The sequence below is a fragment of the Protopterus annectens genome, chromosome 13.part0, assembly GCF_019279795.1.
Source record: "Protopterus annectens isolate FY-2018-M chromosome 13.part0, PAN1.0, whole genome shotgun sequence".
NCBI lineage: Eukaryota > Metazoa > Chordata > Ceratodontiformes > Protopteridae > Protopterus > Protopterus annectens.
Genome location: NC_056747.1, coordinates 1045822483 through 1045966661, shown reverse-complemented (window position 1 = coordinate 1045966661; position 144179 = coordinate 1045822483). Strand labels below are relative to the sequence as shown.

Below are 144179 nucleotides of genomic sequence, written 5' to 3'. Positions count from 1 at the left end.
GAGCTTTGAACCAGGTCTCTGTCACTGCACAGATGTCAATGTTCTCCATTTTAAGGAGTGTCTCGAGTGAGTGCATTTTGAGGTTTAGACTTCTAGCATTGGGTAGCATTACCCTCAGATTTTGCTTGCTTGTACCTGTTACGGTGGTGAATTTGTCATTTGAACCTTGCCTAAAAAAGGCACTACAGGGGTGGCAAGAGCCTTAGCCAGTATGCGGAATCCTAAGGGCGACAGGTGCAGGCCATCTCTGGCAAAGTATCATGGTCTGTCGATCATGTCGTCCCAGGCAGACAAATACTGTATCCCTTTAGAATGATACCAGAAGCTTAGCCAATTGTTGAAGTCAATCATTTTGTCCTTGTACTGTGGCATCATTCTGGGTGATGGGAGGATGCTACTCAGGGTTAGGGTCATACCTGCCTGGGATACAAGATCCTCCATGTCTCTTTTCATGTAGTCCAGGGAGGTACGTCTCAGGTCATTCACACCAACATGGACAATGACAGTGTCATATTTGTACTTATTGTGGAGTGACCTGAGTGCATGCGTTATATGGTGGATCCTGGCACCTGACAGGCAGCTGACAGTAATTTTCTCCTTTTTTAGTCTAGTGAGTGGAACATCAGTGTGCCTGACTATAGAGTCACCTATGACTAGAGTGTTGGGTACATTGTTATGCCTTATGGGCTGTGGTTGAGTGGCGCACTGAGTTTGTGGACTATCTGTCATTTGGGTTGTGTTGGGGGGTGGAGTTTGCTTGCGTTTATGCTTTGGATGTCCCTGATGTTTGGGCAGGTTTTTATTGAGAGCCTCCGCGAATGTAGGTGTGTGTTTTGTGTTTCTATGTGTGTGTTTTTGTGGTGTAGGTTTTGAGGGACTATGTGCTGAGTGTGATGTGGTGCAAGTGTTTACCTTCTCCTCTTGACTGTCTAGTCCAGTCTTGAGTGAAGAGAGCTTTGCTTCCAGTTTGGCTATATAAGTGCATCTCTCACATGTTGTAGTGTTGGGTGGTAGGAGGAGAGGGTTGTCTGTGTACATGAGGCAATTGCTGCCTTGCCCCAAGATGCCCAGATTCATCAGGTAGACAGGAGAAATCACTGGGAGCTGACCATTGGACATGCCTGGATAGGTGCTTATTTATTAAGTACTAAAAACTGCTTTCCTCTAGACAAGTGAGGAAAGTTGAGTGCTGAAGTAATTTGCAGCTTATGTAGTGCTTACAATGAGTTCTGAACAAGTGCTGAGTTCAAAGAAACAGATTTGAGTGCTGAAACTAGAAAACTGGCTAGTTATAAGAAACAAAACTAAGCTAGAAGGCTTCCCTCCAACACAGAAGGGCTTGGGGGCTCAGAAGCCTACAAACAGTCTAGACCACTTAGCAAAGGCAGGAAACAAGCTTAAACTTTTTTTTTTTTGTTCTCTTTCCCAGATGCTCTCTTTGTACACAGTAGGAGTGCCTGAAATCAGAATATGATCTCACTGCACTCAGTTGAGTGAGCAAATGAGATGGGCCCAGAAGAAGTATCCAAACACAAATTTACAAGAGGGGCGGGCAGTTTCAAAGCCACTAAGATTAACACCAAAACAGAAACTGGGAGGGCAGGTGGGGAACTAACTGAAGAACAGAGTCAAAACTTCCACTTGAGTTAATATTCATGCAACACAAATCAATTTAAATACTGTATTATTTGAAAAAAGTGCAGATAAAAGGTACTTATATATATATACCCCCCTAATGTTAGGCTGTGTCCACATGTGACACCTGTCTGTGTTCTAGCAAGGCAGGACAATGCAGCTGTGCAGGAAGGAGAGTTAGAGAGTGTGGACCTGATGTTTGAATGCACTATGTATATATATATATATATATATATATATATATATATATATATATATATATATATATATATATATATATATATATATATATATATATATATATAAATATATATATATATATTATATATATATGTGTGTGTGTGTGTATAAATATATATATATATATATATATATATATATATATATATATGTACATGTATGTCTTCAGATATACACACACACACACACACACACACACACACACAGACACACACACACTCACACACACACATATATATATATATATATATACAACTCATAATATATATCTACACATATATAGATATATATAGATATTTACGTGTATGTCTGCATTGTCTACATATATACAAACACACAGACACACGCACACACACGCGCGCACACACACACACACACACACACACACACACACACATATTTATAGAAATACATGTCCCCTTCATTTGAAGGACAGTGCCGCACGATATGTGTGAGAGAACATCACACATATCAATACACACACACACAGATATATAGATATATATATATATATATATATATATATATATATATATATATATATACAGCAGTAAGTGGGTGCAAAATGATCAGTTATGTCAGGTGTGAACTCCATATTGGGAACACATTGCCCTTGTTTGTGAAGGTGGGATTGGTATTTTGGGGAAGGATAGTAGGTATATTTGGGGAGGTAGGTTGGGTTGGAAGACAGAGAAGACAGCATACAGGGGTGGTATATGACACGTGGTGGGTAAAAACCTTGGATGGGGAGTGTTGTCTGGAATGGGGAAGCCCACAAGCCCCCATATGGAAACAATGGGACCAAGGTCCTCACCCATGGGCAGGCACAACATCATCTTCATGGCCCTGAAGGTGCTTGCACTGGGGGCTGAGCAGGAGGAGCATGCGGACCCTGTGATTATGTACTGAGAGCATGAAGGTGCTGTAGCACATCCCCCAAGTCTCTGTGGAGCTCCCTATGCACCAGACCCTGGACCTGACTTCGGGTGACAGGATCCCTGTCTGTCTGTGCTCCGGCGGGGGGGGGGGGTGATCACCATCCCCTGAGGTGGTTCCACCTGAAGGTAGTGCAGGACCAGTAGATGATGAGATCCCAGGGTGGGTTCCAGATTTGATGTGGCCTGGTAACATGGCCAGATAAGGTGGGAGAGGTGGTTCTGCTGGCAACTGTTTTCCCAAACATGCTATTGTGTCACTGTTATAGAACATATGTGGGTAGTAATAGTCCACACATTCTGGGATTATGTCTAACAGCATGTATAGATATTCCCATTAACACAAAACAAAAGATGTGCAGCAGTCACATAGCAAACAAAACACATGCATATACAGAACCATAGTGGCCCTTACAATGGCATGCAGGTGACATTGTTTGTAACAGGCCACCAATGATAAGTGTTTCAACATGTAACATGACTATAAACACATTGCAAACATTTTTGTACAATACAATATATGTCCCAGTGGTAGGTCTTCTGTAGACATACCCGTTGAGTTGTGTGATCAGATTGTTGTTGCAGATATGGTGGGGGGACAGAGATGTGTATTAAGAACTATGATATCCTTGCAGTATGTTTCCCTCTTTATGTCTTTCAGGCAAAATGTCCAGGGAGAGATGTCCAATGTACACAGTGGAGGAGAATGATGTCATCATCACATACCTGGTGCAGCACTACCACACCCCATTGGGGCATACAGCTCATGATCTGCAGGGGAGGACCACCGTGTGTAATGATCTTGTCCACAGGGTAAATGATGTCGGACTGCATAACCGCAGGTATGAGCAGGTCTGACTTCGATGCACTGATCTACTCTGCCACGTCCATCAATGTGCTGCTGCAATTAGGATGTACCAGCTTGCAACAGGGGGGAGGTCATGCCATCCAGCCCCTCGACACATTTTGAGGAGCTCCTCGCCAGCCTCGGGGCACCTGCCCGCCCCCAAACACAAGACCTGACAGAGAGCATAGTGGAGGTAGGTGCTACCCACACAATGGCTGGGGATATGCAGGTAGGGCCACAGGGCACATCAGTAGACCACTGTTGCATATTCGTCTACATCTGTAGAGTTTAATCATGCATATGTGAGATGAAATATATACAAAGTCTGTTGCTGTGTTGTAGTAATAAACACATGTGCATAATATGTAGTATTGTGGATTTGTACTGTTGATGTACTGTAATATTGCACCCACCCTGTATCAATGCCACAGGTGTGGCTACTGATATCACATCTCTCACACAATTATGTAAGTCCCTCTGGTATACCTCTGGGGCAGCAGCCTGTAGCTGGTGAGTATGGTGTTTGTTCAGGTTTGAAATTACACCGGTCATGTTATGGCCATGGTATATTCCATGCACACATTTAACACACCTAACTATAATGCATACTGCACATGTTCATGTATTGTTGCGGTTAACTGCACTGCATCACAGTGGTCACCATGGTGGCATATCTGAAGGGTATGTAGGAGTCCTGCAATATAACTAACAACCTGTCATTGCAAGATGTGTGCACAAAAATGAACATAATGGTGGGACAAATGGCCTACAATAGGGACATGTCTGAAACATCACCCTTGTACAGTGCTACAACAGTGTATATAACACTATTACAATGGCAACTGTTACAGATCTACACTACGGCATATCACAGTACTGCATTCCACAACCCTTACAACCTGCAATGTGGTCCTAACATGAGCAATGAGTTTGTAATATGGAATCCTGTGTTAGGACAGCAAATATGGGTAATACATACCTTCACAAACACTGGAAGCATATGTGTGCATACACTCCAGATAACATATTGTGTTAGCAGCTTTTGAGGTACTGACAGCATGCATTCTTCATGAGTTTGGACCTTCCAGCAAGTACAGGTCCTCAAAGTCACACCAAAAAAGGTCTTCTATCCAAGACGTTTGGCCATCAAATGTGCCCACTTACCTGCAACAGAGGCAGCAGTGGCTTGCACACATCTTACAAGCCATGGAATGGATCCCATACCCAACAGGTAGCACCCAGGAGTCAGACATGTAGCCTTACCTCACCATTGCATATGCCATGGCAAACAGTGCAGACAGTCATGTATGTGGCAAGGATGTATGGGACAGGATTAATGTAGAAAATAAACAGATGGCCATCCAAGACAGATAACAACACTTGTAAATTGGTCATGCAGGCTGCCTAGTAACATGCCACAACACTGAGGGATTTGCAGGAATGTCTAGCAAATACTGGCTGTGCCTTACCTGTGTCAGCAATTGCCCAGACTCTGCATAAGTGTGGCCCATGGGTTAGGGTAATCAGATGGGACAGTTGTACCATAGGAAACATCAGTCAGGCCTCTCTACAAGTAGCATATGCGTAACAGCAAAAGTCCCCAAAAGGCATACATTGCAATGTGTACTGGTGTACCAAGACCACGTTGGAAACCTACAGACGTGCGTGGCCTTTCAAACAACTTAAAATTAAATGTTAATTGTATAAGGGGGGTTGCCGACTCGGAGTGTGTAACATCAACAGAAAAAATGTGTAAACACTTGGTCTATCGTAAATCTGATTTTACGTTTGGACAGACAGGTTGTGAGCAAAATGATTCTTTTGGTACTGAAGACGACAAAAAAGTTTGTAAATGCAAATAGTGCATACAATGTACAAAAAATGGTGTTGCAAACACCAATAATGTAAGGAAAAATGAAGATGATTTTGCTGAGTCGTTTGGTATTAATTTCAACTTATTGGTTGACGGAGTGGAAATAGATGGGATGGGGCAAGTAGGTTTTGACAGATGTTAACAAAGGTTATTACTAATAGAGGGATTGGAAGTGAATCAACAGTGGGAAATTCTGATAGTGTGTTTAATTTAGACAAGTCTAGTTTATTGGATTTGAGTTCAAGCACATCAATAGTTGGTTACAGTGAATTTGAACAAAATCATGATGAAATTCAGTATTGTGTTGGCAGTAATGCTACTAATTTTGATATAACTTCTGCACCAGATGACACAGCATATAATATAGAAGAAGAGAGTGTTTCTTTGAGTAATATAAGTTTACACACTTTCCCTACTTTTTTTGGGGAAGTTTGTGAACATGTAAGTACTGGTGAAGGTGCAAATAGGCAAGACAACAATACAATATTTGAAAATAGGGTACACAATTACAGTTCGGGATGTGCAATTGAAGATTTAGTTCAAGTTTTAGGTGAAAACCCTGTATTAGCAGCACAACATGGACCTAGTAGCCCTGACATCATAGCCAACACTTATGATGATTTTAAAATATATAATTATTCCACCAAGGTCATCGGAAAACAGCATGCCGACTTATTGGAAAAGGGTTTAACTTTTGTACCTTTAGCTCGGGGGGGCTTAACGAGCACATTGGTTGATTTAAAAATGTTAGTAAGAAAAATGAATTTAAGGTTGTTGTTTGATGGGGTTGGGGGAATTCCAGATGGATTGTCATTGAAAAAACCAAGTAAGTACATGCCCCCGGCCAGTAGTGCAATTAATGCATACGAGAAAATATGTGAGTGGGACATTAGGCAGCACTTTAGACGGGCAAAAAACCCACAATCGAGAAAGATATTTAACTCTAATGACAACTTGACTATTAAAGAGCATGAATTGTTGGAGAGTTTAATAAATGACTCCTCAGTAAGAATAATGAAACCCGATAAAGGTAATGGATTGGTGCTGATTGATAGGTTGGATTATTTAACTAGTATTAAGTTGATATTAGCTACGGATACATATGAAGAAGTGAGTCTCAATGAGGTAAATATAGCCTTTAGGAAAATTAATTTGAACATCGAGGATCTCCTTTGGCAGGGGCATATTAATGAGGATGATTTCAGGTATTTAGTCAACGATCACCCAGTGGTGAGTGGAATATTTGGAGTACCCAAGATTCATAAGGGTTTGAATAATCTGGCATTCAGGCCAATAGTCGACGGAAAACGTAGCAAGACTTGTTTCATAAGTAAATTCTTGGATTTCGAGTTAGAAAAAGGCTTAAAAGTGTTTAATTATATCTCAAGGGATTCTTGGTCCTTTTTGGAAAAATTAAACAGTGTCAAACTTACAGAAAATACCATCATGGCAACTATAGATGTTGTAAATTTGTTTTCAGTGATCCCCACACTAAGAGGGTTAGAATGGATGGAGAAGCAATTACTAAAAACAGGTTTATTTGATCAAGATAGAATAAATTTGTTGGTGGACCTAATGGAATTAGTGTTAACAAATAATTTTATTTATTTTGATGGAGCCTATTATAAACAAAAAACTGGTGTAGCGATGGGGGCGGCGTGCGCCCCAGCGTACGCCAATTATGTAATGGCATTTTGGGAGCAAGAATTCCTATTTACTAGTAAATTTATGACTTATATAACCTTTTATACCCGCTTCCTGGATGACTTGTTTATCATATGGGAAGGAGGGATTGACAAGTTTAGTGAATTGATTGAATTTATTAATGAATCTGTGGACTTTCTCAAATTTACTTACAATATGAGTAAGGTAGAAATTGACTATTTAGATGTGCATTTGGTTCTGAATCCAGTAGATTTGACTATGGTATCGACTATACACAGAAAAAGTACGTTCTCCAACTCATATTTGAGTTACACAAGTAGTCACCCTGACCATCAGAAAAAGGCAATAGTTAAGGGACAGATGGTCAGGGCAGCGAGAATGACAAGCAGGGAGGATGATTTCAATAAAGAGCTTGAATTGATTAAGTCAATGTTCATTAGGAGAGGGTATCCGCTAGCATTATGTGATGGTGTAGCAAATGAAGTTAAGCTAAAAAGGGCTAAAGGTGTCTATTGGGCTCTTTTAAGCGGAAAACTGGGTTATAGACAGGACAATGTTGGGGGTAACACTGTCAGCATGCGTGAAATTACCCTTAGTAATGATGGGAATGACAAACATACCGGTAGTGAAGAGGCATTATATTTTATAACTACCTTTTCATTTGATGCCCCCTACGTAGTTGACATTATTGTCAACAATTGGAAAATTTTAAGAATAGACCACATGGTTAGTGGAAAGTTAGGGGGGTGCCTAAATGTGTTTATAGAAAAGGAGTTTCATTCAAAAAACTATTGGAGAAAAGCGATACCACACAAACAACAACTGGTAGGATCAGGGGGAATTATAAGTGTGGTAGATGCAGTGTGTGTCACTTGAGAAAACCAACGGGGGCTCTGTTTACAATAGCTGGAATAAGTATTAGAATTGAAGCTCATTTTGACTGTCATTCCACAAATGTTGTTTATGTGGCCACCTGCACACACTGTCCCACTTTTTATATAGGAAAGACCTGCAGGGCATTAAGGGACCGCATTATAGAACATCAGTCAGATATAAGGTTAAAGAAGAAAACAAATGCCCTGTATAGACACATTGAAAGTAATAGTGGGCATCAATTTAAGTTTAGTATTTTACAACAAATTATATTGGATAAATTAGGAAGGAAATTGGATGTGCATTTGGATATAGCTGAGATGAGATGGCAGTTATTATTCAATGCACAAGAATTTCCTGGTATTAACGAATGTATTTCAATAATGCCTATTTTAAAATTAAAAAATATATTGGGATAATTTAGTACCCATTTTTTAATTATAGTACCAATATAATTAAATTTTATATTTATATTTATTGTCTTGTGCATAGCAATGTGGAAATGTACGCATTTAATGTATCCAACTTTAGATAGACAAGACAAATTTGTGTATTTTATGGATCAGTGCTTAGTTTTTCCTTTGATGTATGCTGGCCTTTTAATGAATTCAATGAATTTAATTATGTCAATCATTGTATTAAGCAACTTTTCAGTTGATTGGTGATGATGTCAGTTTTAATGTGTATATAAGGTACTTTCTTTACCATTATTAACTTGTGTTCTGATGAAGTCGGATTAAAAACGAAACCTAGGTCAAATATCGTGGCATTCATTGTTGTTGTTCTGGTTTGCTTCCTGGAGTTCAACTGCTGGTACAAAATAATTTCTTGGTTGTTTTGTGTGCTGTTAGTATGGAACCTACAGACAGTATCAATTAAGATACATGTGCTGCACAACCAACACCTCACCTCAACTCAGGCCCACCATCCCCATCTGTACCTTGCCATTGCCAGTGTACACCTGTATGTTTGCCATTCATTAGCAGGGACTAGGCTGGTACACATGGTGTTCAGAGTTTCAGAGTACAATGACACACGTGTAGGCCATAGTTGTCAAGCATCTGCATAAAGGCTGAGGGTGGGGAGGGGGTGTCATCCTGAAATGCAACAGTGCACTGCAGCAGAGAGCCAAAGCTTGCTAAGAATGGCTGTATCTGCACACAGTCAAGGTCATGAATTGTGGCAGACATAACCCTGACTCCACAGCAATAGTGACAGTACTGTGTGACCTCCAAGGGCTGTGCACATGAGTTGACCTTGCAATCATGCAGGGTTGGGGGACATTTGTAGGGCAGAGTGACCAAATACTGGCAAATGCAGATGGCCCATGTTAGTATACCCCTTCCAGAAATAGTGACTGTTGTAGTACACATAACAGTAGGTGCAACAGACCATCATGATAAGGGTATGCACACATATGCACCCACAAATTGTATGCATCTCAATCAGCATCTGCACAACTAACACATTTGTTTGATACTGCGTTTGATTGCACAGGTCATATGTCACATATCAGGTTTGTGTAATGTTAACATATGCAGTGATGTGGCCCCATGGCATATCAGGGAAGAGGGCGCCATATCAATAAGGGTATGTACACTCCCCATAGTCATGGTAAGGTTTGAAGGTTGTCAGTGTAATTGTATTTTACTGCCCATACATGCACCACTGCTGATGAGATCTGTAAATCAGACATCAGGCATTCACAAATGACATCTGTCCACATATCATCCCATGTATGTGTCAGACAAACACATAAGGGGCTGTGAGCAGCAGAGCAAACATAACTGACACACATATACACATTCAGCAATGGTTTGTACACCTGTGAGGTACGGTGCACAGTACATGCCAGGGTGCCAAACAGGTGCACAGCAATACTGTGTACATGGGTGCAGTGTGTTCCAGGAGAAGGGGCATCACCTACTAACACAACCCATGCATCACAGAGATGTATAATGTTGCTAGAAGGATTGACTATACTTGCACTGCATTCTGTTGAGTGCCATATGTCATGCATATGACTGTGGGCGGCACAGTGGTGCAGCGGTTAACATTGTCACCTCACAGCAAGAGGTTCTCCGGTTCGATTCTCGGCTGGGGTGCCTTCTGTGTGGAGTTTGCATGTTCTCCCTGTGTTTGCGTGGGTTTCCTCCGGGTACTCCGGTTTCCTCCCACATTCCAAAGACATGCATCTGGAGCGTTTCTCCCCGGGCCTCCGCTGAAAATAGACTCTGTGGAACCTAGTCGGACATTCCCGGTCAACAAATGTTAAATAAATAAAATAAAAATAAATAAATGTTGACAGATGGGTAATGAGAGGTGTGTGTGTAATATCTTTTTGCAACCTCACCTGTAAGTGTGTGTGTGTGGGGGGGGGGGGTTAATTTGTCTGTAAGTGCCATCTGGTGGAGTGGAGGAGGATTGATGTATGTAGAATGCATGTGTGTATGTGTGCGTGTGCGTTTGTGTGTGTGTCCATGTATGCACATCTGTGAGTGTGGGGTTGTTCATAACTCTCAACTTCCCTGAGAAATCATGCAGTACATGGACATGGACAGACACATTAGACACCAGGAATACTTTACTGACATGTAATCTCAGGATAGCTGATAGTATAATAAAGTCTGCAACATGAAAGATGCGTTGGGAGGGAAAACTAGATACCAGGGATACTGTTTTAATTGCAATCAGCAGAAAGGTGAAAGAATACCCACATATGCAGCACTAAAGATGCATTGGGGAATTGCTAGACAACACCAGAGAGTGTTTCCACATATTACTGTAATCCACATAAAAACTTAATAGAGCAACAGATCTTGCATCTACTGAACAATACTTAAGAATGACACTCCTGTGCGGGACATTATTGAGTGACTGTAGTACCCCATAACATATGGGGCCATGCTCAAGACGTCTGGACAAAACCAGGATGAACACTGGATGACATCAGGGAGTCTTTGAAAAACTGACTCCAATCAAGTTAAAGAGTTAATGGAGTAACAGGTCATGTTTTGCGATCACTTTTCTGAGCAAGTAGAAAAATGATACGTTAATGATTGGTATTATTGACTGTAATTATTCAAGACTGATGCAGGATGGGGAAATTAAGAGACAAAACTAGGGATAAAGTCAGGGACAGGTAAGTAGTATGGTGGAATGTCAGTGTGTGTGTGTGTGTGTGTGTGTGTGTGTGTGTGTGTGTGTGTGTGTGTGTGTGTGTGTGTGTGTGTAGTGTTAAGCAATGACGTACAGGTCTTAAAGTGTTTTCCCCTCACAGGTGGCGAGGTGGGTCAGGGTCCCTCCTGCAGGCAATCTGATGTCGGTGTCCATACAGACACTGAAAATGATGATAGGTGTGTTGAGGCACAGCTGGGGTTGCCAGGGGCTGAAGCTGTGCCATCATTTGACATCCCACTGTTATACACCCCATCCCCGCACACAATCACAATGCCTGTACATACCCCATCACCAGTGGCCATAGCTGAGGGACAGTTGGCGGTTGGTGGCATAGGACAGAACAATGTGGTATTTTTGGCATGTGTGTCTGGACACAGCAGCCATAGCCAGATGTCCAGTGGGGTACTACATAGGCAGATGTACAGGGGTGCTCATTGGAGGGCTGCTGGTCATCATGCCCTTGGCAGAAGTGCCACATCTGGTACCACGAGACGCATGTTTCAGGCCATCATGGAGGTGCAGGCACATATGAAATGGTACACCAGACAGGCTCTGAGGCTGCAAAGGGCTACTCACTCAGCTGTTACTGACAACATCCATGATCTTGCAGGTGCCCTCCGTTATTTTTCAGAGGTCATGGATAGACAGTTGGGTGAGATGGTGGGAATCCTTAACCGTGGAATGTCCATGCTTGAGCATATGGTGGGAGTGGTGCAACGGCCATGTGGACGTAGGCCAGCAACACCAACAGCTGGAGGTCAACATGGACATGCCAGAACACAGAGCCATTCCCATAGTGGCAGTACCAGCCCCAGCACTGCAGGGGGGGCGCTGTCCACACCACACTACAGCAGGCCACATGTACGTGGTCCTGGCCAGTCCCAAGAGGGACCCAGATCCAGCAGACATATGTCATCATCAGGGGAGAGTACCATATCATGGCTTGTAACTGGTGGTGCCTGTGGAACCCCTGGTAGGCACAGTTCTCATGTCCATGGCCAGAGACGGTGAACTGCACACCCTACCAGGTACGGTCTGCAGCTGTCCAACAAACCCCTGTATAGGGCAGCCACATGGAAGAACTGTGTGCATGCATAAACACACACAATACCAACACAGCTAGGGCAACCCCATACCTACACACACCACATCACCACAGCCAAATTAATAATTAAACCCCCTCACTCACACACATGGTGTTAAATGTATGGCTCAGCCTAGGTCTCTGGCAAACCAACAACACACCCTGTGCATATGATGATACCTGTGCCACATCCCTGTCATCCATAACATCAATGCAGGGACAGGCTAATATGGTTCTGATGCACAGGGTGACTGTACTACAGTGTACCAATGTAATGCTGTGTAACATGATGTCAGCAGTAAAGTTTAATGCTTACATGTCAGGAAGTGTAGCTGTTCAGCCATGATGCATTATAGCTGTTATTAACACTGAGTGATTGTGGTCTCCATAATGTATTCCGTTTGTGTTGTAGCTGTCCATGTGTCAGCAGGATGATGGTCTGCTGTTGTATTCTACAAGGGGTATGGCACTGTGGTGACACCTTGGCTGTGTCATATCCTGGGTACAGGTGAACACATGTCACAGGTCTGTATAACATTTACCACATGTGCCACATGGCCAGTAGGTCTCGGGGTGGTGTATACAGGTGAGTGCATGGTGGCTGATGTCAGAAGCCCTTCTACAGTGGAAAATGGTAAGTGTACTGGGTGGTACACACCACATGTTTGTGTATAACACACACAGAGGCTTTGGTGTTGATGCAATACACAGAGAATACTGTACACATGGATGTATGTACCTGTGCAAGGAACCCATTGTAGCCTATGTAATTCCGCCAAGACAAAATAGGCACAACACATTGGGAAATAAACAGTCCGCTAGTTTAACGTCATTGACAATGGTACTGGCAGGGTATATGTCTCCTTCCCCAATGTAGTGCAATCCTCAACTCAGTAAACATAGGTGTGATGATGTGGGTGGCACAGCCCTACCCTTTGGAGGGTGAGAGGTGCTGCAGAACTGCAGATAGTGTGATAGACAACTACTTAACCTGTTAACATGAACTGTACAGTACTACAGCCAGCTAAGCGGGGGGATACACTCAACAGTAACTGCAATGATGGTGGCTATGTCCAAAAGAGCCACTCCCAGCTATATATACCAACCCCAGTATCGCTGTACATCTATACAGTGGGGAAGAGGGCATTTACACATCTACCACTAGCTGTCATGGAATGCATTTCCACAGGATGATACCTGTGAAATGTTAGCATATGCCAGGCAGTTCTCAGACAGGTGACCTCCTGGGACATGTATATACTGCAAACAGAAGCAGATTCCTTCATATACACACACACACACTTACTTGGCAACACTGGGACTAGAACCCTAACCTAGGTATGTAGTGCTACTGATGTGTATGGCCTTAATTGCACACACCACACAGCTTTTAGGATGATGTGTGTTCCAGGTTACATGTTATGTGAAGAGCATCCCCAGGCCTGTACAGTATGGTAATGGGGGATGTACTGGTTGTTTATGGACAAACACATAAAAGTCATACACACATCTGAGAGACCTGGGCTTATCAGCGCTAGCTACCTTGTCAGTGTGTCCATTTTGTTACAGAAGTTGCACACAGCACATGCATAACTGGGCTGGATAGTGTTATCAGTTACTTGTATGGTTGATGGTGACAGTGGTCCCCATACAGTGGAAAATGAGACATGTACTGGGGGAACCATGGGGTAAAGACAGTATACCCAGCACCCACACCCCACAGTGGATATTGTATATGCTGAAACCCATGATAACACTCTGACATACCCACCATCACACATTGACCAGGACTGCAATACAACCCCTTGTCTATCCCAAGAGTGCTACTACAGGGATATGCATCTAATGCACATACTACAGGAATAATAGGGTGATGCATTGTCATGGCTGTCCTATGGTCAACAACATCACTATCCCTAATACTGTGTGGCAAGGTGTATTGCATTTGAAGAATGTGGCCTCAGAATGCTGTATCCTACAAATATACACACATGAACACATACACACACTTGCCAGAACTCAGAGGGTATCCCATGCCTATCAACCCATTTGTGCAACAGTGTTGTGCAGGTACTGCAAGCCCCAGGTAGCCCTTAGGAGGAAGAGTGTAACAAGGTACATGTAATGTCTGGTACAGCAGCAGCCACATCTAACTATGGCAATGGGGGTTGCGGTGGGTGAGAAGGGTCTCAGGGTATTCTCAACTACAGGTCTACAAACACAAAGACACTGTTATTTTCAGTAATGCACACGTACACATTTGTCAGTACTGGGGTTCATCGGTGCAAGTGTTCATAGGTGTGCACCAGGCCATTGTCCATGGAGAGATGGGAAGTGTAGGGGATGTGTGTACAGTGGTATCATGCCACCTGCCATATGCCAGCAGGCCATCTATCAACAGATACCACAGGGGTGATCCTCAAGGTGAGAGTTACATGCAGCAGCCAATCATCTGGTTGCCTCTTGCAGAGGCCCAGTGAGGTGCTCCAGTTAACATGCATGCAACATGTATTACATAACATGGTCAGTGTCTGTCTTGCAGACCTGTACTCATGCATGTTCTGTTGACTGTGGTAGTATAGTTGAGGTATCCAGGGCATGTGGTGCATACATGGTATGGATTCCTAGCTGTGGCATTCATAACACAGCTGGGCAGACATGTCAGTGTCAGTCAAACATAGATTGCCTGTAAGTAGCCAAGATGGATACCTGACATCTGCACATCTGTACAGAGGACAGACAGACATCAGCTAGCCAACTGACTATGCATTAGGATGAATAAGTTGACAGACAGATGTCTGACACTGATAGGTATGTCATTATTACATGACAGCAGCCCTCACTGACATGTGCTATACACACAGTAGTCTAAAGTTAATTTCCACATGTCAGATCAATATCCAGTAGGAAATATTTAATGAGACACAGCTCACACACCAGGAACATGACAATGAGGACTCAGAGTCCATCTTTGCATGCAGGGGTGTTTGGTTCCAGTACGACAATCTGCAATCTGCTCTTACTTGGGAAAGCATTGTCAACAGTAGTAACAGTAGTAACGTAATGATACACTACATGCCAGTGAGACTGCATATAACCTAGGATATTACCCATGTATGTAACACATTCAAATGGAAAAGAGTGTTGTACAAGCCATACATACTCAGATGTCCCAGACAGTAGACTCAAACCCTTTGCTATTGTAATGACAGCACATCGATGCATGTTATGTACTTGGCATTAAATGCACTTATTAAAGATGTCATTACCCTGCTATTTTATCAGACCGGAATGTGAGCACTGGTTACCAGGGCTGAGCCATGTTTAGCATGTTTCAGCATTGCTGCAATATAAATGCTAAGCACATTTGCACACTGGTAAGCGAAGCCTACACGGTGGAAGTGCCCGTATGTTTAACTGTAAGTTAGCAGTGCTTATTGTCGTGCAAACGCACTTAACGTTGCACAAAACTGCCTTAACCACTCTGTATCCGACAGCCCTTGTTCTGCCCAGCAATAAAAAAAAACAGCCCTTAAACCCAGGACCCTGTACATTATAGTCATAGCAGTTAACCACTAAGCCATTACAGCTGTGAAGACACTTGTTGTTTTTCCAATATATCTGTCAGTACACATACTGAATAGTATTGAACAACTTCTATGACTTCTACAATAGCGTAGTACTTGTTAGTGATATTACTGTTGAATCATGTATGTTGTTATATCTAAATATGCACATAGATAAATATGGTGTGACACATCTGGGAAGGTATATACAACAGTCATGTTTACACATAACAAGGATATGGATATATATATATATATATATATATATATATATATATATATATATATATATATATATATATATATATATATATATATATATATATATTTAGATATCTAGAAATATATATATGTATATATATATATATATATATATATATCTATTTATATATAGATATGTATGCATATCATATATGTATATATATATATATATATATATATATATATATATATTTATGTCTATATATATTTAGATATCTAGAAATATATGTGCATTTATTTATATATAGATATGTATGCATATCATATATGTATATATATATATATATATATATATATATATATATATATATATATATTTAGATATCTAGAAATATATGTGCATATACGTAAAAGAGACTAAAGAACAAACCAAAAGTGAAAAATGGCCAACTGCACCAAGACACGGACTGCTTCTTAAATCAAACCACAATTTATTGTAAGCGCTTTCGGATGAGTTATTACTCACCCTTCATCAGACAACAAATACATAGTGCAGCTTCCTATTTATTAAAAATACCCCAAATGTAATTAGCTTAACGATAATTGCAAAATTATAAAATTATTCAGTTATTCAGCTCAACATAAAACGTCTGTGTTACAACCCTAACCATATGTATTGACAACTACTCAATTTACCTAAAAGTCACCATGCTTAAATGAGAATAAATACTAGAAATAAACTAGTGGAAAACTTATGATTTTTTGTATTTTGTATTTTGTATCTTGTATTTAGACATATATATTCATTTAAATGTTTATCTTTATTTATACATATATATATATATATATATATATATATATATATATATATATTTGTTACATTTTACTCATTCAATGTATATACCTTATAATGAGTATTCATCGTTTTAACATTTGTAAACAGTAATATAAAGATAGTGTATGAAATAGAATATTATCAATCAAGTTTTCCACATTTGGGGTATTTTTAATAAATAGGAAGCTGCACTATGTATTTGTTGTCTGATGAAGGGTGAGTAATAACTCATCCGAAAGCGCTTACAAGATATATATATATATATATATATATATATATATATATATATGTAGACATATATATGTGTATATGTATATATATGTATGTATATGTATATATATATATATATATATATATATATATATATATATATATATATATATATCCATATATGTATGTAGATATATATATATATATATATACATATATATATATATATATATATATATATATATATATATATATATATATGTATATATATATATGTGTGTGTGTATATATCTATACAGATATATATATGTATATATGTATATATATATATATATATATATATATATATATATATATCTATATATATATATATACACATATATGTTTAACATATGTCCAGAACATGTAGTGGAGTCATACCTCAGCACCAATATTCGCAACATCTTAGTGCAAGGGGATGTCATGTAAGTATTGCAGGTATAAATGTAGACTGTTGCTACTGTAACAGGGGTTGTCTTAACAGAAATGTTGTGTGTGGGAAGTCACATCTGATATTGACATGTACGCCCTCAGTTACTGACAGACATCCTAAGATCATCATAGTACAGTACCACAGATATCACAGTAATGGTCCTGTGGAATACAGCAGAGATATGACCAATAAATGTGGACAGTCTGGCACACTCTGGTCAGTACAGAGGTATACACAGAACCCCTTAGTGCAAGATGTGTGGACCAAACCTGACAAAGTGGATGTTAACAGCCATGTAAATGGGTATATCATGTAAATACTGGAATAGATATGCTCACACAGTTTATGCATTCACACACGCCTGTCTTGCCCTGACACATAATAACAGGAGGAGCAGAGGTCACAAGCCCACCTACTACCCACCAGTTAGTGACATACATTTGTACAGCATCTTACTGCGTTGTGAGAAATACACAACAGTTGTGGTGGCCTGGCAGCAGTACATCTGACAAATATCTGGACATAACATCACACTGGGTAAGTACACTGAGCTGCTAGGTCACAAAGCACTGTGCAAATTACAGGCAGACTGCCACAACACTGGCCTATATTTCTTATGGGGGAATACACATGTACCTGCAAATATAGCTGGCTCTACAGGCATGTAACAGCATGGAGTAACAGACAACTATGTGATAGCGCATACCCACAACCAATCTGAACACAGCCACAGCCACATATGGTAAGCATGCTTAATATTACAGTATATAGACTGTCTGATCAACACTATCCTCATATGTGCCACTCACACACTAACCCTATATATACTTGGCCAAGACACAGTGTATTCTGATGCCTGACTGTGGTATGGGACATGTGTGGATTTGGCCCTACAAACATCTACGCTGATAGAGTACCATACAGTGGAGCAGCATGCAACATCAGACAGAACAGCATCAAGAACAATGACATCTACCATAGTCTGTCCACAGGCCAAGGTACATATTCGCAATACACACTCTGTCGACAATCACCATAAGTACACAGACCTCACTACTGTACACACTACAACAGAATGTCCAGGTTTTGTCCTCAAATATAAGCCCTACTATACATAACATGTCTTGCAGTCTGATATCTGACTGGCTTGTTATCAGGTATGATGTCAATAAATAATGGTGTACTCAACATATGCACCTCTTGCTGCATGACATATCAGGCCACATGATGGAGTTATCTGGAGGCACAAACACAGGGCCAATACTGACATTTTGCTGTGATAAACTCATACATTTACTGGTGTAACAGGGTGTGTTGTGGCATATGTCTTCTGAGGGATATGAAGTCAGTAACTCATGGCTGTCACCATGTACTGACTGCAATCCTCAGACTATGCTACTGCATTTCTAAAGAAAGGTCATCTGTGAGTAACACAACACATGTAAGACTCTAAACACTGGCCAGTCTGCAGATAGCACTACAGGTGAGAGTTTCCTCAACCATATAACACTGTCATGACAGGTATTAAAATCATGTAGACCAGCCATATCCACACAAATCCTGTTATACCAATATTACTTCAAATGTAGAAGAGCAAGACTTATATTCTGTACTCATGTCTGGAACATCCCCTTCCTGTTTGTTGGCCTGTCTCCACAGTGTATGTTGTAATAGGTATATCCCACTACCATCTGTGATGCTGTTTGCCAAACACCGACATGAAGTCCTGCTCACAGTGAATGAAAAGGGCCAACACCCACATGATGTTCCTAGATATAGGAGTGTGTTTCCATACAATTCACTATGGGAATGTTACCACAGTTGTTCCACATGCAATCAGCTAGTGGGGGACTGCAATTCGTGCACAGGCCATCAGCTGATCATGAGCATCAATTACAAAACATAAACAGCTGCCAAAGCAAAGCAGGTGCACTTTTTTACATCCACCAGAAAGGGAGTGAGAGAGACAGACAGAGACAAAGTAGGGGGGTAGGAGAGTAAGAGCTAAGCATGTTTGTGTCACACACTTATTAGTACAGGGTTTCAAACCCCTGCCTAACTATGTACTGCTATTACATTTCTATGCAGTTATTGCATGCACCACAGAGCTTACATATTGGAGAGCTGTCCAAAGGTATATTTGAAGGTGAGTGACATCAGCAACAGTGATAAAGGAGGGATAAGGTAGTGCCTGTCCATAAAAGCAGGTGTCAAGGCTGACACAGCCACATTCTCTCAGGGACTCACACACATTATCACAGTTGGCAGGGTCAGGATTATAATTACTAACTAACTAGTTTGCTACACTCCAGTATTACACAGGTATTACATGCACCACAGAGGTTATCAGGATGATATATAGGCAAAGGGTATGTCAAGGTGACTGAGATCAGAAGGCATGCTTCAGTAGGGCAATGGGAGGTCTAGTGAGTGTGAATGGCTTCCAGATCATTAACCTACACACACACACACACACACACACACACACACACACACACACACACACACAGATTTGTCAGTACTGACATGCATGGGTTCATTGCTTCACAGGTGTGTAGTGGTTGACTGTGAAAGAAGGCTGTACAAGGCTAGGCAAAGGATATACCTTGGTATCAGGCCACATGACAATGGTCTGCATTGTGGCTCAGGGGTGTAGTCCCTGGATTGGCCCACACAGGTGGGTATTGTATTCACCATCCACTCATCTGGGTTACTATTGTGGGTGGCCAGTGCTGTGTAATGCTTGCCATGTATGTGTTCTATATTCCATAACATGGACAGTGTCTGGAATATGCACATGTCCCACATGCATGTTCTGTGACATGTGGAAGTGTACCTGGGGTGTCTGGGGCATGTTGTGTGGACATATTGTTATCATCTGATGTGGTATTCCTGACCTCATGTGGTGATAACTGGCAATGGAACTCAGGTTGATCCTGCACCTACATTGACAGCATGATACAGGTATTCACTGGTGTTAGTGGCATCTGTCCCTACAGGGCATGTGTATAACACATGGTATTTCCTTCATGGGTTACATTTGCTGACTCTACAGTTGTTGCAGGCGTCCAGTGGGGAACATAGCAAAGGGCCACTTTAAGCAATTACTTGCCTATTGTAGGGATGGAACAGGGTGCCATCCCCACCCTGAAGAGCAACTATAGGGGTGGGGGGACCACTAAATGAGGTCACTGTAATCAATGTCAGGCAATTTTTAGAAAAAGATTTTATGGACATTGACAACAGTTATCACATGAGAGTTAAGTTTAGGAAAGGTAATTGCCAAACTCAAAATGTGATATACATGGCTAAGTGTACTAGATGGCCTGGTTTCTACGTTGGGAAGACAGGGAGATGTTTAAGGAATAGAATATATGACCTTCTATATGCCATCAGAAAAGGAGATTGTAACAATGCGCTATATAGGCACAGAAAGGAACAATGACTGTACCATCTTTAAATTTGCTATCTTCGAAAGTGTTAAGAGGAATATTAGGGGAGGAGATATTAAGCAGACTTTAGAAGAAAAAGAGGTAAGGTGGCAGATTTTACTGAATGCGACAACGCCACCAGGTATTAATGATAATATACCCATTAAACCCCTGACAGAAGCCAGAGCATTGAGATAAAGGCATCTAGTATGAATGGAATGTTTTGCAGTTAATGTATATATTAAATAAGCAGTTCTTTGTGTTTTTGTTTTTTTTTAGTTGTAAGTATATTTACACATATATTAAGTTGTAGGAATGTTTACATAGTAGAGCTAATGTCATACTGCTTTAAAAATGAATTTAGTAGTGAATAGGAAACACTTTTTAAATTCAGGTTCATGAATATGTATATTTTTAATGAAGTGGGAATGTGATTGGATGTGAGAATGTATTTAAAGAGTAAGTGTCATTGTTATGTTGTTCTGATGAAGTCTATTTTATGTAGATGAAAGTGCTTAACCAGTTTGCTAAATAATCAACCATTAGATTTTAAGCTCGTGTTCTGGTGGTTTGTGGTACTTTTCAACAGCGTGGACAAGCATATTGATTTTGTGTGTGACAGATTGTTACCATCTGATGTGGCATTCCTGACCTCATGTGGTGACAACTGGCAATGGAACTCAGGTTGATCCTGCACCTACATTGACAGCATGATACAGGTATTTACTGGCGTTAGTGGCATCTGTCCATACAGGGCATGTGTATAACACATGGTATTTCCTTTGTGGGTTACATTTGCTGACTCTACAGTTGTTGCAGGTGTCCAGTGGGGAACATAGCAAAGGGCCACTTTAAGCAATTATTTGCCTATTGTAGGGATGGAACAGGGTGCCATGTCCTCTGTAGTCCAATGCAATCACACCATGGTTACTATCTGTGGTAAATATGCAAGGGAACTACCAACATAGTGGTTGTTGCCTAGCTAAGTGTGTTTGTGTATGAGACATGGGTGGAGAGTGTTCTCTGGGTAATACAAGGGTTGCCTATATTGTTCCCCAATCCATAATGTCACACATAGGGGTATGGAATGTCTACACCAGCCTCTCTGCTGTTTGACATCTGTTGTCCTTGTAAGGTGGACATTGCGACATATAATACGTCCTCCATATAAGAAATTTGCAAAACTGACCCCACAATAAGTATTGTTATTGCACAATCACAGCTACCTAAACACAGGATACTGATGACAAACACACACACACTTGACAGTGCTGAGATTCAAACCCCTACCTAGGTATGTACTGCTACTGCAGTGTAATGCATTTATCACACACGCCACTGAGCTTATAGGGCTTCTCCTTCCCCAAAGGTGTATTTCAAGGTGAGTGACATCAGCAGGCTTGCCAAAGTAGGAGAATGGAAAGTGTAGTGAATGTGAATGGCCTCAAAAGCATTGTTCCCTACACAGACAAACACACACAGAGTTCCACAGTTGCCATGTCTGGGATCAGAAGTCCTACCTAACTAGTACATTATACTACAGCATTACGCAATTATAGCACACATCACATATCTTATAGAGATACTCCTTCCCCAAAGGTGTAATTCAAGGTGAATTACATCAGTAGGTTTGCCAAAGTAGGGCAATGGAAAGTGTAGTGACTGTGAATGGCCTCAAAAGCATTGATCACTACACAGAGTTTTGCAGTTGCCCTGTCTGGGATTAGAACTCCTACCTAACTAGTACATCACACTATAGCATTACGCAGTTGTAGCATGCACCACAGAGCTTATAGGGCTACTATTTCCCCAAAGGTGTATGTCAAGGTGAATGACATCAGCAGGCTTGCCAACGTAGGGAAATGGAAAGTGTAGTGACTGAATGGCCTCAAAAGCATTGATCCCTACACAGACAAACAAACACACACAGAGTTTCACAGTTGCCATGTCTGGGATTAGAACCCGTACTTAACTAGTACATCACACTACAGCATTACACAGTTATAGCATGCGCCATGGAGCTTATAGGGCTATTCTTTCCCCAAAGATGTATTTCAAAGTGAATGAGATCAGCAGGCTTGCCAAAGTAGGGCAATGGAAAGTGTAGTGACTGTGAATGACCTCAAAAGCACTGATCCCTACACAGACAAACACAAACACACAGAGTCTCACAGTTGCCACATCTGGGATTAGAACTCCTACCTAACTAGTACATCACACTATAGCATTATGCAGTTATAGCATGTACCACAGAGCTTATAGGGCTACTCCTTCCCCAAAGGTGTAGTTCAAGGTGAATGACATCAGCAGGCTTGCCAAAGTAGGGCAATGGAAAGTGTAGTAGCTGTGAATGGCCACAAAAGCATTGATCCCTACACAGACAGACAAACACACAGAGTCTCACAGTTGCCATGTCTGGGATTAGAACTCCTACCTATCTAGTACATCACACTATAGCATTATGCAGTTACAGCACACACCACAGAGCTTATAGGGCTATGCCTTCCACAAAAGTGTATTTCAAGATGAATGACTTCAGCAGGCTTGCCAAAGTAGGGCAATGGAAAGTGTAGTGACTGTGAATAGCCAAAAAAGCATTGATTCCTACACACACAGACAAACACACAGAGTCTCACAGTTGCCATGTCTGGGATTAGAACTCCTACAAAACTAGTACATCACACTACAGCATTACACAGTTATAGCACATGCCATGGAGCTTAGAGGGCTACTCTTTCCCCAAAGGTGTGTTTCAAGGTGAATGACATCAGCAGGCTAGCTAAAGTATGGCAATGGAGAGTGCAGTATGTGTGGATGGGCCATAAACCATTCATCTGGAAGCACACACACAACACTCAGACACACACACGTTTACATTTAACAGGAATGTGTATACAACTGCTGGATGAATAATGACTTGTACAGTCATGTTATACAGTTATCAAAAGCAACACAAACACCATAGTGCTGAGGGATACCAGAAGCAAATGTCTACAGTGATTGACATTTGATCATCATGTGGTTTTAGCCAATTGGATGTGTGCTGGGTGGGACAGACCTCATGATGGGAAGCTCTTTGTCACTGTCTGTCACTCTCTTCCACACATCTATATATCTGTAAGTTTGGCCTATTATAGTGTGTTGTCCTTGGATATATGTGTGTATTCCTATCCGATGTGTGTGAAAAGCATGACTGGTGTGCAATATGGAGTGTGTGCACAAACATCTGCGACTGTCAGATATGTATAGTCCACTGTTGTTGCCAGACATGGGCTTCATTTTTGTAAGTGTGAGAGCATGCCCAGTATGACCTTCTGTATTGAATGTGTGAATCTATTCCAGGTAGGTTGTACTCCGGTGCAGGCTTTTGTTTTCTACACCTACAGCTAGCAACTTGTTTCTACAGGATATCTGTAGATCGGTTGACAATATGGGGTCACAATGGGCAAAGGATAGTGGGATACTGAAACTAATTGTGTCTGTGCTGCTTCTGCTACATGGTTTTGGTGTTAGCAGAGATATTCAGACATATATACTGTTTTACACTGTGATGTTTTATGTCATCAGCTACTGACAGGTACACATATTTGCTTGCAGTAATTTCCTGGGGAACACAAGATGAATGAAGCTATGTCCAGTATTGTGGTCTACAGCCTACATATTCTTGCACAATCATACCATTCTGGAGGGGGAGCTGCAGACACTTGCTGATGTGTCTGTGTAAATGGTTCAGCACCTTGGTACTGTGGTGGCTGAGGATCCCATGCTTGTACATCAATCGACGTGACAGTATGCCCATATCCTGCTGTGGCCATACCTCCAGCTGTACAGATTCATACAGGTTACCCAGAGGCATTTTTCTGGCCATTACCCCTTCACATTGTGGTTTACAAGCAGATTTGTAGCTACCCATTCCTGTGTTTGCAGGCAGGGATAGTATGTGCACACGTCTGAGTTTCAGACTTCACACACTCCATGACGTCCATGCTTCTACCCTCCCCCCGTTATTCTATCCTCTTCTGAACATTATGCAAATGTTATCTGATAAGTATCCCTATAGTTATCACTTCATCCCAGCAGTATTTAGGGGTTGGTCCACAGTTATTGAAGTAGGACATGGTGGACATGCTACTGGGATTTGTCAACATGGCCTTGTATTTGTGTTCTGTGGACTGTGTTATGTTGTTATTTGGTAGTCCATGAGATAACATACATTGGCAGTACGGGTGAGACACAGGCCTTTGACAGAGGACCGTAGAGCATTTGGTAGTGATGCAGGCCAACTGTAGCAGGCCGATGCATTGTGTCACTTCTACAGTCCCAGGCTGCAAGCCACTATATTCCCCTGGGGTGACAGGGTAGGTGTGCAAGGTGTTAATGTCAATAGTTTCTGTCCTTATTGATCCATTGGTGTGGATGCTGGCAGGGTGCTGCTTACAGCTAGGGGCACACCTGCATGGGACACCTCTTCAGCATGCTGCATTCTGTGGCTATTCCCATACAGAGGTGGGGGTCATATTGTACTCATTACCAACAGCAGGGATAAGACCTGTGAGGTACCTGTGGCTGATGGTGGGGTGAGCTGGGTGTATGTGTGCTATGGAAGCTACTTGCAGCTGACTCACAGATATACATGGGGCATTCCACTTATGCTGGCTTGTGCAGAAACATCAGCAGTTTCTCAGTACTTCATACCTGTGCCTTTTGTGGTCTGCCAGTGTTTGGCCAGACAACATCAGTATTCCATACTACACAGCCAAATAATGTGCTGCTAACCTGTATGTACAATTCCAAAGGTGTGTCCATTTGACAGTAACATTTTATACAGTCTCTGTCTAGGGTACTTCCACCTGCGTACTGTTTGTATGTCTGGGCCCACATTTATGCCATGTCCATCTTTCAGATGGTGACAGATATTACATCCAAACAATTACTATGGATTACTGCTGGAATGTGTCTTGCTGTGATGCATTGTGTTTGGCACTGCAGTTGTAAGAACTTGGCCCTGTCATCAACAGTACTGGCCATTGGCCACCAGGACACAGCCCTCCATGCCTAGATGTTGACCCCTTTCATAAATATACAACACACACCAACCTAACACACAGAGCCCTGCATATTGGATATGTGCTACAATCTATCCTGTTACTTTGGCCAGCTCAAGTAGAATCTGTGCTCCACTGTTATTATACCTACACATACATGTTACTACATTTCTACATAGGATTGGGGGGGGGGGCACCTGACAACTGTAAACATTTGCTATGACTGTACTGGTATTTCAGGTACTCCATTTCATTCTGTATTCTGACCTATCATGCAGAATAGAGGCATATCAGTGTACTACAGTTCTTAGGTTTTATTGACCTACATTTCAGTTTCAGACTTCTTACCCCTCAGAACTAACATCCCACTGCCTGACCTGTTGTAGTCTGTCTGTGTAGGTCTGGAGGGGGCTGTTCTCCATAGCTATCAATCAGAGGCCTTAGCATAGCCTTTCTTTGTGTTTGTCTACGCCTGTCCTGCTGGCTGAGACTGTTGTTGGGTATGTGAACCTCACTGACATGCATGTGTGTGTCCTATGGACACACATTTGGCCCACCACATGTCCTGCAGTGGGTTTTGTCACCTTGTCTAGTACTGCCTACTATGTTGACACCAGTATTTGTTAAGGATTTCATGTTGCCAATATAGGTGTGTACTATCTGCTGGCATCCCATTCAGCCACCCGATTCCCTAAAATGCCCACATCCATACCATAGATACAAGTAACAACACATACTACAACATCCAGCAACTGGTAGGAAGAGTGACTTACCTTGTGGCTGTGCCAGTATTGAAGATGGTGCTGGAGGGACATGGATGCATGTAGTACACTCCCTATACATGGCTAAGCACAGGTAGTGTCATGTTTGGCATCCCTTTTACTGTATGTGCGAGTCGGAGTGAGGTGTCATTCCCTGGGTTCCTACCATGTCAGTGTATGTGCTATGTGCTGCCTCTTTGCCAAGGCAATGTTGCAGGGCTGTGTGTCCCTGCTCCATGCTGTTCCTGCTGCAGCTGTTTCTGCAGGATCGTAATGTGTAGCATGGCACATACAATGACAATTTGGGTACATGTAGCTGGTGAGTACTGCAAGACTCCACCGGATATGTCCAGGCACTGGAACCATGACTTGAGCATACCAAACACACACTCTATTATGATTTTGGTCTGTGCATGTGCCTCATTATGGAGTTCTTGTTCGGGTGTGTGTGCATTTCTGATGCTTGTCATCAGCCACGGCAACAGTGCATAAACAGCATCCCCCACAAGGTGGCCGTATGGGATGTCCCCATTGGCAAATTTCTGGTACAGCTGCATCATATGCCAGATGTGGGAGTCGTGATAGCTTCCAAGGCTGCCAGCACACACATTCATTATAATGCCCTGGGCATCCCACATGACCTGGCAGTTCATGGAGGGGAAGCCCTTGTGGTTTATGTAGACTCTACCCCGCTTGCCGGGTGGTGCTTTGATGTGTATGTGCATGCAGTCTATAGCACCCACTACCTCACGGTACTCTGCTATTTGGTGGAAGAGATGCATATTTCTGGTTAATGCCTCATAGATGTTGAGGAAATATATGTGCTCACCAGCATGTGCTGACATGGCATCCAGGAACTGGTGGAGAACCCTGGATGCTGATGCCTGTGAGATCCCCATGATATCCCCAATTGGCCTTTGGAAGGTACCTGTGGCTAGTATTCTTAAGCCTATACATACCTTAGTGTCCAGTGGGATGGGTTCCCCTCTGTTGGTTCTGTGTGTGAGGTGTGGCCGGCACAGCTTAATAATTTGCTGTAGGAGGTCCCTGTCCACCCTGTAGTGCTCCACTATCTCCAGCTCATGTAGCCCCTGGTAGGTTACCCTGGGTCTGTGCACTCTTCTCCTTCTCCTCACTGTGGGTTGGTCATCAGCATTCTCATCCTCACCACCCTCAGCCTCTTCCACATGTTGATTTATGAGAGCAAATGCAGTCACTATCATTTTGTTGCTTTTGTTAAGTAAAATTTCCCTATTTGTGTACACCGGTGGTGTAGAGTTTGTGGGAAAAACCAGAGGGAAAGGTGTTTGCATAGTTTATAGCAGTGTGCTGGGCTGGGCTGCTGCCTGTGTAATTGGCTGATTCTGATACATTTCACCTGCCAGCTATGCTGGTTTTCCTTGATTACATTCCTACTGCTGTTTTCCCTTCCCATTGCCTTCCTCTTTAAGCCCCAAGGTGCACTGTGCAAACACAATGCTCAGATGTGAACAGAGCTGCTATTTCCTGGTTAAATTTTTGTTTGTTTGTTTGTTTAAACCCCAGTGCGTGGCACGCACACCCGTTTAGGCAATGTAAAGTGTGTTTGGCAGCTTCAGACACACCCCCTTCCTTAGCTCTGCTAAGCTAAGGGCAAACCTGAGCCACAGAGCTCCAGTAAGCTTACAGTATGCCTGACACACCCCTCTATGATATCAGCTAACTCTTAGGCTTGCACCATAGTTTTCCTGCACCTACATGGTTGGATGCAGGCTAGCCATGAGAGGAATTCTGTAATTCAGTATCATTCCCCTAATTTGCATAGAATTGCCTGCTAATGCCTAGTTACAAGTCTGACACTGAGCCTTCCCCCCTTAGCAACCACTATTCACTGGCCTTGTTGTATTCTGCCTGCCATTGACTATAATGGCAAAATTGTGATTTTGCAGAAAAAGCTTTTTTCAAGGTTTTAGTTTTATTTTCGGGCTGATCCCGTTTGCGCGCCGCTGCCCTACGCTTAAACAGCCAAAATCGGCCAAAAAAAGTAAAAGTTATTTTTTTGTTATTTTGAAACAGTTTTCCATGCCAGTGGCCATATATTTGGCCATTGGCATGCTTTCCACATTATATACACCCTTTATTTGGCGCTGTCATGGCTCTATTTTGTAGTTTGCAGAAATGTAGTCGGTTACTAACCAAGTACATTTCTGCAGGTTACACTAATCCTGCATGGACGGCTCTCAGCTTCCTGGATCGCTAATACACCTCATTTGCATGTTTTCAGCTGCAAATGGGGTAATTAGCATACAGGAGCTGTGTCCATGCAGAAATAGTGCAGGAGCGCTCGTGCATGTCCCGGGAGCTTGTTCCTAGATCTCTCGGTGGCTATATTGCCTCCAGCAGCTCCTGCACTATTCCTGCATGCCATGCAGAGCTTGCTGAATCCTGGGGTGTGTCTCTTCATACCAGAATAGATGATCTGACATTGGCCACTCATTCCACCCACCTTGATTAGTTTCGGCAGTGGCTTGAGCCACTAATCTAACACAGGATATGTGGACCACAGTCAGGGCTTTACCCATCCCTGCCATGGAGCCAAATATATTAATGCCTTAAATGCTACAGTGGAAGACTCTGCAACTTATTACTGAGATAACTGAATTACATTAAATAGCTAATGACATTCCAAATGACAAAAGTATTTCAGTGTTGTTAAATGAAATGGGCACCAAAACTACATAGTTTGACAGAATTACCAAAACCATCTGAAAAAAATATTCAAAGAGATTATTGAGACTTTGTAAAAACACTTGAATCTGAAAACTTTAGTAACTGTAAAAGTTTTAGGTTCAATAGGAAAAGTCAAATAATATATAAAAGCATTCTGGAGTATATGACAAAGTTGTATAGGCAAGCTGAGCATGATCAGCTTGGAAAAGGGCTAATAGATGCATTAGGAGTCAGATATATGTGTGGTATTTGTTATAAAAACATACAAAAGATGAAGTGCTGTGTGGAAGTGTGGAATGTGTGGCATGTGGCAAGGCATTAAGGACAGCGGTATCTATGGAAACAACAGCCAAAGATACACAGAATCACAGCAAATAAATATAAATATAAATATAAAGCTGATATATGCAGGACTCATCAAAGACTGGAGAAGATATCATACTGAGGGAGTGTGCAGGTAGAAAACTAAAAAGAAGAAGAGTTGAAAACATAGGGCACACGATGGCAAGCATGGATCACAAGCATGGATCACAATGTACAGACTCATGGATACTTGAACCAAATGCATAAAAATGAGTACAGAACCATGGATACTGAAATCAATGAGGGGACAGGCAAAATGGCGTGAAATACAGAAAATGAATTTTCTTACCTGATTTGCTTAGAGTTGCATAGCATAAATCAAACTAACGGATATTAATTGAATCACACTAGAACTGATATAGAGTAAATGGGACTCACCCTTAGTGATGCTTACGAAAGATAAAGCAGGACATATTCATATGTAATGGTTTCACAGTCAGTATTAGTCTATTGTTCAGCTACGTGCAATAGGTCTTACCAAAACTACAGATATTTTTCACGTTATTGATGCACTGAACAAAGGATTTGTCAACAATGACCTAGTATAAATAGGCTTTCAAATTGAAATAAACAGATCTTCCAAGAAATTTCCAACAATTAGTGCACAAAAAAGATTTATCCATCCACACTCACCACTTAGAATATGGAATGAACTAGATAATTCCAAAGAATTTCAGAGTCACAAGGCTACCAGTTACTGGGAAACAATGACAAAGTGCACCTGGATATAGTACAATGAGTCATAGATATGCAAAACCAGTATGGGCTTCAAGCAGATTCAGAAAAGTCTATATTCCCAAAGATAAGTTTTGACAGTGTGCATGTGAGTGACAGCCACAGACTGTGCTAGTCACAAAATATGACGGAAGTCATGGTGTCATAGTCAGCACTAGTAAACTACAACCAAACATGTCTGATGAATGCATTGTCAGTACAATGTCCATTAAATGCTATGGTACTGCATGGATAATGTTGGAAATGGGGAGATTAATGGGAACATGCTTGTAAGAAAACAAAAAAAATCATGATGGCAGATGAAATGCTTACTGCATTAATCTGTCTTTGCTTAATAGGTTGGTATGTGATGCTTCACCTCTTGGAACTGGCATTGTTCTGTAACATAAACTCCAAGATAACACAGAGCACTCCACTGCATTTGCTTCAAGGTCACTGACTAATGATGAGTTCCACAGCTCTCCAAGTCCTTTATCCAGGACTTGGAGAGTTGTAGAACTGTGAGTAACTAGCTTTTCAAAAAAGGAAAGGGAATTAAATTATTTTAATTATTTTAATTCTGCTTATATTTAAGTGTACTTGTAATGTGTGATAACACTACATTGTACTTTAGTGCTCTGTTCCATCTGATTGCATTTTTAGCTTGTTCTGGGACCTTAGTTATTCTGCACTTCTATTTCCACAAGTAGAATTATTTGTGAAAGCTATATGTTTGCATTTTAAACCCTGCTTGGACAAAGTGTAGTAGTTTAATTCACAGTTGTAGAAGAACTGTGTACTACTACTACCAGATGTGTGTCTTAGTCATTTATTACTGCATTTTATTCCATAAACAGCATTACTGGTAAATTTTTGCATAGTCTGCTGCCTTAACCTGTAGTAGAAGTTCAATAGAGAGAAAATTGTCTCTGCTCCAGTTAGTGCTTTGGTGCTTTTATATTCTGCTTATCATTTACCTGCTTGCATTCTGTGACCTTTCCATCCCCACTAACACATTAAGCTACATCTTCTGAAAGAGGTCAAATATTGCCTTTGATTGCTAACTTCTATAGCTAGCCTGTGCCTGCTTCTTCCTTGAAAATGTCCCAACCCTCCTACTCTTCTGCTGCTGTTGTTGACTTATAAGGCTGTGTCTCTGCCCTCCACCCCTTATGATTGTCTAATTTTCAAAGTTCCTTCCTCCACTCTTTTATTGCTATTAACTGTTATATAAGATATTTATGTACTCTTCCCACCCATTAGTTTGCATAGACCCATGATACTGAGTGACCACCCAGCAAACCAGTGTTGTTCTTGAGTAAATCTCCTTTATTACATACCATCTCCTGCGCATTTTCCTGGAGTTCAACAAAGCTTGTAGTCCTGGCCTGCATTCTAGAAGTGTTTTATTTGTATCCAGTGCTATCCAGGAAAACTTAAGTACCTTTGATTGCTAAATCATACCCAAGTTATTTTCAGTGATCACTTTTGCTGCCTGCTTTTATGTGTATGTTCAATGAATGCTTTTGTATTGAAATTACCTTCAGCAAGGGATTTACAACTAGTTGTTTAAGTAGTTTCTGTTAGCATTATACTTGTGGGCCTCTTCTGTGATGTTTTTACATCAAGGGGACTGGGTTTATTCATCTTGTGGCAGGAGGTATTTCCCTGGTCTATCTGAGCTGGGAAATACACAAAAGGACTCATAGTGTAGTCATTTTACTGGGCAGAGAGTTTACTATTTAGTTTTCTGTTTTTTTCTGTGCTGCTATAAATTTTTCATGTTTGTATGGGTTAGCAATTCCCTGTTCAGTAAGAAATACATAGAAAGCAAAATTTCTCTGAAGAACAATCCATAAAACTGTAACTTTCAAAGCAGCAATATAGTGCAAATACTTTGTGCTCCAACAAGCTCAGAGCACCTAAATGGGCCTTGAGTGGCAATACCTACATATTTAGTAGAATTCAGTTTTGTGTAAACATTAAAGTTAGTAGAATTTCTCACTGTTTAGCTTAATCTGCTGAACAGAAAAGAGATATACATGTATGTTCGACAGTATTATTATAACTGATTAAATGTATATGCTTTAACAGAGAATTCTGAAAGGAAAGATGTTAACCTCAGTCCAGCTAATTTTGAAAAATAGATTGAAAATTAATAGGTTGGTTTAGGCCATAAAGATTTTATCTTACAGATCTGATTGCAGCCAGAGACAAAATGCCTAGGAAAACCAGGAATAGGAATCTTACTGTATTGTTCTTAGGGGTAAACTAATTGCTACCCTGGAAGGGTGGACATTTTTTGAAATTGTTTTATAGCTTTCAGATGCTGCAACAGATCGTAGCAAAGCTCTGGGTGTGTATTGTACCAGAGGCAGGTGACCAGATGTGATGTCATTCTATAACCAGCACTGAAAGAATTATTTTAGATATTAGTGAGAGATATTCCAAAACTCTCACAGCAGCACTTTGTTTTTCAAAACCTGACAGGAAAGATCTCTCACAGATATCTCACAATACCTTAACATCTTATCTTGCTTTGCTTTAGTAAGCAACTCAACACTCATTATCTTGCCTTGCTATAGTAAGTAATTTAACTAGAGAACAGTAATTATTTAGTCAGTCAGGAAAATATAATTAGATTAGTTAAGTATTGTTTTTCCTGCATCTGTGTGAATCTATCCAACTGTGTTATTTTTTTTATATCTCCTGTGACTGAAACTCTGATGTTTATTGTATTCAGTATTGCCATGTTTTCTATTTTATTACTTATTATACTTAATGTATTGTTCTTAGGGGTGAACTAATTGCTACCCTGGAAGGGTGGATGTTTTTGAAATTGTTTTATAGCTTTCAGATGCTGCAACAGATCTTAGCAAAGCTCTGGGTATGTATTGTAGCGGATGCAAGTGACCAGATGTGATGTCATTTTGTAACCAGCACTGAAAGGATTTTTTTAGATATTAGTGAGAGATATTCCAAAGGCGGGTAAAGGCTAGGACTGTGATATGATGGACCTAAGGAAGGTTGGTATATTGTGTGTGCAAGAGACCAGATGGAAGGGGAGCAAGGCTAGGTGTATCAGAGGTGGTTTCAAATTGTTTTATCATGGTGTGGATGGGAGGAGAAATGGTGTAGGCATTATCCTGAAGGAACAGTATGCTAAGAGTGTTTTGGAGGTGAAAAGAGTGTCGGATAGATTGATGTTTATGAAGCTGGAAATTGATGGTATAATGATGAATGTTGTTAGTGCATATGCTCCGCAAGTTGGGTGCGCGATGGATGAGAAAGAAAAATTTTGGAGTGAGTTGGATGAAGTGGTGATGACTGTACCCAAGGGTGAGAGACTGGTGATTGGAGCAGATTTTAATGGGCATGCTGGTGAAGGGAACAGAGGGGATGAGGAAGTGATGGGTAGGTATGGTGGTAAGCAAAGGAATGCAGAAGGTCAGATGGTAGTGGATTTTGTGAAAAGAATGGACATGGCTGTGATGAATACGTATTTTAACAAGAGGGAGGAGCATAGGGTGACATACAAGAGTGGAGGAAGATGTACACAGGTGGATTATATCTTATGTAGAAGGGCGAGTCTGAAGGAGATTGGAAACTGTAAAGTGGTGGCAGGGGAAAGTGTAGTTAGGCAGCATAGGATGGTGGTTTGTAGGATGACACTGGTGATCAAGAAAAGGAGGATGAGTGTGAGGACAGCATAAAAGATCAAATGGTGGAAATTGAAAAAGGGTAATTGTGAGGTGATGTTCAGGGAAGAGTTAAGACAGGCACTGGGTGGCAGTGAAGAGTTACCGAATAGCTGGGTAACTACAGCAGAGCTAGTAAGAGAGATGGCTAGAAAGGTGCTTGGTGTGACATCTGGAAAGAGGAAGGAGGACAAGGAGACCTGGTGGTGGAATGAAGAAGTACAGGATAGTATACAGAGAAAGAGGTTGGCAAAGAAGAAGTGGGATTGTCAAATAGATGAAGAAAGTAGACAAGAGTATAAGGAAATGAGGTGCATGGCAAAGAGAGAGGTGGTGAAGGCTAAGGATAAGGTGCATGGAGAGTTGTATAAAAGGTTAGACACTAAGGAGGGAGAAAAGGGCCTGTAACGATTGGCTAGACAGAGGGACCAAGCTAGTAAAGATGTGCAGCAGGTAAGCGTGATAAAGGATAATGAAGGAAACATACTCACAAGTGAGGAGAGTGTGTTGAGCAGATAGAAAGAGTACTTTGAGGGGTTGATGAATGAAGAGAATGAGAGGGAGAGAAGGTTGGATGATGTGCGGATAGTGAATCATGAAGTGCAGTGGATTAGCAAGGAGGAATTAAGGATAGCTATGAAGAGGATGAAGAATGGAAAGGCTGTTGGTCCAGATGACATACCTGTGGAAGCATGGAGGTGTTTAGCTGAAATGGCAGTGGAGTTTTTAACTAGATTGTTTAATGAAATCTTGGAAAGTGAGAGGATGCCTGAGGAATGGAGAAAAAGTGTTTTGGTACCGATTTTTAAGAATAAGGGTGATGTGCAGAGCTGTAGTAACTACAGAGGGATTAAACTGATCAGTCACAGCATGAAGTTATGGGAAAGAGTAGTGGAAGGGAGATGATGATTAGTGATCAGCAGTATGGTTTCATGGCAGGAAAGAGCACTACAAATGCAATGTTTGCTCTGAGAGTGTTGATGGAGAAGTACAGAGAAGGTCAGAAGGAGTTGCATTGTGTCTTTGTGGATTTAGAGAAAGCATATGACAAGGTGCCTAGAGAGGAGTTGTGGTATTGTATGAGGAAGTCAGGAGTGTCAGAGAAGTATGTAAGTGTGGTACAGGATATGTACAAGGGTAGTGTGACAGCGGTGAGGTCTGCGGTGGGAGTGACGGATGCGTTTAAGGTGGAGGTGGGATTACATCAAGGATCAGCTCTGAGCCCTTTCTTATTTGCAATGGTGATGGGCAGGTTGACAGACGAGATCAGACAGGAGTCCCCGTGGACTATGATGTTTGCAGATGACATTGTGATCTGTAGTGAGAGTAGGGAACAGATGGAGGAGACCCTGAAGAGGTGGAGATATGCTCTAGAGAGAAGAGGAATGAAGGTCAGCAGGAGTAAGGCAGAATATGTGTGTGAATGAGAGGGAGGATAGAGGAATGGTGAGGATGCAGGGAGTAGAGGTGGCGAAGGTGGATGAGTTTAAGTACTTGGGATCAACAGTTCAGAGTAATGCTGAGTGTGGAAGAGAGATGAAGAAGAGAGTACAGGCAGGGTGGAATGGGTGGAGAAGAGTGTCAGGAGTGATTTGTGACAGACGAGTACCAGTAAGAGGGAAAGGGAAGGTCTACAAGAGGGTAGTGAGACCAGCTATGTTATATGGGTTGGAGACAGTGGCATTGACAAAAAGGCAGGAGTCAGATCTTGATGTGGCAAAGTTGAAGATGTTAAGATTTGCACTGGGTGTGACGAAGATGGACAGGATTAGGAATAAGTATATTAGAGGGTCAGCCCAGGTTGGAAGGTTTGGAGACAAAGCCAAAGAGGCAAGATTACGTTGGTTTGGACATGTGCTGAGGAGGGATGCAGAGTATATTGGGAAAAAGATGCTAAGGATGAAGCTGCCAGGTAACAGGAAAAGATGGAGGCCTAAGATAAGGTTTATGGATGTGGTGAGAGAGGACATGCAGGTGGTTGGTGTGACAGAGTTAGATGCAGAGGACAGGAAGAAATGGAAACAGTTGATCTGCTGTGGCGACCCCTAACGGGAGCAGCCAAAAGAAGAAGAAGTGAGAGATATTCCAAAACTCTCACAGCAGCACTTTGTTTTTCAGAACCTGACAGGAAAGATCTCTCACAGATATCTCACAATACCTTAACATCTTATCTTGCTTTGCTTTAGTAAGCAACTCAACACTCATTATCTTGCCTTGCTGTAGTAAGTAATTTAACTAGGGAACAGTAATTATTTAGTCAGTCAGGAAAATATAGTGAGATTAGTTAAGTATTGTTTTTCTGCATCTGTGTGAATCTATCCAACTGTGTTATTTTTTATCTCTCCTGTGATTAAAACTCTGGTGTTTATTGTAACTAGGTATTCAGTATTGTCATGTTTTCTATTTTATTAATTATTATTAAAATTTTCTATACATTTCATTATGGCTGGTCTTTTATAGAATACTGTTAACATCTTAAGAGAATTTATGCTTATTTTAATGACACTGTGGCCGCTCCTGAAAGCCTTGCTGCATTGGTCAAACTCTATCATTTGTATTACTATTAATTTTACTCAGTATAATTGGGTACCCTTGTAAGAGCTTTAGAGTAGCTGACTGGTGACCGCATAATTACCTTATAGTCTGGGCAGAGAGGGCACAGCTGGTAAATCTGTGCCAGCCTTTCCCAGGGTTTTGTGTGTGTGTGTGTGTGTGTGTGTGTGTGTGTGTGTGTGTGTGTGTGTGTGTGTGTGTGTAAAGACAAATATCCAAGTGTGTGCAGTTACTTGGAAAAGGAATACAGATCTCCAAAGTAGTAAGTGTCGAGTCATGTTTGGGGCCTGGAGAGAGACAGAGAGTCCAGCCCCAGGTCTGGAGTGTTCTCCCCATGTGCTCTTAAGAGAAATTGTGCTTGGTCAGAGAGCTGCATCTGAAAATACTGTGTGCATCCACTTTTGTTTCTACTGGTCATCACTTACCAGTGTCAGTGGTGAGGACTGAGGCTCCTTGATTACTCACCCAGGGTATTGACCATCACAAGATCCAACCATAAAACTGTCACCTTCAAAATCCAACTCACCTCTGTAATCCCATCTAAACCAGTAACAGTTAAGAACTATCCCAAGGCATATTATCTGCTATTAAGTGATGGTTTGTCTAAGTTCAATGCCTCTCTAAACCCAGAGAACACACCGCTCTATGCTGAATTGCTCTCAGAATCTCTGTACAACCATGTTAATGGCTGCATAGAGTCTGCTGTACCTACCAGAAGTAACTCCAAAACAAAACCCACAGCGAAGGAACAAGCAGCTAACACAAACAGCTTTATTGAAACAGTTGAGCGCTTTCTTCCCTTCTATGATAAGGGACTTCTTCAGAACAAATTTACAAAATGCACACACACTACTAACCCATCCTTAAATAGTGAACCACTAATTATACATCAATTAATTCTTAAAATGACATGACATATAATAAGAAAACATTTGTATAAAACATATAACCAATATAATAAATATGAAAAAATGTATACAAATAATTCCTAACTTACCTAAAATATTGTGTTATGAAAATAATGTACTAATCCCCTGAATAAGAGATTTTACCCTAATATATGTCTTAATTTTAATATGCTATATATATATAGAGATAAAGATCCACAAGGTAGATGCCTAGATGTCCATTTGGATGTCTGTGAGCTAAGATGGCAACTTAGGCTTGATGCCACTAAGTATCCAGGCATTAATGAGGCTATCAGTCTATCTAGCATATTACAATTAAGACATATATTAGGGTAAAATTTCTTATTCGGGGGATTAGTACATTGTTTCAATAACATAATATTTTAGGTAAGTTAGGTATTATTTGTATACATTTTTTCATATTTATTATATTGGTTATATGTTTTATACAAATGTTTTCTTATTATATGTCATGTCATTTTAAGAATTAATTGATGTATAATTAGTGGTTCACTATTTAAGGCTGGGTTAGTAGTGTGTGCGTATTTTGTAAATTTGTTTTGAAGAAGTCCCTTATCATAGAAGGGAAGAAAGCGCTCAACTGTTTCAATAAAGCTGCTTGTGTTAGCTGCTTGTTCCTTCTCTGTGGGTTATGATCTGGAGTTTATTGGAATACATTTGGCATCTACCAGAAGTAAGCCCAGAACTAGTCCCAGAAACAAACCTCCCTGGTTGCATCCCAAATTAAACAGAATATACAACAAAAAAAAAACTATTATGGAAAAAAATCAGGAAGTGTAATTCCAATAAAGATAAAAACTCTATCATCAAAGTAAACAGGCAACTAAGAGGGCTAGTTAGGTCAAACAAAGCCAACTTTGAGGTTAAGATATCATCCCAGGTGAAAGATAAGTATAAGGCTTTCTACAGATACATCAGAAACCTCAATGACAGCACACAGCAATGTGCTAAACTGGTGGTTAATGGTGACACATTCACTGAGGCTGGTGGTATAGTGAACCTGTTAGCAGTCAAATTCTGTTCCAGTATTACCCCACTCTTAACCCCAACCATCCCTCCAGTAACACCATCAAACATAACCACTCCAACTATAACTAGGGGGCTTGTACTGATTGCACTCAGTAAAGCCAAGATCACGGCCTCAGGGGGTCCAGAAAACATTCCGGGAAGCCTGCTGAATTGTCTAAAATTCAACTTATCAGGACCCCTGGAGTCATTATTTAATTACAGTCTTAAAACAGGCTTTGTGCCATGTGAATGGCAGACTGTGACAGTCACCTCCTTCATAAGAAAGACCTACAACAAATCTAGGCTTAAATGCAAAGCTATGAAAAGAACTAACATGGAAATTATCAACTATGACATATGAAACCTCCAGACAGGATCCATCCCAATTGGCTTTGAGAAAGGAAGGTCATGCTTACTGAATCTGGTGGACTTCTTTGAAAAGGTCACTAAGGCAACAGATGAGGGGAAAATTGCCTTCCTAGATCTGGGCATTGTCAACAAACTTACAGAACTAGGTATAAACCTCTTTATAACACACTGGATAGCTAACTGGCTGATTGAGGCCACCTCCACAAACAAGCTGTTAAGCAATGGAGTCCCCAGGGCTTTGTGATAGGCCCACTCCTCAGATGTTAAAGCCAGTGATAAAGGCCTCTGGATCATCAAGTTTACAGATGATTACAAATTGGAAGCAGTCACTGAATCTCCCCCAAGATGAGAATGCCCTTCAGGAAAGTCTAATACAGACAAATGCTTGGTGCCAAAGCCATAGCTTAAAACTCAATACCAAGAAATGCATTGTTGTATCTTTTGGGAAGTCTGCCACCCCAGGTAACTACATCATCAATAAAACACCCTTAAAAGTTGAATAATTAATCAGGAATCTGGGAACTAATGTAGGTAGTAACCTAGACTTTGACCAACATATGTCCAAGGAAGTAAGAAAATCCTTCTGTGTTGCTCAACTTATAAGAAATACATAGCATCTAGGTCCAGAGAAGTCATTATACTACTGCACTTGACCCTCATCAGGTCCCATCATACAGTATAATACCCCCCTCAGTATGTACCTGACCAGACACATGCAGCAAATGGAATGTCCAGAAAGGTTTCTTGCAAAAAGAATACACAGAGTAAACATAATGTCCTACACTGATCATCTCAAAGCCCTGTCTCTTTAGTTGGTATTATACAGACTTCTGAGAGGTAATCTTGCCTGGCATACAAGGCATCCCCGGACCCTGTTTTGATGTATCTTTTGCAGATCGGCAAAACAAAAAAGCATCAGAACTACTAGATTAATAAACCTAAATTTTGCTTTCAGAACAAATAGAAAATGTTGGAGAGACACATGTTTCTAAGAGAATTCCTATTCTCTAGAACAGGCTCCCCATCCATGTGAAGCAGTTTCCCCTATCCCTATTTAACTGCAACTTGTACCAATGGATAGGTAATCGGAAATTAGCCCCTGGTCTGGCTCCGATGTCTCTGATGGACAGAGGCAGTCAGTAAATCACTCCCTATAAATCAAATATAAATCAAATTTGTGGATCACATTTGGGTTGCACAGATGGGTTTTTAAGGGCCCTAGTGATTGTAAGCCTAAACCCAGCCACTGGGGGTGCACAAGCCAGTGCATTTCTTTGTGCTGGTCCCATGCCCGGATAAATGGGGAGGTTTACATCAGGAAGGGTATCCGGTGTAAAACCTCTGCCAAATAACATATGCAGACAACAACACAGATTTCCATACCAGATCAGTTGAGGCCCAGGTTAACAATGACTGCCGCCAGTACTGTTAGCCAACAGGGTGCTGGTGGAAATTTGGCTACTGCTGGCTGAAGGAGAAGAAGAGGGGGAAAGCATGCCTGAAAGCAGAAAGAGAGGAGGAACGCTAGTAGTGTAGTAGTGAGGGTAGGAACTTTGAATGTTGGCAGTATGACTGGTATAGGGAGAGAGCTAGCTGATATGATGAAGAGAAAGAAGGTTGATATAGTGTGTGTGCAAGAGATCAGATGGAAGGGGAGTAAGACCAGGTGTAAAAGAGGTGGGTTTAAATTGTTCTATCATGGTGTGAATGGGAGGAGAAATGGGGTAGGGGTTATCCTGAAGGAACAGTAAGCCAAGAGTGTTTTGGAGGTGAAAAGAGTGTCGGACAGAGTAATGTACATGAAGCTGGAAATTTATGGTGTAATGATGAATGTTGTTAGTGCATACGCTCTGCAAGTTGGGTGTGCGATGGGTGAGAAAGAAAAATTTTGGAGTGAGTTGGATGAAGTGGTGGCGAATGTAGCCAAGGGTAAGAGACTGGTGATTGGAGCAGATTTCAATGGGCATGTTGGTGAGGGGAACAGAGGGGATGAGGAAGTGATGGGCAGGTATGGTGTTAAAGAGAGGAATGCAGAAGGTCAGATGGTAGTGGATTTTGCGAAAAAGATGTTCATGGCTGTGGTGAATACATATTTTAAGAAGAGGGAGGAGCATAGGGTGAGGTACAAGAGTGGAGGAAGATGCACACAGGTGGATTATATCCTATGCAGGAGGGCCAGTCTGAAGGAGATTGGAGACTGTAAAGTGGTGACAGGGGAAAGTGTAGTTAGGCAGCATAGAATAGTGGTCTGTAGGATGACGTTGGTGATCAAGAAGAGGAGGACAAGTGTGAGAGCAGTGCCAAGGATCAAATGGTGGAAGTTGAAAAAGGGTGATTGTGAGGTGGAGTTCAGGGAAGAGTTAAAACAGGCACTGGGGGGCAGTGAAGAATTACCAACTAGCTCGGTAACTACAGCAGAGATGGTAAGGGAGACAGCTAGAAAGGTGCTTGGTGTGACATCTGGACAAAGGAAGGGGGACAAGGAGACCTGGTGGTGGAATGAGGAAGTACAGGAGAGTATACAGAGGAAGAGGCTGGTGAAGAAGAAGTGGGATTGTCAGAGAGATGAAGAAAGTAGACAGGAGTATAAGGAGATGAGAAGTATGGCAAAGAGAGAGGTGGCGAAGGCTAAGGATAAGGCATATAGAGAGTTGTATGAAAGGTTGGACACTAAAGGGGGAGAAAAGAACCTGTAACAATTGGCTAGACAGAGGGACTGAGCTGGGAAAGATGTGCAGCAGGTAAGGGTGATAAAGGATAGTGAGGGAAACATACTCACAAGTGAGGAGAGTGTGTTGAGCAGATGGAAAGAGTACTTTGAGGGGCTGATGAATGAAGAGAATGAGAGAGAGAGAAGGTTGGATGATGTGGGGATAGTGAATCAGGAAGTGAAACAGATTAGCAAGGAGGAAGTATGGACAGCTATGAAGAGGATGAAGAATGGAAAAGCTGTTGGTCCAGATGACATACCAGTAGAAGCATGGAGGTGCTTAGGAGAAATGGCAGTGGAGTTTTTCACCAGATTGTTTAATGAAATCTTGGAAAGTCAGAGGATGCCTGAGGAGTGGAGAAAAAGTGTTTTGGTACCTATTTTTAAAAATAAGGGTGATGTGCAGAGCTGTAGTAACTACAAAGGGATAAAACTGATCAGTCACAGTTTGAAGTTATGGGAAAGAGTGGTAGAAGCTAGGTTAAAAAGGGAGGTTATGATTAGTGATCAGCAGTATGGTTTCATGCCAGGAAGGAGCACTACAGATGCAATGTTTGCTCTGAGTGTTGATGGAGAAATATAGAGAAGGTCAGAAGGAGTTGCATTGCGTCTTTGTGGACTTGGAGAAAGCATATGATAGGGTGCCTAGAGAGGAGTTGTGGTACTGTATGAGGAAGTCAGGAGTGACAGAGAAGTATGTAAGAGTGGTACAGGATATATACCAGGGTAGTGTGACAGTGGTGAAGTCTGCAGTTGGAGTGTCAGATGCATTTAAGGTAGAGGTGGGATTACATCAAGGATCAACTCTGAGCCTTTTCTTATTTGCAATGGTGATGGACAGGTTGACAGATGAGACCAGACAGGAGGCCCCATGGACTATGATGTTTGCAGATGACATTATGATCTGTAGTGAGAGTAGGGACCAGGTTGAGGAGACCCTGGAGAGGTGGAGATATGCTTTAGAGAGGAGAGGAATGAAGGTCAGCAGGACTAAGACAGAATATGTGTGTGAATGAGAGGTGGGATAGAGGAATGGTGAGGATGCAGGGAGTATTGTTGGCGAAGGTGGATGAGTTTAAGTACTTGGGATCAACAGTTCAGAGTAATGGTGAGTGTGGAAGAGAGGTGAAGAAGAGAGTACAGGCAGGGTGGAATGGGTGGAGAAGAGTGTCAGGAGTGATTTGTGACAGACGGGTACCAGTAAGAGTGAAAGGGAAGGTCTACAAGAGGGTAGTGAGACCAGCTATGTTATATGGGTTGGAGATGGTGGCACTGACAAAAAGACAGGGGTCAGAGCTGGAGGTGGCAGAGTTAAAGATGTTAAGATTTGCACTGGGTGTGACAAGGATGGACATGATTAGGAATCAGGATATTAGAGGGTCAGCTCAGGTTGGACGGTTTGGAGACAAAGTCAGAGAGGCGAGATTGCATTGGTTTGGACATGTGCTGAGGAGAGATGCTGGGTATATTGGGAAAAGGATGCTAAGGATGGAGCTGCCAGGTAAGAGGAAAAGAGGGAGGCCTAAGATAAGGTTTATGGATGTGGTGAGAGAGGACATGCAAGCGGTTGGTGTGACAGAGCAAGATGCAGAGGATAGGAAGAAATGGAAACAGATGATCCGCTGTGGCAACCCCTAATGGGAACAGCCGAAAGAGAAGAAGAAGAGTGATTGTTAGCCTAGAATACAACTATGAACTTATGAACCTATACCCATATAGACAGGGAAGTCCTTAGACTGGTACTCATTTGGAGTACTGTGACTGCACTCTGTAATCAGGCAAAATATAAACTTGTTAAGCACATCCCTAGTATGAGATTCAGTCTTAACACCAGTGAGGGGTGCTTAACAAATGTGTGTTAAGTACATCTAATTGCTGTTAAAATCGGTTCTTGTGCATGGGCATGCCAGCAGACAGTGCCTGCCAGCAAAGAGCAAAGATAAGAAGAAAAAATAGTTTTCAAAAGCTGTTAGAATTTCACTCTGCTATATTTATAAAAAGAAACTGTGCAGAATGAAGTGTCTAACAGCTTTTAAAACTGTTAGTTCTACAGAGGGCCACTTTGTTTCTGCTGATGTCAGTCTGATAGCTCTAAGCGCTTTACCAGCTTTCAAAGGTTTTAAAAACCAGTAAAACACTTCATGTCCATACATTTTTTTTTCTGTAACTGGTAGTACATTGAGCAGACAAAGCTACAAGCACTACAATGACTTATGATTACGTCACCCATCTTAACCATCCTGAGTAAGTAGACTGGCTTAAGGACTCTTTTTAAATATAACCTGATGTGAAGATTCACCTCTTGACCTTTTCTCTCAGTGTGATTTTCTTGGCATCCATGTCTCAAACATATAATATGCTAGATAAGATCAGAGACCTGATCATGACCCCTCATGTTAGGGCGAACTCTCACAAGAGTGAAGACATACAAGGCATGCAATCATTTTACATTGAAGCATAAAATGATCAAACATCAGAAAAATGAATGCTATTTTTTTGCAAGGAGGAAGCACCACCTACAACCTCCCTTACCCCTTTCTAACTATATATAGTAACTCCACGATCGCACAACAATGGAGTAAGGACAAATTCCCTTACCTCACTGCAATGCGATCAAATGTAAAATGCTGCCAGCAGAAACTCCATGTAACAAAACATTCACTCACATGGGCATCACTTTTTTTTACAGTACTAAAAAGTGTCCACTCATGTGAGCGTTCACTCTTGTCAAATGTAAAAATTAAGGCATAATAGGAAAAACGACAAAGGTAAGAGTATACCCCAAAACACTTTATGCAAATAAAGTAAGCGCTTTCGAACACTGCAAATGAGTGAACTTCTTCAGACAAACAAAAGTTACAAATGCTACAATATATAAAAACTCTCTCAGTGACATCATCAGCTCATTAAGCATTTAAAGGTACATTCAACATATTAACATTTTAAAAACATTTCTGTAACAACTTATGAATATAAATAAACAAATTCACCCCTATTTAAAATCTATCCTGAATTAATATATATGCATATATATAAAATACTTATAAAACCAATAATATATATATATATATATATATATATATATATATATATATATATATATATAAAACATATATTTATATGTAATGAATCTATTTATAATTCAGTATCATCTCTCAACAGATTTCTTTCTCAAGACACATTTAATACAACAGGAATCATTGAGTCCTGGATTTTATACAGGCAAAACACAGAGGCAGTTTAAGCAAAGAGTGTATGAACATCAATATGCTATTATAAAATCTAATTCCAACAATGCTTTAGCTAAGCATGTGCTTGATAATCCTGGGCATCACTTTCAATACTTCATTATTCATGAAGTTAAGAGAACATTTCAGGGTAGACCATGGCAACTATTACTTGAAGAGAAGGAACTTTTTGGCAACTTAGACTTAATGCCTTTGTTTATCCAGGACTAAATGATTCCTGTTATATTAAATGTGTGTTGAGAAAGAAATACCCTTGCCTTTGTCATTTTTCCAGTTTGTTGTGGTTTTCATTTATTAAGGCATAATACAGAGGATTATGATTGGGTCTCTGATCATAACCACCTTATTATTTGTTCAAGATATGGATGTCAAGAAATTCACTTCCAGAGCAGAGCTCAAGAGGTCAATCAGTCTTGACCTCCAGAAGACATATTAAGAAGAATTAGGATTGCAGGTATCTGATCATAATTCTTTGTAGTGCATGAAGCTTTAACCTTCTTCTGTGTACTGCAATAGTTAAAGACAGAAAGTGAAAAAAGTGTAGCACTGTTTTGTGGCTCTGAAAGTTGTAACATATTCAATACTTCCACGCAAAAAGCAGCTATCAGAGAGCAGTGGCAGGAAGCATGATAAGATTTCAAATATCTCAAACACTTTATCTGGCCAAAAGGTAAAAGTAAAAAAGAAAGAAAGACCAAATTAATGAAATATTTAATGATTAAAGCTTTTTGTGGTTCCTATCATTGTTCTACGCTGGCTTCTGATTGTTGTCAATAGTTTAGAGCAAGACTAGAGTTAAACAGTTTATTAAGCACCTTCCTGATGTAAGAACGGTGACTAACAAAATCTTTTTCCTTATTTTAGTAACCATGGTGCTCCATGTACTACAGCCCTCTTCTGTGCAAATACAAAAAGCACCTCATGCACATTCTAGTGATTGTGCTCCTTGTCTATTTCAAAAGAAATGGCAATTCCAAGGATAACACCACTTTGTCACTAATGATACATTGTTTTCAACTAATTTGTATACACTTTTTAATTTACCCTTATCTTATAATGTTGTTTTTACTCTTGTGCCTATTGTGTTTGCCTCTAATATCTAGTTATTTATCAAACTTTTTTTATTAATAATCTCATGTACTTTCCACTCTTTAAGCAACGAACTTAGTAATTTTCTTTGTTTTCTTACTGATGTTAAGACTGAGCACCATTAGTTTCTGCTTAGTTAACAATGCTTTGCATCTGTTAATAGTTCAGTGTGTATGTATTAATGTGCACTGTATTGCTGCACCATTTCAGTTTGCATTCATTGTGCCTGCAGTTCAGGTCATGGCTGAAAGGAGTCCTTAAGACAGCCTATGTACTCAAATATCAGATAAATGGTTATTTTGTATTATTGTACAACTCATTCTAAAAGATGGTTCTTACCTAGTAACCCTCAAATTCCCCTGCTCCAGTGTTACTGCATTTTTTATGTATCATTAGATTTTATAGGAACCAAGTTTATCTTGGTAATAATTCTAATGCTATCAGCAGATGGCTCATTGCACTTTCATTGTAAAACATTATAGTACTTTGTGCACTTTCAGGGTAAGAAAAAGAAAAACTTTCAAAATCTCTGCTGGAATCAAGTTTGAGGAACCCTATGAACATAAGAGAAAGCTGATAAAAATAAATAAACAAACATAAAATCAATGCTTTATGACTATATTTACCCACCTAGAGTTAAATTACATTTCTGTATTAGCTCTGTACTATAAACATGGATAATGCTTTTTGGTACTGTAGTTATCAACTGATCTTTTTATGCCTGTTGGGAGCAATTTTCTCACCTGCAAAAGTAATGTGCTATGATATTTGAATTCAGTACTGTCAAACTATAGTGTGATGCTTTAGTAAAAAAAAAAAAAAAACTTCCTTTTTTGAGTCTGCTTTCCACTAATACCTGAGGCTGGAGTAACTGATATGATCAGGCTACACTTTGCAACTCTTAGATGTGAACACTTGATTGATGTACCAAAGGCAAGGGGTCTGACACTAACAAGGCTAAAGAAAATGGAGCAGTACAATAAAATCTGCAAATAATTCAGTGTTCCAATAAACTAATGTACTTCCCCAGAAGGTGTCCCGTCTGGATACATATCAAACAAACTCTACCAAAACTCTTATCAAATTATTCACTATCTTCCTTGCCTGGCCTTTCTGTTGCAGGTGGACTGACATGATTGTAGCAATTTAAACTCAGCCTCAAGGTAAGGGAAGATACTATCTGGCATAGTATGTCAAGTGAAAAAAAATCTAATAACTAAATTAGTCCATTTAGCAAAGTGCAAATCTAAAGAGCCTTGAGCAGTTGAGAGAAGTATAAATGCACTCTTCTCCAAAGAAAGTATTAATGATTCTAGGCTAATGTCTGCCTGTAACACCTGTGTATTGTTTGAGTACTGAGTGTCGTGTCAACTACATAGCATCTGAAGATGTGCAGCATAGCAGCCCTCAAGGAGAACTATCAGAAGTTCAACCCCAAAGCCTACCTGAAAAACAATTATATGCCCCCGCGGGCTGACTTCAGCACTGAAGACTGTGTCGTCCCATGGAAGCTGCGGTGCCTGGCCGAGGCATTTGAAACAGGTAAGTTTTGATGAGCTCCATAAATAGTTTACAGCTTCCAGAAACAAAAGGTAGGCTGAAGGAAAATGAGAAGATACTGTAATATTTTTTCTGAATTCTGTGATTACAATTTTTTCTGCCACCCTTATGCAGTGCAGGTCTGTCTCCTCTTGTCACTCATACATGCCACAATGCATCGCTCATAATTCAATTCCATAAGCAGTAAATATGAAAAAAAATGCATCATTAAAAAAGAAAGGCTGAAGTGGTTTCTCTACCTTTGCATCATAGAATCAGTTTCCTTCCCTCTGATGCAGCGACTGTACAGTTCTGCCATATGGACTACACTACAGGTCAGTGCACCTGCAAGAGGCACTGCTGTCAGCACTGCACACCAGGTAGCCAAGGGGGGCACCGCTTGTGCACCAAGTGCTCCACTATTATGTTTTGTAGCACCACATACTGCAAGTCATATTCTAGTAACTCATTTTTTTTTTGTTTTTTGCTTACTTTCATGGGAGCTGTAGTACAGCATAGAGGAGTCAAAGAATACCAATTTATTTTACCTAACATGTGTGTAAGAAGAAGAATCAATCCAGTTTGCTATTACAGTACAAAACATTTTATTAGTGCTTAGCGACTTGTTACAGTTCATTGCACAACATTAAGCTTTTTATGGTCTTTTAATTTCCTGCTTCTGTTACTATAACTACAAATCCCAGAATCCCATTCATATAATGGCCTGATGTCAGAAAGCTTCAGTGATAGGGATGCAGCAGCCAGCAGGGATATCTGGTACTACCTAAGCATACCTCTCAACCTCTTAGCACAAGAAATTTGGATAAAGCCTAAAATAATGGGGGGGGGGGGGGCAAAGGCCAAAAAATAGGGAAATATTTTTAAGATTGCTTTTACAAACACACAGTTGCTAGAACAATAGGTTTTGCAAAAACATTCATCTTCTGAAGGATATGAAGTCTGAAACTCAAATGTATGTCATTATTTAGTGACTTTAATAATCAGTAATATACCAGAAAATGACAAATTTTATGAGGAACAGATGAAAAATACGAAGCAAATCTGCAAATTCTATGAACAGCTGGACAGTTCAGAAGTATGTACATAAGTACCACTCAGATATTGACTAGAAGGCACTTCTTCTAGGAACGTGTGTGTGTGTGTGTGTGTGTGTGTGTGTGTGTGTGTGTGTGTGTGTGTGTGTGCATGTGCACGTACACACATATATGGATATAAGTGAGTCAGAGACTGTTTATCTGTCTGAATTGATAAAATTCCAGCAAAGAAAATACAATTCTGACATGCAGTCCTGGCTTTTGCATCTGCAGCTGTTGTAACCCTTTTCTGATATCAGTTGTAGGATATTATGAGTTATAGGAGAAAAAATGTTAACTTTTAAGTTTTTAAAAAGTTTTGAAAAATTAGCATAGTAGTAGTTGTTATAGTATGGAAACAAAACAGCAAACATTTTGTTTTTGCATAGCTCCTACTGTGGCCAGATTTAAACTTGTGAGAGAAGACTGTGCATCCTCTTGGTGTTTGCTGCTACCTTTGAAATTTTCTGCAGTGTCTCTGTTTACAGCCAGCAACATTTTTATACTGTACTGTCATCAGCTGGCATTGTGATAAACTACATCAGAACCTGAGTGCCCTGCCAAAGTTACTGGGAGTGCTAATGTTGTCACCCCTAGGACGGCACAGCAGTTAATAATGAATAGTTAGAGAACACTGAGAAGGCTCAGCACAGTATACTCTGTCTTGACTGTTATCCTAAGCCTGCCGAATTTTGTACGAGTATTCTGCACTCACAGTGGCCTCATTAGAGAAACTATTTTCACAGACTTCCATTCACACAAGTTCTTTACATATGCAAATATAGGACTGAACATATGGTGTGCCAAATATCATATTGATAACACGTGCACCCAAATATGGCACTAACACTACCAGAACCATGTAAATTGCAGAAAGTGGCTATTCTGCATACAAGTTTTGACAAAAGCAATTGAACACACTGTCTCATGAACTTAAACATCTCCATACTTAGTAATGGAGTTTATTCTCATCATGGACTTGAAAATACATAAATATATAAATTATCTAAATTAACAGGATGGTCACAGTTTAATGTCAGAGTTGTGGGTCTATTTTACCACTGTTTCAAGTTACATTATAGTACTGAGTAAACATATTCAAATACTATCATTTGTCTTCTAAAAGCTTCAGACTCGGACCAACCTCTTGATCTTGGTCCGAGTCTGAAATTGGTTCATTATGTTAGCTGGCAGTATAGTCTCATTCAGTTAACCACACAGGGGTTGCATCTCGCATTAAATATGTGCTGCTATCTTTGCTATATATTCCTGAAGTTATATGCAGGCAGTAGGGTCTATATATTACTGAAGTTATATGCAGGCAGTAGGGTCTTGTGTTTGTACTTCCTTATTCATTTGCTGAGACAGAGGTGTTTAGCTTGAAACATCACAGTAATTCATTCATTCCATCCATCTATCCATTTATCCATCCATTCATCCTTCCACCTGTTCATTTTCCATATTCACTTTATTTGGTTATTGGCTGTGGGAAACAGAAATCTATTACAGCAAGTAATATAAAGTTGAAAGCAGTACTGTAAAGTACATTTGGACTCACAAATGCACTTCATATACACACCTAGGAACAGTTTGGAACATCAACAATTTATGTTCATATATTGCAATGTCATAGCAGGAGTTTGCGAATTCATGGCAGAGGAAAGGCATTTGATAAATGGTTAAGAAACAAAGATTCTAGTTAATAAATATATTGGCACAAGCAAGCAAAACTGATGCTGATATTATGGAAATTTTATAAAATATAAGCTAATGTGTCTTCATTTTACATTTTCCTAAATTTGACAAGAGACTTCATTAGTTCTTAAAGACACCCATCAGTCAGAGTGAAATAAGTGTTTTATCCAGTCTGGAATATTACGAAGAGATCAAACTGAAATGTGTTACTCTGTCATTAATTACTATTGTAGATATAATAGGAATTATATACAATAAATTTGTATTACTATTCAAAAATGATCACACTGATTGGACAGCTGAACAAGCATCCCCACTGTAAATCAGGCCTATACAATAAAAAGTCTGGCCAATGAAGTACCATCAAGCAGCCATACTTTATTGACATATGCAGAGGAACAGAACAAAATATGAGAAAAAGCAGGTACATTCTGCAAAGCCAGAGAAAAAGAAACATACCTGATTACCTGATACCTGATTTTTCCTTGTAGTTGTGCCCTGTCCCTTGTAAAATCCCTGATTTTTTGAACAATTTAAAAAAAGGAAAAAACAGCAAAAAGCAATGGAGATACTCTCTTCTCTGTCACTTCTCGTACACTGCATTGATATACTGTGCAAGCATGTTAATGTACATCCCTTGCACAAGCACATTACATCAGCATACAGAAGACAGTGGAGATAATTCATTCCTTTGTGGGGTTATATCAGTACCCACTGTTGCCTTTGTTTCATCACATCATGATGATGATGATGATGATGATGGAACCACACCAACAGTGGATAAATCCTGATATGCCCATGCACACAGTCATGGATTATTGCTAAAATATTATATAAGACACTATATATCATAATTTTGATGTCATTATGGTGATAAATGAATTTAGATAGCATTACTGACTGAGAGCAAATGTGTATTTCATTTATTTATTTTACATACTTTTCTTTGCAATCCATAATATCCTGTGCCATTATTTAGGATTGCTTCATCTGTTGAGGCACAGCATTCCATTATGAGCCCACACTACCCCAAGCCACAGTCATGATTAGCTAGTCTACCCCCAGATGGAGTCATCAGCCCAGTCTCAGAGACTGCCCATCAAGGTTTGCATCAGAGGGGAGGGAGCCAGAGAGCTTCAATAACAGTGTGCTGAGGGAATAGATTTGGTAGGTTACAGACTCATCTTTACTGGCCATTGCCTCAAATGAGGCATGGGCTGGAACACCCTGTTTCAAGCCCAAGTATGGGAAATACCTCCCATACCCATCACCATGCCTAATCCTGTTGCTGCAAGGGCAACACCACATTCTCGAGCACTCTACCACTAACTCTCCCCCTCAGAGCACTCTACCACTAACTCTGCCCCTCAGAGAAGTAAGCAAGCAGAGCCTTGGCACTACCCACCCACCCCAGCTCAAACAGGTGCCCGAACTGCTAATCAAACATAGGCCACTTGGATTACAGTCAAGGCTCAATCTCTCTGTGCCAACAAATATTACTTTTATTTTACATAGCTGATAATTGACAACATTTAACTGATAACACTAATTTCATATTATAACCAATGCTAGGTTTCCCTGAATCTGGATGGCTACAACTTGTTGTGCAGTGTATCGTTTTTACTTGAAAACTGTGCAAAGCTTATAATGTAAGAATTTAACTGAAGTTACTGGTTTATTTGTCTGTTTCCCTGCCTTGCAGAAGTATAAAGGTGAGATAGTATTGATTTGTTGGATATCTATGATTTAACATAAGCAATTATTGGATTATAATGAGGGAATCTCTTCAACAGTGTATCCCACTAAGTCATGGTCAGTGCTATAGTCTCTCAACGGTTCCCTATTACATGATCAAAGCTTTACTTAATCGAATAAGTAAAGCTCAAACTTGTAATATCGAAACCGTAAATTGTCAAACAGCCGATTTAACTCAGGGAAACACTTCCCTTCGCTGTTCTATGGAGTATGCTCATTTCTCCAATTTGGAGCGATGTCGGAGTTGGTATATTTAAGTAGGGGATGTGGGGGGCACAGCCCTGCACTTGATTTCAGATGTATTTTTTTTTTTTTGATTTGGCCAAAGGAAGTGTTTTCCTTGGTTGAATTGGCCGTTCGACAATTTTAGCTGTCGATATTACAAGATCGAGCTTTAGTTATTCAATTAACTAAAGCTTTGATGATGTAATATAGACAGCTCTCAACATCCCCAACATACATAGTGGTCAAAATCCTAATAATTCACTTCAGAAAGAGCACTCTCTGTTATCCAAACTTCCCCTCAGATTGTTTGAAGTGCTGGAACAACTAGAAATCCTAAAACTGGATAGTATAAAGAAGTAATCTCCATGGCAAGTCTTACAGCAACCTTTCCTTCAAGAGGAAAAACACACCTATTTAGTTTTTAAAAAATCATATTTATTTATTCTCTAATGGATAGGTGTCCTTGTTTTAACAGCAAGAGCACTCATCCATCAGAGAATAAATAAGTGCCCCTATGACCATGGAGCAAAGCAGAGATGCAAGGGCCATAATGCTGTAACTATTTTTTTTTACAACTTCTAGGCATTTCCAGACATACTGGCTTATATCACAAGGTGGGCATGTAATGGCACTGTGAGGAAGCCATCTGCAGCTATATGGTAACATGTTCTCAGTTGTTTTGTCTCACCTTACAGTATGACGAACGCCTCTTGCCACATACTGGTATTACCACTAGGTCTAATGTCCTGGACTGCCAGCCCAACCAGCACACCCCCACATCCTCCTACTGGAAAAGGCAAGCAAGCATTGCATCATCATTCCCCTTCCCTCAGTTATCAACACTTCCCATGCCTAGGCTACCTACTGCATCCCACTCAGCCAAGTCACAGAGTTTCAGCCCTAAGTACCACAGGAGCTACTCCCTACTCCCACATATGTAGTTACCTTACCTTCTCAAGTCTGTGCATGCATATTCAATATTGGTCCCACATATATAAGTGGTACTGACCCAATTGAATGCAAAGCAGATTCGGTATTTATGACACATACTTATATGAAACTGACCTAGTGGAATGTAAATCAGATGATTTATCATTACTAATTTATGCAACAGTATGCACAGTAATAAGTTATTCAGCTTATTTCTGAAAGTGATGTAGCAATCAGCAGTCCAGCTTAGTATGCGAGGAGTGATGGGAAGGAATCATCACTAGACACATTTATAATGGCAACTAGGTTGGAATGGGTGCGGTCTACTGTAGGCACAAACAGGCATGTGTGTCTGTATCAGGCACTGTGCTGATAACAAGGTCTCACTAAACATTTCAAGCAGCAAAAACCAGGTCAGACACATCACAGAGAGCTACAAGGATACATTTAAAAGGAAAACACTGTCTACACAGTAGTGCCCCATGGGTACTATATACAACTGAGCTTACACTGCATAGTAAGAAATACAATATATAACAGCATCACACATGATCCGGGTAGAACAATATCAGACAGGTATTTTTAATAAACAGTGTGACACCCCAGCACTGGCCCAGTAACCAAGGAGCCTCAATCCTCACCACTGACAACACTGGGTAATGTACACACTGGAAGGATAACAAGTACACACACAGTAAAGTGCAATTTCCCTTAAGAGCACACAGAGATCACAGTCAGTCTGGGGCTAGTTTCTCCCTCTTTCTCCATATCCCCAATAAGACTCCCCACTAGCACAGCTATAGGGTTGGGATCTCAGCTGAGTGGTCAAACCAAGATCTCCAGTACCCTTTCTGTCCAACCAGTGCTTCGTGTCCCTGCCCCAGTAGCTGGCACACACACACACACACACACACACACACACACACACACACACACACACACACACACACACATACACACACACTCCTGGGAAAGGCTGGCACAGGTTTACTAGCTATGCCCCTTTCTGCCCAGACTATAAGGTAGTTGCAACTGACACCAGCCACTCTTATCAACTACTTTAAGGCCCATAACAAAGGGTGTCCAATACTACTGTGTAATGTTACTATTAATCCAAATGGTAGTCTGACCAAGAACAAGGCTATTTAGGAGTGGCCTGTACAATGTCACCAAATAGATATGCAAGTACTCTAAGAGCTTAAATATCTCTAAATAGACCAGCCACAATTGAAAGGTTTAAATATATTTAATAATAAATAATAAAAGAACAAGAAAATACTCACTAAGTAATCAGTTACATCAGAGTTCAAAATCACAGGAAATATATAAAACAACCTTGCAGGACAGTCTCAAATAAATAAAGAAAACATATAAGCTGTACTTTACTATAGTCCTATCCAAATCTAAAAGAGTTTGTATGCCCTAAAAACTTACTTACAGAACAACAAGCAGGCAGAAGTGGTGATGGGTGGATGTTGTTGTTAGGTCAAAGACAAAATACAAATACCCTGTTTCTCTCTCTCAAGAGAATTCTTAAATTGATATCAAATATTACTGCTGGGTTAGCTTGGATGACATCACTTTTTGTCATCTGACTTTAGTTCCAAAGCTAAACCCCCATTGTCAGTAAGTACAACCATTTTTTGCATCTCCCTGTGAAAAATACATATCTCTCAGATGTTTGCAGATCTGGAAGTCATAAAAATAAAACACTTCTACATTTTAAACCTAGTAATTAGTTATATTTCAAGACAATACAAAAAAACTTCCATCTCTAGACATTGTGTCTGCTACTCCACCGAAACTGAAATATAACATCTCTTTTACCACTTGGCTATGAAACCATTTAATTTCAACTATTTTCTCTGAATTTTTTCAAGGTAACTTCCTGTGTTCCAGTTTCCATTAAACATATACATCTAAACAATATTGCAGGTACATCCCTGTTCTATTCCAATAAGTCATGCTGTGGTTACATTATAGCTCAGAAATTTACACACACTTCTGTATAAATCCTATCAATATTCACAAATGACAGAAATATTTACAAAATTCCAGATAGCTGTGCTGGCAATATTTCCTTCTGTTACATTTCTATATAAATCATATTAATATTCACAAATGACAAGGAATTATTTACAAAATTCCAGCTGGCTGGGCTGGCAGTATTTCTCTTTGTCACACCCCCCCCCCCCCGAAAACTCAAGGTAGTTTTTCAAGTGACCCTTGAGAAATGTTGCTTGAGAGGGTGAGTCTGTCTGGGAATACACTACCCCATACCCTGCCTTGAGATTCCAGCTGCCTTGGCATTGCTGACCCCAGTACAGTACTGCGCCGTCCTATCATATGCCTGCAACCCTAGGCTCTACCATAGTAATTTGGGTCTTGGCTGGCTCGCTCCCTGTAACCATAGATCACCCTCAGACTCCTCCTGCCTCCTACTGCCAGTGCTTAGCACAAATGCCTTCCTGTTATGGTAAGGTTTCATCATGTTAACATGGTACAGTTTGTGCCTCTGATCCTACTTAGCAGTTCTACTATGTAGTTAACATCACTGACCTTCCTTACTACCTTGAAGGGTCCCTCCCAAGCTGCCTGCAGCTTTTTGTGTCTGACAGGAATGAGAATCATTACCTGCTGCCCCACAGCATACTTTCTAGCTCGAGCATTCCTGTTATACCATACCTTTTTTTCTGTTGTGCTTCTGCCAGGTTCTCCTGGGCCAAGCCTGTGAGCTCCCTGAGCCTTGTCCCGAAGATTAGGACATATGCCACAACAGACTCCTTGTGAGATTCACACTCACCTTCCAGCTCATCTCTAATCAAATCTAGAGATCCCCTCACCCTATGCCCATACAGCAACTCAAAGGGTGAAAAACCTGTGGATTCCTGGGGAACCTCTCTGTAGGCAAACAACAGATGGGGAAAATATTTGTCCCACTCCCTCTTGAACTTGTCTGCAAATGCTCGTAGCTTGGACTTGAGTATAGAGTTTATCCTCTCCACAAGGCCATTAGTCTGGGAATGGTATTAGGTGGTCTTTAAGTGCTTCGCCCCACAGTGTTTCCACAGACAAGCCAGCAGGTCTGACATGAAATTGACATCACTGTCAGTCAGTGCTTCTTTTAGGAAACCTACCCTGCTGAAAATCTCTAACAAAGCATTTGCCACATTTTCTGCCTCAATGTAGGATAGGGCCACCACTTCAGGGTATCTGGTAGCATAATTCTACTACCACTAGGATATACTTATTTTTCTGTGGAACTTGGGGTACTCAAAGGCCCCACAATATCCATAGCAAACCTCTGAAATGGCTCCTCAATCACAGCCAAAGGCATCAAAGGAGCTTTCACTTTGTCTCCTGCCTTGACTACCTTTTGGCACTGCTCACAGGTCCTGCAGTACCCTGTTGCATCTCTGGAAATCCCATGCCAATAAAAGTTCTGCATAATATGTCTCTCTGTATGTTTTATGCCCATATGACCTGCAAAGGGAATATCATGGGCTGTGGCTAGAAGTGCCAGATGGTAGGCTCTGGGTACTACCAACTGTTGTATTCTCTCACCCTCTAACCCTCCCACAGGGGTCCACTCTCTATACAGTAACCCTTTGTCCAAGTATACAGGTTCCCCCTTCCCTTAAAAATCAGGTGCCTCACTAGCTACCTCTCTCTGGCCTTGTAATGTAGGATCTGAGAGCTGAGCCTGTCTCATCTCTCCCTTAGTAACCCTTCCCAGTGCCCCTTCCACAGGAAGTCTGGTATCCTCTGATAGTGGTGCCTCACTGTCAGCCTGGGTACTACTATTCACCTCTGCCCTTGCAGTCATTCTGTCCAAGGGAACATCAGTATCCACAAGCAGCTGTGGATCACCTTCAGTCTCACTGCTACAGAGTAGCTCCCTCCCTGAAGTAACCACCTCACCAATCCTGGCTGCAAGTGGGCAGTCTGTCTGGGTCTCCCCCAGGCTACCAGACCCAGATGATTGTCTCTAAGCCTGACTGCATGTCACTGCATGAGCATAAGGTTCTGCATTATCAACATCATTCCCTATCAGAACATCTGCAGGGATATCCTCAAACACACCTACTTGCTGGTTTCCTTTTCTACCCTCCTAGTCAAGGTGAACCCTAGCCAAAGATATTTGGAATGGGGTCCCTCCTAAAGCTCTGACTGGAGTAGACTGCCCAAGCAAGTAGTGCTCCTCTTTAACCATTACAGGCCTCACAATGGTTAGGCCAGAGGCCATCTCTCTCTCTCTTAGCAATGGCCTCTTTCCCATTTACTAAGATAGGATAAGACCTCTTGTGGTAGTTTGGTACCCTTGTTGTCTCGAGACAACTTACTGCTGGCATTTTGTCATTCCCACCTACTGGCTCTCCCACCTTTTGCTCCCCACCTTGCCTCCATGGACATCTATATGCTACATGGTCTCACTGGTTGCATTTAAAACATTTAACCCTTGGTCCTGGACATGTACCTGGACTAGTGGCTTCCCCTGCTACTTTCAGACTCTTTTGGGGCAGTCTGGGCTGTCCACCATGGGTTCCCTTACAACCATGAGCAGCATTGGGTATCCCTTTCATGTGCAGTGATGTCCTGCTTGCTAGGTATAGGTCTCACTTCTTCTCCTACTCATCTGCAGTATTGCATTGCCTATAAGCTAACCATATTATCATGCCCTCAGGCAAAGTGCTAAGGCCTTGTTCCCTCACCAAAAGGTCTGCCAGCCCATCAGAAGTGGTGACTTGACATCCACTCACCCACCTATGAAAATAAGTGCTTAGTTCAACAATATATTCACACACAATTTCATCTGCCTTGGGTCTGTGCTCACAAATTGTTTTTCTATAAGCTTCAGGTGTTAACTTAAAACATTCTAAAAGACAGTTTTTAACAGTATTGTAATTTAAGCAATCAGTATTAGATGATTTAGAAATAGCAGTTACAGCTTTACCATGGAGTAAAGGGGTCAGGAACCATACCCAGAGCCCTTGGTCAACATTATACTGTTTACATACCCTTTCAAACATATGATTGAAACTATCAAAATTATCCCCCTCTGTAAACTGTGGAAGAAATTTACTGACCTTTGTTGCTTCTGGGGTTCAGTTACTCCCTTCCCCATTACCTCCATCACCCTGGTGAATAATCAGCATCTCCTTCTCATGTTGCCTCTGCCTCTCTTTCTCTTCAGCGTCCAGATATCTCAGCCACTCTGCTGCTTCTAATCCCATTTGTTTCTCCTGCCGTAGTCTCTCTGCTGATTCTCTTTCCAAACATTTGGCCTCCAGTTCAAGTCTCTTTAACTCCAGACAGATTTTTAAGTCCTCTGTGGAAAGGTTGAACCGTTCATTTTCTGAGAGTTGTACATCTCCAAGACCAGCCTGGTTGTCCTCCTGATTGCTGGTGTGTGATGCAGCTCTGCCCAAGGCTACAATCATTTCTGGCTTAGTCAGATTGGCATGTACCAGTCCTTTAGCCTGGCACATCTCAGCCAACTGGCTCCTTGTCATCTTGCCATACTCCTGTGTTGACATACTTGCCTGCTCTCCCTGACTAACTAAGCTACCAAAAAATAAAACAATTGTGATATGAAACTCTGAATGTTCACTGTGTGGCTGATTGAGAGTACAAACACCTTCCATAGTGACCACTGTTCACAGGCTACAGGAATTCAATATCCACACCACTGAATCCTAATATGAGGAGAGCCCACCACTACAAGCCAATTAATATATGATGTGGATATCCCACCACTGCCAACCAATTAATATGTGACACCCCAGCACTGGCCCAGTAATCACAGAGCCTCAGTCCTAACAACTGGCAACAGTGGGGAATGTACACACTGCAAGGATGACAAGTACACACACAGTAAAGTGCAATTTCCCTTAAGAGTACACAGAGATCACAGTCTTGGGATGGTTTCTCCCTCTTTCTCCAGATCCCCAATAAGACTCCCCACTCAAACACTGGACCCCACCCAGTTTGGGTTTGTGAAGGGACGATCTTGTTTCCTGAACCTGATTGACTTCTTCGAATCAGTCTCCAGAGCCATGAACAAGGGTAAGGTGGTCCACACAGCCTATCTAGACCTTGCCAAGGCCTTTGACACCATACCCCACTCTGGAATCATAGACAAACTTACTAAGCTGGGCATTAATCCCTACGTCACCCAGTAGGTTGCTAACTGGCTTACTGATAGAACCCACACTGTAAAAGTAGCCGACTCCAAATCCAGCTCCAGACAAGTAACAAGTGGAGTACCACAGGGTTCAGTCCTGGGACCGCTCCTGTTTGGCATATACTTCTCTGAAGTACAGGTCAACACTAAGGGACTCTGGCTAACAAAGTTCGCAGATGACTGCAAACTGGGAGCCATTATTGAATCCCCAAATTATGTGAATACTCTACAAAAGGGCCTTACAGAAACAGATACTTGGTGCCAGAGCTATGGGCTCAAGCTCAATGCCAAGAAATGTATAGTTATCCCCTTTGGGAAAAAACATGTACCCGTGAATTACCATATAGGTGACAGTACACTAAACACTGAACGTGTGATAAGAGACTTAGGGACACAGGTGGACAGTGGTCTCACCTTTGATAACCACATCGCCACAACAGTCAGGAAATCCTTCTATGTGGCACACCTCATCACTAAGGGCTTTTCATCCAGAAAAAAGGAGGTCATTGTCCCACTATACTCATCCCTCATTAGACCCATTATAGAATACAACGCCCCATTTGGTATGTACTTCTCAAGACATCTGCAACAACTGGAAAGGCCGCAGAAATACCTCACTAAAAGAATCACAGGCCTAAAGCAGATGCCCTATGCTGACCGCCTTAAAAAACTCCAGCTATACTCTGTCGCATATCGTCTACTCAGAGGCGATCTCTGCTTAACATACAAGGCCATGTCAAACCCAGAGCTGTTGGACATGCTACACTTAAAGAAATCTCAATCCCTCAGAGACACACGCTCCAGGGATCTAAACCTTGTCATCACAATAAACAAAACATGCTGGAGGGATAGGTTCCTGACCCAGAGACTCCCCAAACTCTGGAATAGATTGCCCATACATGTCAAGCAGAGTGCCTCTTTGGCCCTCTTCAAAAGGAACCTTGACGATTGGATGGAAGAAAGGAAATTCACCCCGGGGATCACGTCAGTCACCCTGCTAGACAGGGGTCCAGGGAAGTAAATAGTGTGGGAAGAAATAGCCAGGGAATTGTTATGGCTAGGCTTGTATAGGCCCTAGGGCTGATAGCCTAGTACCAACCTATGAACCTATGAACCTATGAACCTATGAACCAGTGGCACAGCTATAGGGCTGAGATCTCAGCTGAGTGGCCAAATCAAGATCTCCAGTACCATCTCTGTCCAACCAGTGCTTCGTGTCCCTGCCCAAGTAGCTGACACACACTGTTTGAGATTTGATTTATATACAAATGCACAGACACACACACATTCTTGATAAAGGCTGGTACAGGTTTATGAGCTATGCCCCCTTCTGCCCAGACTATAAGGTAGTTCCGACTGCCACCAGCTACTATTTATCAGATACTTTAAGGCCCTTAACAAAGGGTGTCCAATCCTACTGTGTAATGTTACTATAATCCAAATGGTAGTCTGACCAAGAGCAAGGCTATTTAGGAGTGGCATGTACAGTGTCACCAAATAAATACAAAACTCCAGCTAGCTGGGCTAGCAGTATTTCCCTTTGTCACAAACAGCATAGAGTGGAAATAACAGCACAAGAAAACACTAACAGTATTGCACATAGCCTATGTGTGTGCGTATTATCAGTCACAGCCTAGTTACTAAAACTAGTGCTATCTCATAGGTTCATAGGTTCATAGGTTGGTACTAGGCTATCAGCCCTAGGGCCTATACAAGCCTAGACATAACGATTTCCCGGATATTGCATTACTCTATATTAAGAGACAGGACATTCAGTTAATAAAAGATCAGGGGTGGAACCGGTTTAATAATTAATATCTTAAGGGCAGGAATCTGTTAATCAGTGCTGTTTAGTTCAATTTCAACACGTACTAATGTGTACTTTATAAAGTCTCATAAATGGACAGCAAAACTCAAATGTAAATATCTTCCCTAAATTGAGAAGACCACATAAGGGGTAATCATTTTGAAATGAAGATCACATTGGCCTTTTCTCTTTTTATTTTATAGTAAAGTCATGTAGCATGTTTCTGTTTAGTCATTTAATTGAATCTGACACTTTATGATCTCAATGACTTTACTTCAGAAATGCTGCAGATCCATTTCAGAATTGCTGCCGATCCACCTTAGCCTCTATCACCGCTTCTTTTTTTGTTGTTTTCTATCTTTCCCTGCATCTAGAGAATCCCACCTTCACATTATGTGGCCAAACCATTTCAGTTTTTTTTTAATCAAAACACCCCATTAAGTAGTCTGGATGTATTACTTAAATATTAACTGGGTTCAGTCATCTGAGATGTGACTTTCAAAAGTTTTTTCCAATACCACCGTTCAAAACCAGGAAATGTTCTGGTGTAAAGGTTTACTTATAATCAGACTCTCTAGAGTGAAAACCGTAAATTTGACTAGACCTTTGTTGACAGTGTTACTGATACCTTTGCTCTTTAAAATCTTACCCAAATTTGACATAGCTTTCCTTCCAAAAAATAAGCATCTTTTAATTTCATGGTTACATTGACCATTTGCAAAGTTCTTTGAACCTAGGAAAATAAAATCTGTCACCGCCTCCACTTTTTTCCCATCCAAAAGAAAAATGTTTCCTACATTTCCTGGAACTAGTGTTGCCCAGATACAGACTTGCTGTATCCTGGACTTTTTGTATGCTAGCGGTGCTCTACAATTTTTTTCCCTCAGATCTGCTAGTTCTCTGCTCTCCTGCACTTTTATTAGCCTATTAGTCTAGCACTTTAAACTACTCCCAGTGCTAGAAAGTCTGCTCTTCAAACTTTCCCTTAGAACTAGCTGGTTTGTCAGTAGTAGCACTAAAATCTGAATCCCTGTGACTAGCACTTGCTATTAAACCTGCTGGAAAGCACTAGGAAGCCTTAAACTGATACAAGCACTCTGCTCTCCTTGTTAATAAGGAGAAACTAATCGTAGGCTCTAAACAGCCAATAATTGCAAAGTACCTTGCCAAGGTAAGGGAAAACAGCTCTTGTACTTTTCAAAAGAAACACTGAACCAGGCATGTCCAACTGTCAGCTTTCGGTGATTTCTCCTGTCCACCTGGTGAATCTGGGCATACTGGGGCAATGCAGCAATTGCCTCATGTACACAGACAACCCTCTCCTCCTATCACCCAACACTACAACCTGCTAGAGATGCACTTACATAGCCAAACTGGAAGCAAAGCTCTCTCCAGCCAAGATTGTGCTAGACGGTCAAGAGGAGAAGGTTAACACCTGCAATACACCTCAAGCAACACATAGCCCTTCAAAACTCATGCCTCCAACATCCACACATAGTAACACTAAACCCACTTATGTGAAGGCCCTTAACATTAACCTACCCAAGCAACAAGGACCTCCGAAGCTGAAACACAAACAAACACAAATCACAACCAAAGTGTCACATAGCACACAACACCAGTGTGCCACCCAACGACAGCCCCTAAGGCAAGACAACATCCCCAACACTTTAGACATAGGCGGCTCTATATTCAGGCACACTGATGTCCCACTCACCAGGCTGAACAAGGAGAAAATTACAGTCAGCTGTCTGTCGGGTGCCAGGATCTGCCACATCACACATGCACTCAAGTCACTCCACAACAAGTACAAATATGACTCTGTCATTGTTCATGTTGGAGTGAATGACTTGAGACGTACCTCCCTGGACTACATGAAAAGAGACATGGAAGAGATCTCGGATCATGTGGCCCAGGCAGGTATGACCCGAGCCCTGAGTAGCATCCTGCCCTTGCCCAGAATGATACCACAGTATAAGGACAAAATGATTGACTTCAACAATTGGCTAAGTTTCTGGTGATATTCAAAGGAAATCCAGTATCTGTCTGCCTGGGATGACATGATCAACAGACCACGATGCTTTGCCAGAGATGATCTGCACCTGTCACCCCAGGGATTCAGGTTACTGGCTAAGGCTCTTGCCACCACTCCAGTGCCTTTTTTAGGCAAGGCTCAAAGGACAAAACCACCACCATAACAGATATAAGCATGCAAAATCTGAAGGTAATGCTACTCAATCTTGAAGTCTAAACCACAAAATGCACTCTCTCGAGGCACTTCTAAAAATGGAGAACATCAATATCTGTGCAGTAACTGAGACCTGGTTCAAGGCTCCAGAGAGCACCCCTGCAATATCAGGCTACAACTCATACCTGACTTTTTGGCCACCAAACCAGGACCAAAACACTAAGGGCGGAGGAGTGTCCATATTCACCAAGGATATTCACACCTCCAGGCTAGTTGCCCAACAGAATGCATCTGAAATTCTACAAGTACAACTAATACTAGGTAAGACTGCAATCCAAATTGTAGCTTGCTACAGATCCCCCACCATGCCCCAAGATTCTCACTACACCTTTCTAAACATACTGGAAAATATTAAGATACAACCAAACACCCTAATACTGGGTGATTTCAACTACCCTGCCATTAATTGGGAAAACTATTCGAGCACCAACTCCTTAGCCCAACGGTTCTTGAAATTCATAAATTCCAATGCCCTGGATCAACTAATCCATAGTCCCACCAGGGGCTCAAATATCCTAGACCTGGTCATTACCAACATGGGAGATCGATGCTCCACGTCAATGGTCACCCCCTTGTTGGTCAGGTCTGATCATAAACTAATCACCCTTGACATCCACATCCCACCCCTACCCCCTAGTAGGGAAACCCCCATAAAAAACTTCTCTGAAGCTAACTTCATGCTACTCAAGTCAGAAGTGGCAAACTTCATGACACCCATGCAGACGGGGACTGAAAGTTTGACTGCTGAATCCTACACTAAGGCACTGTATGAGCACATCCACTCATGCATGAATCGTGCCATTCCAAATAGAACCAAGATGCTCTCCTCCAAAAAAAAGAAGCCAATCTGGTGGCCTCTGCCATAAACAAACTATACAACAGAAGGAAGAAACTGTTGCAGAAAAGAGGAAAATCCCAGGATGCCAAATACTCCCATACCATCCTTAGTAAGAAGCTGAGATCCCTCATAAAATCCACCAAAGCTAGTTATGAAAATAAAATTGCCAAAGATTCCAAGGACAACCACAAGGCATTCTATAGTTATGTCAAGAATCTAAGTGGCAATGCTCAGATCTGTTCTGAGCTACAACAGAATGGCATTAAATATACTGATCCCAAGGATATTGCCAATATCCTGGCAGATCAATTCAGTGCCAGCTTCACCCCCCTCTCACCCACTAAAGGGCCCAGCTCAATACCAAAAGATTGCTAAATTCTGGTAATCACGACTACACAGGTAAAAAACGCACTCTCCAAAGCTAAGAATACAGCATCCATGGGACCAGACGACATTCCGGGCTGTGTATTAAATGAACTACAAAATGAACTGGCACCTCACCTAAGTGTCATGTTTAATCATAGCCTCACCTCAGGCTTTGTGCCCAATGAGTGGCGCACAGCTACAGTTATCCCACGCTCCCAGGAATTATCGTCCCATCAGTCTGATGAGCCTGATCTGCAAAGCCATGGAATGCATTATCATGAAACTTATAAACAAAGACATTGGCAACCTTCAAACACTGGACCCAACCTAGTTTGGTTTTGTAAAGGGCCGATCTTGTCTTGTCAGCCTGATTGACTTTTTCGAATCAGTATCTAGAGCCGTGGATGAGGGCAAGGCAGTCCACACAGCCTATCTGGACCTCACCAAGGCCTTTGACACCATCCCCCACTCTGGAATCATAGATAAATTTACTAAGCTGGGCATTAATCCCTACGTCACTCGATAGGTTGCCAACTGGCTTACTGACAGAACTCACACTGTAAAAGTAGCCGACTCAAAATCCAGCTCTAGACAACTGACAAGTGGAGTACCTCAGGGTTCAGTCCTGGGACCGCTCTTGTTTGGCATCTACTTCTCTGAAGTACAGGCCAGCACTAAGGGACTCTGGCTAACAAAGTTTGCAGATGACTACAAACTGGGAGCCATTATTCAATCCCCAAATGATGTGGATATCCTACAAAAGGGCCTTACAGAAACAGATGCTTGGTGCCAAAATCATGGGCTCAAGCTCAATGCCAAGAAATGTATAGTTATCCCCTTTGGGAAAAAACATGTACCCATGAATTACCACATAAGTGGCAGTACACTAAACACCGAAAGTGTGATAAGAGACTTAGGGACACAAGTGGACAGTGGTCTCACCTTCGATAACCACATCGCCACAACAGTCAGGAAATCCTTCCATGTGGCATACCTCATCATTAAGGGCTTTTCATCCAGAAAAAAGGAGGTCATTGTCCCACTGTACTCATCCCTCATTAGACCCATTATAGAGTACAATGCCCCATTTGGTATGTACCTCACAAGACATCTGCAACAACTGGAAAGGCCACAGAAATACCTCACTAAATGAATCACAAGCCTAAAGCAGATGCCCTATGCTGACCGTCTAAAAAAACTCCAGCTATACTCTGTCACATATCGCCTGCTCAGAGGCGATCTCTGCTTAACATACAAGGCCATGTCAAACCCAGAGCTTTTGGACATGCTACACTTAAAAAAATCCCAATCCCTGAGAGCCACACGCTCCAGGAATCTAAACCTGGTCATCACAATGAACAAAACATGCTGGAGGGATAGGTTCCTGGCCCAGAGACTCCCCATACCCTGGAATAGACTGCCCATACATGTCAAGCTGAGCGCCTCTTTGGCCCTTTTCAAAAAGAACCTTGACGACTGGATGGGAGATTTAATTGCCCTGTTAGACAGTGGACCAGGGAAGTAATAGCCAGGGAATTGTTATGGCTAGGCTTGTATAGGCCCTAGGGCCGATAGCCTAGTGCCAACCTATGAACCTATGAATCTATTAGCAAATAATTGCTAGGGCTATCTGATGTCATTTTAGTTTTTTTAATGTTGAGCAACAAGCCACCTTTTGTGCTTTCTACTTGCACTTTCATCAACAGGATCTTCAATTCTTTCTCACTTTCAGGCATTAGAGTGGCATCTGTATATCTGAGGTTGTTAATATTTCTCCCAACTATTCTGATTCCAGCAACTGATTAGTCTAACCCAGCATTTCTCATGATATATTCATCACATGTATCAAATAAGTTGGATGACACTATGTAGCCTTGATGTACTGCTTTTGTAATCTTGAAGCATTCAGTTACTCCATATTTGACTCTAAGTGTTGCTTGTTATTCTGAACACCGATTCCACAGAAGACAAATAGGGGGACTCCATATCCCCATTTCTCTAATGACTTACTACATTTTGTTATGGTCCACACAGTCTTCAGACCAGTCAATAAAGCAGAAGCAAATATTTTTTTCTGAAATTCCCTTGCTTTCTACATTATCCAGCAGGTGTTGGCAATTTCATTTGTGGTGCCTCTAAAACCAGCTTGCATGCCTATCAGTTCTCAGTCCATATATTGTATGGATTATCTTGAGCATCTGAAACAAGTGCAGCTGTCCAATAATTTGAGCACTGTTTAGCAGTGCACTTTTTTTGGGATCAGAATATAAATTTACATTGTGTAATCTAATGGCCACTATCGTTCTCCAAATGAAAAATTGTTCTGGGACTTCTCCTGTTTGGCATTTACGTTTCTGAAATAAAAGCTAATATCAAAGGGCTCTGGCTGACTATGTTTACAGGTGACTGCAAGGTAGGACTTAGTCATCCTGCAGGAAGGCGTTTCTCAAATACATAACTGTTGCTAAAATCATGGACTGAAACTAAATGCCAAAAATTCATTATTGTATCCTTTGAGAAGTCACCTACCCCAGAGAGCTACCACACTGACAATATGCCCCTAACAGTTGACCCAATTGTTTGGGATTTGAGGGTCTATGTGGACAGTGACCTAACGTTTGGCCAACATGTCTCTATAGTTGTAAGAAAGTCCTGCTGTATTACACAGCGTATAAACAAAGAGACTGCGTCTGGATCTGGGGATATCATTGTTACCCTAGACTTGTTTAGGCCAGTAATTGAATATATTGTCCCCTTTGGTGTGTATCTGTCCACACACATGCAACAATTGCAATGCCCACACAGGTACTTTACTATTAGGATACAAGGCCTAAGCAACATGTCCTACATGGACCAACACAAAGTCCTGTCACTATACTTGGTATCCTGCAGAGGTGACTTGTGTCTGCCATACAAGGCATTCTCCAACCCATTACTGATAGATTTACTGCACGTCAGCAAGGCAAATTCATCAGAAAGTCATGGTATAAGGATCTAAACCTCTTCTGCAACATTTTGGAGAGAAAGGTACATCTCGCAGAGGATACCACTGCCATGGAAGAGACCCACCCCCCCCCCCATGCACCATAAAACAGAATTCGTCCCTGTTCGTATTCAAATGCAACTTAGATCTATGGATGGAAAATAGAAAATTTACTGCAGTACTGCCCTCTGTACTACTAATGGACAGAGTCAATTCCTAAATGCTTTATCCCATACATAGGTCCCTTCAATTTATCTATGGTATAATCTCAATTATTGTAATTAGGGGTAATGTATAATTATCAACCATGGGATGAGTAGAGCCAGCCTATAAAAAAATGGAATAGGTTATTTCAAGCACAAAAAAGGAAGCTGGCTAGGCTTAAAATGGCCCTTAAGGGCAGCTAGCGTATTACTTACCTGTGAACTTATGAACCTATAAATGTGCAAGCTAATTCTTAGCAGCACTGTAACAGCATCATGTTGCAGGAGTTTAAGAAATTCAACTGGAATTCCACCACTTATTGCAACATTGTTACTAACAAGGCTTTCTAGGGACCATTTAAGTTCACTCTTGAAAATGCATGGCTCTAGATCAGAGAACATTCCATTATATGTTTCAGTGAAGTTAGGGTCCTTCTTTTTATAGTCCTGTATATTTCTGCCATCACTTTTAATATCTTCTGCTTCTGTTAGGTACCTCCTTCTTTTCCTTTTATCATGCCCATTTTTTAAGTGAATGCTTCCTTAATATCTCCAATCATCTGGAACAGATCTCATTTATTTAATTCTATTCTCCTTTTCCAGTTCATTTGATGCTTATTTAAATATCAAAAACACACAAAAGGCACTGGGAAGCAGTAATAACGAACCACAAAACCTTTGAACACCTGTAAAAAATAAAAAACCCAGAGAGCAAGAACTTTAGAACACACTTTATTAACGCATTAACTAGATCACCGAAATTTTCCATACACCACAACTTTATCAGATAATAAAATATTTATAATATTTAAGGAGTGGAGTTTGATGAATGTATGTATGTTACCTCATAGATTAACAGGAACAGGCTGATATCCTAACATCACAAAGAGGGAATTATTACAATTTTGCCTGCTAGAGCCAAACTCTTGAATTCTGAGGATTGAAGATAAATGTCAGGATTAGCAATCAAATTTGTGATCATTCTACATTTTCTGTGACCTTTCACTATGTGCACCCTTTTACACTGCTGGGATTGTGCTTTTATCTCAATAGCTGGAAGAACAAAGATTACATACTACAGTGTTATGAGACATTGCTTTGATACTAATTCACTGTTCATACCTGTAATATTGTCACAGGAAACTCCACCTTGCTGCCAGGGTTCCCTTAAGTCTGCATTTGAATTCTCAAGCACCATTACTGCAAAAGTCATTGTCCCCCTTTAAATTTCTCTACAAAGTTAGATGAACTTAAGGTAGTAATATTTACTAGTACCTAACACAACAATTAATGACAAATATATGTTTTGGGGGAAATTCTATTTCTGACTACTTACTGGTTATCTTTGATGGACCAGTTACTCTTCTTAATGTTGATCTAAATCTACCAAATGATCGTAAATGGTTTACATAACTAAGATAAAAACAAAACAAATCTCATGTTGGTGAGATTACTTGCTAATCACAAACAAATCTCCCATTAATGCAGTTAAGTTGCATGTCATTCCTTGCAGTTGGCTGCTATCGCATTAAGGTACCCCACAATCTTATGGTAAATGCAAGTTTTGACTGTCATTTATATTCCACACCCATTTCCTGAAATGCTGTGAGCAGCAGGTTATTATTTTAAGAAATGACACTCAGATTTTTCATTATTCACTACAGTTCTAAGAGAAGTCATAAGGAGACAAAGATGGCATCCCATCATGTGTTTTATAGGCAAAGTACTATAAGGACATCGGGAGGTGAGTATATCACATCATCAAAAACTAACCCCATAACAGGGGTCCCTTTATTTGTTTACTGTTCTTCCAACAAATAAATACTTATGTACTAATATTACTTTTAGTATACTGTTTTGAATGTGAAATTCTGACTTTTAAAAAGCAAAAGACATAATGTTATGCAGTAATATGCATACTTTAATTATATAAACTAACTTCTGTGTTGGGCCAGGGTTAGTATCAGGTATCATGACAATAAACTGGTTAACCTAGCCGAAGTGTGTCATGGTAATCCCAACATCAGTGAAAAATTGAAAACAATCTGAGTCAGTTTTATCTAAAGGTTCTGTATATGACAGAAACCAGGAAAACAGCAGTCCTGCAGCAGCTACATATACGACTCAACCACAGAAATTCTAGCAAAAGCTATAAACATCTGTACAAAAATAGATCATCAAACATCCTTTTATCAAGACACCATAGGAGATACACTAACACCATATATTCACTTAGAAACCAGCTGCGAACAAAATTCTTAATGAATCATGACAATGAATCATGAAAGCAGAGCTCACAAAAAGTGACTCAAAATAAGCGCATTCTGTTTGAAAGACAACTGCTGTGTTGGCCTATGGTGAGTAAAGTTGGAATTTCTCTTTCAGCCTTGTTTCCTGGTTAAGGAGTAGGCGTTGCTGGTCAGGATTTGAAACAGGAGAACGGAGCATTCATACATGAAACCTTTATAAGGATATTCTCTACAACACTGAATGTTATCTGACCACATGTAGAAGTATGATAGGGGTACTTACCGTAGGAAAGTCTGCTCCAGTTTTATTTTTGAAAGAAACATACAAACTCCAGTTTACTGGAAATTAGCTTATGCTGAGAGTTTCTGTACATAACTGCAGATGTGTTATGCCATGTCTGCTGTGCAAATTCTAAAACAAACAGAAGATCACTCACGCACTTTTGCTATGCTCTGCCTCTGGGCCACTGTATGAGTAAGGCATGAAAACAATCTGGTACTCTGAGTATCGCCAAGTGCATGCATTTAAAAAAAATTAATATTTGTGCACATTAATTGTGTCAAAGCATGTGACTTAATTTAGACACAGCAAAATAAATATTGGTTATTATAAAATAACTATAATCCTCAACAAGAAGTTGCTTAATGGGATAATAAATGTTAACTTTTAATCCAATCAGTTTAGTCTTACTTTTGAGACTGTGATTTAGAAGACAATGTAAAAAAATATCAACAATTCTTTTGTTTATTTGTTTTCTCTCTAGGGAATATTCAAGGTCGAACACTGATGGATATTGGCTCTGGCCCAACTATATACCAGCTCCTGAGTGCCTGTGATTATTTTGATGAAATTGTAATGACAGATTTCTTAGAAATTAACCGTGAAGAAATCCACAAATGGCTTCAAAATGACCCTGACATATTTGATTGGAGCCCCTACATTAAGCATACATGCAAGATTGAAGGAAAAGGGTGGGTTGTTTTACATTCCATTTATCTTTACTTGAAGCAAGGCATTTCTGTGTTTGTACATCATTTAATTAACTTGACTGAATTGCTCTGAATTTGTAAGTGTATTACACAATCTTTACTTGATCTAGTATTATGTCCCCCCATGTGATGTTTTCTGATAGATTTCACTTCATTGCAATTTCCTTCAAGTATAAAGTATTGATTAGGATTGTGCAAATCTCTGAAAGTTTGACCCTGTGAACTTTCATAAGGAACCCCCCCAAATAAATGGCACTTTACAATCTGAACTGTACAACAAACCAAATTCAATTTCATCTGAAAGTGGATTTTCTTTTGATCTGTATAACTTTCCTGAGTATGAACTGGTTCAACTCTGTTGCAAAAGTTGCTGCATAGAAAGTATGATTATGATAAACCACAGCCATTAACTTTTATTTATTTATTTATTTATTTATTTATTTATTACATTTGATAACCGGTTAAGTGGGCTGGTCCTCAAACCGTTCCCAGCCATGAGCTGGGCCCATAGGACAATCGTAATAACAGTACAAAACAGAAAAGTGGAATAAATAGCAAAATGCTCAAAAAATGTTGAGTTAATAAACAAATGCCAATTAAGACAAGTTACATATACCAATTAAAACAAGTTACAAACATACATGGATCTGTGGATATTATTCACATTCTCAAAATTTGGTATGCAAGATGACAACTGCAGCACAGACTACGCAAATAGAACATGAAACCATTTTGGACATGACATTTACTATATGTACATGTAGAAAACATTTGCAGCTTAGGGTAGCAGATGGAGTGAGAGAATGGTAGCATTTTATTTACATATTATAGCATGATGGGAAAAGAGCTTTAGGATACACTTTATTTACTATGATAGCTGCTACCCCTTGGCTTAGTTTCCTACAAGCTTAATATGATACGTGCTTAGACTATTCTCAACTTCAGCTTTATTAACTGCCTATAACCAAGCACCATACACGTTAAATAGCAATTAAAACAAAACCCCACTATAATACATACTGCCACTTAAGATTAAATGATGAAGAATATAAAATAACAGCAACATAGAATTAAAGAAAGTAGTAATAGCTGAATAATCTTGAAAATAAAAATATGATGACCTAAGTTAAAGTCAGGGAGAGCTGTAATGCAAAAAATATAGCTGAGTCATCTATATGTTAACTCATCTAAAAAGATAAGCCTTCAATTCCTGCTGCAAAGGTTGGCAACTCCTTCAAGCAAATTGGTTGGTAGCAGGTTCCACAGGTGAGGGCCTTGGTAGCTAAATGCTTAAAAGCCTGAGGACCTCTCCAAGTATCAGAGAGTACTACTAGTAGCTCCTAGAAGGCAAACACAGGATTACAGGTCAGTCTGTAAAACAGCAAGAATTCCTGTAGGTACAGTGAACACAAGCCATGTAGGGCTACATAAATTAAGACCAGAACCTTGTAAGTTATGCATGCTTAATAAGTGGCCAGTGCAGAATCCACAAAACTGGTGTAATCTGCTGGAACTTGGAGACCCCAGCAAGTAAACAGGCAACAATGATCTGCGCCATCTGTCCATCTGTCAGGTAGCTGTAGGTACTGGGCATTGCAATAATCAAGACTGGTGGAGAGAAGTGCATGTACTACAGTTGGAATGTCAAAGGATGGAATGAGGTACATGATCTGAATGATATTCCAAATATGAAAACAAGTTGACTTGATGGCTGCTGAAATGTGGTCCTTCGGTATCAGCCTGTCATCACTGATCACTCCAAAATCAAGTACTCCTTTCACAAAACACAACTTGTATTTATTGTAAGAAAGGTCACAAGATAAAACCAGCAAAGAAAAATCTTTTAAGAGTTGCATAATTAACAATTGCCACCGTTGTTGATGCATTGTGCTTAAGACAATTATAGGCCATTAATTCATGGATGTATTCCAGGTCCTTTATCAAACAATAATAATCAGACATAGACCCCTGGGGGAATGAGAGGTAAAGCTGGGTGCCATCAACACAACAGTAACACTGCAGACCTCCTGAATGCATAATGTCCCCCTATAGGCAGTAGATATATAGTGATGATATGTACACCAAGAATGGAGTTTTGCAGTACTCCACAATCTGTACGGCAGAAGGAAGAAGAATTAACACCATAGAATCATAGGATCATAGGAAGTTACTAGGCTATTGGCCCTGAGGCCCTTACAAGCCTAGTCAATAATTTAGCCCATGTTCCAACAAGTCAGCACCCTATGCCACTGTCCAGCAGAGACACAGGTGGAATCTCAGGTGTATTTTCTGTTCCCCATCCAGTTATCCAGGTTGTGCTTAAAAAGGGTTAATGAGGCACTCTGCTTGATGTGGAGAGGGAGCCTATTCCACAAAAGTGGGAGTCTCTGGGACACAAATCTGTCCCGCCAATAAGTCCTATTGATGTCACAGACCAGGTTGAGATTGGCGTGCAGGTTACTTGAGTGGAGCTTGGCTTGCGGATATGCAGCAGTCTCATCAGTGCAGGGTCTGAGATTGCTTTAGATACCAGACAGAGGTCACCTCTGAGGAGTCTGATGGAGACTGAGCAAAGGGATATGGCCTTCAGCCAATCTGTGTAGGGTAGATGTTTGAGGCCCTGGATTCTCCTGGTGAGGAACCTCTGTGGTCTCTCCAGTTGCTGCATGTGCTTTGTGAAGTACATGCCAAAAGAGGCAATGTACTCAATAATTGGCCTTACAAGGGAAGAATACAGGGATGTTATGACCACCTTGTCCCTGTATGAGATATCCTTACTAATGAGGTGGGCCATGTAGAAAGCTTTCCATACAATGGAGGCAATATAGTAGTCAAAATTCAGTTTGCTATCAACTTGGGTGCTGAAGTCCCTCACGGCTGATTGCATGCTTAGGACCTTATTATCAATGTGATAACTTGTGGGGATGCCACTCTCCCCAGAGGGGATGATTATGCATTTTTTGGCATTCAGTTTGAGGCCATGTTTCTGGCATCAATCATTTGTTTGGGTGAGACCCTCTTGGAGGATGTCCACATCACTAGGGGAAATTGATGATGGCACCCAGCTTGTAGTCATCTGCAAACTTGGTCAGCCATATCGCACTGGTTTTGGTCTGCACCTCAGAAAAGTATATCCCAAACAGCAGAGGCTCCATGACTGATCCCTGGAGTACACCACTTGTTACAGGTCTACTGCTTGAGGTGACTTCCCCTATTTTGACAAGGTGGGTTCTATCAGTAAGACAGTTTGCTACACATCTGGTAACATATGGATTGATGCCTAGTTGAGAGAGCTTATGTATTATACATGAGTGGGAAATAGTATCGAAGGCTTTGGCTAGGTCAAGGTAGGCGGTGTGCACTGTCTTCCCCTCGTCCATGGCCTTGGTGACTGTCTCAAAGAAGTCGACCAAATTAAACAGGCATGAACTCCCCTTGAAAAAAACAAACTGTGTGGGATTGAGTGTATAGAGGTTGCCAATGTCCTTGTTAATGAGGTCCATGATAATCTGCTCCATGGCCTTGCAGATCAGCTAGTTAGGCTGATGGGTCTATAATTTCCTGGATCGGTGGATGCTCCACCTTTGTGCAAAAGGATGACTGTGGCTGTCCTCCACTCAGCTGGGATGAAGCCATCACTTAGGCTTTAGTTGAATAGGGTTGCTAATGGTGCTGTAAGTTCCTGCTTGAGTTCATGCAGGATGCAGCCTGGAATGTTATTGGGTCTCATGGAGGCTGTATTTTTTGCCTTTGAGAGTTCAGTGATGACTTGCTCCCTAGAGAAAGGAGAGGGGGCAGGTACTGGGGATGTCCTGTTTTACTGACGGGGGGACAGAGGGGTAAAGTTTTCACTGAACCTCTCTGTCAGTAGGTTGGCTATATCTACAGCGTTTGTGTTTCTGGTATCCTTGACCACTGGTTCTGAGCAGATCTGGGTGCTTCCCTTGGTTGCAGATATATGTGAAGAAGGCCTTATGATTGTCTTTAGTAGACGTGGACAGTATGGACTCGAAGTTTGCTTTGGAGGATTTCACTGTTGCTCTTATTTGCTTGTTCAGGCTAAGGAGAGATTGCTTCCAATTAGGCACCTACCCCTTCTTGGTCATGGACAGCAATTGTTTCCTTTTATTATAGAGCTTATTTATTGCAGATGTCCACCAGACAAGTTTACTCTTCCTTGAGGAGGATGATTTCATCCTGTCAGGTATTCTTGATTCAATGCAGCTATATAAATGCTTATATACTACTTTGGTGTAGGTTTGGACATATGTGCCAGTTCCTGTGGAGGGGGGTGCTGTGAAACTGTTTATACCTTCCCTCATGAGGTTGTAATCAACTTTGGAGAAGTTTCTTTGCTTGACCTTAGGGGTCAGAGGAGATGGTTACTTCAAAAGTGAGCCCTTTGTGGTTGGATCTTACCAGGGATGATGACACTGTAGGGATGCTGCAGTGGTTGCTCATATTGGTTAATACCAAGTCCAAGATATTTTCACCTCTTGTGGGGGTGTCAACCAACTGGTTCAAGGTGTTTGTATTGACAGAATCAATGAACCTCTGGGCATTTGTGTTTTGGTATGAGTATTTCTTCCAGTCTATGGCTGGTTAGTTAAAATCACCTAGGATCAGGGTAAAGGGTTGAATCTTGATAGATTCGAAGAGGTCCAGATAGGTGGAATTGGCATCTTGAATCAAAGTTGGATGCCTATAGCTAGCTACGATTTCAATAGGGGTCTTGTCAGTTGTTAACTGCACCTGGAGTGTTTCCTTTGTCTCATACTGTTTGACCAGCCTGAAGGTGTGTATGTCTTTTATATATATTGCAACTCCACCTCCTTCTGCTTTGCTGCCTACAGTTTGGGGTCTGAACCTATGATAGGATGCGTAACCTGGTATGGCTGGGGTGCTCTCTGCAGCTTTGAACCAGGTTTCTGTGACTGCACACGTCAGCATCATCCAGGGTTAGGAATGTTTGCAATGAATGCATTTCATGTTTAGACTCCTAGCATTCAGCAGCATGACCTTTAATTTACGTTTTGATTAAATTTTCATGTTAGTAGTTTTGACCTCATGGCATTGCCTAAAAAGGCACTATGGGGGAGGCAAGAGCCTTTCCAGGAGCTTGAAGTGCAAGGGAGACAGAGACAGGTACAACCCTCTGACTGCATATAGGGAGATAAGAGCAAACCAGCCTAGGACTACAGCAGATATACTACAGTAAATTTCAAAAAAGGGTGCAAAAAATAGCATACTCTACCACAGCAAAAGCCGATGAAAGATCACGAAGGATCAGGATGGGAGAATGACATCAGCCCCCCACAACTGGGAGATTGATAAAGACTCCAATAAGAGCAGTCTCAGTACTATCTCATGCTCAAAATCTGGACTCAGGTAAGATGCCAGCTGAATATATGCTACTTTCTCAAGTACCTTGCCAACAAACGGAAGGTCTGAGATAGAATGACAGTTATGCAGGTTGTCAGTACCTAAACCAGCCTTTTAGAGAAGTGAGTGAGGTAGTGAGAAGCAGAAAAAGAAATGGGCCCATGACATCTACAGAACAAGTGTAGTGGGACATAGATTTAATACACAAGTAGTAGAATGCATGCTGGAGATGACTGAGATAAACAGATATGAATCATGGTTAAATGGGGCCCTTGGCAGGGTAATTGACTAGCACCTCCCAGCAATTCCACTGTCCTATTACTAATCTCTCTCTCTCTCTCTCTCTCTCTCTCCCCATTAACCATGAACAATATTCAAAAATGTGAAAGTGTGCATCATATTTTCTTCTTACTTTTGAAATGATTACGGAGATATGGATTTTATTTAAATCTTTTAATTAATTTTTTTTTATCCTTTGCTGATCAGGTTAGTTCCACTAGCCTAATAACCTCTTTTCAGAGGAGACCTGAGGTGGTATTTATACTACTAGAAGAAATTTGGGGAGGGAATTTTTCCTCCTCTTTTCAATAGTTGCATGGGATCTTTGACATCCACCTGAGCTACCACCAACTCAGGACAGATGGAGCCTTGATTTAGCATCTAATACAAAGGATAACACACTCAGGAGTGCAATACTGCAGCATCATAAATCCATCTACTTGGTGTTAGAGTAGAACCCACAGCCTTCTGTACCAAAGGTGAGCATGCTACCTGTTGTACCACTAACACTACTTACACATTGTATAGCACAAACACTGATAACCATTTGCTGAAAACAGACTTGGCATGTGCAACAGTAAACTTCTCTTCCTTTGAAACTCATATTCATCGAAAATGCATTGAAGCTCGCATTCACTGTAAATGCACTGAAACTCTCATTCACTGAAAATGCATCTGGTCAGTGGCAGAATAGGGGTACCTTTGTTCTTGAGCTGTTTCCTAACCATGGGCCCCTGCATACATTTTTAGGACAATGTATAAATGCATATATCCTCTGCTTCATCTTCCTGATTGTTTTAAATGTATTTCTTTAGTACAGCAACATTTGTCAGGGTGCATTTTAAATTTGTAGTTTTGAACATTTTTTCCATTAAGGAATAAAACAAAATGTATGAACCAATAATGGCGAAAGTACCTATTTCAGAACTTTTCAACCAGCTTTAATGACTGACATTGACTGCTGAAATCCTCAGTGATTTATTAAAGGGTCTAGCAGCAGTTTAAGTGTGCTGATAATAATGGACTATTTATTCATTATTTAACCTGGGAAGAGAAACAATAATTTATGTACCGTTTTCGGCTATAGTCCAGCAACCAAGGCTGAAGCTAAGTAAATGCCATACAAGTGGACAGATTAGAGTAGTCAAGCACCATGTATTCTGAAGCTCGGGGGGGGGACTAGAGCACTCAGAGAAAAGCTAAGCAGATGTGATTAAAATGTGCAGACTACATACAGACAGTAAAATTTCAGACCCTGTAGCTGTGTGGCAGAAATTATACTGTCAATGTGCTGTTCAAATAACAAGGTAACCCACTTATGCTGAGTATAGCTAATAAAGTGATCAACAGGACAGTACTCAAAATTTTCAGCAAGTTCATAAAAATGCATTTGTAGAAGCATCCGGTTTCGGAAGAAGGGACTGGCAGTTGGTATAAATGAGTAAGGCTGTTGTCTCCTGTACACAAAGTACAAGGTTTGAGTATGAGGAAGTCAGTTAATTAACCAAAGTACCCTGCTTAACAAGGACATGTCTCTCTCTCACACACACACACACACACACACACACACACACACACACACACACACACACACGCACAGACACGCGCACGTGCGCGTTCACTCACACACACACTTGTCTAGCCTAGTAATAGCTCATAATGTTGTATTCTTGTAAAGGTTCCATCTGGCTGTGAGGCAGTGAAAACCCTCTACCAGAAAATGAAATCAATGCATTTCCTGTGTTATCATCTGCCTGGCTGTGAAAATTCAAGAGCTTGCTTTTGTTCTGCATGCATTTGTTTGCAGTGTTTTATTGGCTAGCTGGCAGTATGACATAAAAATCACACAAGAGAGCAGGACATTTTTTTTAATTCTTAAATCAACAGGTTGCAGGTAAATTCACATTCAAATTAATGTAAGTGCTTGAATCCAACCACTGTACATATCAAACCATAAACTAGTACAACAATAAATAACATACATAATCAAGAAAATGCAACATCAAACAAATATGTTTTAAGAGCACTTTTAAAACCTGCAATTGTATGTATTTCCCAAAGCAAGTCTGGAAGATGTCTCCATAGAACAGCCCCTTGATAACTAAAGGAATGGAAGCCAGAGGAGGCCAGATTATAAAGTGGAATAGAAATGAGGTTTCGTGTGCTAGAACAAAGTGGGCAAGAAAGAGTGTAAGTATGTAAAAGGTCCTTCAGGTATGGTGGCTCATGATTACAGATAGAATGGTACATCATAAGGTAGGAGGCCAATGTCAGGTATACAAAATAGGTGTAATGTTATGAGTCTCAAAACACAGGATAGTAAGCGTGTAGTAGAACTTCTGACAAGTTACGAATGTGTAAGCTCAGACTCAGGGGACTGGCAAGTAATGAATTACAATAATCTAAATGTGAGTAAATCGGTGCATGAATCACAGTAGAAAGATCTCTGGAAGGAATAGGAAGGTACTTGATGAAGGAGATGTTCTCAGAATAGAAACAAGATCACTTTACATCTGCTGAAATATGGTCCTTAAGCATCAGCCAGATGTCAATGACTACACTTTAGAGACACATTTTGGTTTAAAACCTTCCATGTGATGAGGTAGTCTGGGCTACAGAGGTATCCTACACACAGAATAGTGCTGCAGCAGAGATCTCACTGCAGAGATAATAGGAACCACAAAGGTTTGGCAGGTTTTCAAGTATGATCAAACCAGACTTGCAGTTCTACTGCTGATATCATTATACACTGTGCTGACGAATGCCTCTAGAGTGCAGAAGGTCTGCAGACTGTACCGTTGTTGAGTATAAGGACCATCATATTTAGAAAGGCAGAAAATAAATGAAAAAGTGTTTACTATGAGAGTGGAGGCATAATAAAGGTACATATGAGTAAGTTGGGGAAAGGCAAAATGCAATGATAGAATAGAAGGGTTAAGGCAAAATGAGCAAAAGGAAGTATTACTTCATTAAAAGTGATGTACACAACCACAAAGTAAACACAAAAGGTACCCAGATCCAGTAAATCAATAATGTACACAACCACAACACCATTCTTCAGTGGGTGAGGAGCAGTGACACAATGGAGTTCAAGATTTTGGATACGTTTGATTGCAAAATTAATAATATTTGAAAAAAATATATGCAGATTAATTGAGACAGAATGGTGTTATCTAGTGAGAAAATCGATGTAGAAGTTGCTCAACTATGGTAAGTAGATGTGACAAATTTATACATAAGGTGATGCGTAAGGACTTGGAAGACCAATGTCACATTCGTTTGTTGACACTTTCTAACATTTAAACAAGTTTCACTATCTTTGAAACCCAAATCATGCTCATTTAATTCCATGGGAGAAATTATGTTCAAATTAGCAGTGGGACTTTGCTGGTAGGCACATAATCTACTTTTGTAAAGCTCAAAACACGCTTTAACAGACTTTGCAATTGATTTTACATCACAAACTGGCATGTAATGAGATTAATTTCAGAAATAAAACACAAGCATTTTTCTACATAATATGGTGGTTAGTGAATTTGTTAGAGCAGGGTAACCCATCAAAGGCTTGTGATTTCTTCTAATTATAATGACTCAGAACTATTTAAATATATTCATTATAAACATTGCTGTAGTGTGAACTTATTTACTTCTGAGTTTGTGGCTTATTACACCATGTAATTTGTTCAATGCACATACTGTTTGTCTGCATGCTTACTAAAGAGCAAATGTCCAAGGCAGTGCTATTTTTATATACAATCACTGAATATCTTGCACAATGTATTCCAAAGTTGTTTCGGCTTACAGAATGGCTAAAAGAGGTTCTGTCTCACAACAAAAATGAAAGTGTGATAAGCAAACAACAGCAAACAAGGGGGGTGTATATTATGTTTTATCACCTTGTGTTTTACCACATTTTAAAATATATAGTCTGAATACTGAAAAAAAGTTGTAAAAATTGTAGCCCATCCCCACTGTATACTTACATTCCACCCTGCCTACCAAACACATTCAGAAAAGATGACAAGGCAAAAAAAATTCCACTGCACTTTGTCACTTTTGCCACTGTTAATATAAATCCTCATATTTATTTCCAAAAGAGTAGCTGGAACATAGATCAAGTAAGTTTTTCCCTTATTTCTGTGGCTATTGGGTCACCTCAATGAAAACAGTTCAAATGAGAAATATTTATAGCAAAGTTTGATAAGTATGATGTAGAGTTTCAGGGTAAAGAGAAATGTACAGTAAATCACAAAGTGTGTATCATTTCCTCAAATTAGAGTGTGTGGTTGAGATGACAGCTGTTGTAAAACCGAGTAATAACTGCCACTTAAAATCAAGGTTTCTGAAATGACAAATACAGACAAATGCGATATTAATCTATGATTCCCTGCTTTGTAACAGTCACTTGTATATTTGTAATTACTGAACTTGTTTTATAGATCCTTTGAACATTTGGCACATTGTTTCGATGCCATTCCGTAACTGTTATGCCACATGATGCTACCTTTCTTCTTTGAAGTTTGTCTGCATCACTGTTTTTCATCTCTATGCCATCTTTGTGGCCAAACATCTAATTGAAGAGAAACTTGTGGACTGAGACACCTATCAGTTAATCAAATAAATCAATAAAATGTTAATATAATATTTCAACATGATGGCCAGTTTGACAGGTTAGGAGAGGGGTGGAGCTGTCTGATGATGTCTTCCTCACATATATTTGTTAGTTTATTAATCAATACATGGTAGGATAAATTAAGCAGAGTTTTTAACTTGCACCATAGCACACATGAAGATATAGCATATACAACCTGACTCCACTCCGCAGTGGACTGTTTCCCTGACTGCAACCAAGGTAACTGGGGTTTGATTAGCTACCCTGAAACTGGAGGAGTCAGGCAGGGAGGAAGAGGAGTGATGTGACATGGCCTGCTTGGCTGCCTGGGTGTGTGGGGCAGCAGGCTTTCAAGGTGCACATAGGGAAATGAGATTGCTCCAGTGCAGGCTGGTGAAACCACTTCCCCATGCTTGATGGGAAGAGGCAGGGCAATCGTTTGCAATATCCCTTGTGGAAGTGAGGTTTGGCCATGTAAGCTAGACATCCATGGGGAATGGATGGCTAAGCAGAAACCCTTAATCCATCCCTAATGGGTGTCTAAATGGCAACCTGTCCTGATGAACCCTCACCCCAATGATGGGGAACAAATTTGCCAACTGGCCAGGAGGGGGCTGATGGTAACAGGCAGTGTGGAGGCAATAAAATATAAAACAACTGTTTTCTTATTTTAAATGAAACATCCACGGCACTTTTTTATATGGTATCAATGCATATGCCATTTTGGCACCACAGTTAGAGCTGCTGCTGTGATTACAGACCTTATTCAAAAGTATAGTACCCTGAAAATAATGAAACCCGAAAAACCTACCTCTAACCACATTCAGGGAATATCACCAAACTGTGATTCCAGCAACCCAGTTTCACTGCCTCCATTAAATGTTTTCACTTTAAAGAGTGTAATTTTAACCAGTGAATGAAGTAATTGTGGTAATTTTATTCAGAGCTGAACATCTATATCATGTGTAGCACAGAACTATATCAATAAATCTTGATTAAATCACAGGCCTTGCAAAGCAAGAGTAATGCAGTTAGCTGTGTTAAAGAAAACAAGTTTGTGTGTGTGTGTGTGTGTGTGTGTGTGTGTGTGTGTGTGTGTGTGTGTGTGTGTGTGTGTGTGTGTGTGTGTGTGTGTGTGCGTGTGTGTGTGTGTGTGTGTGCGTGTGTGTGTGTGCGTGTGTGTGTGCATGCGTCCGTGTGTGTGTGTGCATGCGTGTGTATGTACAGTAGCTTATAATTTAAATACCAATAAGTCTTGAGCCAACAAGTACAAAAGAAAATGACTATGACCATTGCTAAGAAAGCTGTAGTAGTCAACTGTACATAAAGTATGGCAACAAAAAGGACAGTAAAGTGGCCATAGCAGGTGAGACCAAACAACTGCCACAGGTTCAAATACAAAGACGAAAAACAAAAACTAATTAGTAAAGCGTTTCCATTTCAGATAATTTATGCAAACACTGGCAATGTGCCTTTAGTCCACCAAATCTATCTGAATGTTATAATTTGCCCTCTACAACTTTCCCAGCATTCTTTATCCTATTTTTTCTCTGTCCCAGAAACCTTAAAAACTCACTATAAATCTGGATTCTACCACATTTAGAGCAAAGCATTCCAAAATTGTTATTCTGCTTGGTCTCAGCTTAAGTATTAATGGCAAATTAAGATCCTAGACTCTGCCCATATGTCAGTACATGGTGCAGCCAGTATTATCTTGCACTGTATAACACTGTCTGAATAGATCCCCCGTGCATATAGTTGGCACTAAAAGGTGTTATGACTGGGACATCTCTGGACCTATTAAAGGTAACCATTTGAAATGTTGGGACCTACTAGACTGGGTCCCACAACAGAGAGACCAAGTAGCAAAAAAAAAACAGGCTTACATATATTGAAGAATATTCCTTATCTACAAGATACAATGCTCTCAGAAGTAGTTTACACATATACTAAAGAATATTCCTTTTCGACAAGGTATGGTGCTCTCAGAGTTAGTATATATAAGTTCAGAGGATGAGGGGGATATTGCACATCAGAGGGTACAAAAATGAAGTTTAAAGGAGACCTGCCTCCCCTGCAAAAAAGGGAGAAGAGCAATGTTTGAGATTTGCCCTTCTGTATTTTAGACCTTTTTTGGGGATGTTGGCACTCGGCATTTACAGTGCCAACATTTCAATAGGAAGCCGTACTAAAGTCCAGTCTACCATATAATGTGTACCCAATAATAAAGTTACTAGCTAAAAATAACTATTACTTGAGCTATACTGATTCTAAGTCACAGGTGCTGGAGAAGCCAGCTAGACAGGGTAAAGGGTTGTGGTTAGGTCCCATTTCTCAGGATCCAGCTGGTGGATGATAGATCGTATACATACCATCAAACACAATACTTTAGCTTGTCAGATAGTGCATGGTGTATAGCAGGAAACAAGCACGCACATGTAAGTGTTCACTTGAACACCCTATTATTCAGACCCTGCCTTGTCAGTGTGCTAGCTGGTCACCAGAGGATCAAAGGATGGGGAAGCTAAGCAAGAAAATAATGCCAAGATACCTTCAGATGATGGCCAAAAAGGTCTAGGGTATTCCCTCCACTACAGGTCAAACAATTAGAGGAAATTGATAAAGCAGTTCATCCCTGGAAACCTGTTAAATGCGAAAAAAGACAGAGACAACAAAAGGGTCACTAGGATACTACAAGGGCTAGATGACTCCTTCACTGTGTGCTTTTGTAAGGAGGAGCTTCAGTTGCACCTTACTCAAAAACAATTACAAGGTAAACTAGTCAAGTAAATAAAGTTTAATCCAGAAGTTCTCATATCTGATGGTCTGCACTGTGGTTGTCTGCAGTGCTTCTTCTACAACTTTACCGCTTCAAGTCAGTCTTTAAAGTATGACACAACTAAATAAATATAGAAATATTTTATATATGCATGTTTTTTGTGTAGTATGAAGGCTGTAGAGTAAAAATCACCATGTAAGCTATGAAAGAGTTCTCATGATAAATTCATGACTAACAAGTTGAATACAGTGACTACTTAATTGGCACAGATACATTATCAATCCAGATAACATCAACTGTACCTTCAGATCAACAGGTACAATAGACTCACTGCACATTTGTCTTAATATGATAAAAAAAGAAACATTAATTGACAGAGTGCCTTCTTTTTTTTTTTTTGTTTGTTTGTTTGCAGTGAACTGTGGACAGAAAAACTAAGAAAACTGAGAGAAAAAGTGAGGTGCATCTATCCAATTGATATCCACCAAAGAAGACCTCTCCATCCTGTTATTATGAAACCAGTCGATGCTCTTGTGTCTACTTTTTGTCTGGAAGCTGTTAGTCCTGATAAAGAAAGTTTTGACAAAGCCTTAGAAAACATCACAACCCTCTTAAAACCCAAGGGTTACTTTCTCATGATAGGAGCACTTCATGAGACGTATTACATGGCAGGTGAAGCCCGGATACCTGTCCTAGCCGTAAACGAGCAGGAAGTAAAAGAATCTCTAATCAGCTGTGGGTACAAGATTTGCATCTTCAAAACATACACCATGCCAACCAGCCTAAAAATCGGTGTGGATGATGTGCAAGAGATATTCTTTGTGCAGGCACAGAAAATGTAATTCTGTATTTAAGAAATGCAATGCATATTCAATAAAAAAATTTCAGTAAAGTAGCATTGAAAATTCAGATAAAATGTCTGGCATGCTTTGAAATGTCTTTTATTTGATGATTTTCCTATTTTGCATTACATCCAGGGTTGTTTTCAACACAGAAACAATCAGATGTAAACTGTAAATGAATCAAGATGCTACCATTTAAATCCCTGCAAAGCTGCTACAATTAGCCCATCAAACATACATGCATTTCAGCTGGTAATCAGTTATATTTTATCATCCAGAGATATGATTACTAAATACTGATGTACAGTTAAATAATCTGCTTTTATATTATTTCATTTTACATTAAGTTTCAGTCCTCATGCTCCAGGCTGTGTCAAAGGATTGCTGGTAATAAATGATAATAAGAATTATAGAGCTATCCTTTGCTGGTCAGTAGATACAAGGGGACAATTTGTACTTAAAGACAAAAGCTCTGTTGTACCATATCTTTTATGTCAGGGATTTGAGTTTTGGTGTCTTAGCATTCCACTCTTGAGGTATATTAAATTTAAGATAAAATCCTGCTGCTAAACTGCTAAAAGTAACAGTTTTCACTCCCATCATTGATGTGGCTTCAGCCATGAATTTGTGACTTTTTTTCTGTGAGGTGCATCTCATAGAATGATTGAGTAATCATTTATCTTTGCAAGATCATAGCAACAAACTGCAGATCGCATCTGATGTATGCTGTAAGCTTCAACCATATGTGCATAATCCTACTGCATATTGAATGTGTGCTGCTTATAAACAGACCAACACATGCTTTTTGGCATCTGCTCATTTCTGCATAGTGTGAAAAGTTGTGTAACTGGATGACTAACAATACAGGTGGTGGATAAATAAACTAATACATACATCCCAAACTGGATCATCACAATTATATATTTAATTTGAAAACTATATTTATATTTATAGAAAATAGAGGCAGATTCTATACAGCTCTTCTGATGTTTCTCCATGGTTATCTGGTGTTTGCTGTGCAATATCATATCACACTGTTTTCCAGTACATAAATGTTTGTTTTCATAGCCTATATGATAAATATTCTTCAACATTAGCTTGTTTGTATATGTTGTAGACACGTGTGTGTGTGTGTGTGTGTGTGTGTGTGTGTGTGTGTGTTGCCAGTCTAAATTACTAGATTGACACTTTTGTCATTAAAAATGCGAGCTGAAATAATGTTTTGTTTTATATACTACCAGATGTTTGTACTTTACCCGAAACTGTTTTTCATAGCACATTCATGATTATTTTGCATGTTTCTTTCTGTTGAGTGAAACAGTTTGATGCAACGAGTTTCAGTTTACAACAACTCTAACGTAACTCGGAATGAAAACTTACGTCATCATATTTTTTTAACATCCATTGCTCATCTAAAATTTAACTGAGTTAGAAAACAAAGGTTTTGAAATACGGCAAACACTAGAATTAAGCATTTGTTTCTCTCAGATTGCAATGAAGAGGATATAATTCACGTTTACATTCACTGAGGCATGCAAATATGAGCATAATACAAAAATCAATGGAAGGAGTGCAGCAGAAGGAAAAACATTTGCAAAACGACACGTTGATCCATTAAGAGCTCCTACAGAAAAGAAAACAATGTTGCTGATTTTGACTGCAGAACTATTACATTTCTTTAATGTTTTGGAAATTAGTGAACAGCATTCTAGACACAGCAGCTACCAGGTACACTTGTCAGCTGTGTACCTTGCCTTAACTGTGGTGGCACAGAAGTAAAAGGCTTTCAATAATTTTCTGATGTCATACCTTTTAGGGGAAGGGCTATCAGCTCAGATAGCCTGGCATCTGAACTGTCTAGCTTCACCCATACCACCAACTAACAGCCTTTTCTAGTTGGGTTCCTCATGAAGTTCTGAGGGCTGCAACCATAACCCATAGACTAGCAAGATAAAAAGTGTGAATATGGAGAATACTGGTTGTTGAGTGCAGAAGGTGCAACCATCAACATCAGAGGGTGAAGGGGAGCAAAGCTCCATTCAAAAACATATTAATGGCATTACAGTGAGTTCTTTGTCAAGTACATTTTAATTCACAGTTATTCTCTAAAGTAAAAGAAGCAAAATAAAGTGTTGCTTGTTTCCACACCACACCTACCAAAACTCTAAACACATTACAATTATAACAGAACTTTAGAAGTGTGCAGGCCACTATAACTATGTTAAAGCTCATTCACATTTCATCATTTGTACAGCTTATGTAGCTAAACCCACAGAAATGCAAAGCTATTGCTTTACTATTATAGCCAGAGTAATTACTATAATTCTAGAAATGTCTGTAACTGTCTCAGTTATGTAACCATATACCCATGGCACTTGTTTATCTCCTGTCTACTGTACCTTTACAAAAAAGGTTAGCATCTCCACAGCCATGGCTAACTGACAGATAACATCAACTTGTGCAGGGCAGACCATCTGGCATAAAGCCTGCAGCCCTGACTATGATGCAAGCGTCTGATTAGGAGACCCTGCACAAACGTAGTCAGCAGAATAGATAGGAATGAGGAGGTAATGTCTAACTCCCCCAATCTGAATGAGATGTTTCTGTTTTTTTTTTTTTTTTTTTTTTTCAGCACAGGACCATCACCTCGTACTGGTCATATCTCTGGATATACAAGTGTCATCTGCGCTTGCTTGAAGATTTTCTAAGATGGCAGTAAGGACAAGGAGGTACTGGTAGGGTCCAAATCTGGAAGTATTATATGTCTAACACAAAAAAGCAGCCTAGGGACTAGAAGCATAAGTGAAATTACTCATCAGTTATATGCTTAACAATCTGTTTTCCATAGGTACAACAATATGTGGCCATCAAAAGGCTAATCCCACCAAGAATCTATGGATTTCCACAACAGGGTGATCTGAGATGCTATGACAAGCAGGGTAGGGGATGAACTGGTCAGTTTGGACAGATGACTAAGTGGGCAGGAAGGTCAGCAAAAAATTATAAGAATCTGTCTATGATCTTACTTCATTTTTCACTTCAACAGTAAATATGCCTACCTTAGCAACTCCTTCATGGCAGACCTCAGGTTCTTTAACTATGGGAATAATGTGTCGTGTTGTCTCCAGATCTGCCTGCTGAACTTCCTGTTCCTGATGTCATGCCCCAGATCTGTTCTGCATCTGTATCCTGCTGGATTGTCACTGGCTGAGTAATACTGACTGCTGTTGTTGTGTCTTTTGGCTTTTCCCGGTTAGGGGTCGCCACAGCGGAACTCCAGTCTGCTAATGATTGGCAGTGGAATTTTACGTGCCGAGTTGCCAGCCCTGATGCACAACCTTCAACGAAGGTACGCCCATTCACGCATGTCTCCTCACAGAAGACACTCTAGCTGAGAATCGAACGGGACAACGTCTTGCAGTGAGGCGACAATGCTACCGCAGCACCACCACCGCAGTAGCTAAAAGAATGTAATTCAGTGCCCTAACTGCTGCCAATACTACTGTTATCTGGTACACTGTGTATGCTGGGCATCAGAAATAGTAATGCTCAGTTGGTTGGCTAACAGGATTTGCCATCTTGTGTACAAAGCTGGGTTTCTCTGGTAGATCACAGAGAAATCCTATGGCCATTTTTAAAGAGCTGCACAGCTTACAAAAGATTTTTGATATATTTGGTCACAGGCCAGGACGACTGTTATAATTGCACTACTGATTACATGTTGCATTGCTGAAGGGATATGGTTATTCTAACCTTTGTATCTGCTATTTATGCTTTTTCTAAACTGTAGAAAATTAAATCCACACTTTTGTTACCAAAAAGTCAAAATGAATGCAACACATATTTTATTTTTTTTATTATTGGCCTTATAAGTCAAATATCTATTCTACCCATCACCTTTGCTTTGTTTCATACCAGACCATCCTGTTGTTTAATGCCACATTTTTTTCAGTCTTTCCCATTCAGACCTAGCTCTAACTTAATAACAGTAGATCCATTCCTTATTCAGAGTTGTTTGTAGTTTCAAATGTTGAGGTCAAAACCAAATTGCTCATTAGAGGTTTGTTCTTTTCACACCATTACATTTTCCATGTTGCAGATAATAACAGAGGCAATGTATTAAGCATCATATCCCATCCACTCCATGTTACTTGGTACTCTGCAGCTGTGTGTTGTCATCTCCTGTGACATTTGGTGTTACTCCTTCAGACATTACTGGGTGTAGACATGTTTTTCATCTCTCTCTTTGCAGTATGCATTCTACAGTCATGAGTGGAATCCCACTGGGTTTGGTCCTGGGTCATCTCCTGTATGGTATCTACTTCTCTGAAGTTCAGGCCAACATGAAGGGACTCTGGCTGACAAAGTTTGCAGACGATTGCAAGTTGGAAGCTATTATTAACTCCCTGAGTGATGTTGACATCCTATAGAAAGGCCTCACTGAGACCAACTGGTGTCAGAACCATGGCCTTAAGCTCAGTGCCAAAAAATGTGTTGTCATCCTCTTTGGGAAAAACCCGGTTCTCATGAATTACCACATCGATGGTAGCCACTGAACACAGAAGGCATTATAAGAGATCTGGGAGCACAGGTTGACAGTAACCTCTCTTTTGACTACCACATTGCCACTGTGGTGAGGAAGTCCTTCTATGTAGCATATCTCATTACTAAGGGTTTTGCATCCAGGAAGAGAGAGGTTATTGTCTTCCTCTATTCTTCCCTCATTAGGCCAATCATTGAGTACAGTGCCCCATTTGGCATGTACCTCACTAAACACCTGCAACAAATGAAGAGGCTGCAAAAGTACCTCACAAAGAGGATCCAAGGCCTTAAACATTTTTCCTATATGGACAGACTCAAAAAACTCCAACTATTCTCTGTCTCATATCACTTACTTAGGGGCGATCTCTGCTTGACTTACAAAGCCATGTCTGACCCAGCTCTGTTAGAAATGCTACATCTAAAGAAATCCCAATCCCTCTGCACCACATGCTCCAGAGACCTCAACCTCATTACCACAATCAACAGAACATGCCAGAGGGACAGGTTCATAACCCAGAGACTGCCCATGCTATGGAATAGACTTCCCATACATGTCACGCAGAGTACCTCACTGGCTCTCTTCAACAAAAATCTTGATGAGTGGATGGGAAATAGAAAATTCACCCCGGGGATCACTCCAGTGGCTCTACTTGACAGAGGCACTGGGAACTAAGGTCGAGTGACATGATGCCAGGTTAATCCTATGGGCTAGGCTTGTAAAGGCTCCAGGGTCATTAGCCTAGTACAAACCTATGAACCTATAACACAAGCTCTCCTTTTATTGCCTCTTTTGGGCAGGTTAAGACTGACTGGCTGGCCTTCCACAGCTAAGTATCAGTCTTTTATTCTGATTTCTCTTAGAGAAAACTCCTTTATACTGGCCTTATGTCTTGTCATCAAAGTTTCAATAATCTCTGCCATACATCCTCCATGTTGCCACACTGAATTTGGAAAATAAAGTGCATCAGAGACATAGGAAAATTGCCTGTCAGTGTCTGTCAATGCCATCTAGAAGTCTTTCCCTTAAGAATGAAGCTTCTCTGACAGAGACATATGGTTTCTTTAAAGGCTCATTACATCTTCCTGCACCTCAGTCCTTTCAGTGGCATCCTTTCAGGCTGCCACGCACTGCTGTACTGTATAGTCAGCTTGTCTGAAGTGTGTATTATGCTTGTGTGTGCAACTTCACTGTTTTCTGTAATGGAATCTGTAAATTCAGCAGAATGGGTTTCTTCTTATGTCAGGAACATTTTCATGGTTTGTAAGCACATGTTATGAGTGCACATCTTACTGTGCTTTTAGTGCTGCTTATTTGTAACATATACAGATTACAGCAGCCATTTATCTCAATACTGCCATTGTTCATGGTTTTGTATATAATGGTTACCACTTATTGTTTACTTTTTAATGTCTTTATGGCTTGGGTGCTAGGTGTTAATAATTATGTGCAAATTTACCAGAAGTACAATATATACTTCTCAAAAGAAATAAAATGTTTTGATTTCTTTCTTTCTTTCTTTCTTTCTTTTTCTTTCTTTCTTTCTTTCTTTCTTTCTTTCTTTCTTTCTTTCTTTTTTTCTTTCTTTCTTTTTCTTTCTTTCTAGGAATGTCTTGCTAGGCATAACCCATTTTCAGCAAAGGCCCTGGGAGAAATCTGCAAGTACTATAGTATCTGCTCACATTTTATGCTTGAGGACCCTAAGTAAGTCCGATTCTCAGAACAATGGCAATTTAAGTTTGATTGCAGCAAAATATATACTAATTCAGAAATTGCTGTATATTGGAGTATTTCCTGTTCTCCAAGGCAAAATAACTTCAGGTTTATTATAAATGAGTAGCAGAGATAGGGGGTACAGTACCTCCCTCCTCATATCAGGAATGCAGTGGGCTTGTCTGCCTGCAAAATGTGTGTTTTATGTGTAACAGCAAGTTTTTCTCTTCAGTGTTATGTTACAAGGATTGAAGAGTCTTACATTGAAAGGTCTTGAAATGTCAATAGGATACTCGGTACTACAGAGCAATAGCCATGAAATGTCTGTCAGATGACACAAACTTACACAAGCATTTCCCATTGACACAATACATGTATTCATAGCATATAGGTACTTTATAACAGACAGAATTACGATTAAGCTATCCTAAGAAGGATTCATAACGAAGTCATCAGAATCAGGATTGCAGTGCAGAGCATTGCAAACATTGCTAACCACACAGTAACTGATTTGGGTTTGGCAGCATGTAGACAGGAACACTGAGCCGAAATGATACGTTGATACAGGTTACAATCAGAATGTTAGACTGGAATGAGAGACAGGCACTTGGGGCAGCCTGTTAACTGAACTGATCAGGAGAGTTAATATAGAAATGGTACAATGATGTATAATGGACTGGTCAGCATAGCTATAGAGATCTGTGTAAAAAAGTGACCTTTGTACATAAAAATTTCTTCTGCTGAGATTCATACAGTCCCGGTCAATGTATTTTTGAAGTATAGTAATTCACGCATCAGTATTCCCATGGTTCAAATCCAGATGTGATGGCAGTTTTTTTTTTTTTCCTTTTAGATAGCCACTGTATCTTCAGACATATTCCTAGGAGTCCTGTGCTGCATCAACAGATTCACATTGTCACAATGTATTCATGTCAGGATGTTCATCACACTGTCCCAATGTATCCATCCTAGGATGTTCCCCACACTTTCAAATGCATTCATCTTGGTCTTTCATCACTGTCTCAATGTATTCTTTCCGGGGTGGTCAGCACACATTTACAATGCATCAATCCCAGGATGTTCCCTGATGCTGTCTGTAATACAGACTGCTAATACTCAGAGCTGTATTTATTATTTTACTCCTGACTTTCTGATATTGGTTTTACTTTTACACCAAGACAAGTAATATTTCACAAACCATGACTAACTCAAAGTAATTGCAAGTATTAACAACTATTTTGATAAAGTGCAGTAACACTATTGTCTGTACCTATGCACATGCATATTCATATCTGAAAGTATGTGAATATATATCTCTAGTAACCTAATATTCAAAGTCAGTGGCTCAGCAGGTCGCACATCATGTGCTTAGATTCATATTCCAAAATGAGCACCGCAGTCCAGCATTTTTTTTTTGGGGGGGTGCTACACTCTTGGTGAGTCATCATCAGATAATATATTAAACCGAGATTGCACCTACCAGAGCTGGTGGTAAGATAGGTAAATGTAAAAGATCCCTAAACACTTGCTGGAAAGAAGTGTACTGGAAATTCCCTACTGTCCTGTCAACATTTTCCCATATGTATAAAGCCCACCTTGGGTGATCCCTGGAAATGGATCACAAGACTAGAAGGACTAACCTGGTAACAAAACATAAAATAAAACTATGCTTAACCCCCGAAATTACATAATTTATTTTTCTCACAGAAGCATGTTCATCATACTAACAACTTATTATAAGCACTAATGTTAGCTTAAAGTACCACCTTTTTATATTCACTCTTTAGTTAGTAAGATAACTATATCACATTACTGATAATACATTTGACTCAATAAACAATGTATTGAATCCTCCTCTCTTTATTCAAACTTGCATATCTTATCACAATGTATTCATTCAGTTGTATCATGAGTACAATGTTCTATAAATTATTAATGTCTATTTTTATGATTTATTTTTTAATTTAATGATGTCACAACTGAAAATGTATACCTGTGGCCCAGTCCACCTACATAAATACATATGTATATACATTTATAATATAAATATAGTGCCACCAGTTTCTTCTTCAGGTGTCTATATTAAATATATCTCTTTTGGAATTCTCCTGTACCAAGCCCCACTGTTGCATTGTGTATATCTGATGAGCAAAAGTGATCCCTTTCCTCTCCCAGAGTCCCATGTAACAATATAAATGTCATTGTTGGTATCCACTGTAGTGTCTCAGAGGAGGGGAGCACAACAAATGATCAAAAGGTGATTCAGTAAAATCTAGTTCCCTGATGTAGCTGCTCACCCAAAATCCCTTCCATTGAAATATAACATGACCCAAGGTGTTTTGATCTCAGGTTGGGCTAAATTTAGTTGACAGGTGTGGGGGTCTTTTACCTCAGTGGGTTGCTAGGAAGTGTTTGAAAATAAGAATGTTTGTGGCAAAACACATATTGATGAAGCAGATTTAATAAAGTGTGTTTCTGCAGATTTCATTTTGGTCACCTGGACGGGATCTATCGCAGTTAACACAGGCATATATCAACACATTCTTCTTCAACTGAGAACTGCTAGCATTGACACCAGATACACTGACTATCATCATGACCAAATGCTAGTTGATCGGCATCATGAAATCTTTTGTCCACCAAACAATTGTCACAAAATTGAGGTCAAGCAAATATTTAATTTTTTTTTGGGGGGGGGGTAAAGCCCCCAATATTAACCATGCAGGAGTCTATGCACTGTGCAACCATACAGTAAGTAACTCCAGTATCACTCCCTACACCCTCACAGTAAGCATTTCACTGCTTTATAACTCCCTGCACCCTCACACTATGTATTGTACTCCAGAATCACTCCTTGTTCCCTCCCAGTAAGTATATAACTGCAATACCACCCTGCACCCTCCCAGTAAGGATTTAACTGAAGTACCACCCCTGCACTCTCACCATAGGTATTTAACTACAGTATCACCCACTTCTCCCTCACAGTAAGTATTTAACTCTAGTATCATCCCTGCACTCTCACAAAAGGAGTCAGAATGGAGGATGATAAGTCAGCAAGCAAAGGAGAGTGGTATTGCTGAAACTGAATTCATCCTCAAGTCTTGGTGAGTACCTTCATGAGGTGAACCCTGTTTTTTCACAAAATCTCACCAAGACAACACTGATGTATAGACTGTATTTATATAGCATATATCATGGATAGAAGTAGGTCAAAAATTAAAAAAGACATCTGGGTGCACAGGATAAAAAAGTTCCCAATCCTGGTAGGCGCACTGGTGCTAGAACTGGAAAAAATGGCAGTGTAGAATACTCAAAATATGGAAACATTCCTACAATGGGGCCAGGCCAGGCCATGGGGGTTGCCCTGCTGTTGTAGCAGTCCACAAAATCACAGAAAATGATAGGCCAAAGAAGATCCATAAAGGTGATAGAGTGGACCATTGAGGATAAGAAAGAAATTATGTATTGTTACTATTATGCAAGAAGCCCAGAATTTCCAGACACAAGATATACAAAAACATTAAGAGAGAAATTACTTCAGTGTCAAATCATCTCTACAACAGTACAGAATTCACCTCTTATATTTACCTATAACAATGCACTCCTCACAGTAATGTCCCTCCTATTCATCATCTTTCTCCTTATTTTTACTATTTATCTCTCTCTCTCCTTCTAAAACTCTCATCACTTCACCCAACTTATATACTTCCCAAACCCACATCAACAATGTCTACCTACAATGTCATCCCCGCCGGCTACTCTGCAATCTGCTCTAGTCTGTATGCCACTGACTTAATCTTAGAAAAGAAACCAATAATCCTCTCTGCACAGGATAATCTTCCTAGTAACCTTGGCCAGATCTATTTTAGGGACTCAAAAAAGAAACTCCATCCAAAAACGTTTCCCACTTATCTCAGCCTAGTCCAGTGTGGTGATATACACCCCAACCCTGGCCCTTCTCCTTCCTCTCATAATGCCCCCAACTCCACAAAATCCCTAAATTTCACCACCATCAACATTCAAAGTATAAGAAATAAAATTCCCCTTCTGCATGCCTGGCTAAGTCAATATAAACCAGACTTTACAGCCATAACCGAGACTTGGCTAAAACCATATATAAAGGACTCTGAATTTTTTTCCCCAAACTATTCCTGCTTTAGAACAGATAAACTCCATAAAAAAGGTGGAGGCATCACCTTATTATATCCAAGCACCTTCACAGTTATTCCATATTCAAAGCCTATTCCCCCTTCTCTAAAGCAGAGTTACTTATTACCTTCTTAAAACTAAATGATTATAAAAGCCTTTGTATCATAGTGTGGCGGTAGTGCTGTTGCCTCACAGCAGAGGTTCTCCTGTTCGATTCTCGTCTGGAGCGCCTTCTGTGTGGAGTCTGCATGTCCTCCCCGCAGTCGAGTGGTGTTCGAAAGACATGCATGAATAGGTGTGCCTTCACTGAAGGCTGGGTGTTGGGCTGGCAACTTGACACCATAAAAATCTACTGCCAATCATTAGCGGACCGGAGTTCTGCTGTGGCGACCCCTAACCGGGAAAAAGACGAAAAGACAAAAAAAAAAATCCCCTCAGGGCAACAATATTCCCATTCTCAAAGACATTCTTGACTAGACAATCAACAATATAAGTAATGAAATAATCATCCTAGCCAACATTAATATTAACTGGTTAGACATCTCCAATATCAACCCCTCCTCAGACATTAACCTCCACATCTATACCCAGCTTATTTCTGATATTACTAGACCTGACAAAAGGAATTGCAAAGGTTCAGTTCTGGACTTGATCATGGTTTCTGACCCTAACAAAATTTCCACCTCAGGTACACTTCCAGATAGTATAAGTGACCACTTACCAGCATTCGTAATATGTAAGCCCACTACTTTACCAAACAAACATCAATATAGCTACACTCGAGATCTATTCCACTTCTCCTCAAATGCCTTCAATAACATTTTGTACAATACTAACTGGAATCGACTAAAATCTCTCCCTCTTAATGAAGCTGTGGAATTCTTCACTTCCACATGTCTTGGGATCCTAAATAGTCTTGCTCCTCTCCAACTAAAAAGAGTCAAGACAAAACATGCTAACTGGCTTGCCAAGTCCGCAAAACAAATTATGTCCCCTAGAGATAAAGCCTGGAAAGCCTGGCTAAAAAACAAAACTCCTCCTAACCTCATGCAATATAAACAACTTTGCAATCAGGTCAAACAATTAGTACTTAAAAACAAAAAAGAATACTTCCAAACCCTCCAAAACCAACATAATCAAAACGCCAAGAAATTTTGGGGAGCAATCAACTCCTTACTCCATCTTGGTACTACCCATAATCCATGCCCAAATCCAGAAAAAACACCCACTGAGTTGGCCTCACTTTTTAACCCTTACTTCCTTGACACCATTGCTAAGCTTACTACCACCTTCCCACCTATCAACACAAACCCACTAAACCCCATAATAGTACATACCCCATCTACTACAATACCCACTTTCTCACTCCCTCCCAGACCTACCTCAACCATTCAAAAACTTCTTCATAAAATAAAACCATGCACCAATGCCTCAGATAACCTACCTGCTGAATTCTTACAACTATCAGCTTCCTCCATAGCTTATCCCATCAGCATTCTAATCAATAGGTTCATTCAGGAATCATGTATACCTGATATCTGGAAAAAGGCATATGTTCTCCCACTTCATAAAGGTGGCAACAACTCTGACATCTCAAACTTCTGACCTATCGCCATTCTCGCCCCATCTCAAAAATACTTGAGAAATGCATTCACACTCATCTCCTTAGTCACATGGTTAAACACTACCTCCTTTCCTCCATTCAACTTGGCTTTAGGCCAGGACATAGCACTAATACTGCCCTCATTTCCTTCCTGGACACAGTTAATGGAGCTCGGGATGCTGGATTCATAGTCTCCGCACTCTTTCTGGATCTATCAAAAGCATTCAATTCAGTTTCCCACTCCCTTCTGCTTACTAAACTCTCTAACCTCGGCATGTCTCCCTCCACCCTTCATTGGTTTTCTAACTATCTCAGTAACAGGCTACAATCTACTATTTGGCAGCAGTGCTCCTCCCCTTTCATCAGTACTAATACAGGGGTACCCCAGGGTTCTATATTGGGTCCCCTTTTATTTAGTATATTCACCAATGACTTCCATACTACTCTCACCCACAGTACTGTTATCCAATATGCAGATGATTCTACTATTACCTGCTCTTCTAAATCTGCCTCTGTACTACAGCAAATTACCCAAGAAGCTTTTAACTCGATTGAATCCTGGATGTCGCAGAACCATCTCGCCCTTAACCCCAATAAAACTAAACTTTTAATATTTACCCCCCAAAAAAACAGCCCAGTTGACAAGTCTGAATTCTCTGTTTGTTCCCAAAATAATACTATCATTGAAGTCATTCCCAATACCAAATTGCTTGGTGTCATCATTGACAACAACTTAACCTTTGACCTTCATATCCATAATAACATCAAAAAAAAACATCAAAAACTCGGAGCCCTTTATTGGCTCAATTTATTTATTTATTTATTTTACAGTTGTTTACCGGGAAAGTCCAACTGGATATATGTCCATTTTCAGCAGAGGCCTGGGGAGAAAAGCTCCGGAAAGCAGAGTATTAAATACATTGGGAACAATAGAAACATTTATAGATAAGTATAATATGCAGTTTTCAGTAGGGTGACAAACATGAATAAAACATAGTAGACAACATCAAAATCATGCGGCTTCAATTTCAGACAATAATACGCGGAGTTATGGGCTAAGTCCCTTCAAGAATTCATACACTTATTAAAGTATAAGACTGAAATGCTTAGGGAGAGTTTGCAGGAACAGCAGGTGGTTAGTCGGGGTTTAAGCAGGGACACTGGCAATGCTGTTGGAAGTGTAGTTTGAGGTTTTTTTTGAACTGGGTTAAGGAGGATTGGTGAGTAAGTTCGGCAGGTAGCATATTCCAAGTTTTGCCTACTGAGTTGGCGAATAGTGAGACCCCAGCTACATTTATGCTCTTAGTTGTTTGTAGCAGCAGTTTGTCAGCAGAGCGTAGTGCCCTCAAGTTGATGTATGGTTTGATGATCTTATTTAGTGCTGGTGTTCTTTCGGATTGATATAGTATTTTGTGGGTTATTATAAGTTGGTTGTATCGGAGAAGACTGGGCCACTCTAGCCATCCTATTTGAGTTAAGGTGATACAATGGTGGGTCCTAGAGGTAGCACCAGTAGCAAATCTAACAATATGGTTGTAACAACTAGCAAGTTTGGTAAGGGTGGCTTGGTTCAGGTTAGTGAAGTGGGGGGAGGCATAGAGGAGGGTAGATAGTAGGTGGGACCGAGCGATAGTGGCTTTTGCAAAAGGAATGAGGAAGGGTTTGATCTTGTATAGGGAGCCTAGTTTTTTGTTGACAGATTTGATGGCTTGATTGACATGGATATCATATTTTAGGGCATTATTGACTGTGACGCCCAGGAGTTTTGTGTGAGTATCTGGGGATATGATTGTGCCATTGTTGGAACTTATAGTAAAGAATTCTGAGAAGGATTTGCAGGTGGGGGAAAAGATGAGCCGTTTAGTTTTGTTGGGGTTTAATAGAAGCTGATGGTTTGCAAACAATTTTTCTACATCATTGAAAGTATTCTGGGTTAGGGTTATAAGCTCAGCTGAGGAGGAGGCGGTACATATTAAAGTAGAGTCGTCTGCGTATTGGATGCAAGTGGCCTTGGGAGTGATGGTGGGTACGTCATTGATAAAGACTGAGAAGAGTAGTGGTCCTAGTATGGAGCCTTGGGGACTCCTAGAGTAATGGGTAGATGTGTGGATAAGGTATTCTGCCATAAAACTGCTTGTTGTCTATCAGACAGGTAAGATTGGAACCATTTAATGGAGCTACTATTCAATGACAGTTCCTTCAGGGTGCGGAGAAGCAGTTGGTGATTGACCATATCAAAGTCCTTAGAGAAATCCAGGAAGAGAGCTGAGGTAAGTTTGTTATTGTTTTGATTGGTGTTGATAGTTAGAGAAGGATGGGAGGACTGATGTGGTGCTGTTGTGTGCTTAACTATTTTCTTAGCTTCTCTGCAAAAAAGGCCCTTGCCTCGTCATTTCTGCTTCCAACCCTCTTATACGGGGCCCCCATCCTCACCAATATTCAGTCCTCTCTGAAAACAAAACTTGACTCGTGCTACAACAAAGTTGTCAAATTTGCTACAAATGCTAAATTCTCCACCCACCACTGTTACGCACTACATCAACTAAATTGGCTCGAATTCCCCCATCACCTCACATACCTACAACTAACTACTGCCCATAAAATTATTTACTACCCAGCAGCCTCCTCATCCCTCTCCTGCATTCTGACCATGTACCATACTAATCAACACCTTAGGTCAGAAAGCAAAATGCTATTAAACATCTTTAAACCTAAGCTCTCTGCCAGCCAAATGCTGTATTCTTTTACTGTTTCCAAGCTATGGAATAATCTGCCTTCTTCACTCAGAGATATCAGTAATCCAACTGCCTTTAAAAAACCTTTAAACTTCATCTCTCTCCACATTGGATTTGCACCTGCACCCCTACTGACAACCCCAAAACTTTATTCCCTCTTAGAATCCTTACTCTTCTTCACTCATAACTAGTCTTATCTTCCCCTTCTCTGCACTATCCCTACTTTAAGCCTTCTGTCTCCTTCTTTTACCCTTTAAGCTAAGTTTTCTCTCTGCTAATAATCTTACTTAATATTTAAAACTTCTATTCCTACACTCACACCATGATTGTAACCAATTATTCGCTGTTGTTATCAATTTATTCAATGTTATTATCAAATTATTCTATGTGGTATTACTTTATTTTAATGTGGTACAACTACCTTATATACTCTGTATTGTTGTGTATAAATGTGGAGCTTTTCTCCCCGGGCCTCCACTGAAAATGGGCTCATTTCAGGCCCAGTGGACTTTCCCAGTAAACAAATGCAATAAATACATAAAAAATAAAGAAATAAATCCTTCTACAAGAAAATCTGTCAGAAGCCTCAAATAAAAATGCTTGTGCATTAATACAACAGATTTGTGAAAAACAGTATACAGACCAAGAAACTTTGATCTGTTTGGAAAAAGAAACATCTGAGGAAGTGCAAAAATATAAACAACAAAACCTAGAGATTCTTGGAAAGTATAAAAAAGAAATATAGACATGGGAAAGAAAGAGAGATTGGATATGGTGCAATATTTATGCAAAGGCAAAAGCCAAATTAATCAATATAAAGAAGGCAGCCCCAAAGATATTCAAAGAGAAATACAGGCAAAGGCATCCATATATGCAAAATTTCACAATAAAAAATAATATCAGAAAGTGGGAATGTAGAAAAGAAGATTAGTAAAGTAGAAGTTAAAAAATTAAAGTTGAAGTTTTGGAGTCCGTGCAAAGTGAAGAATTTGGTGTAGGAGGTCTAACACGGGTTACATCACAGCATGATGGAACGAGTCCCCAAAGTAAGGAGAAACAGGAGGATCAGGGGTCATTTGGAGAAGAAATACAGGAATGGGAAAGAAAACAAGCTTTAATGTGGTGTAACAGCTATGCAAACGAGAAAGCAAAACTAATCGATATAAAAAAAGCAGCACCAAAGATATCTGTAGAGAAATACATGCAAAGGCACCCAGATATAGAAAATTTTACAATACAAAAAAGTAAGCAAACAAAGAGAAAAAGAGGGTTAGTAATGGAGACGTTAAAGAAATAGAAATGAGGTTATGGAGTACCTGTGAAGTGAAGGATTTAGTGTAGAAAATCTAACTCTGATAACATCACAGCAGGTTAGAGCAAGGGATCCCCACATTAAGAATAATCCAGTGGTGCGCAAAACATCTGATCAGTTGCCATGTGAAGATACTTTGGAGCCTTCCATAGGAAACCAGTAGAAAAGTTCAGTTGGAGTTGCACAGCAAGGGAAGGAACAGGAAACTGTGGCAACTCTGTCACAGTCAATGCTGTGAAGTGATAAGTCAGTGAGTTCCCATATGAAAGACTAATGGATGACACAGGATGAAACTGAATAGAATGTGGCACAGGAAGATGATCTGGAACTTTCTATAGAATGCCTGCAGGAAATGGAAAACAAAGAATGTGATCTCAGTTTAGAAGAAAATGATCCAAGAGATGAATTGCTTGATTTAATAGAGATGGACAGACATATTAAGATCAATGAAAGAAACAGACTACAGAAAGTCAATAAAATCCAAAATGTTATAAGTATGATAAAACAATGAACACAGTAACTAGGACTGCTCATAGAGATACATGCAATATAACAGAAGTAAATGAGGTATGTTACTGTGCAGCTGAATTAATAACAGATGATGTCTTGCCTCAAAAATACATGACTGTAAGGGAAAGGAATGGGAGAAAACAAATGCCATCATGGAAGTATCGCACCAAGAAGATTATAAAGCAATTAAAACCAGAAGTGTGACAGTTAGAAGAGTAAAGAAGAGGGAACAGATCAACAAAATTACAAATAAAGATAGTCATGATAAAAGCAATGCAGAGTGTTAGAACAGATCAGGATCTGGTGTGCACTAACACAAATATCAGCACAGGAAGAAAAACGTAGAAGATATGCAGATACATATAAAGGAAAAGTATAAAATAAGCAATTTATTGATGACCCCAAAAAAGTTTCAGGAAACAAGGCAAAAGGAATTAAAACACCACCAAAAAGATAAGAAATAGATATATTTTGGAGAAATATCTATGAAGATCCTATAGAACATAACAAAGATGCTAAATGGATAGAAGAATTAAAAGAAAGAATAAGAAGTTCAAATGTATGAAATGGGATGAAGTAACAGCCTGATAGATTGAAACAAACCTAAGTGGAGAACCCCAGGCCCAGAGGCAGTAACTAAAGTCTGGATAAATATATTAACATCTTTACATGAAGATTTAGCCATGAGTAAGAACTATTAATATGCACACCCCAGACACCAACCTGGTTAACAGCAGGAAAAACTATAGTGCTACTTCAGAGCAAACCTGCAAGCTATCCTAAAAGTTATAGACCAATAACTTGCTTTCCAACGACGTATGAACTATACACTGGAATTGATGCCAACAGAGTTTATATTCATTTAGAAGAAAACTCAATCATAGCAATATAGCAAAAGGGTAACACAAGAAAGTCATATGGAACAAAAGATCATTTATTGTTAAATAAAATCATAATGGAAAACTGTAAAAAGGAGAAGAATGTAAGTATGGCATGAATAGACTACAAAAATTCATCTAACAGTATCCCACATTCATGGATAAGAGTGCTTAAAATGTATAAAGTACACCCTATACTTTTCAATTACATTACAGTGACCATGAAACAGTGGCAAACCAATATGCAGTTAAGCCATGATAAAGGACAAATTATTATTCCAGGGATAAAAATTCAAAGGTGGATATTCCAAGGTAACTCTCTGTCACTGCTGCCTTTTTGTCTTGCCCTTAACCCATTAAGTTATCTATTTAACAGATTAAGTCATGGCTACAGTTTGTCTCCCAGAAAACAGCAAAGTGTAAAGACTTCTCATCTCCTTTTTGTGGATGATTTAAAACTGCATAGTTCACCAGATGAGGAACTGAAAGCACAACTGCAAGTGGTCAAAACTTTTTTAGATGATATAAGAGTCATTTGGTCTTGACAAATGTGCAAAAGCAGCCTTTAAATCAGGAAAGCTCCAGCACCAAGAAAACATTAGTTTGAGACAGGAATGTAATATAAAAGAAACTGACCAAGAGGGAGTGTATAAATATTTGGAAATTGATGAAGGATCAACAATAAAACATGAACAAATGCAAATAAAACTTAGTAAGAGTAAGGAATATTTTAGAAGACTAAAATTAATAGTGAAAATAGAGTTGACATCTAGGAACTAAGTCCAAGCTATAAACCAGTTTGCTCTTCCTGTCCCACCTTACAGTTTTGGAGTGATTGACTGGCCCCAAAAGGTGTTGGATCGATTGGACAGGAAAACAAGAAGGATGCTTCATGCTCATAAAATGATTGATAAAAATCAGTCCATACCAAGATTATATATTCCCACTTCTAAAGGACGTATGGTCCTTGAAATTGATTACATGTATAGATCTGCATTTACGGGACTGCATATATATCTCCTGACTGCACAAGACCCAAACATAGGGAAGTTTTGAAACGTGAGGAGAATAAATCTAAGATGACTTCCCTACTTAGTCTAGCAGAAGCATATCAGTGTCAAGCGGGAATGGAAATCAAACCAGAAGTAGGTAAAAATCAGGCAGCAACTGAATGTGCCAAAAAAAACAAAAGAAAGAATATAAGGTGAAGGACCAGATGAGAAGACAAGAAATGTGGAAAATGCATAAATATAGTTGCAAGTACAGAAAATTCTTGGAACAACCTTATATTGATCAGGATCAAACACAGGAATGGTTAAGAAGAGGGGAATTTAAGCCAAAAGATGAAAGGTTAATATTGGTGGCCCAAGGCTACTTGCCCATTGGTTTTCAAAGTGCATTGAACATGTGGCAGAAACTGATAAATGTAGGTTTTGTAAAACAGAATTGGAAACAGTCACACATCTTGCTGGTGGATGTGAAATACTAATGGCATAAAGACTGTGTACTGAAAGGTATAATAATGTGGCAAGACTGTTGCACTGGGGATTGTGCAAACATTATAATATTGTAGTAGCAGAGGTACACTGGAAACATGAGCCACAAAGTATTATGGAAAATGATGAAGTTTCTATCACATGAGATCACCTATTATGAACAGTTCAAAAACTAGATGCAAAAAAAAACAGATGTAGTAGTCCATGAAAAGAAGACAAAAGTAGCATTGATCACTGAAATTGCTACACCCAGTTACTACAGTGTCTTACGTACAGAGAGACACAAAGTCATAAAATACCAGGATTTGCATGCAGAAATGTGAACAATGTGGAAGAAGGATACCCAGACAGTTCCAATTGTAGTAGGAGCAGTGGGTCTTATAAAAAAAGAATTTATGATCGTACTTAGATATGTTACTGATACATGTAACTGCTTATAAATTGCAGAAGGAGCCATTACTGGGAACATTGTAGGTGCTGTGAAGAGCACTTCTGGCTAACATCAAAGACTGAAACAATACTAATTCTATAAAGTTTAATCATACTTTGACTTAGGAATGGGGGTGCATTCCCTTCATGCTATTAGAAACACAAAGGGCTTGAAGAAATTAAAAAAAATAAGTAAATTTAATATCACCCTTTGCCCCTTCACTGAAATTATTTAACTCCAGTATCTCCCCTGCACCCTCATGGTAGGTATTTAACTCTAGTATTACCCCCTGTACACCCACAGTAAGTATTTAACTCCAGTATCATCCCCTGTACTCCCACAGTAAGTATTTAACTCTAGTATTACCCCATGCCCTCTCATAGTATTTAACTTGAATATCAGCCCCTGCACCCTCACAGTAGGTATTTAACTACAGTATCACTCCTTGCACCCTCACAAGTATTAACTCCATTATCACCCCTTGCACTCTCCCGGTGAGTAGTTAACTACAGTATCAGACCTGCATCCCCACAGTAAGTATTTAACTCCATTATCACCCCTTGTACCCTCACAGTAAGTATTTAAGTACAGTATCACCACTGTACCATCACAGTAGGTAATTAACTCTAGTCTTACCCCCTGAAAACTCACATTAAGTATTTAACTCCATTATCACCCCCTGTACTCCCACAGTCAGTATTTAACTCCAGCATTGTCCCCTGCACCCTTAGAATATGTATTAAACTCCAGTATCACCCCTTGTACCCCCAGTAAGTATTTAACTCCAGCATAATTCCCTGTACAGTCACAGTAAATATTTAACTCCAGTATAACTCCAGTATCACCCCTGTACACTCACAGTGTGCACTAAACTCCATGAACCATGCAGGTCAGAGAAAATGACATTTCTGACCTGCAGCATGGAAACATTTGTGGAGCCCAACAATGTGCAGGTATTATGTGGACCCTAGCATATAGCTCATGTGCAGCCTCACAGTGCTGTTCTCTAAATGTTTATGCATACCCTTGTCCACTGCATATGTATACACACACACACACACACACACACACACACACACACACACACACACACACACACACACACACTGTTGATAAACTGTGCATACTATGCTCAGACAGACAGAGAAGCTTGCTGTCTTTAGTCTAATCTCACCAAAAGCCAAGCCTGATTATCATATAACCAGACAAAAGACATTTTTTTCTAATCATAGATTATGCTGTTCAGTGATAAAATTACTGCTAGGCAAACAGAATAACCATATCAATAAGTTGCTCTCCTCTTTTGCCAACTTTGCATCTTCCTTTGACTCAGCCCTCTTTCTTAGATACCAATTTATATCCAATTTTTCTAAATCATCCCCTTCTTCCTCTCCTTCCTTAATCACAATCTTCCAACTTCAACTCTTAGGACACTCAACCAAAATAATATTTTAGGGATATTTCAGCTACTATGCTACTCATCATCCTAGTAAAGCTACCAGATAAGGCTCTCCATAGCCATTGCTATTCTGGATTTCACCTCAAGTTGTATAAAAAGCTGCCACTTACATTTTAAAGCTGCAAGTACACTTGTGTAACCTCACTCTGATCACGTGTTCTATATTAACTCTCTGGAGCTCTGCTACACTTAATCCACTGCCAAAACCATCAACTTACCCTCCTCTAAACATTATAGACCAACCAATAGCCAACCTCCTACTACTTTCAAAGCAATTAGAAAAAACTCTTATATAAGCAAATAGTGTCCTTTATTAAAGGCCACTACATGTTAAACAACTCATGGTATAGCATCACACCTGCTTTCAGTACCTCCACATCCTTATTTGCAGCCACTGACCAGGTTCACACAAATAAGGATAAATGAAAGGCGCACTGTTGATTGACTTCAAACGTTCAGTCAAGTATGTTGCTCAAAAAATTTACAAGAACAATCAGTCAGTTATGTTAGTCAACAAACTCCATAACTCTCTTTACGATGTGGACCTTAACTGGTTTAAAAATTTGTATTAATCACTCATCCAAGTACAGTTTAATAATCCCTTATCCTGTCTGAGCTCAGCGACAGCTACCATTTCCCAACATTTAATGTCTTTTTCTCAGAGAATATAAACAATCTTCCATCTTGTCTTTCTCCATTAAATTTAACTATGTAGCAAATGTTTGTTCCATAACTCAGTGTGTTAACCAGGAACCAGAAAAATAGAACAACCGTGCTGAGAAGATGAGATGCTCCCGGATAATCCAATTAGAAATATGTTTTATAATGATTAACCACTTTTGTCTGTATACAAATTGAATCATACTTCATTAGAATCTGACGAGGGTTGTGGTTGTTCTATTTTTTTAAATGTAACTATGTACACTGATTTATGTTGATTACCTCCTAGTTTTAAGAGGCAGGCTCAGCATCACAACATATTTGCATATATATGTATACAGATAGATAGATATCGATAGATAGATAGATAGATAGATAGATAGATAGATAGATAGATAGATAAACAAACAAATACTGTTGCAAAATGACCTAAACAAAATCTTTGGAATGCAGTGGTGACTTGCAACCAAATACATTTAAGATAAAGTCAATTATTTTTGGTAAGCCATTTATTTTATTCTCTGCCCTTCCTTAACATCTGCAAGATCCCTGAGCAAATCTCAGAGACAAAGGTAACAGTCATAAAAAAACCCTGGCTTAAACCTAAAGCCATCCCTGAACTTCCACCTCCATATTTATCACCATCTCCAGTGTCCTTACTCATCTCAAACAAACCTAGACTACCTAACCCTAAAATGTGCACTTCCATAGAAAAAGTACAGTTGTATAAAATCTTACCATAACAGTAAATGTCCTTGCCTTCACTAGTGCAATATTCTTAATTATATGGGATTCCCTGCCGCAGAAGACTGACATCCGGCCATTCTTCCAAAGACTTCTGAATTTAAAAGGTATGCCGAATGTCACCATATGCACCCTGGGTAATGTAGAGCATAAAGGTGAAATTCAGGCTTACCTAAAACAGAACTGATTGCCCCAGGAGGAACACCAGTCCAAGGAACCCAAGAGGTAACATGTACATCCAGGAGGGTAAAAAACTAGGGGGATTGAGGGAGGGAGCGAATACTGCAGCAGTGAAGGCAAGGACATGTACCGTTATGGTAGGATTTTACACAACTGTACTATGTCCTTACATTCACTACTGCAGTATTCTTAACTATATGGGAGAGTGCCAAAGCTCAAGAGGAAACTATCTATATACTACCAAAATATCATAGATCCAACCATATTAGTTACTTTCAAAACAAAAAAACTTTAAATAACTATTACAAAATTCTAAAGATTATACAAGCACCTCAACAACACCCCCTATTAGATGGCGACATTCATCCAAACCCTGGCCCCAATAACAACATTGCCAATGACCCACTCAATCCAACTTCTCATACTATAACTATCACAAAAAGACCCACTAACTCTCTCCTGATAGCCCACCTCAACATTTGTAGCATTAACAATAAAATTTCACAACTTCATGCACTCCTAGAAGTGCACTCATTTGATATCCTCTGTATTACAAAACTTGGCTAAAGCCCTCAACTCATGACCATGAAATTACCCCTCCTGGATAAAACATCTTGAGATGTGACCGCAAAGCCAAAAGGGGTGGGGGTGTAGCCATTCTCTATAAAACAGAACTTCAGGTCACATCCTTCAATGTGCTCCTACCCTTAGATACTAATGCTGAAACCCTTACTGCCAAACTTCGAGTTAACAACTGTAAATCTATTTACCTATTTTGCTACTATCTTCCCCCTGGTAATAATATCAATATTCTTGAAAACATCCTTAATTGCCTCTCTACCCACCTAACTCAGGAAACCATAGTGCTAGGTGACTTTAATATTGACTGGGCCACATGTAACTCCCCTAATTCTATCACCCACATAAATCTATACAGCTTTTCCCAAATAACAACCACCCCTACTTGAATTCACAAACCAGGCAGTAAAGAAACCATCCTAGACTGGATCCTTATCAACAGCCATCCTGACAAATATAAATCAGGTACCCTTCCAGATGACATTAGTGACCACGCTCTAACCTACATAATTAAACAAAAAACCCATAGCCCCAACTCAAATAACTTCAAAACTCACACTCTAAAAAACACTTTTTCCAGAGAGCTTCCAGAATGAACTTAAGGCATGTAACTGGTCACCACTACACCATCTTCAACTTGATGAAACAGTGACCTACTTTAATACAAAATTCCTACAAATCCTAGAATACCATGCCCCCTCTCACTCTACCCATATAAGAACCAAAATTGCACCTTGGCTTACTAAAAAAACAGGCAAAATATCCTTCTACGTAACAAAATCTGGACCAAATGGAGATCCTCCAAAAACCCATCAGACCACCTTTACTTTAAACAGCTAAGAAATGCCACCAAAAAGAAATTCTGCTCGATAAAAAAAAACTATTACCTTTACCTCCAACAAACCCACCAGCAAAAAACACAAAAATTTTGGTCAGGCATTAACAAACTACTTAAGCCAGGGCACTCTAAAACTCCTGCCCCATCAGGTATCTCCCATAACAACCCTAAGCAAATTGCTGATGCCTTTAGCAACTACTTCATTGAAACCATTTAAACTCTAGCTAAAACATTACAACTGTTAGCACTAACCCATTAATCACCACAAACAGCCCTGCTCCCTCCTTTCATATACAACCCATACCTACATCCCTTGTCTGCACCCTCCTTCAAAAACTCAAACCATGCACCCCTACAGCTGATGGTCTACCAGCCGAATACCTGCAAATAGCAGCAAAAGTCATTGCCTATCCCATTTCCATCCTTATAAATAGAACAATTACAGAAAGCACAATTCCTTCCATCTGGAAAGTCTCTCATATCATCCCTCTACATAAGGGTTGCACTTGTACTGAGATTTCTAATTTCCGCCCAATCGCCTTACTCTCTCCAATAGCCAAAATAATGGAAAAATGCATCCACCAACAACTACTTGATCACCTTCTCCATAATAACTTACTTGCTAACTGTCAGCATGGTTTCAGGCCATTTCATAGTACCACCGCTGCCCTACTATCCTTTTCTGACTGTATAAACAAATATCGTAACAAAAACTCTCTTTCTTCTGCTCTATTTGTTGACTTTTCAAAAGCTTTCGACATGGTTAACCATCACCTACTTATGGACATATTAAAAGTCCTATCCCTTGACCCACAGGCATTACTTTGGTTTAAATCCTATCTAGAAAACAGACAGCAAGCAGTACTCTGGGATAATAACCTATCTCTGCACCTCCCAGTTAACATTGGAGTACCTCAGGGCTCTATTTTAGGCCCTCTTCTCTTCTCAGTTTTTATTAATGATTTAAATACCAAAATTCCACAAGCCACCTGTATGCAATATGCAGATGATTCTACTTTAATATGTTCAGCTAAGTCCCTTACCTCTCTCCAGACCCTCACCCAAACAGTATTTAATCTTCTTGAAAACTGGTTCATGCAACATTGCCTCCTTCTTAACCCCAAAAAACAAAATTATTGCTTTTTGCTCCTACTCGAAAGTCTGCACAATTTCACTTCACAGTAACCTCCAACAATGGAGCTATCATAACTCCAGACACTACAACCCAACTCCTAGGAATTGCAATAGACCACAACCTTAGCTATGATGATCATATTAATACTACTATAAAATCTGTCAACAGAAAACATGGCTCCCTTTATAGAATCAAACCCTTCCTTACACCAGAAGCTAGAACTACTATAGCCCAGACCCACCTTATCTCTACCATGTTCTATGCTTCTACCGTTTATACCAATCTATCTAAAAGCAACCTTAGCAAACTTGCAACCATCTATAACAACATTTCCAGATTTGCCACTGGTACCCCTTTCAGAACCCACCACTGTCTCAACCTCAAACAACTAGGATGGTTAGAACTGCAGAACCACCTACTTTATCAACAATACACCATCACCCAAAAGATCCTTTACCACCCCAAGAATACCCCAATTCTCACTAATCTGATTACCCCATATAAAAATCTGCCAATACTATGCAGAGCTAATAAGCTTCTAGTTTCCACTATTAAATCAAACAACCAGGCAGGGGACTCACTATTCACTAACACAGTGGGAAAAACCTGGAACCTGCTTCCAAGGGAACTCACATCTCTTTCTTCCACGCTGCTTTTCAAAAAATACCTTAAAGAATACCTTACTACACACTGGCTATGTCCCTGCTCTAACCCTGACTAATATCCAAATCCCCATCTCACTCTCCCTTGACTTTTCTGCTCTGTTGTTCTATTACGTTTACCTGGGTTAACCAGTAACCTTGCCTCTAACTAGTATTTAACAAATTTCCTTCCTATTACTTTATGAGTATTCTTATTCTAAATATGCTATCCTCCACTGTACTAGATATAAATTATAATATCTGTATATCTGTAAAAAAAATGTCTGCACATCTGTAAAAAAAAAAATATATATATTGTTAACTTTTTATTTCTGTTTGATGTTTGTATGTAATTATATGATATGTCACTGCCTATGCTTGGAGCTTTTCTCCTCGGGCATCTACTGAAAATGGACATATATCCAGTTAGACTAGCCCGGTCAACAAATGTAAAATAAATAAAATAAATAAACTAGAGAAGAGGAAGTGAGAGAAGAATCACCTAAAAACCATGAAGACCTGAACTAGCAAAACCAGCCCTAGCTCTAGTGATACCATCCAACTTGTAGTGCTTGGTAAAGGTAGGCACAGAAGTCCAGGTAGCTGCTTCAACAATAGAATTAGTATCTAAGCCTTTGAAAAAAGCACCAGAAGAAGCCACAGCTCTAGAAGAATGAGCCTTAATTGAAAAAATAAGGCTCTTTATTTATTTAACGTTTGTTTACCGGGAAAGTCCGACTTGGAACAAAGCCAATTTTCAGCTGAGGCCTGGGGAGAAACTCTCCAGATGCATGTCTTTGTAATTTGCCATGAAAAGTGTAATAAAAGCAAAAAGGACACTTATCATGGCAGTCTCTATGGGGAATCTATATCCCATACTGGCATTTACCCTCCTTGGTTGACATTAACCTCAAGGGACACAAAAAAAAAACAAAACCCTTAATGGGGCACTTATCTTGCAAAAATAACAAAACCGGCATAGGAAGTCCCTGGAGAATGAAGATGTGTTCAACTGGCAGAAAGTGGATGCAGGTAAACAGACCAATGGTGTAAAAGATATGTTCATACTGGCAGCAAAAAAGTTCTGTTTTTGGTAAGCCTGAACATCACCTCTATGCTGTACATTACCCAGGGTGCGTATGGTGACATTCAACATACCTTTTAAACTCACAAGTCTCTGGAAAACTGGCCAGATGTCAGGCTTCCGCAGAAGGAAATACTATATAGTTAAGAATACTGCAGCAGTGAATGTAAGGACATCAGTATAGTGATGCCTAAGCTGCATTACACTTTCCTTTTAGTAGCCCTTGAAATCCCCAAACCAGTCTAAGTATACAAAAACAGCCTAGTAAAGATTTGCACTTTATTGTCGTACTGGACCCTTACAAATATCCCTGCTTTCTTTTAGGTTTTATCAGAACCCTGTACATTACTGAAAGACCCTCATGTCTTCTGTTCTCCACACTCTAAGCTGAATCTTCTCTTTAATAATTATTACCACCCAGCAATGTATCATTTTTGTTATCCCTGGAGATCACAGACTTTAGGATATTGCACGCTACAGAAGCCCACATTTTGCCCCCATCTGGAATTTTATACCTTCTTTAGGAAAATCTTCAGTCTCTTACTCTACTTTTGGATGAGCACTGCATTCACATTTCTCTGGTCCTTATAAGTGCATTTTTTTCTAAAATAAGCTCATACTATAACTATATCCCATCTTTCTTCATCTATCCCCCAATTACCATTTATGTGTTCCTCCTCAGCATCTTTCCCTATCACAATAACCAGTCACTCCTTTTGAAACATTTGCTTAATCTGACAAATATAATCCTAGATGAACCTGTAATCCCTGGCTCTGTGGTGCAGGTGGATAAAGCCCTGACTGTGACATACATGGCACAGGTTCAGATAGTGGCTTGGGTATTGGAAGCGGTACAGTGGTGGATGGGAATGGTGTAACCTTTTGTCAGCATGCTCCCCCAATATAGGAGGGAGTTGGTAGCTTCCAATCAGTGGATCTATCTAGATTGGAGGCATGCAGCCACTGTCTGAAGCTGGCCATCAGTGAAGTAGGGAGGCAGGTGTGGCCACCCCAAACTATAATAGTTGCCCTTGGAGAATGCATGTATGGGAATTTACATGCTTCCTCAGAGGGGAGTAGGTGGTGGCAGCAGTAATGCACATTTTCAGGGAGAGGGGTTAGGGAAATGTGGAAAAATTCCACTCATGGATGCCTAGATAATGGTCCTGCCTCAGGGGAAAGAACGGACTCCAGTGGCTCTGTCCCCACTGGGGAGCTCCCAACACATTGGGGAGCAAAACAAACAAGCATCTGGGACACAGACTCAATGATTGGCTGCCATTGGGGGGGGGGGGGTACATATACAATATAAAGAAAATGTGCCTAAATTGAAGCCATTCTTCTGACGTAAAATTATATAACAGTAATATGTCACTCATCCTTTATAATTGTTGGTTCAGAAGAAAAAAATCCTCTGCTGTAAATAACATTGCCTGCTGCCATGTTTCCCAGTACTTCAGTGAGCATTTCTTGACTACTGTTACTTGTAAGGCATCTTTAATTTCACTGGCTGCAGTTACTTGCCACATATCCATTTACTTGACTGCTGTGACTTGTCACAATCTTCTTATATTGCTATAGTGTCCAGAGCTGGATCCAGCACTATGCAACCTTGGCAGTTGCCTAGGACCTGCTAGTCAGGCGATGCCAAAACATTTTATTTTTAATTACAAAAAAAAACTTACATTTCTTTTTTAAAGATGCTCCATGCATCACACATGCACAATTAACTTTCCCCTTTCCTTCCTTTCTGCATGTGTCACAATGCTCGCATGTACGCTTTTCTTTCCCCTTCCCTTCCTTTCTGCATGTGTCTCAATGCTCGCATGTACGCTTTTCTTTCCCCTTCCCTTCCTTTCTGCATGTGTCTCAATGCTCACATGTACACTTTTCTTTCCCCTTCCCTTCCTTTCTGCATGTGTCTCAATGCTTGCATGTACGCTTTTCTTTCCCCTTCCTTTCCTTTCTGCATGTGTCTCAATGTTCGCATGTACGCTTTTCTTTCCCCTTCCCTTCCTTTCTGCATGTGTCTCAATGCTCGCATGTACGCTTTTCTTTCCCCTTCCTTTCCTTTCTGCATGTGTCTCAATGTTCGCATGTACACTTTTCTTTCCCCTTCCCTTCCTTTCTGCATGTGTCACAATGCTCGCATGTATGCTTTTCTTTCCCCTTCCCTTCCTTTCTGCATGTGTCACAATGCTTGCATGTATGCTTTTCTTTCCCCTTCCCTTCCTTTCTGCATGTGTTACAATGCTCGCATGTACGCTTTTCTTTCCCCTTCCCTTCCTTTCTGCATGTGTCACAATGCTTGCATGTATGCTTTTATTTCCCCTTCCCTTCCTTTCTGCATGTGTCACAATGCTTGCATGTATGCTTTTCTTTCCCCTTCCCTTCCTTTCTGCATGTGTCACAATGCTCGCATGTATGCTTTTCTTTCCCCTTCCCTTCCTTTCTGCATGTGTCACAATGTTCGCATGTACGCTTTTCTTTCCCCTTCCCTTCCTTTCTGCATGTGTCTCAATGCTCGCATGTACACTTTTCTTTCCCCTTCCCTTCCTTTCTGCATGTGTCACAATGCTTGCATGTACGCTTTTCTTTCCCCTTCCCTTCCTTTCTGCATGTGTCACAATGCTTGCATGTATGCTTTTCTTTCCCCTTCCCTTCCTTTCTGCATGTGTCACAATGCTCGCATGTATGCTTTTCTTTCCCCTTCCCTTCCTTTCTGCATGTGTCACAATGCTCGCATGTACGCTTTTCTTTCCCCTTCCCTTCCTTTCTGCATGTGTCTCAATGCTCGCATGTACACTTTTCTTTCCCCTTCCCTTCCTTTCTGCATGTGTCACAATGCTCGCATGTACGCTTTTCTTTCCCCTTCCCTTCCTTTCTGCATGTGTCTCAATGCTCGCATGTACGCTTTTCTTTCCCCTTCCCTTCCTTTCTGCATGTGTTACAATGCTCGCATGTACGCTTTTCTTTCCCCCTCCCTTCCTTTCTGCATGTGTTACAATGCTCGCATGTACACTTTTCGTTCCCCTTCTCCTTCTCTTCCTCTCATGTATAATTCAAATGTAGAATTATTCTCCTCAGCTGCTGCTTGCAAGGAATGTAGAATAATTACACTGCTGTGGAACCATTCCATTCAATGTGTATAGAGAAAGGTTGTGTGTGTGTGTGTGTGTGTGTGTGTGTGTGTGTGTGTGTGTGTGTGTGTGTGTGTGTGTGTGTGTGTGTGTGTGTGTGTGTGTGAAATGCCCTGGGTTTGACTGACAAATTAATTCATTAACTTGCTCTGGCTCCAAACCTGTACTTTGCTTACACAGGAGAAGAACCTGAATCCTCTACACCAGCTGCCAGACTGCTCGCTTAATTATCAGGGGTGTATATTCAAGGAATGTGAGTTTTATTGCGTTTTCAAGGAATTGAATTTCAGTGCATTTTCTTTGAGTTTCCGTACATTTTCATGGAATTGTGAGTTTCAAGAGAGAGAGATTTACTGCTGCTCATGCTAAATCTGTTTTCAATGTGCAACTGCTTTCTTTAGCAAATGGCTATCAGTGCTTGTGCTAGAAAATCTGAAAGCAAAGGTACCAGCACAACAGGTAGCATACTTGCCTTTAGTGCAAAAGACTGTGGGCTCTACTCCTACATCATGTAGATGGATTGCTGCTACTGCAGTGCTTTTTAAGGGGGGGGGAGTACTATAATCTTCCATACATCCTTCTTTGGATCAGATGCCAGTAACTATGAAACTGTTATTGGTTTGCCAGGCACACCCTATTGCAATATTACCAGCTTACCATTTTTTTTATTTAACATAGGCAATTTCTTCTTTGAGGGCAGCAGGCATTGAATTTGTACATGAAACACCAAAATGCAAAGTTGTTTGCCAGCAGCAACCTCTTCATTAGTTACAGATCTCTTTAATTTGGAATTATTCAGATTACTTTTTCTTCTGTGCAGATTGTGCATATTTACTGATATTGGTCGGCTGAACTGAGAGAAGCTTGAGTGGCATTTTCTGGTTAAAATGTTTTAAAATGGGTAGTTTAGCCATTATTGGTTAATGCGTTTTGTTTCATTGCTTACTGGAAAAATGTTCAAAACTGCAAATTTAAAACACACTCTTATAAGTGGTGCGATATTATACAAGGAATATAATTTAATAAAATCAGGAAGGTGAATTAAAGAACACATGCATGCATGTATCATCATCATCAACCCCCTTTTTTCCCATTTTTCTACATAGGATCAAGGTGTCTTGTTAACTATCACCATCTCTCTTGATTCAATGCCACACTCATGCCTTCTTTGACACTTGTGCCTGACTGTCGCAGAACTTTTTTCACACAATCCATCCACCTCTTTGCTAGATACCCTAATTTTCTATTACATTCTTCCTGCCTGTCCCAAAACTTCCTCACCAGATTGTCTGCCTCTGTTTTGCACATGTGCCCAAACCACCATAATCTGTTGTCTTTGATCTTATATGCAATTGGAGCAAATTTGGTTCTGCTCTTACATCCTCATTTTTTCATCTTCCCCAAAGTGTGCATCCTACCACCCTTCTCAGGCAATTCATTACCATCATCTCTGGCTTTCTCATCTGCTCTACTTTTACTGCCCAGGCTTCCATACCATACAGGAGTACTGATCACACCACTGTTTTGTACACCCAACTCTTCAGCTTCTTTGGCATTCTTCTTTCATACACTAAACTTGACAATCTATACGAGTTGGCTGCAGCTCTTCTGATTCTAGCTTTGACCTCCTCATTCAGAGTTCCTTTCTTGCCAACCGCCCCTCTCAGATACTTGAAGTTATTAACCTGTTTCACTATCGTTCCTTCTACCTCAATTCTCAGCTTCTTCTAATTTCCCCAATTTGCTGCCATTACCACTGTCTTATCTATACTTAGTTTCACCCCATGTGCCTTCAGTTTTGCAGTCCATTGCCCTATCTTTTGCTGAAGTTCTTGCTCAGAGTCTGCCTGTAATATGACATTGTCTGCATACAGCAAATTTGTTTATCTGCCCCCCAACCTGTTTGCTAATGTAATCCATCACCAGTATGAACAGCAGTGAGATCAGAGCTAAACCCTGGTGCAGACCCATCCCCGCTGGGAATCCCTCTGTGAGACCGAACACTATTCGTACTTGAGTCATTGGGTGCTTGTTCATAACCTGCACTAATTCTATGAATGTTTCTGGGACTTCAGACCACTGCATTACTGCCCAAATCAACTTTCTTGCGACCTTGTCATATGCTTTCTCCAAGTTTAGGAATGGCCAGTTGGACTCTTTCCTCATCTCTTCTTCTAAACTATCTGTCTCACTGCAAACATCGGGTCACTTGTGCTGCATCCTGATCTGAATCTGAACTGCTCATCTCCCATCTTACTTTCTACTGCTCTGTGTATCCATTTATCAGTCACCCTCTCCAGAACTTTCATGCAGTGTGATAGGAGTTTGATACTGCTGCACTCTCTACAGTTGTGGATGTCCCCTTTGTTCTTGTAGGCTGGCATAAATATGTTTATCTCCACTCATCTGAGATTTCTCTCCACACTGCTACAAGTACACTCAGGAGCCATTTCTCCCCTATCTCACCCAACATATTTAAAATATCTGCTGTGACCTCATCTGAGCATGCTGCTTTCCCTAATTTCATTTTCCTAAGTGCTATTCTTACTTCTTTTTGGGTGGGGTCTTCATTTCTCATCGTAGGCTGTATCTGGGGCAGTAAAGCTTCTGTGGGATTTTCTTCATTCAGAAGCTGCTTGAAGTACTCCTTCCATCCACCTTTGATGTCCTGTGCACTAATTAGCAGGTTGTTGCTGGCATCCCTTATGAAGAGCATCTGACTATCTTCTTTATCTTTCTGTCTTTGTCTTGCAACCTGATATAGTTTCTTTGTGCCACCTACTGGGTCACTTTCCAGAAGCTGGTAGAGTGTCTCTGGTGCCCAGTTCTTTGCTACTGCAACTCCTTTCTTAGCTTCTTTATTAGCCAACCAGTATTCCTTCCTACCCTGGTCCATCTTTTCTATCTCCCACTTTTTCCTGCACTGCTTCTTTCTTTAATGGCTTCCTGGACTTCTGCATTCCAGCACCAGCTTTTCTTATGTATCTTATTTCCATACCTGGCTTAGCCACATATCTGTTCTGTAGTCCTCAAACATGCTGTTTTGAGGTGCTGCCATTCTTCTTCATCTCCACCTATTTCCTCTTCTTCTTGAGGTGCTAGAGTCCTGAGTAATTCCTTGAACTGTTTTGCTTTCTCTCCAGTCAACTTCCAGGTCTTCAACCTGGTCTCTGTTGACTATAGAGCCTTCTCTGACCATTGCCTGCAGCTGAGTGCAGCTACCAGTGGTTTAGGTTGTGGACCGATTGTTTCACTGGGGATGACTTTGCAGTCACTGATTCTACTCCAGTGCCATTTCTTTACTAGGAGGAATTCCCCCCCACCTGAGTTGCATGTTGGCTACTTTTGTATGTGATCTCATGACTCTCTCTCTTTCTGAACCACGTGTTGGTCACTATCAAGCCATTTGCCAGAGAGAAGTCTAGAATGACATCTCCTTCTTTATTCCTGTTGCCCCAGCCATATGTTCTGTTCTGTCTGTCCCAATATGTGTATTCAATTCACCCATTATCATCACCAATTCCTGTTGTCCTGCTTTATATAGTAGGTTCATAGGTTCCCTGGCGACTGACATGATCCCTGGGGTGAATTTCCTTTCTCTCATCCAGTCATCAAGGTTCCTTTTGAAGAGGGCCAAAGAGGTGCTCTGCTTGACATGTATGGGCAGTCTATTCCAGAGTCTGGGGAGTCTCTGGGTCAGGAACCTATCCCTCCAGCATGTTTTGTTTATTGTAATGACAAGGTTTAGATCCCTGGAGCGTGTGGCTCTGAGGGATTTGGATTTCTTTAAGTGTAGCATGTTCATCAACTCTGGGTTTGACATGGCCTTGTATATTAAGCAGAGATCGCCTCGGAGTAGACAATATGTGACAGAGTATAGCTGGAGTTTTTTAAGGCGGTCAGCATAGGGCATCTGTTTTAGGCCTGAGATTCTTTTAGTGAGGTATTTCTGTGACCTTTCCAGTTGTTGCAGATGTCTTGAGAGGTACATACCAAATGGGGCATTGTATTCTATAATGGGTCTAATGAGGGATGAGTACAGTGGGACAATGACCTCCTTTTTTCTGGATGAAAAGCCCTTAGTGATGAGGTGTGCCACATAGAAGGATTTCCTGACTGTTTTGGCGATGTGGTTATTGAAGGTAAGACCACTGTCCACCTGTGTCCCTAAGTCTCTTATCACACTTTTGGTGTTTAGTGTACTGCCACCTATGTGGTAATTCACGGGTAGGTCTTGCAACTGCTGTTTGAATGCACTCTTTTCCTCACTATCACAATCCTGCTGTGGGGCACAGACTCAGATTATGAATACTGCCCTATCCTTACACTTCAGTCTGATTGCAATGTATCTGTCACTAATTCTGATGATATCCCTTAATGCTTTCTGAAGCCTCTCTCTCACCATAATTCCCACACCATTTCTAGCCTGTCCTCCTCTTGAGTACTAGACTCTGGATTCCAAGCCAAGTGTCTTTGCTGCACTCCCCTTCCATCTTGTCTCTTGGATATATAGGATATCCAGACTCCTCTATACCATCATATCGCATGGTCCTAAAAATGTGTGTGAGGGGCCTACTGTTTGAAAACTGCCAAAAGTTAAACTTAATCCAGCACTGTCCAGATACATTTTCTTTGAATGTGGGTTTCAAGAGGAGAAAACTCAAAAAAACAAACAGTGACCCAACAAGGGTAAAACTAGGAATAAAAACAAATGATCCCAACAACCAGCTGAAGACACTCCGGCTTTATTCTTCACACACAATGTTCCACCTACTAAGCGCTTTCGCATTAGACTCTGATGAAGCCTAACTATTGGTGAAAGCGCTTAGTCATTGGAACATTGTGTGAGAAGAATAAAGCCGGAGTGCCTTCAGCTGATTGTTGGGATCATTTGTTTTTATTCAAGAGGAGAGAAGTTTACTCTTCATGTTAAGTCTGTTTTCATTATGAGACTGTATTGTTTTGTTTAGCAAATGGTTATTAGTGTTAAAGGTATAAAATTTGAAATAAAAGATTTAAATTAAATCCAAATATCTGTAATCATTGTAGAATTAAAGAAGAAAATAGTGCGCTCACTGACAGGTTTGAAAAGTGTTTATGGTAGATGGGGAGAAATGGTCAAGTAATGGCATACAGGAATGGCTGCTGGGAGGGATGCTACTGGGTGTGGGCATTACCTGGCCTAGAGCCTTATTCGACCATGATCTGGATTGGATAATGGCTTGTCTACTAGTCTGCATATAACTTTGCATCTTTTGTGCACATAATAGTAATTATCTGCACATTTATTTGAAGCTTTGGAAAAGATGTAGCTGAGAATGTTTGATTTTAATACAATGAATTAGTTTAGCAGTTAGCATAGAGAACTAAAGCTCTTATTTATTAATGAGCTACTTCCTGTGCCAAGGTTTTAAGGCTCGAATCATTCCACCTCATCTGCATGCTCAGCAACTACCAGTGTACCTATAAAAGCTCCTTGAATCAGTACATTTGCTAGATTATTACATACAAAACTAAACAAACAAAAAAACATTAAACAATCTCAGCATCAGTGAACTGGGTAGCACTAAGCAAAAATGCTATGTGCATGAGATTCTAAGCAACTTATTATAAAACCATAAACCAAGTTAATGGTTCTTTTCTTCCTGTTTTCACTACTAAGATGCTCCTAATAATCTCTCTCAGTGTTCCTGCAAGCCAATCTTTACTGGTGGCTTGACAGGGGAGAGAGGAGGATGAAGGAGGATGAAGGCTACTCATGTTGCTTTGCAGCAGGGATGCAAATAAACCACATTATCAGTAGTGTGATAGAATAAGAGATGCTGGTAAATGTGAAGTGTGGGCAAAACACATACTAGCTAAGATTCAGTGAGACCATCTGCACACAGACACAGCTGATGACTAATTTGGCGAGATACCAGATCAATTGACAAATACTTTGTTTGCTTCAAGAGAAAAGGAATGTACAAGAAAGTATACCTAATAATATAAGGATGAGAAGCAACTGTGAGACACATAAAAGTGGTGCTACTGTCTACAACTGTTAAGTCACTTTTGCATGTCATTCATGGACAAGTACCTGCAGCATAACCTGAGATACTGCAGAAGAACAAAGTATGGGATTGAGGCATACCTCTCAAACTGTTAGTGCAAGAAATCTGCACAAAGCTTGACATAATGGAGGGACAAAGGGAAAACAATAGGAAGAGGTTTTAAATATTGCTTTTATAAACCTAGAAAGTTGATAGAATAAAATGATTTTTGCTAATACACATTTTACGAAGGATTTGAAGTCTGAAAGTCAGAAGTATGTAATTACTTAGTGACTTCACTCCTCAGATCATCCCAGTGATTTGCTAGAAAACCATAAACTTTATGAGGAACAGACCAAAAATGGGAGACAAAAATCTGGACAGTTGAGAGGTATGGATTGAGGCCAGTTCACGTGGGTAGCCACATGACAATAGCTACAGTGGCACAATATCTGTACTAGAAGCTCTATTAGGTCAAAAGTGGGAGATTAATATGCATTCAGAAGAGAGAAAGCAGAAATACAACAGATTTTGAATGCATCAAGATAGTCACAATGTGTAATATAAATATTAAAATTAAAAAATGTAAGTATGGCATGGATTGACTATAAAAAACATTTGATAGTATCCCACATTCAGGGATAAAAGAGTGCTTAAAATATATAAGATACAACACCCTACACTGATTGACTACATTAAAGTAACCAAGAAACAGTGGCAGATCACTTTGCAATTAAGCCATGATAAAGGACAGATTATTGTCCCAGGGATAAAAATTCAAAGGATGGTATTCCAAGGTGGCTCTCTGTCTCCGTTGTTATTGTGCCATGCCATTAATCCATTAAGCTGTTTACTTAACAACTTAGGCAATGGCTACAATTTGGCTCCTGAAAAACAACAAAGTGTAAAGATTTTTCATCTTCTCTTTGTTGATGATTTAAAACTGTATGGCTTATCAAATGAGGAACTGAAAGCACAGCTGCAGGTTGTTAAAACTTTTTCAGATGATATAAGAATGTCATTTGGTCTTGATAAGTGCACAAAAGCAACTTTTAAAGCAGGAAAACTGTAGCACCAGGAAACATCAGTTTGAGACAAGAATGTGATATAAAAGAGCTTGAGCAAGAGGGAGTATATAAATATTTGGGAACTGATGAAGGATCAACAATAAAACATGAACTAATGTGAATAAAGCTTAGAAAGAATACTTTAGAAGACTTAAATTAATTCTGAAAATAGCGTTGCCATCTAGGAACAAAATCCAGGCTGTAAACCAATTTGCTCTTCCTGTCCTAACTTACATTTTTGGAGTGATTGACTGGCCCCAAAATGTGTTGGATAGATTAGATAGGAAAACAAGAAGGATGCTTCATGCTCTCCAAATGATTTATAAAAATCAGTGTAGCCGCGGTGAGTGTTGTTGCCTCATAGCAAGAGGTTCTCCTGTTCGATTCTTGGCTGGAGCGCCTTCTGTGTGGAGTCTCCATGTCCTCCCTGTGGTCGAGTGGCATTTGAAAGACATGCATAAGTGGGCATACCTCCGTTGAAGGTTGGGTGTCGGGCTGGCACCTCGGCACCATAAAAATCGACTGCCAATCATTAGCAGACTGGAGTTCCGCTATGGCGACCCCTAACCAGGAAAAGTCAAAAGAAAAACAACAGTGTATACCAAGATTATATATTCCCCATTCTGAAGGAAGGATGGGCCTCCTTGAAACTGATTACATGTATAGATCTGCAATTGTGGGACTCCACACATATCTGTTGACCTCACAAGACCCAAATGTAGTGAAACATGAGGAGAATAAATCTAAGATGACTTCTCTGCTTAATTTAGAAGAAGCATATCGGCATCACGCAGGAATGGAAATCAAATCAGAAGTAGATAAAAAGCAGGCAGCAAATAGTATGCCAAAAACTAAAGAAAGAATATAAAGTGAAGGACCAGATGAGAAGACAAGAGATGTAGAAAAAGCATAAATATAGTTGCAAGTATAGAAAACTTCAGGAAGAACCTCATGTTGATCAGGAATGAACACAGGAATGGTTAAGGAGAAGCAAATTCAAACTAAGAGATGAAAGGTTAATATTGAGAGTCCAAGATAGTTGGCTATGTACACTCTGGTTTACAAAGCCCATTGAACATGTGAGAGAAACAGACAAATGTATGTTTTGTAAAACTGAATTGGAAACAGTTGCACACCTCATTGCTGGGTGTGACATACTAATGGCAGAAGGACTGTATACTGAAAGGCATAATAATGTGGCGAGACTGTTGCACTGGAGATTGTGCAAACATTATGGTATTGAAGTGGCTGAAATACACAGGAAACATGAGCCACAAAGTATCATAGAAAATGATGAAGTTTATATCACATGAGATCACCTACTACCAACAGTTCAAAAGATAAATGCTAGAAAACTGGACATAGTGGTCAAAGAAAAGAAGACAAAAGTAGCATTGATCATTGAAATTACCACACCCAGTGACTACAGTGTCTTGCATACAGAGAGACACAAAGTCATAAAATATCAGAATCTGCAGGCAGAAACAAGAGCAATGTGGAAGAAAGATACCCAGACAGTTCCAACAGTAGCTGGAGTAATGGGTCTTATAAAAAAGAATTTACAATTGTATTTAGATATGTTACCAATATATGTAACACCATACAAATTGCAGAAGGAGTCATTACTGGGCACATTGCGAGTGCTACAAAGAGCACTTTTGGCTGACATCAAAGACTGAAACAATACTAATTTCATGAAATTTAATTGTACTTTGACTTAGGAATGAGGTCCATTCCCGTCATAATATTAGAAACCCAAAAGATTTGGAGAAATTAAAAAAATGTAAGTGAACAACATTTTTAATGGAAACTGATGTTCAGCAGTGAGTCATTACATGAAGCTACAGGAGGATAGAGTCAGTAGAAATGTGGCAAATTACTTCTTTACCACAGGGTAACAGATGTATAAAATAAGCCTTTCAGAGAATCTGCTGAGGATAAAGAATTGTAAACAAACACCAAAACATAAGAAACTATTAAACAGGTTTAATAAATATTGGTTACAGGACAGTAAATAATATTTGAAATTACACAGTATGCAAGGGAAGGACAAGGTTCAGGGAACAAATCACTCTTCAACAATTAATTTACTCTAGTGATACCAATCTCTGCCAATCCTTGATGTGCATTCATGACAATACATGCCAATTCAAAAATGTATTGAGTCCTCAGTATCTCTGTGCATTTAAGCTGTAAATTAATGTTATTGTCTAGTACTTTGAGCCACCAGAAATATAACTATATAATTTCTTCTAAACCACAGGGAACTCTAAGTCATACTTCATCCTTCAACAGACAGCTCAGTGCCATTTATTTTTGTAAGTACTTAACTGGTGCATGGTCCCCCCACCAGCTTGGCCAGTCACTAAAAGGATAAAGCCCTTGACTATAGCTCAAATGTCCAGGATTTGATTAGCAACTTGGGTGTTTTCTGAAGTTAGTGTAGGGATTATGAGAATTCTATTGTGGAAAGGGATAGGGGTCATCTAATGCCACAATTCTTCAGAGAAGGAGCAGGGACACAAGGACAGCAGTGAGGTAGGAGTTCAGCCACCAAGCCACGTATGCAGGGACACAAGGACAGCAGTGAGGTAGGAGTTCAGCCACCAAGCCATGTATGCAGGGACACAAGGACAGCAGTGAGGTAGGAGTTCAGCCACCAAGCCATGTATGCAGGGACACAAGGACAGCAGTGAGGTAGGAGTTCAGCCACCAAGCCACGTATGCAGTAGCCTTCACCAGTCATGCAAGAAATGTACATTCACATAGGAAAGATATAGTGGCCCCCACAGTGAGATAGGTTGCATGTCCCCCATCCAGGGGAAAGGTTATGGCAGAAACCACCCCCTTGGCTGCTTGGATGATGGCTCTTCTAGCTGGCTCCATATGAGGATACCCAATGTAGAAGAATGAAGCCCTGTTAGAGGAGGCTTAACATTCAGCAGGCATGGAGTCAGACAACATACAGAGGAAATAAAAAGGGCCAGTCACTGTTCATGTGAATGGGATGAAGTGCAGACATACTACAGGAAAATGTGTGCTGCTACCCAGCCATAGATACATGCATCTTATGAATATATTTTTTATTTGAAGGGGAGTTCAGTAAACTGCAATTGAATGTGCACATTATAGAAGGAGGGATTCATTCAGTCACAAGACTGCCAAGGATGAACATATTATAGAAACACTGGCCTGTTTCTTAAGGGTACTAGCAAGTAAGCAGGTAAAGATGCACATAAGGCAGTCAGCTTATAAACAAGTAATAGTTTATGTTATAAAGGCTACAGAAGCTTTATTCATCAGCCATGCAAAACTGCCTCACATGTGATATGTTATAGACATTAGTATTGGTGCTGTTGTCGATTATAGTGTAAGCTGGACAGTTAGATCATTTAAGAGCTATATTTAGAGTATCAGTCTGACGAACACAGACAAATACAGGGATGCCTGACTGTAACGATATACTGCAGTTGATTTTGTACTATTGTAATGCAACATTGTTGCAGACATAAAAAGTAAAAAAATGCACCTGCCAAGGACAAGCACTGAGGGGGTGTTGTACTCCTAGCAATGTTTCTAATTCTCTAGCTCTTGTAATTGAGCAGAACAAGGTAGACACACATCCCGTGTCTTTCTACTCCTACTTTTCCCTGCCACTCAGTAGCTTTTTTATCGTGTCCTAAACAGATCATAGGGTCATAGCAAATACAAGGTGTCTGTCTTATATGTTTCCAATACCCAGCCTTAGACCTTGCCTCGTTTTTCAAGGAGGCTATGCCAGTCAAGCCGGGGTGAATTTTTGAATACCCGTCCAATCATCCAGTTCTTGTCTGAAGGAAGGTAATGTATGACACTGCTTAATGTTGTTGTGTCTTTCGGCTTTTCCCGATTAGGGGTCGCCACAGCAGAACTCCGGTCTGCCAATGATTGGCAGTTGATTTTTATGTGCCGAGTCGCCAGCCCTGACGCACACCCTTCAACGAAGGTACGCCCATTCACGCATATCTCCATGCAGAAGATGCACTAGCTGAGAGTCGAACCAGTCAGCATCTTACTGTGAGGTGACAATGCTACTGCAGCACTACCACCGTGTATCTGGAGTGGAATTCTATTTCAGAGGTGGGGAAAGTGCTGTGTGATGAATCTCTCTCTCTCTCCGCTATATTTTATTTATCTGCTGGTGAAGACTTAGATCCCTGATTTTAGTATTTGTGGGACTATTTGATTTGCGGAGATACAAAACACTCGGGATCACTGGGTCCCTAATGGCTTGGAAGACAAGGCATAGATCTGTAAGATGCTGAATAAAGGGACAATGCTTCCATTCATTACTGGTTGCTTTGGGTTTTTAAGTCAGTGATCTTAGTTATAAACCTCTGGGTCTTTCTAGTTATTTGACATGTCTTGAGGTACATTCCAAAAGGGGCATTTTATTCAATAATTGACTAATCAATACTGAATGTAAGGGGACAATGTTCTCTTTAGATCTGAATGATATTTCCTTGGCAATCCGGTGTGCTATGTAAAAGGCCTTTCTGGCTACTGTCTTCAGAGGATTATCAAAGAAGAGGGAATTATCGACCCATGTTCCCAGATCTCTAACAATATTTTCATTTTGGAGTGGAGCATCGCCTATTATATAAGCTGGGGGGAGGGGTATTCTACCAAATGTGATGATATTTCACATATCTTTTTGGCATTTAATTTATGCCCATTGATGTATAACAGGTATTTACCAGTGCAAGTTCCTGCTGAAGGGCTTGGACATCAGAAGAGAACTTGACAATGACTCCCGGTTTACAGTTGTCTGCAAACTTGGTTAGCCAAAGGCCTTGCTTCATGTTCACGAAATCAGAAAAGGAACTATCAAACAAGGTCCAAGCAATGAGTCCTGTGGAATACCACTGAACACCTTCATACTCTGATGAGGTACCTGCTGCTCTTACCATGTGGGTTCTGTAATTTTATTTTTTTATCCATCTGTCTACATAGTGATCTATTTGTAATGTGTTAAGCTTACTAACTATGAAAGCATGAGGGATGTTGTCATATGCTTTGGCCTGGTCAATTTACACTTTGTGGACAGCATGACCACTGTCTACAGCTTGTATTATTCTTTCATTGAAGTTGACCAGATTCATTAAATAAGATCTATCCCATGACAAACTTTTGTGGGTGTAGCCTGATTAGATTTTCAATGTCTAAGTTTATCAAGTCAGTAATAATAAATGTTCCATTAATCTGAAAATAACGATCATTAGGATGATGATCCTATAAATCACAGATGAGGCCATGTTTGTGGAGTGGCATCACAAATGGTGTGTGATGAACACCTGGGACAAAACCAGTAGCTAAATTCAGATTTAGATTATGGAATGGTTCTGCCCTGGATTGTTTTGTACTGTCGATTAAACAGCCCAGAATATTATCAGGTCCAATGCGGGAAGTATTTATAGCCTTGAGGTCATCTGCAGTACATGCTCTTAAGTGATGATGGGGGGTTCTAAGATCTACAGGGATAACTGGGCTTTAGGTAGCCATCTCTGGAGTAATTTGCACTGAATTTGTTTGCTAGTATGTTGGCAATGTCTATTGGGTCCGAATAGATGGTGCCATTATGCACAAGTTTAGAGCAATGTTGGGTGTTATTTCTTATTTTTCCAATGTAGCTAAAGAAGAATTTGCAACTGTCTACAGCTTCAGATGCCAACATAAGTTCATGGACTGCTTTAATAATTTTTTTCAGATTTTTAGTCAATTTTCTGTTAACTTTGATTTGAGGGTATCTTGATCTCCTGTATACTTCGGAAGATTTTGCCTTTTTATTGTACAGTTTATTTATGTTGGTGATCCACCAAGGTAGCTTATTTTTAGAGATGTCTGGGACTGCCAATTCTGTACACTTGTCAAAGTGGATATAGAACTCGTTTATGAAGGTACCTGTTGTGGCAATTTCTGAAGTGATGCTGCTATAAGTGAATTTTGAGACTTCATCATAGGACATTAATTCATCTGAAATGCATGAAGTGTGTGTGTGTGTGTGTGTGTGTGTGTGTGTGTGTGTGTGTGTGTGTGTGTGTGTGTGTGTGTGTGTGTGTTTGTGTGTAAGCGAGGCCTCTATGTTAGCTAATTATGTGTATCTTTCATGAACAGTATGTCTTGCATTAAGTAAATGTTCATTATCTATGAGCATCAGGCAATTGCTACAATGCCTAAGGATGTAGAGTGCTATGAGGCTGGCAAAAGAAGGACGACAAGCAGGCAGGCCTTCCTTACATGCCAGAGATTTGGATAATTTAAATGAATATTACACAAATAGACCAATTAATGAATTAGTGAAGTATGGCAATGCTACATCAAAAACATGTGATCCATGGCTGGGACTAACAGGAATCTATACACTGTGTCTGTTGCCAACAAGTCTGATGGACAGTAAGTCTGGTACTCATTATGAAACTGGGTTACACTGATATAATACCTGTAGTGGGTAGTCAGAGATAGTATATGTACACAAAGGTTGAGATGCAAAGCTGTACTCTATACATCAAACTAAAAGTAGCACCATACCTCTCAAGTGTACCTCATTAAGAGGAACATACCTCATTTAGGGTCTTAAAAAGTTCACGTTCCTCAAAGTTCCACATTGAAATACTCTGTCACACATACAGTGTTAGGAATTTTTTAAGTGAAATCCATTGTAAATAGACATGAATCATATTTATTCATTAAAAGATCTTATTTATAAGTAAAGCCAGCATATTTTAACCATCCTATGACCTTCCTAGTTGAAGTTGTTAGTATCCATTAGTATGTGTTCCACATTTTGCCCATTTGTTCCACATTATGAGGGCTAGTGTTCCACATTTTGGATATGGAAGGTTGAGAGCTATGAGTAGTACTGCAGACTTCAGTGCAATAATAACAAATGCCCAATTCAGATACAGAATCTTGCATCAGTCAGTGTGCTGCTGCGTAAAATTAATATGGAACTGAACAGTAGTTCAGTACAGTGTGTAGATCAGTAATCCCTGATCAGTCAGAAGCTGTGGTTGCAGGTGCAGGTAGGGAGCAGAGAAAGATGACATTATGCATTTAGTGCAGGAAATGATGGGGAAGGGGGGGGTCACATTATTTAAAGGGTGTAAAACATCAGAGGCTGTACACCAATGGTAGTAAAGCAGGAAGTGCTTGGGGAGGGAGTATTGCCTACATATCGATGGTGAGTAGCAGGACAACATTGTGTACACTCTTCTAGAATAGCACACAAGGTGACCTGATGGTATAGTGACAGAGCAAAGCACAACAGCACTGTGAAACTTACACTGCTATAGTGTCTGTACACTTACACCGTTATCTGTGAACAGTGCCAAAGTATTCCATACAGGGCATGTCTGCTCACAGAGTAAAATGCTGTTTCTAGAATCAGTATGCAGAAATGAGAAACATAGTTTGGCAATAAATAAACTGCACTATGCTTATCAGCCATATCTGTATATAACTGCTCATTTGCATCATATTTAAGCTTTGTATCCTAGATAATGTCACAACATCTGCGGTGGTACAGTGGTAGTATTGTTGCCTCACAGCAAGAGGTTCTCCCGTTCGATTCTCGGCTGAAGTGCGGGGATTGCCTTCTCTGTGGAGTCTGCATGTCCTCCCCATGGTTGGATGGGCATTTGAAAGACATGCGTAAATGGGCGTCTCTTCGATGAAGGTTGAACGTCGAGCTGGCACCTCGTCGTTCGTGAAAATCTACTGCCAATCATTAGCGGACCGGAGTTCCACTGTGGCGACACCTAACCAGGAAAAAACGAAAGACAAACAACAACAACATCCTAGATAATGTCACAGAAATACAGAATCCTATCATGTGAAAGGGCTGTATTGCTTGCACTATTTTAAGTACAACTTGCAAATACCTGTGGTAGCAGAAATAATGCTATATACTATAACAGCAGTGACAGCTGTATACAGGGACATGTCAGGATCATTAACCTTGTGTTACTAAGTGAACAAGGAAAGATTAGAGATGACAGTTTAGGCTTGCATAGCAGCAAAATGTACTCGCTTCTGCTAACTGTATCTCTATAACCCAGATTTAGTACAGATCCTGTAAACAACCTTGGTATGTAGTGCAGCTATTCCCTGTTTTGCATTAGCACTCTTCTTCCTGCAATGTAGCTGATTTGTTTATGTAATGAGCACCACTTATCTACTTTACGGGCAGTAAAGTACCACTCCAGCAGCCTAACTCCCTCTGAAATGGGGACTTGCCCTGTTCTCTCTGCATTTTTTGAACACTGGCACATCCTATGCAGTGCATACCACATCTCTTTCTTTATTCTTCAGGGTTCTTCTCTATATTGCGGCATATTATGGCAGAGACTCTGCCTGGATCTAAGATTGAATAATATCTATGAGGGACAAATCAGAGTATGCCAACACTAAAAGGACTGCAAGAATCAAAAACTACATTGTAAATTGTGTGAATTAATGGTATAAATGTCATTAACAGTAATCATGATCCTATCATCTTAGCCTATGCATAAAATCAAACTCATGAGTTAATAATTTAGCTCTCTTAGACTTTACCACCATAAACTATGAAACAGTAAATGACACACATATGAAAACAGATAGGGATATTATCCTCAATGTCCTAAGTAATTTTCGGTACGCTCAGCAGTATTCATAAACAATGCATGCAATTTAGGGTTGATATCTAGTACAAACCACATACTAGAGCCCTACGTAATTCACAAATCTCTCATCATTCTAGGAATAACTGCAAACATTACGCATGCATGGAATAGGTCAGATATATATAGTAGGGATGCAAATGAACAGAAACAGCATTGTCTGCAATTCACATGCAAGTAAAAAGTAAAGTATAATGTGAAGGGAAGGGGCATTTTTTGCATTATGATTGTGGACTAGTAACATGTAAAACACAAAGGCTCTTCCTGATTATATACAAACATTAATGTTACAGTCAGCATAACAAAGTTGATCAGCAACATTTGTACAGTACCCCAGTAATTATCATGTAGAGGTGTAAAATACAGATACATTCCCAAGAGTAGAAGCATTCTGTGTGTGACACCCCAGTAACTGGCATGTGGAGGTGCAAAATACAGATAATTTCCCCAGACTATAGGCATTCTGGACACAGCAACAGAGAGGGCCAAACCGACCCACTGTCCACATCACAAGGTGATGCAAGAGAGCTCCCACCAATAGAGGCTCAAACACAACCATATCACTTAATTTAAAAAAAAAATATTTAAAGTACGCCTTGTCCACAGTCATTGCAAATGAGGTTGAAATATTTATAAATTGCTCCCTGCCTTGACATTGGAATAAGAAAAGGCATAATGCTCCTCCATCCCCACAGGGATGCTTACTGTCAATTCGGTAACAAACTCTAAAGAGACATACCAGAGAACTTCACAGCATGTGAACTGCAGGCATGCAGAAGTACAAATGGACAATAGAGTATAACTTGGCAAAAATATGTAATGAAAAAATAATTGACATTTTAACATACTATGCATTGTAACCTACCTAATAATGCCCACAAATGTGAAATACCGACTGTATTATAACAATCTAGTCTGAATAACAAGTGCTACATATGTGTACTGTCAGATTTATACACTGGTACCCTATTGTGCAGATCAGGCTGTGGAAGGCATTGTTGTAACAGCATGTTCTGGTAGCCATGGTTACACAGCTAGCTGATTTATGTCCCTTATTAGTGTGCTCCTATCTACTTCATAGTATACCTTTCTACTATGGCATATGGGGCTACATTACACATAAAATGTAGTGAAATGTGTGGCTGGTATATGTATGCTAGTTAGGTGGTACACACAGAGGCTGGACATGTGAGCAGGATATGACATTATGAAGATGTTCTTCTATTTAGAACACTAATGTCTGGACTTTGTACAAGAAGAGTGTACATAATACCTGTGTGCCAAGGTGTATATAAATGACAGTAGACTGCCAATCAGTTCCATGATGTTACTAACTTCTGCATTAATAAACACCTTCTGCTGACACACATATATACAAAAGAAATTCAATAATAAAAATAGTTTGCTTGAATCGGCGAATTAAAGTGGCATTCAACAGAAATTTGCGTAATCATAAAAGTAAGTATGGATTAAATAAAAAAAAATACTTTTCATAATCAAATCCTACAGATGTGACTATGAACTCTACTTAATCTTACATTGCTGGTAATATATTCCTTGATCATATTAAATAACTGAAATTGAAAAATTGTGAATGTAGTTTGTTATTAATAAACAAAGTGACCACCTAACCATAGAAAACAGCAAATGTACTTGCAGAAAAATATTTTATTAAACTCCACAAAAAACAAAGAACTATGCTAAAATACTATACAGCCACAGGAAGTAATCATTTATATGACTACAGACATGATATCCGATGCCATAAGTTAAATTGAAAACTCAAATTCCATGGAACCATGTAACCATACTAAAAGGTTTCCTAAGCAGAATCAATAAAAACCTGACTAAACTCCCATACATCATATTAAATAAAATGCTATACTGTTGATATGACTCTAACATATGTCTACAAGTTGCAAGTGTACTAATTCACAAAAGGGGGAGGGGCATAACTGGCCCAAGCAATTTTAGATTCATCAGTCTGACCAATATCCTATCACAGAAAGAACCAAAAATGACAAATAGGAATTTTGTTTGGTTAGTTTAAGGGAGTCCATACCTTTTTAATCTTATGGCATTTTTTTGAAGATGTAATAGCAACAGCAATTAAGGAAGGAGTGACACAGCATACTGCTTATTTTCACACATAAAGGAATAAATGACTAACTAGTAGCATCAGATGCACATTTTCCTGTAATTTAGTGCATACAAACATCAGTTAAGCAACAGAGCACAACAAGTCAAAGTTGGGGAGTTTACCTGTGTGTCCCTTCAGGTGTTACCAGTTGTGTCCTACAGGTCTCTGTACTGAGAGAAATGGGCTATGGATAATTAAATGTGCTGATCACTGCAAACTGGGTAACACAATTACTTCTGCAAAAGTTGATGAAGTTGTCTGGGATACTCTACAAAAATAAATTACTAGCACAGTAGGAATGACGTCATTTTTAACGTCAGTATATGTGACATCATGACACAAAGCAAAATGGATATAAACTATAATTACAAAATAAGTAGTCAATTCATAAAAAAATGACACCATCATTAAAAGAATATATAGCTAATCACTGAACCTCAACTAAGTTAAACAAAAACAGGTCGACAACTTTTTTTTCCCATAACATGTGCAATGAACAGCAAGATTCCTTATTAAAGCTCAAGGGGCAATGGCAGACAAGATTTGGCCAGTGAATTTACCAAAGTCAGAAAAGCATATTCTGTAAGCAATGACTTTCTGCTTTTCCCAGTTAGGGGTAGCCACAGCGGATCACCGGTCCGCAGATTGATTGTTAGTGAAGTTTTTACGATGTCGAGTTGCCAGGCTGGCACCCAACCTTCACAGAAGGCACACACATGCACATACCTGCATGGCTTTAAAACTCACTTGACCACAGGGAGGACATGCAGACTCCACAGAGAAGGCTCTCCAGCTGAGAATCGAACAGGAGAACCTCTTGATATGAGGTGACAATGCTAACCACTGCGGCCTAGAAAAGCAAATTCTGTAGGTCAAGCATATTGCTTCACACAACAGAGATAACTGCATCACTTTATACCTCAGTCATCAGACCTATTGTTGAACACAATATTGTGTCTTGTGGCATTTGAAAACATCACCTGAAATAATTTGCAAAGGTAGAATGATTCATAACTACAAAAATCACAGGGTTAGAAAATTATAGGTATTCAGAAAGATTTCTAGAACTGTCAATATATTCTGCTTCTTATATGTCAAAGTCAAAGTAAACTTTATTGTCATTCAGATCAACAAATGCAATTATCACTGGATGAAAGTTCATTGCTTCAGGCTCATGTGCACCGAAAACAGTTTTCACAAGAGGGTGAAGAAAGCATATTAATGGAAGAAATTATTTTTTTTTCAAAACTCTTTTCTGACAATAATTTTAACAAGTACATTGGAAATTACATAACCATAGCATTCAAGCATTCATGAGGGTGAAATATTAAACAATATATGACTATAACAAACAGAATATAACAAACAGTTAAAAAGAAATAAACTATGTACAAGCATACTAATTGCCCATATTGTTAAGCATGATATTTAACTTTGTATGATAAAATGAAGAAAAATTGAAAGCGAATAATCTGATACACTTGTAGGCCCAGATAATAATGGAAGAAATTCTAGACAGTACAGAATAGCATAATTCACAGTTCCCGTACTTGTGCAAGTAATAATTTAGTTCAGATTGCATAACTTAGATAAACAGAATAATTTAATTCAACAGTACAGACAGTCATATTACACATGATATTTTCACGAACTGAGGGAGGATTAACATCATTAAGGTTAGTTGTTCAACAGTCTGATCGCTTGTGGAAAGAAACTATTCTTGAATCCTAATGTTCTACACTTGATGCTTCTGTATCATTTCCCTGAAGGCAGGAGGTCGAACAGTCCATATGTGGGATGATACTTGTCCCTTATCAGTTTTATGACCCTGCCATAGCATCTGCAAGAGTAAACGTCCTGTAAGGACTGGGGGTTGATCCTGTGATTTCCTGGCCTGCTTTACAACCTTCTCTAATGCTTTGTGATCTGTGTATGAGCAGTTTCCATACCAGACTGTGATGTTGTTAGTCAGTATGCTTTCAATTGTGGCCCTGTAGAAGGTCATGAGTATGTGTATGTTACTTAGAGGTAGCCTCTCTTTTTTCTGTAAGGAAAAGTCTAATCTAGTTCTTTATTTGTTTATCCTTTGTTGACCAGGTTAGTCCCACCAGGCTAGTGGCCACTTTTCAGGAGAGACCCAAGGTGGTTATGTATATTATTACTAAGAGAGTTTGGCTAGGGTATCAGGTAAATTTCCCCACCTCTTTTCAATAGGTGGCATGGGCTCTTTTACGTCCACCTTCACTACCACCAACTCAAGCAGATGGGATTTTGGTTTAAAATATCACCCGAAGGACAACAAACTCAGGAGTGCAACATCTCCCAGTGATGCACTGCAAGCAATCCATCTACCTGGCAAGGGAATAAAATTGACAGCCTTCTAAGCTAAAGGCAAGTGCAATACCTCTTGGTGCCACTGACACTGTATTTGAAACTGTCCAGTTTAAGGAGCCTAATATGAGCTACTCACACTGCATTTGGAAGGGTTCAGATCAAGGAGCCTAATATGAAAAATAAACAGGAAAAGTTAGTTAAAAAATAACCTTAAGAGTGTGTGTGTGTGTGTGTGTGTGTGTGTGTGTGTGTGTGTGTGTGTGTGTTTGTGTGTATTTGTGAATGCTATTTTTAACAATAAAGATTTCACTGGTGGTGCACGTACCAATGGGAATGAGCAAATGGTTTCTATGAAGGTTAGTAGTGGGAAGGTACAGTGTGTGAGAGTGTTTGTGGGTTAATGATAGAATAAGGGCTAAAAAACTGAAGAGATTTAGTCAGTTGTGAGTATGACAGTACTGGAGTGTGTAAGTGAGTGTTTTTGGGTTATGGTTAATGTAATTACTAGGTAAGGCAATAGTATTTTTTTGGTTTGTATGTGTGACAGAATATGTGCAGTGTATGTGCCAGCGAATTTCATTGTAGGGGTAATATTAGTGAAAGGGTTTTTGATAAGACAATATGCAGAGTAGGGATTATTGCAATGGCAGGGTTATGGTTAAGTTTAGCATACATAATTAAGAGGAGTGGGAATGAAGTACTCACGTGTACTAATCGTATCCCTAAGCCTTCTGCTGCTCCATACCCCAATCCAGCAGACTGCTTCACCAAAAATAATTTCTCTAAAAAAGACAGTAACAGTACAAATATTAGTACTCTAACAGCACCACTGTTCACACCAATTATGTCTGGAAGTACTGTGGTTTTTTTTACATGAATGATTACAGAAGGAAAACATTTGTTTTCCTTTTGCAATTAGTGCATTTTTCATCCCCGTCCGCCCATTTTAACATATCTTCACTTTTATTTTGTTTCATTATTGTATATACATGTATATATATTAAAGTAATAATCCACAACTGTCCATGGGTTTATCAAGATTTACCCATAGTTGCTGTGGTTTGATCACTGAAATGGAAGTACTTACACTTTTGTTTGTTAAAGTAAACTACTGATTTCTAAGGATAAGGGCAGTGGTCTGGACAGCCAAGGGCTCATATGCAAATAATGGCTACAGGAATCGCATCAACAGGATCCCTCCAAATGATGACCTGCTTCAGTCAGCCACATGTGAGTTCTGGCCTCCCCCGGTTAACCACTCCCACTACCCAAACATACTTAAAGGCAAATTCACTTTAACTTGTATCAAAACTTTGTAATTTTTGAAGACCTGTATAAGTGCTCATTCACTGGCAAATAAAGATTTTTTGAAGAAAAACGAAACAGAAAGCAGAAGCATGAGGTTACAGCAATTAAGCTTCTTGAATATCTGGAGGCTGCAAGCTTTGCAATCAAACTTACCTTCCTTTTTGAGCAATAAAGAGCCATCAAAGATGAAATCCTATATGACCTTCACTTTCTTTACTAAATCAGTGGCTCTACAAACACCCGCACTAGGGATCTAAATCTACACCAACACGTAAATACAACCTGCTGGAGACACAGATTCCTAATCCAACCTACACCCAACCCTTGTAATACATTAATACTACAGGTCAAACAAAGTACTTCTTTGGCTGTTAGTCGATGACTGAATAGGCAAAAACAAATTTACACTAGGGTTTTCATGTACAGCCCTGCTCAATTTTGGAGGTAAGCACTATTAAGTATTTGAAAAGGGAGAAAGTAGCAGAAAGTTTACTAAGAACTAAGCCAACCTGGGAATGAAGAAAGGATATTCTGCCAATAGGGATAGCTGCAATTAGGGGCGCAGAGAACAGACAAGGGGGAAATGCAATTTACCAGAGGAAGCTGGTAAAAGAACCAAGGTATTGGGAACAAATAATAAGAGAAGGAAAGGTAAAATAATGGGAAGAGGACAAGAAGACATTTAGATTGCAAGCTAGAGACTGCCTTCCCTATCAAGGTATCAGAATATAAAACAAAGAAAAAGGGATTGGGTAATCCTAAATGAAAGACCTGCACTGGCCGAGTTTTAATTGAAAAGGGATTGGGTAATCCTAAATGAAAGACCTGCACTGGCTGAGTTTTAATTGAAAAGGGATCGGGTAATCCTAAATGAAAGACCTGCACTGGCTGAGTTTTAATTGAAAAGGGATCGGGTAATCCTAAATGAAAGACCTGCACTGGCTGAGTTTAAATTGAAAAGGGATCGGGTAATCCTAAATGAAAGACCTGCACTGGCTGAGTTTTAATTGAATCTAGAATAGAAGCTGCTGTTAAAAAAGGGATAATTAGTAGATCATATAAAACAGCGACAACCAAAATAAAAACAAAAACAGAGAACAAATAACACCAAACATACTCAACAGCAAAAAAAAAAAATGTAACAACCCCCTCCCAAAAAACACAAAATATGTTTTCAGCAGGGGGCAAGCTTTCCTTCATACTCAGCGTGGGTACAAGACCCTATCCCACACGCTCCAGCCTTAAAAATATCAAATCTAAAGTTGCAGTAACTTGAACATGGAATAAATATCCCTTAAAATGTAAATGTTTGTGGGTGCCCACAGTAAATCACACTGCCAGTATCTATCCTCCAAAAAACTCACCCAAAAACACACTTATACACATACAACATCAAAATGCTCACAACCTCCCATGGCAAACTACACAAAAAAATAAAGAAAGAAAGAAATATATCCATTCAGCATAATTAACATTCATGTAAACCACTATTCAATATAGTTTATTTGTAGTTATAAAGTCCAATAAGTATTCTAGCGGAGTAAATGCTCCTTTGTGAGTAGCAAAAATAACAATAAGTAGTATCACAAATAAAGAAAGCAAACCATGGATATAAATCCAGAAAACCATACGTTTTGCTCAGTCAACAACTGTAAGCCCAAAGGTAAAAAGTACGTAGTCCTGGAACAAGTTAAAACAAAAGATGCTTTAATCCAATAAGGTGAACAAACAGCAGGTAAGCGCTTTTGCCAAAGGCTTCTTCAGACCTAATGAAAAACTAATTAACAGATACATTTAAAAAGCAAAAAAGGTGGGAAAACACAGAAATCATCCTTAAATTTAAAGTGCTAGTACTCAAACATAGAGACTAAAACTGTTCCAGTTAAAAACCACATCTCTGTAAAGTGAATACTAAATAAATAGTGCACTATGATACAAAAGTATGTATTTGTAACAATAAACACATTTCATATTCAGTCCAAAGTTGATATAAAATACTATGCTGTAGCTATCTCAGTTCATAACTAAATCTATGTAATACAAATAAGTAAATGGGTACAGCTAAAGCATGTGACTGGAATGAAAAATAAGAATTGCTTTTATAATAAAAATGTGTATATATACATAACTACATAAAACATTGTAAAGAACTAAACATATAAATACATATTTATATATATATATATGCATTGTCGCCTATAAAATATAAATATATGTGTGCATATAAAGAATAAATATTTAAAATAATAAGACCAAATACATAAAAAAGTGAACTAGACACAATATCCAAAAAACAGTCATTTGTGTAGACCACGAGATTTCAAAAATGGTTTAATCGGGACCATAGCATTGAGGCCAGGAAATGTATCTGATCTTAGCCTCATAATCCATATGGATTCTCGTGTTTCAGTGTATGTCTTAATGTCCCCTTTTCTAGGTTTAGGAAAAATTTGTTCTATTATGCGGAAATTGAAAAAATGCATTTCCCCTTCTGCTACCATATGTTTAATTAGTGCATTGGTCTTGTTGCATGTCCTGATGTTATATAAATGTTCTCGAATCCTGTCCTTCAACATCCTATTTGTCTTCCCTATATAGAAGGCCTGACATCCTTCACAGGTAGCCAAATAGACCACATGAGTAGACGCGCAAGTACCATGCACTCTACTCCTGGTGCAGCGACTGATACTTCTAATATGGAACCTGAAACTAGTACTGTTGGCGTTACTTTGCCAACAAGACTAGGAATGGCTAGTAGTGTTATTTGTAATGACAACAATACCATGAATGTTGTGAATAATCATGTATCTGTTCCATCTGATGAATGTTTAGCATCTCTATCTAACAATAGAGATAATTCTCCTTTAGTTACTGATAAGTCTAATACGAATACTTCAAGTACATCTTTACCGATTCAAACTGACATAGTGGTGAGAAGGAAAACTAATATTGGGGGCTTACAACAGGTTAAATCTACTACACAGGATCAGCACAGCTTAGATAGGAACCAAGAAGGAGAGTTGAATTTTAGTGTGACACACCCTTTCCCCATCAGGTTAGAGAGGAGAGAAGGGAGAACACGATCAGCCAGCAGAGGCAGGCAGAAAAGGAAACTCTCCCCACAACGACCCACGAATCACAATATCAAGAGAATGTGGGAAGGGAGAATGAACACATAGTGGTTAACTTGTCCACACAGATAATTACAGCTGCAGAAGAGGAACTTTTATTTAAGGGTTTATCTTTTATTCTCACCACCTATAGCAACTATGAGGAGACTCTTCAAATTTTAAACTATTTGTCAGGAATATTTCTCTTAAAATCTTTTTTAATAGTAATACTACCATGTATTCTGATAGTTTCAGAAAACCTAGTACATTTAGTCCTCCCTTGCACCCATTACTAGCTGCTTTCAGCAAATTAGTGGAAGACGATTTATTCAAGTTTAATGCTGGAAAGAATAGAATTAGTAAAAGGAAGAATTTATCTTTTCACCAACGCAAGGCACTTAAACGCTTTATGTCTGATCCCTCACTAGCTATCCGACCAGCGGACAAAGGTGGGGGGATTGTACTTATGGATATGGATCGCTATGTCAGCAAAATGAATGACATGTTATTGAATAGTAGTTTTTATAAGAGAATTGAGATGAATGGAATTGATTCTATTATAGTCAATATATGGAACATTTTGGAGGAACTCCATGGAAGTGGTACAATAAGTAAGAAGCTGTACCAGTATTTATATGTTGAGCATCCCTTGGTTCCTGTGATACAAGGACTACCGAAGATCCATAAAGTAAGAGAAGATCCCCCACTTAGACCTATAGTAGCGGGGAGGGGTTGGATTACTGAACTGCTATCAATATATATAGAGAAGCAACTTAGGCCTTTCGTTGATTTGAATGAGTTTGTCTTACGTGACACCAAAGAGTTTCTTTTAGATTTGAATGATTTCTTTAATAGAGATTTTGTTACTACACATTATTATTTTGTGACACTTGATATCCAATCTTTGTTTACGGTCATCCCTAACACAGAAGGAGTTCTTATGCTTGAGAATTATGTTAGAAGGGAAGCAATAATGGATGATAACCAAATAGATTTGGTAATGTTGTTGTTGAAATTAGTCCTGGAAGCTAATGCATTTTTCTTTGATGGGCAGTTTTATCTACAGAAGGATGGCGTAGCTATGGGCACATCTTGTGCCAATAGCTACGCCAACCTGTTCATGGCAGAATGGGAACATATGTTCCTATTTTCCATGCAAGATTTTGTTACATTTGTCCCATTCTATAGGAGATTTGTGGACGACCTGTTCCTTTTATGGACAGGTACTCTATCAGGATTGGAATTATTCATTAGTGACATGAATTCACATACTAGTTATTTGAAATTCGCATACGAATTTTCTGTGGATAGGATCTCTTTTTTAGATATATATGTTGAAAGGTTACCTAATGGATTAGTTAATACTGGAGTTTTTAGGAAGTCTTGTCATAAAAATGTTTTGTTGCATAGATCTAGTATGCACCAAGAATATGTATACAGCAATATTGTTAAAGGGCAGGCCATACGTGCTTCCAGGTACAACCCAACTGATGCAGGCTTTAATAAAGAAATTGATGACCTACAAAAAAGATTTTTAGAACGTGGTTATTTTGATAATGATATATTAAAGGGCACTGCAGACATAAATAATTTAAGAAGAGAGCGTGCAGCACCATATTTTGGAGGTTCTCGAATGATTAGTAGTGATGGAAGGGAGCCTAGAATAGATAATCACAGAACAGAAGGGGCGAGCAGAGGGATTACATATCCCATATTCTATACCAGCGATGTAGGCTCAATCAAAGACATTGTGAGAACACATTGGCAGGTTCTGACAGTTGATACTTCTCTGAAAGACATAGTTGGAGAAGCTCCCAGGTTCAGTTATAAGAATAAAAAGAACTTAAAGAGATTGTTGTGTTACCCCCAAGAATACACATCAGTTCCAATCAATTCTAGTTTAGGCACTTTTAGATGTAATAACTGCAATTTTTGCAGATACATTAATTTAGATAATAAATTTGTCCACCCTGTCACAAATAGAATTTTTGATTTTAGAGTGCATGGTACTTGCGCGTCTACTCATGTGGTCTATTTGGCTACCTGTGAAGGATGTCAGGCCTTCTATATAGGGAAGACAAATAGGATGTTGAAGGACAGGATTCGAGAACATTTATATAACATCAGGACATGCAACAAGACCAATGCACTAACTAAACATGTGGTAGCAGAAGGGGAAATGCATTTTTTCAATGTCCGCATAATAGAACAAATTTTTCCTAAACCTAGAAAAGGGGACATTAAGACATACACTGAAACATGAGAATCCATATGGATTATGAGGCTAAGATCAGATACATTTCCTGGCCTCAATGCTATGGTCCCGATTAAACCATTTTTGAAATCTTGTGGTCTACACAAATGACTGTTTTTTGGATATTGTGTCTAGTTCACTTTTTTATGTATTTGGTCTTATTATTTTAAATATGTATTCTTTATATGCACACATATATTTATATTTTATAGGCGACAATGCATATATATATATAAATATGTATTTATATGTTTAGTTCTTTACAATGTTTTATGTAGTTATGTATATATACACATTTTTATTATAAAAGCAATTCTTATTTTTCATTCCAGTCACATGCTTTAGCTGTACCCATTTACTTATTTGTATTACATAGATTTAGTTATGAACTGAGATAGCTACAGCATAGCATTTTATATCAACTTTGGACTGAATATGAAATGTGTTTATTGTTACAAATACATACTTTTGTATCATAGTGCACTATTTATTTAGTATTCACTTTACAGAGATGTGGTTTTTAACTGGAACAGTTTTAGTCTCTATGTTTGAGTACTAGCACTTTAAATTTAAGGATGATTTCTGTGTTTTCCCACCTTTTTTGCTTTTTAAATGTATCTGTTAATTAGTTTTTCATTAGGTCTGAAGAAGCCTTTGGCGAAAGCACTTACCTGCTGTTTGTTCACCTTATTGGATTAAAGCATCTTTTGTTTTAACTTGTTCCAGGACTACGTACTTTTTACCTTTGGGCTTACAGTTGTTGACTGAGCAAAACGTATGGTTTTCTGGATTTATATCCATGGTTTGCTTCCTTTATTTGTGATACTACTTATAGTTTAATTGTACTTAAATTCACCACATAAAAACTGTTTGACCTTCTGTGCATTCATACAAACCAACTAAACCCTTGACTGAAACTAACTGCCCCTAGGCAGGAGAACTAATCAGCAGCCCTTTCTCTAGGGTCCTTATCATCAATATTTCAAAGTTAAATGGAATTTACATTTTTTGTTACTAATGTCACCACTTGGTGCCTAAGGTGTGTCCAAGCAAAATCACCAGGACCTACATACAATTCCTTCATCCTATGCATAGGAACTCTCACATATGTGCCCATCAAGGCTACCATGGATGGCTTGGCAGGGTCAGGCATATGTTTCCAATCAATATTGCTTTCTGCTACACATTAACACATCTGGTAAGTATCCACTTTGCACAGGATCAAGCTGTCTCCCTCTGGGATGCATAGGCCATTCATTTTCACCCTCCTTCACCAACTCCTCTATCCCCAAGACCACTAAGCTAACTCGGGTCATCTGGTTTCAGTCAGGGTTTTGCCTACTGGGCCACAAAACTGACATTTATTTTACGATATATAATGATCCTTACTTACACATGTTCATCAAATCCCCTGCCCATTTTAATATTTTTTTCAGACAAAAAAGATGAAGATATTTAACAAATTGCACTCTGTGTTTGCTGAAGTAAGCTAACTTGATGCTTAAATAATTAACGTGGGTTCTTGGCTTATGGAGATGATTTCTTTAACCAGATTGATAATTCAGTTAATATGGCTATTTTAAATAACCATCTGAGATGCTTAGCAACATCTCATGAAAACCTTTTGGCTAAAGCATTTAAGTTTATCACAGTTGTCTCAGAGTAACTTCATGATATGTTCATATTTCCTGAAGGAATAAGGGACTCAGAAATTCAAGAATATAATTGGTATGGTAATCAAGAAACTTTAGCTTTATTTGTAGAGGATATTATTTTGTACCTGATGAAACCAGAAAAGGACATATCAGTGTTGTGGAACATTCTGAGACAGTTTCAAGTCTTTTCAGGATATAAAATTAATAAAAGGTAAAACAAAGGCTGTAGCTGTAAACTATGTACCCATACACACATTGTTTCAGCAACAGCTATATTTATGGGGACATGATAAAATGAAGTACTTATGTGTATCGGTTAAAAGGATTCTGTTATGGTAGCTGAGGATATGAGGGAAGAGACTAAAGAAATGATAATGCAAATCTAAGGAACTGGAAGCTATTGTTTATGCATATGGATAGCAAGATACAAAACAGTGAAAATAGTTTTAGTCCCTTAAGTTTGATACACAGATCAGGCATATTTTTATCAACCAGTGGAGAAAATGTGGAG

At 39.9% G+C, this 144179-nt stretch overlaps 1 protein-coding gene across 1 annotated transcript; it reads left to right on the top strand.

Moving 5' to 3' along the window:
- The first annotated feature begins 47566 nt into the window (after nt 1–47566).
- On the top strand, nt 47567–86150 carry PNMT (phenylethanolamine N-methyltransferase). The gene is made up of 3 exons (XM_044055040.1): nt 47567–47785; nt 71124–71331; nt 84817–86150. The coding sequence occupies exons 1-3, from the start codon at nt 47632–47634 to the stop codon at nt 85241–85243; spliced, it is 789 nt and encodes a 262-aa protein (XP_043910975.1). The 5' UTR covers nt 47567–47631; the 3' UTR covers nt 85244–86150.
- Nucleotides 86151–144179: the final 58029 nt, after the last annotated feature.

Coding starts and splice junctions, on each gene's coding strand:
- PNMT (XM_044055040.1), top strand. CDS start 47,632: ATGTGCAGCATAGCAGCCCTCAAGGAGAACTATCAGAAGTTCAACCCC. Junction 47,786..71,123: donor GGCCGAGGCATTTGAAACAG/GTAAGTTTTGAT, acceptor TTTTCTCTCTAG/GGAATATTCAAGGTCGAACA. Junction 71,332..84,816: donor TGCAAGATTGAAGGAAAAGG/GTGGGTTGTTTT, acceptor GTTTGTTTGCAG/TGAACTGTGGACAGAAAAAC.